Source organism: Paramormyrops kingsleyae, chromosome 25, assembly GCF_048594095.1.
Source record: "Paramormyrops kingsleyae isolate MSU_618 chromosome 25, PKINGS_0.4, whole genome shotgun sequence".
Taxonomy (NCBI): Eukaryota; Metazoa; Chordata; class Actinopteri; order Osteoglossiformes; family Mormyridae; genus Paramormyrops; species Paramormyrops kingsleyae.
Window position 1 is genome coordinate 5,039,037 of NC_132821.1, and position 104,459 is coordinate 5,143,495.

The following is a 104,459-nucleotide window of genomic DNA, read 5'->3' on the forward strand; positions in this document are numbered from 1 at the left end:
ATGCAAACTACAAATACTATATACCAATACAAACTGCAGATCAAATTGTGCATTAATAAAAATAAGGACAAGGGCTTAAAAGATTCTGACATCTTGATGTCTGCAGTGGCATGTGATTACAACACACTGCCAGTGATATCAAGCCTGTTGTTCAGTAGGGCAAGAACAATAGAACACAGACATTATGGACAAATAACAGACTGATAAACTAATACAGTTAGATGAAATACTTAAAAACTGAGAGATAGAGAGAGAGAGAGAGAGAGAGAGAGAGAGAGAGAGAGCGCGCATCACTGTTAATAGGCATATTTTCAGAGAGGAGAGAGAGAGAAAACAGTTCACATTTTAAAATAGTGGTTGATTGCACTTCAGGAAAACTAAAGATTGCAACATCTTATAGCCTGTGATGCTGGATCTAACGTTGAACTAGCGCTACACTTATTTTGCGCATATAACGCGTATTTTGATTGGATGAGCGCCAATGTCTGAATCACAACAAAATGCATGTATATCATTGATTGGTTGCATTTGAAGGGCGTGAAAGGCGAAATAATAATAATAATGTTGCATTATCAAATGTTACGTTATGTGTCATGGATACTTTTCGCTCCAAATCTCCCGACCACTATGTCGATCTGAGACAGCAAGACCAAGACAGCGAGACCAAGAAAAGACCGAGGGATCCGAGACCAAGACAAGACCACGTAAAAGTGGTCTCGAGACTAATACCGAGACCAAGACAAGATCAAGACCAAAGACCGTCGAGACTGTGACAAGACCAAGAAAAAGTGGTCTCGAAACCAATACCGGTCTCAAGACATCCAACTCTAGTGTTAATAGCGGCAGCGAAGCGAACACCCGCAACCAAAATGCCATAATATTCCTAACAGAGTGACTGGTCTGTCCTGAAATCATACAGCTGAAAAGTTTTCAAATACATTAAGTATTATATAACATGTTGGAGAAATAGATGTAGTTCATTGGTGACTTCGTGTTTGTTTCAGCTTTTAAAACAACTGTATAAAGTAATGTTATTTGTTATATAAATCAACTTAGGTGAAACACAAATGTATGTTTTCAGGGTTGCCAAATCTCAAGCACCTGGCATGACACGCTTTCAGACTCACGCAGTAAATCTATATTATTCCATTATAAATGTCATGAGGCACGGAACGGGGAAGCAGGAGTCGAGTGAACACAGGGTTTAATTAGGAAACCACGCTCAGGTACATATACAACCACTACACAACGTTAGGGTAAACATTGTGTAAACATACACGATGCTATCACAGCGAATGTGAAGCTGAGACTGAAGCGTTACCCTTTGTTTCCGCTGAGAGACGTGCCGCATGACTCATTTAAGTTATCTTATTTCAGCGTTCACAGTTCGACTTCTGAGATTCAGATCGACTCCTAGGTAATTTTTTTCAAACTGGTTGGTTCGACTTTTAAGAATTTTGAGTTACTTCCGGACCTTTGCTTCATAAATGGACTGATGCCATCCAGGTCACCCTTCATGATCCCGAGCACCAAGTCAGACATCAGCCTTGGTCATGCAGAAAACCACAAGGGTTATACCTTATCAAATCACCCAGAGTACTCAGACAGCAATCAGATATCTGATTTTGTTTTTGAAATCTACAAAAGGATTAACCTTAGTCAAAAACTTTCAGAGCTGTACATGTTGTATCAATTGAGCTACAGTATGAACGTTGCAAGTTGGACTGAACGACTTGTTTGGTAAAATCCATGAAATTAATTAGGACTGTAGTTTGAAAACTAGTAGATACCGACCTAACATTTGGGATTTCTCTAAGTTTAATAAAGGAACGCCTGTACATTTTTTTCCAGAGCAATCCGTGAGGGTGACCAGGTAATTTTTTCTCAAACTAGGTGATCTGATATGAACAACTCAGCTTAACTCGGACAAACGGAGATGGTGATGGCAGATTCATTTAATTTGAATAGTCAGTCTATTGATCGAATAAAGGCTGACTGCAAACCTGGAGTCTATCCCAGGAAGTACAGGGCAAAAGGCATGACACCTGGAACAAAATTCCTTGGAAGACACACTCACATAATCACACACAATGGCAATTTAGACACACAGACTTTCCTAACTGCATATTTTTGAGGTAGCTAAGCATGCGATGATAAGTCACAGTACAAATTCAGGACGATTCGAATCATGGTAATAAATGAACCGATTATTATTAGACTGCATCACCCAAGTTTTTCCTAGTTGTAATTGTTCTGTTTAGACAGCAGATGGCGTAATAACTTGGCCTGTCTCACACCAGCAACCGATGCAACTGGCACATTTACCACGGAATGACAAACGCAGATACAGTAGTGGTAAAATTATTATTTTATGTTTAAGCCTGACTACAACCTTCACAAATGCTCATAAATAGTTAAGAAAAGGCCTATTTGTGAAGAACTTTTCTCATTTTTAATAAAAGGAATGAGTTAATGGGCCATATTTTATACCAACCTTTATTATTTATTTAACAAAAGGAATATTTAACTTGAGAATGTGAAAAATATCCACTTTTATTTTTTCTCAAAAATATGGTGGGAACCGAATCATGAGTTGGGGAATCATTACATGCCTACAGGGAACCCATGAAGACACAAGAGGAGAGTGAAAAATGCACACACACCCAGGGTCTGCAATCAGACCCCCAACCTAGAGGCAGTGGTGGCACAATCCAATTAGGCTCCCATTCTGCCTGAAATCAAAGACAATCTCTAACACCATAATTACACTCTGCCCTAGCTTACAAGTGCATAAACTGTAGCAGTCCCTATTTACCAAATCAACATCATAACATAATTTTTTAATTATGAACTACTTTTCAGCACATAATTCAGTCTATCATCAAAAGAAAAAAAAAGTTACAAGTGTAACAGAACCAAGGTAGCACTGAAAATATGCAAAAGTTTTATTTGCAAACACTTTCATTCTTCAAAGCAGGATAATTTCAGGCACAACGAGGAGACCATGGGCAATGCAGGCAAACAATGGAAAAGTACTGACTGAAATACCTATAACAATTCAGGATTCATTCTTGAATTAAAAAACATCCATACCAAATTTAAAAACAACAAGACACACCTTAACATTTATCTTCAATGCCCAAAAATATCTGATGATGCTTAAAAACAAATGACTTGTGAGTTAAATTAGAAAAGGATCCCACTGTACACATAGATGTGAGGTGGGCAGAACAGATAGAACAGTCAATACTTAAAAACGAAAGGCAGTAAGGCGGGAAACGGTCAGCGTGTCCAGGAAGAAGCATCCGACGAGGAAGAGCTGCTCCTTCGGACATGTGCAGCAAAACCCAGGACCGCGAGTGACGTGTCCCTGAATCACCTCCCACCTGTGACAGAGAACAGCGTCAGGAGGCAAACCTAACCCACGCGGACCTTACATGTGAAGACCGGGTCAAAAAAAAAAAAAAACATGCATTACTGTCATTGCACAGGTACAGGAACAAAGGCAATGAAATGTAGTTTAGCAACTACGAGAAGTATAAGATGAGGAGCCACCGCTGCATGCCATATGCAAAAGTGAAAGTTTACATTCTCTGAATATGCAGCACGAATTACAATATGAGAGATGAGTTAGTACACACAGTATGCACTATACAGTATGCAGCACACGCAGTATGGATATTTAACAGGTACAGAGATTGCACATTACAAGATACCATCCAATATACTTTCTACTGCAGTATTGGGTCACCTTGTTTTATTGCACTACTTCACTGTCACAGTGATATTTTGCAAGCAAGTTGTTCACTCTTTTGCACTTAAAGTGTCAAGTGATGCGACACAAAATGGCCAGCAGAACAAACACGGCTCACATACACAATGTTCATGAGCAGCTCCACTAAGGAGATCTACAGCCTAAAGAGGACTATTTCAGAAGAAACTCCATAAACATTCTATTTCACCCCAAGAAATTCCATAAACATTTAACTTACCCCTGAATCCACGGCCGCCTCCACCTCCTCTTGCTCCCCTGAATCCTCCACCTCCTCTTCCAAAGCCGCCTCCTCGACCCCCACCAAAGCCACCACCCCTGCCACCCCGGAAGCCACCTGTACGAAAAGCAGCAGCAGGCAGGTGAATTAAGGAATTAAGGGGAAAATACAGCAGACTGCTGGAATCACCCAGAGTACCAGTTTGTGTCACCAAGATTCCTTGCCTTATAGGCCTCCTTGGAGACATTTCAGAGATACTTTTCTAGATGACTTGAATAGATGTTTGACATCGTTACAATGAAGGACACCATTACCTCCGCTACACCTACAGTGTATATAGAAAGTGCACACACCCCTGTTAAAATGCCAGGTTTTTGTGATGTAAAAAAAAAAGAGACCATGATAAATCATTTCAAAACATTTCCCACCTTTAATGTGACCTATAAGTCAATTATCCACTGTATACCTACAGAATGGGTGGGCAATATGGCCAAAATGTCACACATGATATTTTTGGTTAGAATCACAATACACGCTTATCAAGGATACTACAAATGTACTACAAATGGGACAATATGCTTTTTTTCTTGATATAATTGATGCACAATAGGGGGTGTACGATTCCATACCAACTATACATGAAAAAAATTAAAATTACACCCAAGCACGACTGAAGAGAACAAGCGTGCCTTTATTTGTTCAATTAATGTTGTACACGGAATACAATACCAGTCAAAAGGTTTTGCACACCGCAGGTTTTTACCACTTTTCAATTTATTTCATAAACTGCAGATTTTAAAATTTTGTTAAGCATTGGAAAGTTGAGTGAACAACTATAATTTAAAATTTAATTCAAATAAAACAAGTTTCCTTTATAACATGGAGTTTGTAACAATGCATGTCTGACATCCTATTAACTGGGTGTGTGGTGATGACAGTCAACAGGCTGTCCTTTAACTTTAATGGTGCATTCGATTATTTTCCTGTCCAAGTCGGAACTCGAATGAAAACATCCCGTCGGAAACACGGCTCTTTTATGACACTGATGTCGAACAGAATTTTCTTGTCCGAGTTTCCCGCGACGTAATTTCAACATGGTGGCTTACACACTCAACAGTAATTCTATTTTAAAAATCTTTAAAAATGTTTATTTTGTTAAATGCATTAATAGTTATAAATGTAATTGCACGTGTTCGATTTAGAGAATACCATATCATGACCGTAAACAGTATCCTAGCATGCAATATCAGATTTTTACCAGACTTGTTAGTGTCTTTGGTTTGTTTGTAGTTTGTTTGCCTCTCGAAAAAAGAATAATCACTATGAATGTACTAAAACATTTTATAAAGCTTTTAATTTGGTTTTATCTAGATCGTGTGTCTTGTTTGTATCTTGGAAAAAAGAATCTCACTCCAAATCTGCTAAAATATAAAGCAACAACACACAGCAGCGTGTTCATGGAGGCAGCCATGTTTGTTCCGAGATGTGGTAGCTCAAACGGGAGATTGTCTGACGTGATGTCACTCAACTCGGAATTTCCGAGTTCCGAGAGAAAAACAAACACACTATAAATGCACTAGTTAGCCGTTTCACCCCCATGAAACAGATCAGTATTTAATGTCCCTTGTAGAAAGCTTGCCTCGAACTTGCTCTGCTGTTATAACTGCTAGAGGATGTTACTTTGGTGAATCAAAGATATGACATTTTCTTGCTAATAAAGGTACATACTGTAAATTTATTGGCTAGGAAAAAATAATGAGTATAATTTTAGCAAATGTTAAGTAACATGCAAATGTAGAAAATGTGTGGAAAAACTTAGCGCACAACGTAATAAAAACTCAAAAATATGCATAATAAATATATAATAGGCACATAAATCAATTTTAAGGTGAACAATTTCTCATAGTAATAACCAAAAATTAGAAACAAAAAGTAAACTGTTTGAGAGGCTGGAAAAAGATGCTGCTTTCATTTAAGACCACAGCATGTAGTCTGAAGTAGTGAAATAGATACATCGGGCACGGCTCTCTCTGCTGTACTGACGAGGTAAAAATGGTTATGATTTGCCATAATAACTTAGACTTTTTTTTTTTTTATTATTACAGAGGTTATTCATACCACAGGATATGCATCATGAGACCACGATACAAAATCACATTTTTGTACCATGATACACTATATTGCCAAAAGTATTGGGACACCCCTTCAAATCATTGAATTCAGCTGTTCCAATTACTTTCGTAGCCACAGGTGTATAAAAGCAAGCACCTAGGCATGCAGGCTGTTTCTACAAACATTTGTGAAAGAATGGGTCACTCTCAGGAGCTCAGTGAATTCAAGTGTGGTATGATAGGATACCACCTGTGTAATAAGTCCATTCGTGAAATTTCCTCACTACTAAATATTCTACAGTCAACTGTAAGTGGTATTACAACAAAGTGGAAGCAACTGGGTGGTTGCCAGGAGAACTGTACTTGCCTGACTGTATTGTGCCAAGTGTGAAGTTTGGTGGAGGGGGGACTATGGTGTGGGGTTGTTTTTCAGGGGTTGGGCTTGGTCCTTTAGTTAGAGTGAAAGGAACTTTAATGCTGCAGCATTCAAAGCCATTTTGGACAATTTCATGCTCCCAACTTTGTGGGAGCAGTTTGGGGATGGCCCCTTCCTGTTCCAACATGACTGAGCACCAGTGCACTAAGCAAGGTCCATAAGGACATGGATGAGCGAGTCTGGTGTGGAAGAACTTGACTGGCCAGCACAGAGCCCTGACCTCAACCAGATAGAACACCATTGGGATGAATTAGAGCAGAGACTGAGAGCCAGACCTTCTCATCCAACATCACTGTCTGACCTCACAAATGCTCTCCTGGAAGAATGGTCAGAAATTCCCGTAAACACACTCCTAAACCTTGTGGACATCCTTCCCAGAAGAGTTGAAGCTGTTCTAGCTGCAAAGGGTGGGCCAACTCCATATTAAAGTCTATGTATTAAGAATGGGATGTCATTAAGGTTCATGTGTGTAAAGGCAGGTGTCCCTATACTTTTGGCAATATAGTGTATATTGAATTTTGATATTGATATTTTCCCATCCCAAATGGACACAATTTTAAACGCTCAATCATAAATTATCATCATATTGCCCACCACTAACCTACAGAACAATCTACTCATTCTTCCCCCAGAGATGCATTCTAGCAGGTTCATTTGAAAAACCACTACAGGTAAAGTAAATACAAGTGGCTTTCAAACCAGCGAGGAGCTACTGCACTTCCAGCAGTAACTGGCCAAGATCATGAGCTAAACGCTGTTACAAATGGAGTGTAACGAATCCCAGAGCACAGGCTTGAGGAGTGCTCAGTGACCTTCATATGACATGTGTGCCAGGGATGGGCGAAATGGCCAAAATGTCAGGTCATATATTTTCGAATAGAATCAACCGAATTAAATACACATTACAATATGGCAAATTTATATAGATTACTACCTTTTGGGAGGCGTGATGTGCCTCAGTTAAATTTTAGGCTAATCTGCGTATTGAATTGTGGGTGAGTAAATGCCCATATAGTACCGAAAAGCCAGTTCCTGGCCAAATTTTTGCACCTGTCATCTTAAGCCCTGGTGATCATTGTGCATGCGCACATATTGTTATGACATCATTTTAAAGATAAAAACCTATCAGACAGTTTTCACAGACAGAGAACTACACGAGACAGACACACAGAGGGTTCAGGATCTTGTTCTGCAGTTTCCCTTAAGTCACTGTGACGGCAGGCTCCCTTACCTCCACGGCCGCCGCCTCGTCCTCCTCCTCTCCCACCACCCCTACCGCCCCTGGCAGGCCCCTTCTCTCCAGGCGGCCGGGGCAGGAATCGCTGGAGGGGCAGGAGCTTCATTGGGTCTATGTAGAACTGGGTGGGGGGGGGACGGGGTAAGATCAATGAGAACCAGCAAGCTACTTTCCACACTAAATATCATTTTGTTCTTTTACTAATGTTATTGTTGTGAATTTTCTGCTGATCGGCAGCTTTTATTAAATTATCCCAGCCTTACTGGAACTGAAACAGTAATCTTTAGAACATTACCTTCTGTAGTTTCTTAAAGGAAGAGGCCTTCATGTTTTCTGAAAGTTTCACTGAAAAATACTGTCATCCGGTTAAGGGTTCTGACAGAAAAAGCCACATGACTGCACACACATTACACTGATTACTATAACTGTTTGCCCTCCGTTTATCTTATCTTTTCTGATCCTTATCCTAGTCAGGGTCACAAGAGGGGCCAGGAGCCCATCCCAGGCAGCATAAGACACATGGCTGGGATACACCCTGCACGGGAGGCCTGCCCATTACAAAACAAAGGGTGCTTTCACACTGAAGTTCCAGAACCTGAGCTGTCTTGACCTGGAACTTCTGTAGCTCCTGTCCACTTTCATGTGTCACTTTCACACCACACAACAGGAACAGGGACCTTTATGCTAAATAAGCATGGGAGATGAATTTAGGTTAAACTTCACACATAATTTCATACAAAACTACACCACCACCCCAAAACAGAGGGTGAACAAGTCGTTTCGTTAGTAATTAGGCAGATTGATCATGATCAAAATGGGACACAGTCTTTTATTTATATGAGCCTCGACATGTTTTTGATTCCTTATTCTATCTGGGAAGCAGATTGATCTTTGATTCACCATAAAAAAAAGATGAAATGTTATTCTGCTAATAAGCACTGGCAAATTTCACTGCTATTTTGATGTACTGAAAATGAAAATCTAAAAAGATCCTGTCCCTGTATTTCCATATTTAAGATAAACCTGGCGCCGGGGCTTGTGATCAACCAATCAGGAAGGGATCGCTGTAAGCGCCTCCCCAGCAGTTTGTGTTTGAACAAAAAGTACCTAGTCTGGAGTAGGGACTAAAAATGGGTTCCGGAAGCTCCAGGTACCATATACAAGTTCTGGTTCCTGAACAAAGTACCTGCAGTGTGAAAGTGCCCAAATACACACATTCACAATTATATACTATGAGCAATTTATGGATAACACTGTCATGTTACATTTAAGAATAACACTGCCACAGGACAAAGGTTTGAATGTTAAAATTATAAAAGGATACAAAATCGCGGAGTTGGCCAAAGATTTCGTCCACTTTTCCAATCTGCTCCTTGTTCTCCAGGTAGACGGGAGCGTTGAAGTAGGGCACCTTGTTCTCCTCCGTGACGCACTTGCACACAATGTCATCTTCACACGGGTGCATGAACTCCCCCAGCTCTATGACCACCCCCCCATCCCCCAGAAAGAGTCAGCTGGTGATGGATGCAGCTAAACATTGAATGCTATTAAGCAAACTTCAGAAAGGCAGCAGATGTCGGCACTTCATTTCAATGCAACTCTTCAGAGAGTGACAAAAAAATTCATGCATTATTTTATCATCTGTATTATTCACAATATAAAACTATTTCATGGTATTTTATTAAAATTAAAAGTCCTGACACTAATATCTGCTAGGGCAGCATATTTTTTATTGTTTTACCTGTGTGTCAAGAACAGTTGTCACGTTTTTTAATAAAAATATATATATATATAAAAGTATATTTAAAAAGAAGTGAACATGACAATCACAATAAAGTGAACTTGTTCTTAATGTACTGCAGTGTGATTAAAATATCAATTCTTTATTCAAAATAAATTATGCTATACCAAATTATCCAGTAGTAATTCAAGTTAAGACAATTTCTCAGATATACTCCGAAAAGTTCCTTCTCTCCAACTTCGCTGTTTCTTTTCAATGCTCCAGTGCCATTACATGCGGTTCAGCTTCTGTTCAGTCTTACCTACTACATATTCCGGGGGACCGTAGTCTTGGTATCTGTTGAAACCGCCACGGCCGCCCCCTCGAAATCCGCCTCCTCCACCCCGGCCTCCGAAGCCTCCCCGTCCACCTCCCCTGTTAAACCCACCACCTCGACCTCCTCTGAACGACATATTCCCACGGAGCTAAGTGGGGGGAAAGAACAGAGGATAAGTATATGCACTGGACTCCTCGTTCTACAATGACAGCATGAATTCCATGAAGATTAATACAACACACGTGCAAAATATTTCGCCAAGGTTACACCTCCACCCATTTCTACAACACAAATATACAGTGAAGGAAAAAAAAAACACAAAAAACATACATATGGCAATATAGCTCTACTGGACGATATGCTTGGAGTAAAGCTATTAATTTACAAACTAAATCACTTTACAAACAGCCTCTTCTGCAAGTTTAAGGCTGGACATCTGCAAAATATATTCTATACAACACCAACTAGTTTCTTACCTCTCAGAGACGTTTGTTCCTAACAAAAGTTATTCCTGCAATGAAAGCACACTACTTCCATCCGCACGTGGATCTCAGCACTCTGAATTAGACGTCCCACTAAATTACCGTAATTTCACCACGTTGTAGAATGTATCCGAAACAACGATAGCAGTATATAGTTATTACACCGGAATAATAACTGCATTCTTAGTCAAAATATTTGAAAATAATACAAAATATTTTTCGACAACATCGAATTTTATATAAAATGTAGAACCTATGAGCTATATGAAAGAATGCATTTTCGTACATACCTTTATTAAAATATTACGGCTTTTACGTCATTAGCTTGTGTTTCCGTTTTGGGAAACAGGAAGTCATCTGGTGTGTGACTGTAAAACACTTCCGGCTACAGCTATATGTCATGTGACATTTATTCCGAACTCTTCTGCGGAGCTAGGGTGTGTGTATTGCGATAAATTGTTAAACCTAAAACGTAAATATAAGGGTTTGTATAATTTACGTCGATATTTGAGTAAGTAATATGATTGTATTCGTTTTAATGATCGTTTGAGTGACAACAGATTGTATGGTTAACAAGAAGTACCGTGAGCTTAATAGTTAAAACACTGGCTTTCAGCATTAAAACATTTCTGGTGGCTGTGTTAGTTTATCACATATATGGATTTTTTTTTCTTCTTTTTGCAGGGTTCTGTTCTTCCGGGAAATAACAATGTCAGCACATTTGAATATGGGTGATGTATGTATGTATGTATGTATGTTATGTTAATAGTTGGCTGGTATATTATTATGGGGTAGTTCTGTAATGAATAAGGTTAAAGAATTCATAATTGTCATATGATTAGCAAGGCATTCACTGTGATGTGTATTTTTTATAACATGACTACATTGTAGAACATAAAAGTGAATTTGCCTTTATCATTTTAATAAACGTGTCGCAGTGTCATATTTGTTGTAATGGACCGCTTTCTAATTTCCATAATGGTAGTTATTTTTTACTTATTGCAGGATTTGAAAAGATATCTTTACAAACAGTTGCCAAGGTTGGTTAACTTTCATATTTGTAATCACTTGCCAGGAAGTGACAAGTTCATGCACCAAGCAAACAAACTTTCATTACATTTTATTGTTTTTACATAATAATAATGATAACAATTATTCTACTAATAATAAATAATAAAACAAATACAGCTGATGTTGTAAGCAGGAGAAACTAGGCTGTACATTTTATCATTCTTGTTGTGTGTCCCTTCTCCGACCTCCAGTGTAGAGGGTCTGCACGCAATTGTGGTGACTGACAGAGATGGAGTTCCAGTAATTAAAGGTGAAATAACATAGCATATATTTTGGGTGGGCCTGACATTAGTTTCCATTACCACTAAGCCATCTGAGAGGAGGAAGTTTACAATACAAAGCCTGTCTCCCTGTCTCTAGTTGCCAATGACAGCGCCCCAGACTACGCACTCAGGCCTGGGTTTCTTTCTACCTTTGCTTTGGCAACAGACCAAGGCAGCAAGCTGGGACTCTCCAAAAACAAAAGCATCATCTGTTACTACAACATGTACCAGGTGAGCCAGTTTATGTGTCACACATGTCATAAAGCCTGGTTCAGTGGCCACTTAAGACTCTCAAAACCACACACATCTAAAGGTGAACCCCTTAGTCAACTGGGCACATATCCAGTTTACCATCCTCTTTTGCTTTGTCTGAGTAATTTTCTTAATAATGTACATGACTTCCCCTCATTTTGTATGGTTAATGTCCCACATGGTATCTTTCCATTGTATTTTTCAGATAACAGTAATGTAAGATTATGTTGTATTAACACATATTTCAATGAAATGTTTAAGTTCTCACAAAACAAATATACAGGTAACTACTGAAATTAAGTCAATATTTGAGTTCATGAGGAATATGGCAAATATTGATGGTACATATTGTCAGATGAGTCAATGTGCTTATGGAAGAGACCAGAAGAAGCTGACAGACTCGAGTTTCTGGTGAAATTTCTGACAGCTCAGTCATGGTGTGCGGTACCTGTTCTTGGTATTGGTTGAGTCTCTTAGAGATGAAGCCACATACTGATCGATACAAGGGCACTCGACATAATCCTGTGTTCCTGTCCTCATAGCAGGTGAGTCTTCCAAGATAGTGTTTCTCAACCCAGTCCTCGGGGACCCTCAGACAGTCCATGTTTTTGCTCCCTCCCAGCTCCCTGCCAGACAGTCCATGTTTTTGCTCCCTCCCAGCTCCCTGCCAGACAGTCCATGTTTTTGCTCCCTCCCAGCTCCCTGCCAGACAGTCCATGTTTTTGCTCCCTCCCAGCTCCCTGCCAGACAGCCCATGTTTTTGCTCCCTCCCAGCTCCCTGCCAGACAGTCCATGTTTTTGCTCCCTCCCAGCTCCCTGCCAGACAGTCCATGTTTTTGCTGGGGGCTGGGAGGTCCATGAGGACCAGTTTGCGAAACACTGCTCCAAGATGACAGTACTAAATGGCATATTTTTTCAGTACTGCATCTTACAAACTGATGTGGTTTTGATTTCATTAATACCTCTTGGTGACCATTTTCAATTTCTAAAATAAGCTCTAAATTATTGTAAGTACAGCCACTGAAAAGGGGGAAATCGTTTTTCTTTATTGAAAATGTTATAGGACTATAGCAATTACATTGAAGAGCATATTTTTATTATATTATTGCTAATTACAGAGTTCTTGGTCAAGCAGAGGATAAAAAACAAACATTGATATCCTTGCTTGTTGGCCAGGCGGGGGTGGTGTGTGGCTCTGCATGTTAGGATACTCATCCCGTGATCGGAAGGCTGCCACTTCAAATCCCAGTGTCTGCAGAGTGATTTTCTCATTGGACCCTTGAGCGAGGCCCTTAACCCCAATTGGCTGACCCTGCTGTCACAGTTGTGCATTTTGGATAAAAGCATCTGCTAAATAAATGAACTAAGAAAATATCCCATTTTTCACTTCTCGGTCAGATTGTGCAGTTCAACCGGTTACCTCTGGTGATCAGCTTTATTGCAAGCAGTAGTGCCAATACAGGTAAGACTGCCTTTTTGAAAGTGTTTATATAATATATTTTTTTAACACACGCTTGATCATGTGTACTGATATGGCTGCAGCCTACCCCTGTGTGAATCTGATGAGATTTGAGGCAGCCTGTTCCTGTGCCTGGTCTTAGTCTGGTGTCTTGTGATTAGGCCTGATTATCAGCCTGGAGAAGGAGCTGGTCCCGCTGCTCGATGAGCTGAGGCAGGTGGTGGAGGTGTCCTAGGCGAGGAGCACGACGTATGGGGCGACACGGAAACATCGCAAGGCTCCAACCCACATGTCTGTGCAGAGAGCCTGTGTGTGTTTGTGCAATCAACTCCTTGCCAGTTCCTCTACACACACATCAACTGGAAGACTGGGGTCAAGAGTCACTTTTGTAGAAAGTACAAACTTTTAAAAAATGTTCAATGATTTTTTTTTTTTGTGAAGAATACTTAATATATACACATTTCCTTGTTAGTGTTTCCTTTTAAACCATTTATACGTCCATCCCTATAAATGCCAAGAACAAATATCTTCATCTCGGACAAGCACTGTTCAAACTTCAAATGTAAACTAATGTAATATAGCACCTTCTTGTCTGTTGCTTGGATATTTTAAATACCAATAAAATGGTTTGACAAGACTGCATACAATTATGGTTTCATGGCTTTAGATGAACCAGGATATGATTTATTTATGAGCTCTCTCTTTGTGTAAAGTCTCCTTTTGTTTGCCAATATTTACTATATTAACATGCCGAGTTGTCCAGTAGAACATAAGTATTTGCAGTTTTGCTTTATGGGTGATTGCTGTTTTTTTAATCTTTATAATATTGACCCACCTAGATCAACTACCTGCATGTTGGTTTACTAATATTCCATGTGTAGAAGAAAGCTGTACTGCCTCTTTGTTTCATTGGTACTTACTGTATCTCAGAGGCTTGTGAAAGGCACGTTGGTGTTTTAATTTGTATTAATACATTTCATTTGTAAATTACAGGTCAATTCTGTAACTCTTACAAGAACTTTTTGAATGAATGAATTCATGTAATACCAAATAACACACAACTCAAAAGCTACATTGCCATATCTTTATTGAGAACATATAGTTTAAATATTACAGGTTACTGATGGAAAAAGTATGTCAACCCTTATATTCTGTGACTGCTAAAACCTCCTGTAATGGCTAAACCCTTGACCAAATGCTTTCTGTAGCTGCTTATCAGATCTGTGCAGCGCTCAAGAGGTACAGTGCCAGTCAAAATTTTGGACACACCTACCCACAGAAAGGTTTATTTGCAGTGTTGTCTTTATATTTTTTCTAAGATGTAGACATCAAAATTAAAATACATATGGAATTATGCAAAGACCAAAAAAGTATTCAATAAAGAAAAAATGTTGCAGGGAAGGAGCTCTGTGGGTTGAGACTCAGAAGGTTGCTGGTTCAAATCCCTGGGTCTGTAGAGTGATCCCTTCATTAGGCCCTTAAGCAAGGCTCTTACTCCCAGTTTCTCCAAGTACTGGTTGACCCTACTGTCTCCTGCACACCACTTTCAGGAGGTGGCCTCCTGGGATGCTTTCTAGCTGTCCTAAATGAGGTCCCACAGATGCTGAGCACTTATTGGACACTTTTCCTTCACTCCCTGGTCAAAACCATTTCTACTGTGTTTAGGTCAGGTGGCCAACTGGTGGTGTGATGCTAGATGGCTTGGTGTGTCCAAACTTTTGACTGACACTATTTTGGCCAGTCCTCGATACAGAACTGTCACGCTGCAGCTTCTCCATGGGATCGAGGTCAGGACTCTGACTTGGTCATTCTAAAATAGGAAACTCCTTCTGTGGGGGTTACTCTGCTGCTGATTTGATGAAAATGCATTTTAACAATGATATTTTTCAATATTTATGAATACAGTAAGTTACACAACAACACAGCATTCTTATATTACACGTGGTGATGTTTAACTGTAAATGTTCCCTCTAAAAGGAGGCATACAGCAGGAGCCAAGTTCAAACACCCATGATAATAAAGTGTGGTCCACAGGTGCTTGAGACAGTTTCACAACACGGTCCTCAGGGATCCCCTGCCAGTCCACGTTTTATACTCCCTCCCAACCCCATGCCAGAGTGTCCCTCCCAGCTCCTGGGACTGTCTGGGGGTGTCCCCAAGGACCGGGTTGAGAAAGACTCTTAAAATGATGTCAGCCTGGCGCACTCTACTTGATAAACATCACAGGGGCTAAAGTAAAGCAAAGCAATAGCCTGTATTTAACAGTCTGCCGCGAGAGTTAACATGAAAATATAACCAGAGGTGAGAAGTATGTAAATGGCAAAGATTACATTCACAGATGCTCCTCGACTTGCGATGGGTTTAAGTTCCGAAGAACTTTTCATAAGTTGACAGTATAGTAAGGTCATGTCAGGTTGGGGAGCATGCGCTGTGTTGCCGCACCCACCACACAGCGAAACTCCTTGGGGTCCTGGTTGGTAACCCCCCAGGCAGACACACGGTCTAGTCCCACCCCCCGGAAATGGCCATCCATCTGCTGCAGCCAGGTGGTACATGGGCATCCCTTCGGCCTGGTCCAGCCACTTGGGTCCTCAGCAATGAGGACCCTGTAAGCCGGATCACCCTCAGTGAAACGCGCCACATGGCCGTAGTGCTGTAACTGACGCTCCCTCACAATGCAGGTAATGTGCCTCATTCGGGATTCCTCTAGAAACCGCTCATTTGACACAAAGTGAAACCAGCAGTACTGAAGGATTCTCCGAAGAGACACAGTACCAAAGGAGTCCAGTCTTCGTCTCAGCTCACTGGATCACGTCCATGTCTCCCAGCCATAAAGCAAGACCAGGAGCACCAGGACTCTAAAGACTTGGACCTTCGTCCTCTTGCAATGATATCGGGAGCCACACACCCCTTTCCAGCGACCTCATGACCCCCCATGTTCTCCCAATCAGTTTAATGACTTCATAGGAAGAGTTCACATGGATGTCACTGCTGAGATAAGTAAATCTCTCAGTCGATAATCTCCCCACAGACAGACACACTACTGATGGCTGTGGCTAAGAAGTCGCCTGGATCTTGGTCTTTATCCAGGACACCCACAATCGCAGACATTTAGACTCCTCAGTTAGTCTCTCTAGAGCCACAATCTGAGCCTCCATTGACTCTGCTAAGTTCACTGCATCGTAGACAAATTCAAGATCAGTAAATCTTTCTTCACCAACAGATGCCCCACAGCTGCTGGACCCCACAACCCTGCCCAACACCCAGTCCATACAAGCATTGAACAGAGTAGGAGCAAGAACACACCCCTGGTGAAGCCTAGAATCAACTGGGAAGAACACAGAGGTTCTCCCTCCACTCTGCACAGCACTCACAGTACCAGTGTATAAGCCGGATATGACGTCCAACAACTTCAGGGGGAGAGTCAAACGCTTTACGAAAATCGACAAAGGCTGCAAAGAACCTCTGCCGATATTCACGCTTGTGCTCGATGAGAACCCTCAGTGCCAGGATATGGTCAATGGTAGACTTCTTAGGCATAAAACCAGACCGCTCCGGTCGCTGACAGGCGAGGAAGTGATCATGCATCCTGTTAAGGATGACCCTAGCACTACCTGGCACTGAGAGCAGTGTTATCCCCCTCAATCCAGGCGATAACCCTTCCCTTTCCAGATAGGGACTGAAAGTCCCATTTCAGTCAGTTGACGCCTGATGATGCCTGACTTCCAAATGGGATATAGTAAGCTGAATATAAATATGATATTATAAATAAGTAACTGTACAATATGTTGTTTAGCACTGTATGACGTGTTTACGCAGTCACACTTCCAGTCTCTGTAGCGATTGTGAGTGTAGATACTGCCATTGCCCGGAATCAGTATAGATTATCGTACGGCATATCGCCCGGGAAGAGATCAGAATACAAAGTGTGCTCTGAAGACTACTAAGTGTGGATCAGTATCACATCATCGTAAAGTCAAACCATCGTGAAGCGAGAAGCATCTGTATATAAAAATATGTAATATACAAAATAAATTAATAATAAAAATAAAAAAAAACAGAAAAAAAATGGTGAGGACAAGATTTTGCAATCCTGATTTTTTTTTTTTTTGAGAGAAAATAGCTAGGCTTTCATTTCAAAGTCCAACCACCTCACAGAGAACTCCTTCACAGAACAATCGAACTTGCTGTCTGCCAATTCTGACCATTGCAGAATTCCCCAAACCACTTTAGTGCAAATAGAATGGTATGAACACCATATTTAACAGGAACTATGTTTACCTAAGACTTTCACTTAATGGATCATCGCTACCGGGATTCACTCCGGATGCTGTCTTCTCTGTCATCGACCTTTTTTTATCTGTGACTTGAAGAAAGACACAAGGGGGTATGTTACTAATTTAAGATTAATTAGTATGTCTACAGCAGTGCAATGAGACAAGCAAAACAAACCATTTCACAGACCACACAGCAGTATCAGTGGGAATTGTAAATCTTAATAAAACAGTTAAAAAAGAAAAAAGCGTAGCCTTCTATTTCAAACCCTTACATATTAAACTATTGCACACTATACATAAATATTCCACTTCTGCACATTATTTACTGTTTTGTGGTCTATTTGCCCATCCGTATCGCCATTGCATCCTATGCATTATTTATTCTTCTCTTATTATTGTTGTCCCTCCATTCACCTGCCCCCTCCCCTGCAATTGTTACTCAGAACAGATATGACAATAGAACTTAACACTTAATATATGGATGCATATAGGATAAGTAGATGCATGGATCAGGGCCTGATAAAGAAAAAAAAAAAATAAATTCCAAAACATAATCCTGCTTGTTCTTTGACCGATATTTGTATAACTGAAATTGATGTGCTACAAAGCCTAGCTAAGCTCAAAATAAATAAATCGCAGAGCCCTGATGGCATCTTACCTATAGTTTTAAAAGATATGAGGGATATTTTTAGCCAACCTTTAACTTAAATATTCCACAAATCGTTATTTGCGGGTGTGGTACCATCAGATTGGAAGCATGCTAATATAACACCCATATTCAAAAAAGGGGATAGAAGTAATCCAGCAAACTATAGGCCAATCAGTTTAACTTGCATAACTGAAAAAGTAACGGAAGCTATAATCCAAATGAAAATGGTAGATTACCTGCATTCGAATAACATTCTAAGGGATAGCCAAGATGGATTTAGGAGAGGTACTTCCTGTTAGTGAAGTACAAGCTAAAACCTTTGCTTACTTTAAATCAGAGCTAGATAAGTTTTTAAACAATTTTAAATCAGCTGAATTCTCCCCAAACGAGATTGATGGACCAAATGGAATCCTCTCGTTTGTAAATATCTTATGTTCTAATGTGAAAAACAATATTTACACAGATGCACACCGATAAGCAAGCAGGACTCGGCTTGCAGAGTAGGAGTCCCAAGAAGCTCTAATCGTAGCAATATAATCACACAAGACATGCTGTGCTGATTTTGAACACAACGGGTGACAGTAGGACATTCACAATATGTTAATTTCCCCACTCATACTCATGGTCACATTCTTGATTTGGTTTGCTCCAATGGTCCCACAATCAACAATCTCTCCAGCCATAATCTTTGCATATCTGACCACTTTGCCATAACTTTTAACATACAAATCCCACTCACAGCCCATAAAGCAAAACGTACAATAACCTTCAGAAATCTAAAATCCATTGACACTACTGCTCTTTCTGTTCTTCTTTCCTCTAAACTGCCTACCTTCCCTTCCCCTCTGTCTGATAACCCTTCTGAACTTGTCACTCATTACAATAATACCCTCTCCTACTGTCTTGACGAACTGGCCCCCACCAAAACTAAAACCGTCTCTTTCACTTATACTGCCCCCTGGTACACTCCTGAACTTCATCAAATGAAGTCTCGTAAGCGCCAGCTTGAGAGACTGTACAAGAAATCTGGTTTAACTGTTCATTTCCAAATTTACACAGATTACATACAGCAATACAAAGACACATTAAACTCTGCCCGGTCCAAATACTACTCCAACCTCATCTACTCAGGTTCCAATAACCCTAAAGCTCTCTTTTCCACAATAAACACACTCCTAAAGCCTAACAATACTACCTCATCTTCCTTCACCACTGACAAATGCAATCAATTTCAATCATTTTTTCAGTCCAAAATAGATTCTGTTTACAGTTCAATTGACCTTTCCTCCTCCCACACTGTTCCACCTGATCCTCCTCCGCCCCATCAACAGCTCTCTCATTTCACACCCATTTCCCCTGCTCACCTGACAAAACTGTTTTCTGGCATTAAAACTTCCACATGTTCCTTGGACCCTATTCCCTCTCCTCTCATCAAAGCCTGTCTTCCTGTTCTCTCTCCACTGATCACCCAAATTATAAACTCCTCCCTTTCCTCCGGTTCTGTTCCACAGTCTCTCAAGCTGGCTGCTATTACCCCCATTCTCAAAAAACCTACCCTCGACCCCGACAACTGTGCTAATTTCCGTCCCATATCCAACCTCCCCTTTCTGTCTAAAATCCTGGAACGTGTAGTTGCCGCCCCACTCCAAACCCACCTTACTTTCAACAGTCTCTATGAACCATTCCAGTCTGGATTCCGTCCTAAACACAGCACCGAAACAGCTCTACTCAAAATCACTAATGACCTTCTCCTCTCCTCTGACTCTGGCCACCTCTCCATCCTCATCCTCCTGGACCTCACTGCAGCCTTCGACACTATCAGTCACTCCATCCTCCTGTCTCGCCTCAAAAATTTACTGAACATCACCGGCTCTGCTCTCTTCTGGCTCCAGTCCTATCTCAGAAATCGGCAACAGTTTATCCACATTAATCATTGCTCATCTACCATAGCCCCCGTGCAGCAGGGGGTTCCCCAGGGTTCGGTGCTTGGTCCTCTCCTTTTCATTCTCTACATCCTCCCTCTCGGCAATATCATTCGTCGTCACGGTCTCCGCTTTCATTGCTACGCTGACGACATCCAACTTTACATCTCCACAACATCCATCAACCCCAGCATCCACTCCACTCTCTCCCACTGTCTAACAGACATTAAAAACTGGATGAATCATAATTTCCTCAAACTAAACAGCGACAAAACAGACTTCATCATCATCGGTCCACACAACATCACCAAATCCTCACTACATTCCACTGTGCACTTTGATAACACCATACTCTCTCCATCCCCACTCATCCGTAACCTCGGTGTACTCCTAGATCCCACTCTTTCATTTGAACCCCACGTCAAGCACATAACCCGGGCTACATTCTTTCACCTTAAAAACATAGCCCGTCTCCGCCCATCACTCACCTTCTCTGCCGCTGAAACTCTCATCCACGCATTCATCACATCCAGAATCGATTACTGCAATAGCATCCTCTACGGTTCACCATCCAAAACTCTCAACAGACTACAGTATATTCAGAATTCCGCTGCCCGGCTCCTTACCCAAACCCGCTCACGTGAACACATCACCCGTCCTCCAAAAGCTTCACTGGCTCCCCGTCCCTCAGCGCATCCACTTCAAAATCCTTCTCATCACATTCAAAGCACTCCACAACCTGGCCCCTTCTTACCTCACAGACCTGCTCCATCACCACACTCCATCTCGCTCCCTACGCTCATCCAGCTCGAACCTCCTGTCCCTGCCCTGTAGGACCAAGCTCCGAACCTGGGGGGACAGAGCCTTCTCCATCGCTGCCCCCACCCTTTGGAACTCACTGCCCAAATCCCTCCGCGACTGCTCTGATCTCCCTACTTTTAAGAAAGAACTCAAAACTCACCTGTTTAAAATTGCTTTTAATGTTTGATTTTATGTTATAAATTGTGTGCTATTTTATTCTATTGTGTTGTGAAGCGTCTTTGAGTGTCTTGAAAAGCGCTTTATAAATAAAATGTATTATTATTATTATTATTATTATTATTATTCCAGGGAGCGTAACTGGACATGCCCCTTTGAGCAGCAAGCACCAGATTGGTCAGTTTGTCTGCTACTCACTAGTTTCCACCGCAGTATCTTTATCCATTCATCCGCCTCCACTCCAGTCTTAGCACAAAGGTAGAATGTTCTCTCAGGAAACACCAGGCTGAGTTAGCAAGACAGAGTGGAAGTTACAAGGGAAAAAACTGCCTCTGTAATAAGCCACCAAATCAACAATGGTGATCTACGGGCCTACTACCCTGATAGCACACATAGTACACATTAAGAAAGAAAAAAATCCATTGATGGGATAACCTGGCCATTCAGTAGATTCAGGTACTCAGCTCTCTTGACTTTGTTGCTGCATAATGTTGCTAGGCATGATCCAATTATTGGCTCTTAAGTACTTTCTGATTTAAATTCAAATGGTGACTTTTGTTTGGCCTGCCAGTTTATCTGCTGATAACAAATCTGCATACCCACTTAAAAAAATATGCTGTAGGTAATCATTGACTGCTCCTCTGATAACATTCCAGACATTCAGCATGAAGGGGAACATCTTCAAACTAAGCCCAGTGAATTCAGGTTTGATCTGAGTGCAGATGTCAGCATTTTCTTTCGACTCTCACCCTATTTGCAGTTCCTCTTTTCTGCAGTGAAGAGCACTGCAGCTTTGTTCAACTTCACTTTGGTCTATTTATTGTTTTTTTTATTTTTGCAAGACAGGAAGTGAAACATTTGGAGAGACACGTTTTAACATTCTGGAACATTCAGCATTGCTGTAAAGAAAACAGCTGGGAAGAAACCTGTCCAGCTAACATTCATGCCACGGATAATAAATATTTTTAATATTATATAATCCAGTATATTCCTAAATATCATTACTATTAGTGTATTCTTGTAATCATCAATGAAATCTTTGCTACTGGCTTTTTCCCCTAGTCTATTTCACAGGAGAGTAAACATTCATCTTTTGTTTTTATTTTTATTGTTATGGTTCTTTTTAACTCCATGGTTGAAGTGGACTACAACAAAAGTCACATGTTAAAATTCCGCTCATATGGAGTCCCTTTCTCCCACCTAATAATCAAAACTGACTGACTTAGAGAGTCACAAACAAAAGAGATAAAAAAAACTGGTACTGTAGGAAGAAAAACCAGGAAGTGATTGCTGTTTTCATTCTGAGGTATTTCACTGGTTTAAGTTCATCTTTAATAGCGTGGTACTTTATGCCAATAATTTACATGACATTGGGCATTGTATGTCCTAAATGTAGTAAAAAAATAAAGTTCATACAACATGAAATGTTCTATAGATAGTAAAAATCAAAAATGGAAATATGTCGAAATAAGTAACATGGGGACACATTAGAGGACAGATACATACAGCCTGCAAAGGACTCAGTTGGATATTCATAGTGTAAAAGGAGAGGAGGTAGACTCACCAAAAGCAGTTGACTCTTTCCTGAGAGTAATCAAACTGGACTGCTGAACATGCCGTCAGGTCCAGGGTGCGGATTGGCTCATCAAACTGGATGTGGCAGAGACAGGGTCACATTCATCTTTGCTATGGAGATTTATTTATTAAACTATTTAGCAGATGCTTCTATGAGAGAGCAGGGTCAGTCTTTGGTGTAGCTGTGATTAAAGGCCTTGGTGAAGGGCTCAAATATGACACCACACTGCCTTGGGACGTGAACCGGTGGCCTTCTGATCAAGGCACAGCATCCTAAGCAACTTAACCAAATACCCCTGCCATAGAAGTACTCCACTTACAGTGGATTGTCTTCCAAAGAGGAGTGGATCTGACAGCCACTGGGTTGACGGCCCATTATGCATAACCATTTGGGAATTTACAAAAAAAAAACAAAAGATGGTGGCGCAGGAGGTAGTGGTATCGTTTGGCAACTGGAAGGTTGCAGGTTCGAGCCCTGGTTCTTCCTGACCCCATCAAAGTGTCCTTGAGCAAGACACTGAACCCCAAATTGCTCCCGGTGTGCAGGTTGGCGCCTTGCATGGCAGCCTTCGCCACCGGTGTGTGAATGTGTGTATGGATGGGTGAGTGTGAGGCATGAATTGTAAAGCACTTTGAGTACTCGTAGGAGTAGAAAAGCACTATATAAATGCAGTCCATTTACAAAACTATGCAGACTCACCATTTTGTCTTTGTAATATTTGAGCTCATTTCGATTTAAGGTGAACCACCGGGTTTTCCAGTTCTGAAACACAACAATTAACAAAAATTCAATAATGAAATAAAGACATCGTACGTTCCATATAAAAATGTGAAAAATGCACACTATATGCACCGTGTAATAACAAATAATACATAAGACTAATCTACTATATACGAGTCTTAAATATGACACCAACTCTTAAATTAGAACATTTAAAGTAACAGAAGTCCTGGGTGACAGAGAATGGATGACACTTGTACTTTTCTCGGATAAGACACAGATGTTTGTAACCACTCTGACATACAGAGTGGTTGCACACTCAGTGACTTGTGAACTGCCTGATTTTCCATGCGGCAAATCATGGATTTGCAGCCCAAAGTTTAAAGCACGGCCATGTGGTTCACTTACTGCTCAAGTAACCAATTGAACAGTGCAATGAAACCTCACAAATCAAACATCCAATCAGCAGCACTTCTGTGAGCAATCATACGGTGTTAATGAAGCAAATGGGCAGACCGATCAACACTAAAAGGGAAACCCAAAAACAACAGGGGAGCATGACAGGGGCCACACTGTGTGTCTATATAACAAGTCCAAGCCTTAAAGAAAACAGTTTGCTCCAGGGGCAAAATTGGACCCCACCTGATACTAAGTAGGTATACCTAATAATGTGATCACTGAGCATATACTCTCAGAAATGAAGCTCAATACAAATGCCTTCTATGGTAAATGTAATGCTATAGACATTTTTTTCTATATTTATGGTAATTATGTTTATCTGTGAAGGCATCAGTCGATAATTATCAATTTTTGTTTCCTACGGGAAAATCTACTGTACTCTTTTTTTGTTGGTCAAATTTGGGATAAAGAGCGTAAATGTCATTAAGTTACAGAACAATTTAATAATGAATATATATTTCTCAATAGGGGGTACAGCTTCACCAAAAGCACATACTGTAGCAGCAAAAAAAAACTAACGTAAGCACTCAGAGAGAAATACAGAGTGAGAAACTCAGCTTTTCCACAGCTTAAACTAATACAGGGTTTACTTCCCAAAATAAAATAAAGGGAAAATGTTGAAGAGAAAGAGATAAATTTGCAGACAAAACTAATCCCTTACATAAGACAGCCTTGCTTAGAGTTACTATACATCCCAGTTTCCCCGAATAGGTCCTCTTTTTGGGCCCCTGTCCAGGCGTCTTGGTAATTTTTCAAAAATCAGCAGTTTGTCTGGGTTTAGCCCTGCAACCCTTATGACCCTGTGTTGCAAGTTACAATGTACAATGTACAGTACCAAGTGAAAGAAATGGCATCAATTTTCAATATACAACAGTCACTCAGTAGTATCACACAGCGTTTGTAAGGGTCATGCACACATTTACTTTAAAAATTAAACAATATGCACATCCCCACATGTCACGCTGCTCTAGAGTGACATCAACTTAAGGGAAGTTTCCGGAAGTTGACGTCACTTAAACATTCTATATCTGTGACATTTTGTGAGTGACAGAGTCCTCTTATTCATCTCACCAAATATGGCAACCCTAGCCTTACTTCAGTCATGGCTGGAAAAGGAAAGTCCTCTTCAATTTGTGCATCTTTTAGACAAAGATTTAATAATATATGGTACCAATCATGACAATGATGACTACATAGTTTACAGCAAACAGGAAGTTCATTCTCGAGACTATTATGGCAGGAAAATCTCACCTTAATTATACCGCCTTGCTTCACCAGATATCCTTCCTTTGTGCCTAGCTGTAAAAAATACATACCAAAAAGTCGACAAATCAGTCATGTGCTTAAGTTACAAGACATCAGCAAAGGGGTTGCCTAATGGTAAAGCACTCAGAGTTGTGACAGACGTAAGCCTGCTGTTGCAATTCTATGGAGAATCCCTGATGTAACCCTGAACAAGACACTTTATGCTTCAGTCTATCATAACCCTGCTCAGAGGCACAGGGGGGTTAGTTATGCGAGACAGATCCATGTCAGGGTGGAGTGGGAACCAGGGGAGCTTCTAGCTACTGAAAAGATCAGGGGCTACCTGGGGCTTGACTTTTTTTTTGAAGGAAGACTGACATCGGGGCTAAAATACTTGGGACTGTAGCCCTGACACCCATGGCGGCATCTTTATTTGGGTTTTGGGTCTAAATAGCTGCTGGACAGGAGGAAACACAAAAGGCGGCCATTTTGAATTATGCAAAACAATCACTGGGTCTAGAGATGGGGCAACAAGATCTGCCTGTGTGGTCAATTCAGATACGAAATTTTTAACTGTCAGCTACGTCCCCCTCCACTCTTACGACTGCATTCTCGCTGACGTATTTAGAGTAAAAGAGCCTAATGAGCAGCTGTGTTACATAAGAGAGGTAAATAGAGGAGGCGTTATCTGGCGGTGACCTACGGACGGGGCGTCGGGCACCAGGTCGCTCTCGGTGCGTCCCGTCTTCATGGCCGTGTGCACACGCACTGACTCATAGATGGACGGCTCCTCTACCGTGTGGGGGTACGGGAACTTGAGGACAATCAGAGTCCCTGCCAGGCAGAAACAATATATACACACATACATATATAAAATACGTGCATATATACAGTGGGTACGGAAAGTATTCAGACCCCCTTCAATTTTTCACTCTTTGTTATATTGCAGCCATTTGCTAAAATCATTTAAAATATATTTTTTTCCTCATTAATGTACACACAGCACCCCATATTGACAGACAAAAAAAAGAATTTTTGAAATTGTTGCAGATTTATTAAAAAAGAAAAACTGAAATATCACATGGTCCTAAGTATTCAGACCCTTTGCTGTGACACTCATATATTTAACTCAGGTGCTTTCCATTTCTTCTGATCATCCTTCATTCATTCATTTGATTCCAGCTGTGTTTGATTATACTGATTGGACTTGATTAGGAAAGCCACACACCCGTCTATATACAGTAAGACCTTACACTTCACAATGCATGTCAGAGCAAATGAGAATCATGAGGTCACAGGAACTGCCTGAAGAGCTCAGAGACAGAATTGTGGCAAGGCACAGATCTGGCCAAGGTTACAAAAAAATTTCTGCTGTACTTAAGGTTCCCAAGACCACAGTGGCCTCCATAATCCTTAAATGGAAGACGTTTGGGATGACCAGAACCCTTCCTAGAGCTGGCCGTCCGACCAAGCTGAGCTACCGGGGGAGAAGAGCCTTGGTGAGAGAGGTAAAGAAGAACCCAAAGATCACTTTGGTTGAGCTCCAAAGATGCAGTCAAGAGATGGGAGAAAGTTGCAGAAAGTCAACCATCACTGCAGCTCTCCACCAGTCAGGGCTTTATGGCAGAGTGGCCTGTCGGAAGCCTCTCCTCAGTGCAAGACACATGACGGCCCGCATGGAGTTTGCTAAAAGACACCTGAAGGACTCTGAGATGGTGAGAAATAAGATTCTCTGGTCTGATGAGACCAAGATAGAACTTTTTGGCCTTAATTCTAAGCGGTATGTGTGGAGACAATCAGGCACTGCTCATGACTTGTCCAATACAGTCCCCACAGTGAAACATGGCGGTGGCAGCATCATGCTGTGGGGGTATTTTTCAGCTGCAGGGACAGGATGAGTGGTTGCAATCGAGGGAAAGATGAATGCGGCCAAGTATAGGGATATCCTGGACAAAAACCTTCTCCAGAGTGCAAAGGACCTCAGACTGGGCCGAAGGTTTACCTTCCAACAAGACAATGACCCCAAGCACACAGCTAAAATAACGAAGGAGTGGCTTCACAACAACTCTGTGACTGTTCTTGAATGGCCCAGCCACAGCCCTGACTTAAACCCAATTGAGCATCTCTGGAGAGACCTAAAAATGGCTGTCCACCAACGTTTACCATCCAACCTGACAGAACTGGAGAGGATCTGCAAGGAGGAATGGCAGAGGATCCCCAAATCCAGGTGTGAAAAACTTGTTGCATCTTTCCCAAGAAGACTCATGGCTGTATTAGCTCAAAAGGGTGCTTCTACTACAGTAAATACTGAGCAAAGGGTCTGAATACTTAGGACCATGTGATATTTCAGTTTTCTTTTTTAAATAAATGTGCAACAATTTCAAAAATTCTTTTTTTTGTCTGTCAATATGGGGTGCTGTGTGTACATTAATGAGGAAAAAAAAATATTTGAAATGATTTTAGCAAATGGCTGCAATATAACAAAGAGTGAAAAATTGAAGGGGGTCTGAATACTTTCCGTACCCACTGTGTGTATAAAACATCTCTATATCTATAACATTTATAAGTTTACAGTTCTCCTTATAGCTACCATTCCTTCCTTTTCAAAACCAATTGAGGCATATTATAATCCATTGCAAGAATTTCTAAAAGTAACTCAGCTGTAAAATTTTGTTGTATTGTTTATATTCAAAATATTTGACTACAAGTATATAATTCAGTTCCTGCATTAACAAAACTAATGGCACCGGCTGTGTAGCCCCAGTGGGTCAGACTGACCCGTTTCACTCAACCCCAGTGGTTCAGACTGACCCGTTTCACTCCCTAGCAGTGGCTGGTTGGCAAAGTGGTTGATGAATTCTCGCAGGGAGGGGAATTCATTGAACCCGAAGCAGTACCGGTTGCCCTTCCGGATCACGTGGAAGTGTTTCACTGAGTCCTTTGCTCTGCAAGGTAGCAAAAACAGTCATCGTACCAATGTATGCATTGCACCACTGGCCATCGCAAGTATCTGATGTCCCACCAGCAACAAAAACAAAAACAAAAAATCATCATATTTTTGTAATTGAAGAAATTCAGATCACAGTCCAATGGTGGCTGTATCATTTTTTGCGTCAATCTTGTCAGTGGTCACATTTGACATGTGGTATTTGCCATGTAACAGTTATACAGATACACTATATTGCCAAAAGTATAGGGACACCTGCCTTTACACACATGAACCTTAATGACATCCCATACTTAATACATAGACTTTAATATGGAGTTGGCCCACCCTTTGCAGCTAGAACAGCTTCAACTCTTCTGGGAAGGCTGTCCGCAAGTTTCAGGAGTGTGTCTATGGGAATATTTGACCATTCTTCCATGAGAGCATTTGTGAGGTCAGGCACTGATGTTGGATGAGAAGGTCTGGCTCTCAGTCTCTGCTCTAATTCATCCCAAAGGTGTTCTATCGGGTTGAGGTCAGGGCTCTGTGCGGGCCAGTCAAGTTCCTCCAAAACCAGACTCGTCCATCCCCAAACTGCTCCCACAAAGTTGGGAGCATGAAATTGTCCAAAATGGCTTTGAATGCTGCAGCATTAAAGTTCCTTTCACTGGAAATAAAGGACCAAGCCCAACCCCTGAAAAACAATCTCACACCATAGTCCCCCCTCCACCAAACTTTACACTTGGCACAATGCAGTCAGGCAAGTACTGTTGCCCTGGCAACCGCCAAACCCAGACTTTGTCTGTCGGATGCCAGACAGAGAAGTGTGATTCCTCACTCCAGAGAACATGTCTCCACTACTCTAGAGTCCAGTGGTGGCGTGCTTTACATCACTGCATTGCACTTAGTGATGTAAGGCTTGGATGCAGCTGCTCAGTCATGGAAACGCATTCCATGAAGTTATCTATGCACCGTTCTTGAGCTAATCTGAAGGCTGAGTTTGGAGGTTTGTGGCTATTGACTCTGCAGACAGTTGGCGACTTCTGTAATTTTACCTGGCCTACCATTTCGCGGCTGAGTTGCTGTTGTTCCCAGTTGCTTCCACTTTGTTATAATACCACTAACAGTTGACTGTGGAATATTTAATAGCAAGGAAATTTCATGAATGGACTTATTGCACAGGTGGCATCCTATTACGGTACCACACTTGAATTCACTGAGCTCCTGAGAGTGACCCATTCTTTCACAAATGTTTGAATAAGCAGTCTGCATGCCTAGGTAAGGTAAGGAGTATGCACTGATTACAGTGCGTTGCCACATGACAAACCACCTCAGGGATGAGAACCTGAATACAGCCCATGTGGCGGGTGATACCTCAGCACCACACTAGTCCGAATGCACCAGTATGAGGTTTTTTCCAGTAGCTGGAGTGCCAATCCTGCCACCGACCCCCAAGTTATACCCTGTGAGTTGGAGGACCTCCTTATAGGGCTGGATGTAGATTAACATCATACCCAGGATGAAGCAATTGCAGGTTAAGGGCTTTGCTCAAGGGCCCAATGGAGTAGAATCACTCTGGGCATTCCCAGGATTTGAACCAGCAACCTTCCAGTATATCGCACAGATCCCAGGCCTCAGAGCCACCACTCCATCATGCCTAGGTGCTTGATTTAATACACCTGTGGCTATGGAAGTGATTGGAACACCTGAATTCAATGATTTGGAGGGGTGTCCCAATACTTTTGGCAATATAGTGTTTCTGCAAGTCACATGACTACCAAATTGGTTAAATATTTAGCATGAAAATTAGCCAGTAAAGGGGTTTTGTACAGAGTCATTCAGGATTTAAGGTGTAAATGCTGCATTTTGTTTCCTTATCTGTTTGGGAATGCAGTCGTTCTCTGCAGTGCACAGTGAAATCCTAAGCTTACAAATGAGTCCTGCTGCATTTCTGACGCTGCCACCTTCTTTTGCTGCCCTTTGTTCATCATTATTTTCTGTATTAACCATGAAAGCTGCTCTGGGTAATAGCATGAGAAAACAGGGGGAGAATATGATTCTTTATGTTGACCTTGAATAAATGAATTACTTTCACTTTCACACCTTTCACTAAAATAATTCAAAGTGAAAGATTTTCATTTCATCTACTATGGCGCATTCTACAAATGCACACTGCATGTTATATGATAAAGGGGAATAGCGGTTTGGTCTGACTGAGTTAAATTTATGCTGCACCTAAGCTCTGCAAGGAGCAGGAATGAAGCCTGATTTAAATGATCGTTCATCTTAGATACATGAATGTAAGTTTTGGATATTGTTCTTCATGGGGCCTCTAGTTTTCGGGGGCCCCCTACCCTCGCCTTATGGTAAGTCCGCCCCTTGACTGACAATCGGATTACAGATACCCTCCAATCACATTCCTCCTTTCAATTCTGTCCAAATGGAGGCATCTGTGTCTGTGACCTTCTGTATTAATACATTTGTGTTTCTTACATCTTAGGTTTAGACTTTTTATTGGCAGTTTTGTGATGTATTAATATGCAAGAAAGTGTATATCAGATATGCCTTGGATATTGCTGGTTTTTTGAGATGTACCCTAATTAATCTTTAGTAGGTATAATAATTTCTTATACATTATATACAGTCATTCTAATACATCATATACAGCCTTACAGTCCAAGCATTGCAAAATAAGTGCATATCATAGGACAGCATCTAGCTCAGTTGGTTAGGATATCCAGTCTAAGTAATTGCATGCTCACTGGATCCTGAGTAACACCCTAAATCTTGACTCTGCTCTATGATCCTTGCCCTGCATGTTGCTACAGACAAAAGTACCTGAAAAATCAACACAACTTAAAAAAAGTGACCACCTATATCTTTTTGTTGTTAAAGTTCTGTTCTGTGTTAGGTTGCAGTCACTGGCTTGTCTTTCTTGCTGTTATTGTTGGGGGTGGGCCTACCTGACAGACAGGGCGAAGAAGGCGGGTCCCTCCTGACTGTTCCGGAGGAGGTAGCTGCCGTCACGGCCGTTGGAGAGGAGCAGTGCCTCGGCAGCGTGGCGGGACAGGTCATAGTGGTACCAGCTGGTGGGGTGGGGGTGAGGGGAAGGTCAACTAGTGTTGTAGTCAAGACCGCCTAAACCGAGACCAAGACATTGCCGAGACTTGAGGGTACCAAGACCAAGACACACTAAGGCGAGACCAAGACCAAGGCTGGTCGAGACCAAGACCGAAAACAGACTATGGCTAGAATCGACATCACATTACTCAGATCAACTGTAGAGAAAAAAGGCATTGCTGTAAAGTGTCATTACTCGTTAAATCAAATTCATGTTATCTTTTCAATTATATTGTCCATATGTCTCTCATTTAAAATCTCCCAGATTTGTCATAGTTACGAGGCCTGATGGAAAATAAAATTCTCAGCAATCCTCTCCTATAACCATTTTATCAGACCTCGTCAAGGGAAAGAGATGGGATGTACCAGAAAGATGTTCATATTAAGTCTCTTATACCAGGGACAGAGGCCTCAGGTAAGCTATGAATACAGCTATGTAATGATCCTCTGCTTTGAATTGAAGAGAATGAGCCTCCAGATTGACTTGTACCTCCAAGACTAATGAATGTAAAATACCAAATTTAATTGAATTATAACTATGCTATAGACTGTTATATCCATTAATAGATAAACTGGAATTGTCCCACTGTAATCTTTACACTTCAATATCAACATCATTAAAATTACTTACCATATAGCATAGAATGAATGCTTGCTCAACACAATGCCCATAGACAGATGCTATATAAAATCAATGATGATTTATTATGTCAAATAACACCACTGTAATAATGTTTTCTCTTTTTTCCCCCCATCCCATCAAGACCGCTATGTCCGAGACCAAGACAAGACCGAGACCACAAAAAAATTGGTCTTGAGACCGGTTTCGAGACCAAGACCAGTCTCGAGAACTACAGCACTAAGGTTAACCCAAAAAAAAACACACAGAGCGCCAAGAGAGTGTTACAGCACACAGGACCAGATGCTGTGATGTGTGGCTGGGGAGGAGGGAGCGACCACGCTTAGATGGGGGTTAATCCCAAAAACACACAGGGTACAGGAAATGGCAAAGCATACAACTCTTTGTATAAGTGAGGCATGGAATCATTTAATATATCAATACCTGGAAAGAATATACACAAATATTATCTATATCCATCTTTTATTAAAGATGATGAAATATCCAAGTTGATTATATATTGTATTTCCATTTGAAAGCATTATTCCATCACACATAATAAGCACTGGGGGCCGTAAATGCTCAGTGGCCTGCACACTTTACACTGCTGTGCACAGTTGAGGGTATAACCCCCCCCCATCTGTGTGTGGGTGGACTTCTCATATTCTCCTCATATCATGCAGGCTTACTGCTGCCGACATTGGTCGTTAAGGTAAATCTAAGTTGTTCATAGTGTAGTCTAGCCTGTGGAAATCAGACTCAAAACGGTGTGATATATTTGGGCCAGCTTGGGGTAGCTTTTTTAAGCACAAAACTCTGTGGAAGTGACCGTGGGCAAATGCAAACGTAAAATCTGTTAATAGGCACAGTCATCAATTTTCTAAGAACTCCGCAACAGTCGCTTATCACCTTCTGAGCTAACTCATAAAAACACAAACCAGCCCACTTAGATTTTCTATTTCGGTTGTGGCATCCAAACCAAATTGACCTAAATGCCTTTGAAACCAAAACTGCAAAAAGCTGGTAGCTTTGAGTAGTTTTAATATTTAAGCAGGTTTTCTATCTTTGAACAAAATGCATGTAAAAAAAATGTTAGTAGTCGCTCTATAGTAATAAGTCAAACACAGATGTGAGCTATTCTTGCATGACCAGGAAACAGAACCCTCATCTCCCATCCTACACAACACATTCAGAGCTGCTGCAGACTTCCTGCTGACAGATATAGGATCGCTTGTAAATTTAATCTGAACTACAAGTATGAGGCAGAAGCAGAGGAAAGGCTTTGCCCAGAACTGATAACATTCTGCATTCATACCCAAATTAAAACGTTAAACACTCACCATGCAAAGCCAATTTGCTCAGTTTCTTGTTACCACAGAAGTTCAGATCTATTAATTTTTAAATCATGGTGGGATTAAGCTGCCAGCACGGAAGGCAGTAGATATGATCCCATATTCTATTCATGTTCAGCTCAATATACAGATGCTGATTTCCTTCAGTACATATGGAGTAGTATAGGTTGTGAAAGTTAAGCCAGCCACCAGGGGGAGTCGTTAGATCTATTTTAGAGGGGCTTTAGTTCCCCCAAATAAATGTGTATTTATTGGCATAAGTCATTAATAGTTTTTTAAATTATATGTATGTTTGCCATGCCCCCCCCGTAAAGACTCACCCCCTTTTCATTCATCTCTAACTACACCCCTGGCTGCCACTCATCCCGAATAATACAGAGTTGTTCCATAATGCAAAATAAAATTCTGTGTCCTGTTTTGAACCAATATGAGATCTCTCCCATAATTTCGGACCATGCGATTGGCCGGTAATCCTAAGGCAAAGTTTAAATAAAGGGATAAATGATGGGTATGGGTGTTCGTCATTAAACTCTCCATGTTCATCCACGAAAAGCCTCAATCCTCCATTATGTCTGACAGAAATATCTTCACATATATTCCAACAAGGGGCAGCGTGGTGGGGCATGGTAAGCACCTGGGACCTGGGTGCAAGTCTCCGCAAGGGTTCCATGTGTGTGGAGTTTGCATGTTCTTCCCGTGTCATTGTGGGGTCTCCGGTTTCCCCCCACAGTCCAAAAAAATGCTGCAGCTAATTGGGGTTACTAAATTGCCCATAGGTGTGAGTGTGCCCTGCGATTGGTTGGCTCCCCATCCTTGGTTGTTCCCTGCCTTGCACCCGTAGCCTCCAGGATAGTCTCCTGTCCCCCCCCATGACCAATCGGATAAGTGGCTCCAGAAAATGGGTGGATAGATGGATGAATATTCCAAAGAATTATACTTCATACCCAGATTACCATATAATTATGAGTATAAACTGCTTCCGGGAAGCAGGCAGAGCTGAGATGATCACATCGAGCCACACATGTTCATAAAATCACCCACTGATCTCTTTTATTGTTAAAATAAGTTGTTTTTATTTTGTTTAGTCTGTGTGGTTTAGCCTGTTTTTGTTTATTACAAATTTGGAGCAATGGTGGGCATGTTGGTATTCTGCATGTAATGACAGCATAAACGTCAATAATGGCTGAGTCAAAACACGCTGACCATGTGCTTTTAGTAGAAATACTGAGTTCTTCTCACTCCAGCCATGACCGAAATCATTGCAGAAACACAAATAAAAACAAAACAGTTAAGAGATACAACCTATGACCAGTACAATGTATGCCTAGCCATATAGGAGTTCATGTAAGGCAGAGGTCTCCAACTCCGGTCCTGGAGAGCTACTATCCAGTAGGTTTTCTATCCTACCTGGCTTCTGATGAACCACACCAGTTCTCAGGTAAATACCAGGAGCAGGTGTGGCTCATCAGTAGCCAGGTAGGATAGAAAACCTACTGGATAGTAGCTCTCCACCACCGGAGTTGGAGACCCCTGATGTAAGGAGTATTCCTATTGGACAATCTTGACTTCTAGCTTAGGTTAACCCAGCTAACTGGGAAATTTTGCTTTGTGGAACCCCCCCCCCTCGGACTCAGCACTTTGCTGGGAAACTATAAAAGCATACATGACACCACAAGCACATTTAGCACTACCTGCATCACCATTGCTAAAAAATTAAATAAATCACACACTTCTTCGAAGTACCTAAGAGAGAACAACAGCTAACAGTGGGAAAAAAGCTTGATTTAAACTCGTATTTTTAAGCATATTCTCTTTCCATCTGCTTAAAGACACACGACTCATTGCTTTGTTTTGTGTGATTTTATTGGTGTTATTGTATTTTTATTTGCTGTGAGGTGTCCTTTCAGCTGTCCTTTTTTAAATGCACCCGAATGTGACCACGTATAGCTTTGGCCTTAAACACGATCTGTGATGACTCTCTGCTGTCTCCCTGCTCCCATTCCCATTCCCGTGGATCATTGCGGAATATGCGTTTTGTTTTCCATCTATTGTGAATAATATCGATGTTTCGTGGATTAGCAGGAGTGTGTTTTGGTGGAAAATGCTTAACATACATGCCTGATTGCGCACCAGAGTTACGAGCCTGAGATTGCTGGGTGCGAAAATCAACGCATTTCGCATTTGTAGGGTTCTAAGGGTTAAATTACTACCAGTTTAAATAGTGATAAAATACGCAACCTTGTATTAATCTGTAAATGGTACATGGTACCTAATTATACTCCACCCCCCAACCCGAACCAAGATAAGCGGTTGGAAGATGGATGGATGGATGGATAGACTTTTAATTTTAAAATTACCATAAAAGATAATTATGTTAGTCAAAATGTTAACTCCACCCTCAACACAGCTGGTTTGACTAATCGGCACCTCGTTAAGTTAATTAAGTAACTAAAGTAACTAAAATCAAGTAGGCCTAACTAATTCAGAGGGCAGCTGAGGGTTGTGCCCTGTGTCGTCCTGATCCTAAAATTGGTAGCTGATGGATGTTGTTCATTTCCTTCTTTAAGCAATGCATAAAGCCACTTTCCGGCGTTCTCAGTGTCCCATTCAAATGACACTGATAGCATTGATATGGTCGCCGAAAATAATAAAGCTGTTACATTTCAAACAATCTGAGGAACCGACAGTTTCATTTTTCTTCGCTATTTTAAATCTGTAATGCAAGACCGTCATCACGGCAGCTTATGCTGCCCAGTTTGACAAGTAAAGCATCAATAAAGTTTAGCGAAATTACATTTTCCACATTTACAATTACATGGATTTTAAAGTAAAATCCTGAGGCACACATGCGGGTTATTAAAAGAGGACGAGCGAAACACGGAGCTATTTCCGCCAGAATAAACAACTTTCATCTATACATATAAAACAGAAAACTTTGTATTATTCTTATTCTCTAACTGTAGGCCTATCTTACCTATACGAGCAACATTTGATGATCATATATCTCTAAAAAAGTACATTTATTCCCTTTAATTAAAATAATCAAATTCTAACTACAGTTCCTTCAGTAAAAATTGTATATATGAATATTATGAAATCATTTGGCGTTTCGATAGACTGAACAAGCACATCGAGTTATGCTGTATGATTTTGCTAAATATGATGGATAAAAGCTCTTACCATACAGTCCGCAGCTCATCCTCGATGTCCTTCTCCGAATCGGAGCGCCGACACTGACCTTCATTCATTGTATTTTTACGGTATTTCTCTTTCCCGATGTCTCCCAACCACGGTATGTATATTTAGGATAAATGCCGGTCCAGGTGTTGCTTTCAGCTGCGGTTAACGTTTCATTTGTTTCACTTTGCAAAGCAAAGGAGAAGTTAGCGATGGTTCACGCCCACGTCTCCTGTAGTACAGCTACAGAAAGCTTGGGTCCGCTGCAATCACGAATTCAATCTGACGGCTATTGATTAATGAATACCTATACAGGCTACCCTTAATAACCTTAATGCTAATGAACCTGCCACAAAAACACAAAACAAACAACAAAAAACGTAGAAATCAGGAGCGGGCTGTTAATCTAGTACAAAACGTCTGACTTCATAAAGACAGACGGGAAAAAGTTAGTATTTTGAGTTTTTTTTCTCGAAACTGGTACTTATAATAATCCGTATAAATACTGTATTGAGTTTAGCCGGAGCCCTTTGGTTTCCCACCGAACGAGCCGAGACACTAAGCCAGTTTTTAGGCTGCTGCTCTCGGTGGTACAGTATCATGGACAGAGCCGTACCTGCTTCTCCATTCCGAAGCACAATGCAAACTTGTTTCGGGAAAGAAATAATAAAAAACCTAGAGATAACTTGCGCCCCCTTTCGCCACTTTCCATCTGATGACCATTTCCTTTTTTTTTTTTTTTTACTTTTTTCCTCGTTCTGGAATCAGCGGTGGGAGGACCGACCGAAGGCAATATGTCACAGCGAAATGCAACCGGAAAACAAAAGTGACGGATTTGAATCTTCCTCCAAATTTGCGATACTTGTCTATTCTCAATACCGATATCTAAAACCCGTAACTTAAGGTAGTGTATTTTTTGCCAGTTTCAATTTATAGGAAACAAACGGCTCATGTAGTGTAACACATTTACATTTATTTAGCTAGGGCTGACCATATTTTGCTTTGCAAAACCCAAGGGCAGGACGCAAAGAGAGGCGTCAAAGCAATGCTAATACACACAGAAAGTATTTTGACTGTAGAAAGCAAATGTCAACATGAAAAAAATGATAATTTCAGCCATATTTAGGTCCCAAAAAAGAGGACAAGTCCAGGAAAAAGAGGGAGTACAGTCATCCTAATTTAGCAGACTCTTTAATCCAAAGTGTCATGCAATTGAGGAAGTCAACTGTCAGCCCTGAAGCACCTCAGGTTACATCAGTCTGCCTGATAGCACTGGATAGAGGGTATATATTGTGTGTGTGTGTGTGTGTGTGTGTGTGTGTGTGTGTGTATATATATATATATTAGGGGTGTGCAAAGCAGCCGGTATTTGTATCTGTATTTGTATTTGTTGAGGGGGGAAAAGTATTTGTGACTGTGTCAGTCACCTCTTTTACTCCCCCCCCCCGACTCCTGAACTCACTCACTCACTCAGTCTTCCGGGCATGCACTGCGGTCTCAAGAGGAAACGCAGCTTTTTGATATAAAGTTTTTCTTGTTCCCGAATACAAATATTTTTTTAAGTATTTGTTCGAAATAAGTATTCGTAAAAAACACATTATTTGTGCCTTTCCGAATACCGTATTCGGGTTCGGCTCCACCCCTAATATATATATATATGATTTAGCACTGGATAAAGGGCCATCAAAACCCTCTCACTGACTATGTCTCTCAGATCAGCAAAGGTAGTGTTTGGGTCAAGAACTGGGTCTCTGCTGAGATCAGGAGACAACAGAGTCTGTGGGGCTCCCACTCTGTCTGAAGGGGTGTTTCTCAATACCAAGAATGCAAAGATAGTACTTGCCTTGGCAAAACGTATCTTTCTAACTTGCCACCTAAGAATGAGCTTGGGGCACAATCATCGAATCAGTCTTGTTTCGCGAGGGTGCAACTGATGTATCCTTGATATTTGGAGCAGAGCGTGACCAACATTTGGAGCTTTTTACCATCCTATGTACTTGTATTCTTAATATTGGAACTGGTCTTCGGTAATGGAAGATGACGTAAAATGCGTACACAAAAGCACAAGTATGATCAAGTAAGCATATCGAGAAACACCCCGGGCCTCATCCTCCACGTCCCTATAAAAGGTTTGCTGCCACCTGATTGGCTCCCCAGAGCTGAATCCTTCACCACTTTTCATCTGATGACCACCAGTTTTTCCTCTTTTTAATTTTTCTCCACCGTGAGTGTCCCCTCAATCTTCAGTATTACAACAGGGATGTGCTTAATGAGTGTTCTGAAGGAAAGCCTGTTTAATAAAGATATATGTGACCAAAAAAGCACCAATGTTATATTAAAGATTTATTTGCAAAATTTTATAGTGTAGATTGGGTTTATAGGAATACACACTGATACCCCTAAGAGGTACAGTGCAGTGAGAGTTAACCTGCACAATCTACAATGATTGGTACAAAAGATTTACTGCAGCAATGTTTACAGAGTGGTATAGAAGTGCAATGCATACCTTACATATGTATTCATCATTGTATCAAATTCTTGTTTCAAAATCAAGCTACAAAAACAATAAGAAAATGCTCATTTATTACAGTGAGATCAATCTGCCTCCACACTTTATCTGCACAATACAAAAATGTTTATGAAAGCATTGCATGAACGCAAGCTCATGGGAGTTTTACTTACACAAAAATGTTCTAAGGGCAGAAGGAACAATAATTGGTTCAGAGAGATAACCAATCAAATTGTAGAGGAGGTGGGTCCAAGCAACTAGAGGAAGCAGGACCAAAACATCTGATTGGTTGGTCTTACCTACTCTACTTGCTTGGGCTCACCTCCTCTACAGTCTGTTTGGTTATCTCTCTGAACCAATCATTATTCCTTCTGCACTCAGAACATTTTCGTGTAAGTAAAACTCCCATGAGCTGACCATAAGGCCACATCCATCACCTATGCAGGAAGAGAGCACACTAAAAGAACTCATTCTGATATTAGAAGTACATGTATTGAGGCTGCTAATATATTAGACAACTGTCAGATGGCTTGTAAACAAATCACCAGGTATCATGATGATGTCATTAATAGAATTTGTGCAAAACAGGACAGACTAGTTCATCAAGTAACAATGCCATCAGTAAATCTAATGACATATCACTGTAGAATGCAACAAGCACACACTGAGCAACTTCCCAGAAAAAGGTAAAGTCCTGTACTGATTAATGTACTGTCCAACTTATGAAAACCAGCTGAGCCAGTTACAACAGCAGAACAAAAATGCAGCAATAGATTCGATTCAGCCTAAGATAATTTTTCTCTGAAATCTATCACCAAAATCTCTAAATAATGCATTGTGTCTTGTCTGAAGTGCTTCCTCACAAGCAGTGTAGGAGACAAAATTGTAACATTTTATATCATTTCAGGCACACATCACTACACAAATATCTGTCAGCTATGCTGACAATTATAGTGAACCTGCACTAGACAATGTAATTGAAAGACTTCTGGCAAAAGTTGGTGTTTACGAATACACAGAAACCAAGTCAATCACTCAGTGTATTCAGAAATGCTGCATGACACAGTCATATAGTTATTCAAGACAAGCATTTTGAGTTTCCCAGTAAAGACTGCCTTTCAAATATATCGACTCTTGAAAGCCATAAATGAAGGTTGTGTGGTCTTGCCAGTTTCAGGCTACAGGAAACAAACGTCTCATGTAGCATAACACATTTGCATTTATTGACCAGGAGCTTTTACCCAAAGCGTCATGCATTTGAGAAAGCAGGGTCAGCCAGTCCCTTAAGTACCTGGGGTTAGGTCAGTCTTTAGCACTCAAGAAAAGGCCATCAGAATACTGTCATTTGCTGTGCCTCTCAGATCAGCAAAGGTAGTGTTTGGTTCAAGACCTGGGTCTCTGCTGAGATCAGGAGACAACAGAGTCTGTAGTGCTGCCACTCTGTTTGATGGCCTCATCCTCCGGGTTAATAAGAAGGGGCCCGCCTCCACCTGACTGGCTCTCCAGAGCTGCCAGCTGATTGGCTCTCCAGAGCTGAATGCTCCTCTTCCGCTCCTCAGGGTTCAGCCTGTCCAGCTGGGCTGCTTTCATCAGGTCAGTCGGGCAGATGCTATTGCTGATGCTGCGGTACAGGATCCTGCAATGACAAATGCTGCCGTTTTAAAATCAGCTCCTGAAGAACTTCAGCAGGTGCTGTCGTGGTCCAGGAACCATTTAAGTGACATGTGGAGGTAGACTGCCGCTGTTTGTGTGGGGGTACATTATATCTTACTACATAAGGCATTATTATATAACAACATGGAATGACAGAGGAAACCATTCTTCCATATAAAACAAAACATACTGCCCTGGAAAAGATTAAGAGACCACTCCATATTTTATTAAAATCTGCATTTTTTTAAATCCTGGTTTAATCCTGATTTTGCTGACAGAAGGCTATGCTGAGATGTAGGCTGCTTCCAGGCTCAATGTTTCTAAGACAGCAGTACTCAAGAACAATGTGAAGAAAGAGACACTGGGAACCAGCCAGGTAAAGGGTGGAAGCGACTTTCCAATGCCAGAGATGGCCATTAACTTATCCAACAATTTCTCATGAGTTGTAGGATGAAACCAAGTGACCTTCAAAAGGAATGGGAAACGTTAAGTTTAGGTGTGAAGTGCACTGCTAGGACAGTTCACATAAGGCTTCTAGAAGCAGGACTAAAGTCCCATAAAGCAATGAAGAAGCCCTTCATCAATGAGAAGCAGAGAAGAACCATGCTGCAATTTGCAAATATATACATATATACATGCACACACACACACAGTCGTGTAACCATATCTTTTTTGGGACCACTTATTCATTTCTATGGGAAAAATGCTAATGCTAACTGTGACAACCTTAACCCCTACCCTGCCCTAACCATAATCATAAGAAACCAAACAAAATACAAGACTTTTTGCATTTCTTGTTTTTTCATTGCAGTCACAGATTTTTATAAAATAGAGTTTTCCCATACGGTAAAAAAAACAGGTATTCATCAAGGTAAGGTATACCTGGACCATATACACACACACACACACACACATATACACAAAACCATGCTGTATGTCCATCCAACCATTTTGTGTACCCCCTTATCCTACTCAGGGCTTTAGGGGGTGACGAGCCTATGGGCACAAGGCAGGGTATAACCCAGGATAAGGTGTCAACCCATCACAGGGCACACTCACACACCATTGACACGTGTAGGCAATTTGGTAACTCCAATTAAACTCAGCATGGTTTTGGAGTGTGGGGGGGGGGGGGGGGAAACCAGAGCACCCAGAGGGAACCCCATGATGAGAACATGCAACTCTACACACGTGGAACCATAGGTGGAGCCTCAAACCCAGGTCCCAGTGGTGTGAGGTAACAGTGGTAACCAGTGTACCACCATGCCGCCCCAAGACACAAATATCTTTTCTCAATTTACTAAAATCAACAAATTGAAACTGCCAGTGTTAGACCCCCTCCTTTGCTGTTAATTTCTGGTGAAACAAACAATCTTCAGGAATCCAAAAAGAAAAATTCACAACAAACATGATTTCATCTTAAACACATCAGTCTCTGGGAGGAAACAAATATTCTACTTCAAGAACACAAAAGGAAAATTTATCCATCGCAGGAAGGATATAAGAGTATTTCAAAGGTATTGAATATGCTGTAGAGCCCAGTCCATCATAACAGAGGAAAATTAGGCATGACTGTGAAACAGCCTAGAACAAGCAATGCTCAGAAAGCCAAGGATCTGTACAAGAAGCACAGATGTCATGGAGACAAGACATCTATGGGATATGTAAAGTTCACAGGCCAACAGTGACTCCATTGTGTAAGAGGTGGGACACATATTAGCTCTGATCTGCCCAAGTCTGGCAGAAGACATTTAGCGGAAGATGATTTTACGCTCTCGTGAGACCTAAATAGAACGTTGCGGCTCCAGGAATTGGCGAAAGGCAGTGATACAGTCTCCAAACAAAAAACACTCAAAGGGATAAAACAAAGGCTACATTGTAGTGGCTTAAAGAAAAAGAAGTCGAACTGAAAGCTGCTGTTCGCCACAACTGCCTTTTAGGCTTGACAGAGTTCACTGTCATAGCAAATGCCCAAAATGCACAGAATAGTGCCTTATGCATATAGACCCAATGATAAAATTGCTATTAAAGGTGCTCCTACAGCATATTCATTGAGGAGTCAACACTTTTAGTCTATCATTTCCCTTTAAGAATTTAGAAAACTTTATTTGCTCTACATTCATATTACAGGGTTGACCAGAGTGAGGAAATAACTTTAAGGCAAAATGACATCTGTCTATGTGCGGGTATATATGTGTGTGTGTGTGTGTGTGTGTGTGTGTGTGTGGACTCTTTTCTTGGGTACACACCTGGGCAGCAGTGCCAGCACGGCCGTGAGGACACACACGCAGTAGAAGAGCGGATCTGACATGTGCCGCACATCGATGCCCAGGGGGTTGGAGGGGGAGTTGCAGGTGACACACGTGCTGCTGAACACGAGTGTGAACACAAAGTAGAGGAGGGCACTGCCCAGCAGTACTGTACTGTGCATCCATGTCTAAATGGCAGGGGGGGGGGGGGGGGAGGGTGTACAGAAGAAAAAGGAAGGGGGATTAAATAGGAGAAATTCCAACATAAGATTACAGAAACTTTATAGGATTCCGGGGGAAATTTCTAATGCATCCAGCAGCGAGGCACATAAAATGCACAGATACAAATACATAGTGCAAACAAACCTTAACCATAAGCAACCAAACAAAGATACGGGACTTTGGGCTATATTATTTCATTGACGGCAAGCACAGACTTTGATATTGATTTTGAAAACTGAGTTTTTCCCTTGTAGGGATCAAAAAAAAGTCCCCACAAGGTAAAAAGTAACAGGTTTTTATTACATGTGGGGAAATCAGTGTGGTTTACCCACACTGATTTATTGTGTTGTTACCAAAAGAAGATGGTTAAAATGCGGAAAATGATCAAGAGTCTAGAGTGCAGACAGAAAAAACTATTTTATTTTACATTATCAAGTCATTTATTTGGCTGTTGAGTTCTCTTGTTATTTGCATTATATTAAGTATCGTAAGCGATGTATAGCTGATTTAAAGAATATGGGGTGATGTGCATAGGTTACATGCAAATACTATTCTATTTTATATGAGGGACTTGAGCATTCGTGGAAAAGGGTCCTGGAACCAATTTGATGGGCGACTGTACTACCTCAGCACCTGCGACCACAAAACTATAAGCACAATGTAATGCTAACTGGCCCTCACTGCAATGCAAATTCCTGTCTGGCGATCACGCTAATGTCTGCACGGAGACATTGTGGGCCGGAAAGCTCTGCTCACCAGTGTCCGGCTCTCGATCACTTGATGCAGGAGGATGATGAACAGGGCGGAAGTGTTAATAGGTGTCCCGAAGGAAAATACGCTGATGTCAGAGTCAGCATATGCCTAAAACAGTAATGGAAAAACACAAAAATCGACAAGGGAGCTCTCCTCTATGGGGCGCCGTTTGTAAAGTTACGAAACATTTTTGTACTTGCCACTTTTTCAACATTTAGTGCAATTTTCTGACATTTAGCTAGAAGTCAATGGTGTTGTGGATCATCATATTTTTTGCTGTGTAGATTATTTGCACAATTGTTCATCATATGTAAATATAAATGGTATGTCTATATATAAATATTAAATGTAAATGTCAAATATAAATGTTAAATGTAAACGTAAATATAAAAGTTAAATGTAAATATAAATGTTAAATCTAAATGTTAAATGTTAACTTATATCTAAATGTTAAATGTAAAAGTTAAATGTAAATATAAATCTAAATGTTAAATGTAAAAGTTCAATGCAAATATAAATCTAAATGTTAAATGTAAATGTTAAATATAAATATAAATGTTAAATATAAATGTTAACATATCTAAATGTTAAATGTAAATGTAAATATAAATGTTAAATGTAAATGTTAAATGTAAAATGTAGACTCTAAATGTTAAGAACATATGCAAATTAGCCACGCCCATCTGCATAGAAATGGGCGGTAACGACGAAAAGTGGTTCGCTTGCAAAACGGCAGGTCCAATCGCGAGGACCGTAATCCATTGAGATTGTCGTCACTGCTACGCGTCGCTCGTTCGCATGTCGGTAAATACTGACGCGAACGTGCTTTCTTGCCATTTCCGAACAAAATGTTCAGCAGCAGCATCTTACGAGCTGCCGCCATCAGCTAAAGCATGGCGGGAAATATTTAAGGCCAATTTATACGATACTACTGATCCCCTTCTCGGCCCATTAAACATTCATAATTTACCGATGTTACAGTGGAAAGTGCAGATGATGTTGCTCCCGGCTGTGAAGCAACGCCATGTAATGCAGCGTTCTATAGCATCTAAGTGAGCCGAATTCGCCATATTGTCCTCAATCGCCCCTAACCTGCAACCACTTAGCGGGCTAATTTCATCGTTACCGCCCATTTCTATGCAAATGGTCGTGGCTAATTTGCATACGTTCTCAACATTTAGAGTCTACATTTAACATTTACATTTAACATTTAGATTTACATTTAGCATTTAGATATGTTAACATTTATATTTAACATTTATATTTATATTTAAGATTTACATTTAACATTTAGATTTATATTTGCATTGAACTTTTACATTTAACATTTAGATTTATATTTACATTTAACTTTTACATTAAACATTTAGATAAATGTCAGAAAATTGCACTAAATGTTGAAAAAGTGGCAAGTACAAAAATGTTTCGTAACTTTACAAACGGCGCCCCATACTGCTCAGCGCAACAAAGAGGAACAAGAAACATACAGAATGTAAAACAGTCTCTCAGAAAGCTATTTCCTTTTGTCTATCCAGTTAGAAGCAATATTACCAAAATTCATCAATGCTTGCATGTTATATGCTACTGAACTATGGTAAACTGTGTGGGCAACTGCAAAAGCCTTTGTAAAATATTTCCCCTTTACAACAACTACAATGGAGACCCATACTTGTTTTACATTTTTATTCCCATATACATTGTGTGCTTTTAATCGTTTTACTGTACAGTTAAAAAACTGCATTACTCACAAGGCTAATGAAGTTAACTTCCCATGGCATACTGCTATATCCAACAGTGAGTTTGTGTTTTTATATTGTTTTTACATTTTATTTTATATTTCATGTATAATTGCATATTCATTTTTAAAAATGAACAAAAATAAATGCTATTTCAAAAATGCTGTCCAGTATACCTCAGCGCTCAGCTGTCCTGCCTTTATTTTACTGCAATTCTTCTTTTTTGATCCCTGCTTTCTACTTCAAACAAATACCAAGTGCTGTGATGAGTGACAGGTGCGGAGGCACTCTTTGGACCAATCAGTACTCACAAAGTAAGGGACGAAGAAACAGGCTAGACTTTGGTAAAGTGCATCCAGGATGGTGTACCAGAAAGTTGAAGGCAGGTAAGTCTGAAAATGTGCCAGAGCAAAATGAAACAAAAATTCTCTGCTCCACTAACAGATTTACCTGCAGATTAAACCTTTTTACTAGCAGATTAAACCTTTTTATTAGTCGTTTTATTCAGTTACCGTACTTTCGTAATGCATTCATAGAACATTCAGTTCACCTTCATTTTTTTAGAATTTGCTGATCAGTGGCCATTGTTGACACACCACAACACACAGTCTACAATAACAAAATGTGTCCTTTGCATTTAACCCACATGTGACATCGTGACATAGCAGGGGGCAGCTAACTCAGTGGCCGGGGTGCAGTACCTTGCTCAGGGTACCTCAGTGGTGCCTTGCTGGTTGGGGATTCGCATCAGCAATCTTTCAATTACAAGTGCGCTTCCCTAACCATTAAGCCACTACTGTCACTATTATTGCCACTGCCATTATGCATTCATAGAACATTCGTAAGCGGCGTGTAGGTATACCATAACATCCTGATATATCTTATCAGCTTTATTATACATTAATAACAAACATGACATAATAATAACAAGCATTATAGTAGTATAATAATATACTATTTGTTATTAAAACCGTTGAAGTATGTTAGGATTCTAAGGTATACTTACATGCTGCTTATGAATGCTCTATGAATGCATTATGAAGGCATTCTGAAGGTGCACTTACTGTACTGTTAAGAGTTACCCTTTGTTCCAGTGTATTAGTATGGCTGTATCTGCAGCATTTGTTAGTAAGCTGATATCAGCTGAAATGTTCCTCACCAGAGAGTCCTGTCCTGCCTGGTAGAGGACAGGCAGCTGCAGAAGAATATCAGCAGACACATCCTTATCCAGGATGCCATACAGCAGCGGTGGGGCAGAGGTGAACAGCAGGTTGAAGAAGATGAGAACCCAGTAATTGGTCATGGTGCTGCCTGAGAAACCACAGAAGAACTGGTACCAGAAAAGGAGATTCACGTAGGCCTATGAGACATAAGAGTACATGTGGTTAAAGAAGCTTAAACTGTGACTTAAACTTAATATCAACCTGACAAATTGAGTTGGGGCCTGTATCAAGAAATAGGATTACTTGCTTAGCAGGATAGCTTGTCAGGTTTAAGGTCATCTGGACTAAATATAAATGAATAAATATAAAGTCTATTTACACTGGGGTACATTAAATCCGACAAGTTATCATGCCAGATAAGAAATTCTGCTTCATGATACAGGCTCTTGGTATACTAATAACATGCTAGTTTAACAATTTATTCATAATAAGAAGTAGAGAAGATCCTATAGACCCATTGTCAACAACTGGCAGACTCTCGTCAAGTCAAGTCCATCCATCCATCACCGTAACCCCTTAATCCCAACAGGGGTCGCGGGGGAGACCGGAGCCCATCCCGGGAGCAATGGGTGTCGGCAGGAACCAACCCTGGGCAGTCACCAAAACACCAGGGCGCACACACTCAAGGGGCCAACTTAGTGTCGCCAATAAACCTACTGTGCACGCTTTTGGACTGTGGGAGGAAACCGGAGCCCCCGGCGGAAACCCACGTGAACAGGGGAAGAGCGTGCGAACTTCACACATATTGCAAAAAATAAAAAAGATAAACAATGCTGCCATCTGATGTCTAGTGCTCAATCCAGGTACTGACCACATTCTTGTAGAAGAAGTAGAGGATCATGTTGGCAAGCCTGGTATAGCACCAGTGTCCATGAACAAGAAGCAGCTTACGGAGGTGCTTAAACCTGGAGATAGCAAAGTCACTGGACATCACGGCCTGGATGGAGAGAGACAGAATTACAACTTCCTCCTTGGTGGGAAGGATGTTCAAAACCTACTCTGGCCCTTAAGTACCAGAGGTTTAGAGCTTCCTATTCCAGGAGTACCAATCTTGGCCTTAGACTCCTTACTAAATTAGCATGCATTCATTTCTTTACTCATTCACTCATCCATCCATCCATCCATAGATGGTAGGTTTTTCAATTCAGTATATCGGGAGAAATGCATAGGTAAAGCAGAAATATCCACTGCTAACTCTTCACCTGTCATCTAAACTAGTTTTTCTTCACACAGACTTTTAGAAGATAAGTGTTGTGGGTTTAGAGCAGAGGAGACAAAGATCAGAACCGCTACTTCTACATGATCAAGGTGTCCGATTTGTGAATATAGTCCAGTTATTCACAGACTGCTCACTTCAGTAGCTTCTTGGATGATTAACAGATGTCTTTCTCCAAAGAGGGATCATTTCAGGCAACATCCCAATTCAAACTTTATTGACGCTTCTCTAGAGGTTTGTAGTAATGAAGGATGGGATTCTACACACCTGCATGCCTTCCTGGCCTGAAATTCCAATTCCCACATCTGCCATTTGGATCATGCTTACATCATTGGCACCATCACCTGCAGCATGATGCAACCAAGTCAGTAAGTCAGCAAGTCTGATAACACACAAGTGAACTGTGAGAACAGGACCTACTTCCAACTCCTGAGTCATGTACACGGCAATTTGGATTCGGCTTGTAAATTTAAAGGGATTTTCTTGAACAACAGTCACTAACGTTAATCGCTTATTCATTAACCTCCGACCTCGCCCCTCCACACATACACGATATTGACATTCAACATGCAAGTAGTACATTGTTCAATATAGGACTTTATTGAACAAATACCTTTTCCATTCAGCTTTTAGGTATACTAACAATGGCCGCATCTGCACAAGTACAAGCTTATGAAGATTTCCCTAAAAGACTATTTATGCCACATACCTATGTTGATATAAAATCGAAACACAATGGCTGTTAATTGAAACGGTCTGACCTGTAACTTTATAAAGCCCTTCCACAGATAAAGGCTAACCTATTTATTTGTTTTTAATTCAAAAAGTTCAACATATCAGTATGCTCTGGTGCCAGGCGTGTGCTCAGTCTGTTTACTGTAAAGTCCAGCTGCTGAAAATACCCGTTTGCCGGGTATCGATGTCCCAGGTATACATGAATAGCAAGATTTGCAAACTATCATAACTAAGCCAGATTTATACAATAGATATACATACGATCTATGTGGACCACCCCAGAGATCTAAGTACTTGTTGCGGCAACGCAGCTTGCACACACGCTCACAATGATGTACGCCACTTGTGTAGACTAGGTGTAGGTTCTGCGCAGAGCTTATGAACAACTAGACAGTAAAAAGAGTAGGCTTACTTGATGTTGCGAAAATGCATGACTTTACGAAAATGAGACTTGCAATTTATTCAATTAGTTTGGAAATTTTGATGAACTAAATTCTTAAATGCCAAATAATCGATCGTCAATTAATCATTTGGATGCCACGTTATTTATCTAACCCTTTATGTAAAGCAACTGGCACTGTTAAGATTTCTGGTATAGTGAAATATCTGGAGCTGGCAATTTGCCTGACTGTGCCACGTAATACGTACTTTAATTAGGTCCGGCTGTGAATTAGGGAATGAATACTATAGCAATAAGAACTACAATAGTTCATAAATGCTCAGAAATTTCTTTGTGGAGTAGGAAAAGGATTTGTAGTCAAAACAAGGGTGTCCAGCCCAGACATACGACAGCACTAATGAAAACATCAGAGAACCTCTGGGATTCAAGTCTCCCAAGGGGACATTTTGGGTAACTAAAAGAATTTAGCTCGGAGACTGGTGGTAAGCTCTTCAGTTAAGAACATAACTAAATTGTTTCCTTTTATGTTCATTACTAAGACTTTTGCATACTGCCGTTAGTCATGGGGTGGGGGGAAGGGGTCAGGGCTTACCCACGGCCAAGGTCACGACCCCCAACTTATCCCGCACCAGCTGGACCACCTGGCTCTTCTGCAGGGGGGTGGAGCGGCAGCAGATGACAGCCCTGCAGCACCCAGCCAGCTTCAGGAAGGAATCTTCCTGGCCCCCCCGCAGCACCAGCTCCAGCGTCCAGCCGTCGATAACGAGCGTGAAACCGCTTACAGTGCCCCTCCCATCCTCAACAGTTTTCAACAGGTCTGCCAGCAAGACTTCACAAGCCTCCTGAGAAGACGATGAAAGAGGCAGCGTTGGTGTTTAACCTGCCAGCACCTTCAATGAGAACGGCAAGTACCTTCAGTCACACTGACGTTAAATGTGAGGTGTCTTTCTGTAGGATCAGTTCATGCTAAATACCAGTAGTAGATAGTTCAGGACCAGAGAGTAAAAATCCAGACCAAGATTTTGTTTCAACCAACCAGTTGAACATACAGGGTCGCAGTTACAGAGTACTCAACTGGTTGATTGAAACAAAATCTTGGTCTAGAGTTTTACTTTCTGGACCTGAATTCTCCACCTCCGCTAAATGCTTTACAAGTACAATGGCCTTTTGGGACGTCTACACATCTTTTAGGCAATAGGTGCCAGTAATTATAAAGGCACAATGAAACGTCTAACAAGCCCAAAGGTTTTGAACTGAAATGAAATTATATTTTTTCTACCATTTGTACAAGTATGAGTACAGGTACATGGGAATTCTTTAGTTTGCGCACATCCTTGTGTTATTCAAGACACACACAAATACACGTGAGCCTGACGCTTGGAATCAGAGCACAGGGTCAGGCATTTATCCAGCACGCCTGGAATGACTGGAGTTAAGGGTCTTGCTCAAGGGCCCAAAGCTGAGCACAGGATTTAACCAGGCAAACTTCTGATGCCAGACACAGAGGCCTGATCCAGAGAGCCACTCACACCACACAGCTGCTTCGGATTCGGGGTCACTTAACAACACACTTAACTACTACATACACTGCATGTGTGCAGTCTGTGCATGTTTCTTTTTACTTTAGCATGTAAGGCTAGTGCATTTACAGTGTTTAAAAGCTTTATGATCGCTATAGAAATGTGCATGAAGACCAGCGTACACACATACACACACACACATACACGCACACACATACATGCACACACACACACACACACACACACACACACACACACACACACATGTAGGGTAAACATATCCTTATGGGGACCGCTCATTCATTTCAATGGGAAAAATGCTAACACTAATTATGACAACCTTAACCCCTACCCTGCCCTAACCATAACCATAAGTAACCAAACAAAATACAAGAGTTTTTGCATTTTTAGTTTTTTCATAGCAGTCACCGATTTTTATAAAATAGAGTTTTCCCTTATGGGGACCAGGAAACCGGTCCCCATAAGGGAAAAAAAAACTATAATAATAATCACGTTATGGGGACATTGTATCCCCATAAGGATAGGTAAACCTGCTCGCACACACACACACACGCACACACACATACAGGCATACACACGCACATACACACGCACACACACATACAGGCACACACACATACAGGCATACACACGCACATACACACGCACACACACATACACACACACACACAGACCTTGTTGGCACAGTTGGCAGTCAGCAGCTTGTCTGACTCCCGCAGCAGCTTGCAGGAACAAGCGATGTTGATTGCAGTCTCCTGCTTGTCGCCGGTCAGGACCCAGACCCTCATCCCAGCTGCCTGCAGCGCTTCGATGGTCTCTGGGACTTCCTCCTGCAGCTGGTCCACGATTCCTGTAGCACCTGGAAAGGGGGGGTGGGGGGGGAGGGGCACAATCAGCTTCCAGACACATTCTGCTTCTGCTCAGCCAGCACGCGTCACTGAGATTTAACAGTGCAGAAAGTAAGGAGCTCAGCCAAGGACACCTCATCTAATTAGGGCCAGGAGAACTAATTAGAATCATGCTGTAATAGTAAGTGAGCTGGGCAGAAGATTAAGGCAGTACCAGAAGAGGAAGGAGGAGGAGCCTGAAGTTTCCCCATTTCTGCTGCTTTATCTGGCTGCCTGGCCTGACAATCTGAGACAGTTTGGTGTGAATATCTGCACTGGTTTCTGGTTCTATGCTTTAATCATATTTATTAGATTCTTAAAGAGAAACAGCTGAATTTCTTTAATAATAAACACGCAAGCCATGCATCTCCTGCACATGAGAAATCAGAGACATCCATCCATTTCCGGCAGCGCCGTTTAAGAGCTGGGGGGTCACTGGTGAAGCTTGCCTAGGGGCCCACATGGGCTTTGACTAGTACTGCTTTCAGTTGTAGCATCAGGTTTCCCGCCATTACCGAGCAGGGTCAGGTTGGTCTCCAGTTCGCATGTAGACTCCTGCAGCAGTTCCTCTCGGTTCTCTATGCTGGTCTCCGCGTAGCTGTGTCTCTTCAGCCACATTGCATAATCCTCCTCTTCCAGGACCTACAAACACAGAGGGTCAATCCAAGCAGCCATACTACCATGACCATTCCCATCCAAACTGTCTCACTTCATATGCTTCGCTTCATACCATGGGCAGTGGTGGCTTGATGGTTAGGGAAGTGCACTTATAACTGAAAGATTGCTAGTTTGAATCCCCGACCAGCAAGGCACCACTGAGGTGCCCTGAGCAAGGTACTGCTCCCCGGGCGCTGATTTAGCTGCCCCCTCCTATATCACATATGGACACATTTTCGTTGTTGTGCTGCGGTGTGCCAACAATGATCACTAAATTAATGTATTTTTTTTTTTTTTTTTTAGCGTAGAGCGGTACCTTTGTGGCTATGCACAGGGTTCGAAGTCCCTGGCGGGCGTAGTCGTCCAGATGGAGCTGAGTGCGCTCTCGGATGTGTCGCAGCCCTCCTGCAGCCTGCCTGTCGTCTGGAGGCAGGAAACGGACAGCGTCAGCTAGCTAGCAGAACACGCTGCTTCAGCGTCTCCTAAATAAGCAGTTATTCAATATGATCAACTATTTGATTCTAAGGAAATACGTGATTAACCAGCTGTCCACCAAGCATAATACAGGTTAATATATTAAAATATAACTGGTAACTGAAACATGCATAACTGGAAAAAAATGGGGACTCTGAGGGGTGTAGCCTACAAATGTAAAGCATCCAAACGATTGGCTCACACCCCCTACAGTTGGAGGTTTGAATGCGGCCTCCACTCCCCATGCCGGCAGCTCCCGACCCCGCCTGTAGTGTGCGTCAGCCCAGTGCCCCGTGACGGACTGGCACACTCGGGCTGTTCCCCAGCCCAGTGCCCCGTGATGGACTGGCACGCTCGGGCTGTTCCCCAGCCCTGTGCCCCGTGATGGACTGGCACACTCAGGCTGTTCCCCAGGACTGTGCCCCGTGATGGACTGGCACACTCAGGCTGTTCCCCAGGACTGTGCCCCGTGATGGACTGGCACACTCAGGCTGTTCCCCAGCCCTGTGCCCCGTGATGGACTGGCACACTCAGGCTGTTCCCCAGCCCTGTGCCCCGTGATGGACTGGCACACTCAGGCTGTTCCCCAGGACTGTGCCCCGTGATGGACTGGCACACTCAGGCTGTTCCCCAGCCCTGTGCCCCGTGATGGACTGGCACGCTCGGGCTGTTCCCCAGCCCTGTGCCCCGTGATGGACTGGCACACTCAGGCTGTTCCCCAGCCCTGTGCCCCGTGATGGACTGGCACGCTCGGGCTGTTCCCCAGCCCTGTGCCCCGTGATGGACTGGCACACTCAGGCTGTTCCCCAGCCCTGTGCCCCGTGATGGACTGGCACACTCAGGCTGTTCCCCAGGACTGTGCCCTGCGCTGCCTGAGATAAATTCCCACTTAGCTGTGACCCTGACCAGGATAAGTGGCTGGGGAACCAGGGCAGCCAAAGGAAACCACACAAAGACACGGGGAGAACATGCCAACTCCACACACAGAGCCCTGGGGGAGACTCAGACCCCAGTGCAACTAACTGAAAATAATTCATTTGATTTGGATCTTCACATCTGATGGGCATCTTTATATTGCCACCACGTCACCACAGGAAGTATGTAAAATGTAGCTGGTGCCAATCGCGGACCCCAAAACCATTATTATCTCTTTGAAAGGTGAGCAAGGTAACAATTACATGCTAAATTCAAGAAAGGCACATATCATTCGGCTTTTCTAACAAATCAGGTTTGAGACATATATTATGGAATGACTTCAGACCTATTGAAGATAAAAGACTGTACAGTAAACAGCATAGAGGCCTTCCACATAGATATTCTTACACTTTGGACCTAGAAGGCTGTTACACAAAAGAATCTTTGAGAAGGCTGTCAAATGATTATTAAGTTTTATCTTCCATGTAAATGAATAAGGTCAAATCGAGCTAAACGGTACCTTTAAGTGTGGTGATAAGGTCCATGACGGCCGAGTCGGCCCCTTTGGTGTAGACCACCACCTGGCCGGTGAGAGGGTGCCGCACCACAACGGACATCCTCTTGCGGAGGGAGTCGAAGGGCAGCATGTGCAGCAGGGGCACCGTCAGGTGGCCCAGTCCTGGCAGATCCACTATCAGCTTCTCTGAGGTCCGGGCCCGCAGGGTACACCTGTAAGCCCGAGCGGCATGGACCAGCGCTGCCTCGTCCGGACTCTCCGCCTCGTACATCAGCTCCTCCACTTCGTCTTGGTCCAACCCGCTGTCCCCACCAGACTCCACCTCCAGCCAGGGCTCCGCCTCAGCTGCCTCCGAAACCAGGGCACCCAGTTCCTCCTGAGCTGGACTGGGGTCTCTGACTTGAGACTCCTCCCCTTCTCCTATATCCATCTTTGGCAGAGCAAAGGATGAGGCAGAACCCTTCATCCGGAAGAGCAGTCTCTGAGTAAAGTTCGAGGGGCTCTCCGTCGCCTGCAATACAGTCCCCCCTGGGGAAGAGAGCGACGCAAAGCGGGGGACCCCAAAACGAGGAAAGAGCAGCTTGATGTCCTCCAGGGCCCGGATGGGGTTGCGAGGGACCTCCAGTGTCAGATTCTGCAAAGCAAACAACAGGCACCTGCTCCAATGGTCCAGCTTAACACAATGATTACATTTCCTTTTTATTTACTCCATCCAAAGCAGGATCAGCCAGTTTCTGGAGCAATCGGGGGTTAAGAACCTTGTTCAGGGGACCAAAGGTGACATCACTTTGCCAGCTATGGGATTTGAACTTGCAACCTTCTGATCCACACACCACCCAAGACGCTAGCATGCAAAGTTTCTGTGAACATTATTTTAATAATGTTTTTTTTTAGCAATGATTACCCCCTGAAGCATATAAAATCATGTAAAGCAAAACTTGGGTGGAATTTATAGTCTGAGATGGAAAATCTCTGGACAGAGGTGGAGGGTGGGGACTTACTGTGGTACGTCGCAGCAGACCAGGTGATGACACTACCACAGTGTTACACAGCGCCATCGCCAGAAAGAAGTCTATAATGTAAGGGATTTCCTGGGATGCGTCTCCCATGCTGTCCAGCAGAGGGAGTGTTGGAGACGAGAGCTGAGCCAGCTTGTGGAGGAGCTGCGGATCAGGGATGACGTCCTTCTCCTGGTCGGAGCCACCGACAATAAGGAGAATAAGGAAAATGGGGAAAACTAGAAAAAGGCCAAATGATCCCCCCTGGGGAATGGACAAATATTTTCAGAATTGTCATAATATAATAATTTCAGGCAGCATTCTTTGCAGAGAATAAATGAAAGCACAGGCTTTACTTAAAGCCTGGACAAACCAAGCCGATATTCAGCCATCGGAAGTTGTTGGGGTGTCAGTGAGAGTCAGTGGCTGCCTGTCGCTCTGCCGTGTTGGACATGATTGGTCCCCACTGGCAGTTTGGCCGGGTGTAAGCTAGTTGCAAATCTCTGATTGGGCTGCATGTCAACCGACTTCTCTAGTCGTGCTGGTGTGTTCCAGTGCAAATGCTCACATCAACGGGAGCCGATCATCTGTCGGCCTTGATTGGCCCTAGATTTACGCCAAAGGCTTGGTGCTTGAGCAGCTTTATGGCAGTTTACACAGTGTTCCCTGGGCTTCCTAAGCAGGAAGTTAAACTCAGGCAGGCCTTGACAAGGTCACTGGATGCTGACAAGACCACTTGCATATTTATAAAGTTAATACAGGATTATTTATATTGAAGGAGACAACACTTTCTACACGAGCTGACATAAGCAGGCAGAAAGTAAAATTAATCATACTGGCAGCGACTTAAACTCTTAAACAACTGCTAAACTCGGTTGTACTGCCACATGTATTCTGGGAACACAGTGAAGATCCGTATGAGATCACTGCATAGGCCAATTCCGAAGAGGTTTCCAGCATGTTGAGTTGATGTCAAAGGCCGACTCCCATGTCTCTGGGGCCAAAGGATGGTCTGTTTCTGCTGAGCGGTGCGGTTTGGGGGGACGTACCATGTGACTGCTGAAGGCTACCTGGCGAGGGGCAGCTCCATCCAGAGGCTCCGTCTGAAGGCCGGGCTCAATTTCACAGCCAGTGAGGGTGTGCAGGGACACTGAGCTGTGGTTGCAGTTCAGAGAGCGGCAGCTGAGCGACCTGAGGCTGGACCGCGACTTCACCTTCACTGTAGGATGGCAGTCGTCGTCGTCGTCGTCGTCACAGTCCTGATCACGATAGAGCTCCAGCCTCTGTGCTGGAAGACATGGCCACAATCTCATGTTGCTGAAAACACCCTGACAGACCACTGGCCAGGCAACACCACCCCAATACAGCTGTAGCCTTGGAGAAGAGTGTCAAGACAAAGTACTATGGACGATGGAGGGAACATCCATGATAAAGATGCCCAAAATAACAGAGAAAACACCACGACTAACCAATGCAGGAATCACGGGAGATACTGCACGCTGGGAGCTGCAAAGACTGGAGGTGGGAGACCAAGGTCCTTGAGATAAAATATATGCTGATTTGAACACAGTCTAACTAGCTTTCCTGGCCCTCAAGCAGTTACACACCAATTAAACTAACTATATTCTCTACACTGGGATCCTCCATACCTCAGAACACCAGGACACTGCTTGGCTTATTAACCTGCACCCATGGCTTTGCAGAGGTCTTCTAATCAAACATTGTCCTCCAGCTCTCTGCTTACTTAGTTGTGTGGGGGGGGGGGGGTGACTATCCATTATCACCCCTCTCATGTCCTAACCGTTTCTAAATATAAACACTGGCCTTGCTGCTGTTTTACTGGAATAGAAGACACCATGCTGAACTGCAATTTCACATATTTCAGACACAGTACATTTCAGATATCTAGAGCATTTCATGCCATTCACTGAGTTCATATGGTGTGATGATTTGCTCTTATGTGAAGTGCAGTGTAAACTGAGGTATTCTTATATTTTCTGCCTTTGGTCACCAAAGGGACTTTTTCAGTTTTGCATTGTTATTCTGTGTTTGCTCTGATAACATAATAACAGGCAGCCACACCTGCCTAGAACCTCCCGCTTTTGTGAGCTCACCATTGTCCTCGTGAGGATACTCCACGCCCGCGATGCTGCAGCGGCAGAACACCATCTTGTTCTCTGTGAGCGTGCCGGTCTTGTCGGAGAAGACGTACTGGATCTGGCCCAGATCCTCTGTGATGTTCAGTGCCCGGCACTGGACACCTGAGGCCAGGCGCCCACTGTGGAAGTCTACGTCATTCTGGATGAAGTATATCTGACCCAGCTTGACAATCTCGATGGAAACGTAGAGGGAGATGGGAATCAGCACCTGTTGGGGGAAGGTTGGGATGAAAAGTAGAGGTTTCATCTCAAAGGTCTTGCGATTTGGCCTCATTAAAGGCAGAGCTAAATGTAAAGTCAATCTACTGTATATGGATGCTGATTAAATACGGAATGTAATCTGATACACCCTGATTTCTGTGAACATTAACTAAAAGTGTTCTTGCTGTTATCTTTACAGGAAAAAATAAATTTATGATGTTTCATGGTGCCTAAAAGCCAGTATTGAAATACCAAAGTTCATCTATCCATTTTCTGTAAAGGCCTGTTCTGTGCTGGGTCAAAAGGGGTCTGGAGCTTATCCTGGAGGCAATGGGCAGAAGGCAGGGAACAACCCAAGATGGGGCGCCAACCCATCACAGGGCACAAGGCAGGGAACAACCCAAGATGGGGCGCCAACCCATCACACACACCAGTCACATAGACATGCACACCTATGGGCAATTTGGTCATTCCAATCAGCATCAGCAACTTTTTGGACTGTGGAGGGAAACTGGAGCACCCAGAGGAAACCCCACGACGACATGGGGAGAGCCTGCAAACTCCATACACAGAACCCTGGTGGAGACTCAAACGCTAGTGGCAGAGGTGTGAGGCCACAGTGGTATTTCGCATGGTGATGCAGCGGTTAGCCAAGTCATTGATTCTTATTATTATGGATAATTATAGATATACAGATTATAGATCAAAATTACTTAATTATAATAATAGTGGCTTAGATGAAAGATTGGCGTATTAGTCCTATATTAATTTAACCCTTCCTTCTTTTTGCCCTAAACAAAAGAAAAACATAAACCTTGAATAAAGCCCAAAAGGAAACTGGTTCAACATCATTTCATGAATTTCACTCATGTTTGTGTCTAGAATAAAAGCAATGACTACCCCTACCCATACTGGGAGGAATCTGGGCACACCTGCTCTGCTGCATTTCTCAAGGTATGATAGACACAGACAGCTCTTTATCGATATAGAAGTGAGCAAGATTCCCTTACACTACCTGCAGGACTATGATCATGGTCCAGAACAAGTAGAATCCAGCTAAGACAGGGGAAGTGCCATCAGGAATAATGAATGCAGGATTTTTCAGGCCGCTCAACCATAAGCCGTGACCTAAAACATAAAAAAAAAAAAACAAAAACATATTTAAAGTCAACAAACATTCAAATATTAAACAGTAAATATTGTATATATTTCACATAATCAACAATTATTGCATGTACAGCAACATTCTGCATAAAAACAACATTGGGGAGTCACTGGTAAGTATCAGAGAAGTGATTGGCCGGTCACTGCACAAAAAACTGAGTGGCTCAGCACTGCACACCTACCTATGGCTGCAGTCAGGCACATCACAAGGAGCAGCACCACGCTCCACAGGACGTCAGTGTTCAGCCTCCTCTCCAGCTTGCTGCGTTTATACCGCGGCCCGCTGTTGTTCTTCATCGCCTTGGTATCATGGCCTGCACACAAAGAACCCCAACAAAGGCCAGGACTCAGAGACCTGATGAAGAGAACTTGACAAATAAAATTTATTGCATCCTTACCCGAAAACCCATTTACTAAATGCATCTTCAGATACCTCAGTTCCTGAATCTACCCTCTAAGTGCTTCTGGGCAGCTTTTGAATGATTGTAGTCAATCTGAAATCCTATAGAAATAAGCCTTTGCACGTTGGCTTCTCATGCAATACATTAAATACAGGTCTGTCAATTATTATGCTTTATTTACATAGTGTCTTTCTCACACTCAAGGGCATTTTACAATATATACAATCTGACATACACATAAAAATATATACAAACTTTATATTTTAGACTCATTACGCAGCTCTGGTATTAATCAATGCTTCTAATACATTTTTCTCTCTTCCCTTTGTATGTCAAGAACTTTAATATAAATCACTCACCAGCATAGACGACAATGCCGAGTAAGGTCTCATTCACTCACCAGGATAGACGACAATGCCGAGGACGGTCTCATTCACTCACCAGCATAGACGACAATGCCGAGGACGGTCTCATTCACTCACCAGCATAGACGGCAATGTCGAGTACGGTCTCATTCACTCACCAGCATAGACGGCAATGTCGAGTACGGTGTCATTCACTCACCAGGATAGACGACAATGCCGAGGACGGTCTCATTAACTCACCAGGATAGACGGCAATGTCGAGGACGGTCTCATTCACTCACCAGCATAGACGACAATGCTGACGACGGTCTCATTCACTCACCAGCATAGACGGCAATGTCGAGTACGGTCTCATTCACTCACCAGCATAGACGACAATGCCGAGGACGGTCTCATTCACTCACCAGCATAGACGACAATGCCGAAGACGGTCTCATTCACTCACCAGCATAGACGACAATGCAGAGGGCGGTCTCATTCACTCACCAGCATAGACGACAATGCCGACGATGGTCTCATTCACTCACCAGCATAGACGACAATGCCGATGACGGTCTCGGTGTTGCGGACAGTGCAACTTCTCAGCAGGAGGTTATCGTTGCACAAACCCACTCGCAATTTATTGGGGTTTTCCCTGAGAAGAAAAAAAATTTAAAAACAGGCAAAAAATAAATAAATAAATAAATCACAGACATTACTAATCAAAAATCAAATGCCAAAACTGCAAACAAAGCTCCTGTAACAGTGTCATAATGTCACAACACTGTATAAAATATAAATATTAAATTTTTGCAAGTCATTGTGTTGTGTGTGTGTGTGAATAGTGTGCATGTGTGTGTGTGTATGAGAGAGAGAGCCCTGTGATGGGTTGGTGCCCCAACCTGGGTTATTTCTTGCCCTGTACCCTTAGCTTCAAGGACAGGCTCCAGGCCCCCACGAACCTGAATAGGACAGGCGGGTTCAGCCGTGTTTGTGTTTGAGTGTGTATATGTCCGTGTGTTTCGTTGCACACCCTCTGCAGGCTAACCACAATATTTTCAGTAATGTCAAAGACCTGTGGTAAGCCAGTGATTAGACATGATAGGGCGCTAGGGCTTCTGGGAGTCACATAACAGGCCAGTCAGTTCTGGGAGGTCAAGTAATAAATGAGGGAGTTGTGATTACCACTTCCAATAAATAGTAATTGTTAGTGAACTGCTATTGAGAGTGTTTGTCTCTACATGTCTTCAACTTCCTTGATTTGCACTCAGTGATGCACATTGAACCAGATGCAAGCACAATAAAGCCTTGTCATTTTCGCCAGCAGATAAAAACATATAACAGGAAGTGACACAATTTGTTGGTGACCAGCCTGACGAGTGAGAGATAAGGATCAGGTTTCATAAGACTTACAAAAGTCCTCGGAAGCGGTTCAGGTCATTGTTTGGACATTCACACTCAATCCGACTGTCAAAATTTTCGGGAATCACATCAGAACCCTTCACCAACAGCAACAACAGCAACAAAAGACAAATTGTTAATTGTAAACATTTTCGGTAACATTTTATACAGTAATAACTTTGCTCCTTAAGTCATTAACAAATATTACAGAACATAATAGAGGTGTTAATGTAGTTTATGTAAATTATATTTTTTTAGCAAATGATATTAGATCACATGTTTTTAAACATTTATAAATGATTTAAGAAATTCCAGCTAAAAGTACTTGGTTACTATTCAGTAACACATTAATCATGTTCACTATTCAATCATTAATGACTGACTAATTAAACAGACATCCTGACACATCAATTACACTTGCTTCATTTCCCATAAGGTTCTTGTTCACAGGTTATACAAATTGAGCTTACAAAGTCTGTGCCGCACCAAAAGGTGCAATGTGTCCTTAGACGTGGTTGATTAAAAAGTTTGGCTGCATGTTTAAAACAAATTAATGGCAACAAGATCCCCCCCACACCAAATATTTTTATTTATAAGGATATGAATGTACATGAATTAATAATCTGTTAAGTATTCTATTAATAGGTTCTGTTCACCGTAGGTAGCTTGTGTATATGCAGGTGCTGACAAAAAGGTTTGAGAAGCAGTTATACTGAAGCAGTTATAATGCTAGATCTCTGCGATGCAGCGTATTGACGGAGCTATGAGAGCCGCCGCGAGTTTCCAGTCATACCTGCTTGGCCAGGCCCCGCACCACCTGCCTCTGCTTCAGGTTAGTCTCTCCGTCCAGGTTGGCCGTCTCGATGTGGCAAACGCCGTCCGGATCAGAGGACTGCAGCAGCACCATGTCGGCCGGGATGATCTCGTTGCAGGCCAGCTGAACGAAGTCGCCCACACACACGTCTTTCCAACACTTGTCCACGTATCGCCTCTGCTTCCTGAAGCCGACAGGAGACATGGGAGTCCAAAGTGACCCCCGCAGCACAGGACAGTCACAGCGGTCACTATTTAAAGAATAATCTAATATGAAGAAACACGTCATACAGATGTTTTGGCATAAAATTATAATGTATCAATGACGGATATACAGAAGAATGAATTCAGCATTAAATTGGACTGCAAAAGTAATATAGTCAACCCCTCCACATCGCGAGGGTTAGGGGTGCAGACCCCCTGGTGTTCTGGAAACACCTCATAAAATTTTTTGGTCTTAGCGAGTGAAGTGTTTCAGTTTAGGGTACCAAAGCAGCACAATAACATATGAGAAACACAAGATCACTGCAAGATGTCAAGTGAGAGGCTGCCGTAAACACGCTTGACGTTCTCCAAACTAGCACTGTACATATATTTTATGTTACAGAACTTGACTTGTGTAATGTGTGTCTCATTTTATTCATTATGCCGATCCCACGATAAATCAAAACCCGGATGGAGATAGCTGAGATGCCGAAGCACCTACTGTAACTGCAGGCATATAATGAAATATTATTATAATCATCAGGATCATTATCATTGTTATTGCTGTTGTTGAATATTCTGAATTCTTCTCTCACTGGAGATTCAGGCATAATGGAACCCTGCATGTACACCAGCCCAAACTTTAGACTGGTTAATTATCAGATGATCCTGGACAAGACCTGCTGTGAATGTTTCTAACTCAGCCCTGCTTGCATGGAGACAGCAATAAAAGCTAATAGCCCTGTTAATGTTCTACCAAAACCAGCACCGTTCATTTGTAGGAAACACAGGGAGGAGAATTTCCTAATCCAGGCCTGTATACTAAAAACACAATTGGTGTTTAAATACTTTTATATTGTCCAAAAGAGAGAGAGAGAGAGAGAATGGAGAAGCTTGACCTATTGGTTCTCATCGAAGTCCTCAGCGACGATGTGAATTTACTCATAATCCTTACATACCATTGCAATTCATAACAACAATGTGCTGAACCTTTTTTTTTAAAGAATGCGGCTATTCAGTCCCATGAGTCATCAGTCAATGTGACTGGGGAGAAATTAACAAAAGCTAACAGGCTGCTCATTTGGAGTGGCCTTAATCCTGTCACACCCACAAGTCCTTCCTTTCATCAACATCCAAACATATCTACAGATTCTCTCAGTCCTGCCCTTGGTCATCCTGATGACAAGCCATTAATCATCATTTACTATTAGACATCATTTACTATTGTATATGCCTCAAAGGTTTTTCTAAGTTTCAAAAACAGATCAACATCAGTGCCGGTACTCACCCGCAGTAAACTTTGGTGGTGTTGTTGTTGATCACTTTGTCGAAGCGATAGCGGCGGAAGTCTTCCAGGGCGTCCTTGAAGGCGATGATGCCGAGCACGACCACAAGGGGGATCATGGTGATCTCCTTCTGGAAAGCCTCCACCACTGGCACCCAGTTCAGCAGCACCAGGAACAGGAAGTACAGATTGGCAATCCTTCAGACCACAATTAGATTAGGATTAGATTAGGATCGTTCTATGATCCAAATGGGTTTCAAGTTGAGAGGCAGCAAAACTTCTTCTGTATCGGCACTTGAGAGATTTCTCGAAAGAACTGACTGTGTACTAGTGCGGGGCGGTATACCAGTTCATACCGAAAACCGTTTTTTATTATTCTTATAATATGAATTTTTCTTATATCGCAATACCGGTTTAAAGAGCCTACATAACGTTCGGAAAATGGTGCAGCTGGAAACTGTTTAAGGGGGGACCTTTTTCACTACTGCACCGCTAAAATTCTCAGATACTAATCGATATTATAAATTAGTATCTGATTAGATACTCATTTTCACCATTATTGATACCAATAGTGCGGTTCTTGCCTCATTCGCTATACTTCACACAGCACCACTACAGCACAGGCGCGAGTGCATGCGCACACACACACACAGACACACTCACGCAGCTCCTCCCCTCCTCTCCTCTCAATAGCCGCTGAAAGCATTCGCACCGGTTAACACACATAGCGAGTTGGCCGAACATGGCATATGCTACAGTTGAAGGCACTTCGCAAGCTGCTTTAGTAACCAAAAAAAAAAAACGCAAAAGTGCCATTTGGAAGCATTTTGCAGATGAGCATGGAAAGGCTAAGAAAGTCGATAAGCCTCTATGCAAACAGTGCTACAAAGTTGTGGCAACGAAGTCAAGTAGCACGTCAAACCTGGCGATCTTAAAGACCAACATCCCGGTCTTTATGAGAAATTTTGCGAGGTCAGTAAAGTCCACGTTCCAGCAACACTGAACTATTAAACATTTATCAAAAATGTTAATTTGGTCGGCGCACACCTTAACATTAGCCATTTATGTATAAGCAGTTAGCCAACAAACACGTTATGTTATCATTAAGGTAGCGGATAGGCGAAATGGCTAATAATAAAATAATATAGTTAATGTGGGAACAATGCAAAAACGTAAAACAAAAATGTGTCCTGTAAAATCCTGGAAAAAGTGGTAAATGCCCAGTCATACTTAAAAAAAAAAAAAAAAAAAAACCTCCGTATACCGTGAAACCGATATAACTTTGAAAAATACCGTGATATAAATTTTTGGTCATACCGCCCAGCTCTACTGTGTACCCAAATAGAAAAGTGCACAATACAGCTTCTACTATGCACAGACATGCATTTCACCAGATCTCACACTTCAGGCCTAGACTGTTCATTCTAGCCTGTTCTAATATCACTAACCCAGATTAAGGTTATTTATTAAATCAGAATAAATCCACTCTCTGAATGATTTACTCCAGCTGTCCCAGAAAACCACTGACTACATTTGCTTTATCTATTTTGCAAATGCTTTTGTCCAAAGCTACAAGAAAGGCAAAGATACACATCATTTTCCAACTTACGCAAAAAAGCTAATAGCCCTACTATTCAAAAAAGCAGAAACATTCAGGGAGCATGGAGTGGTCAGCCTAGTAGGTATTCCTGGAACAGATGGGTCTTGAGGCGTTTCTTGAAGGCGCTAACGGTTACTACAGCTGCGGGCAATATGCTAAAACCGAAAACTGGAGTACATGAGGTTCAATGAGGTTTGAAAGGAGTGGTTTGTATGAAGCTTGAAATGACGTTATTATTACATTATATAATTCTGTTTCCACAAAGACTGTCTAGTCACTTTTAAAATTTGCAGTTGACAGGTATCCCCTACATTAGCACCCTTTCTGCTAACCAAAAAAAAAACATCCAAAGAGGTTTTTCGCTTTTACAAAAAAAGGGGAAAAACAAAAACTGTGTTTAGTGGAGCTGAAAAATTCCTGGCGCCTGGCGATATCGTAGCGCTACGCATTACTCACGCATTTGTGCTGATGATGGTGTAAACAAACCTACTGCGCATCCAGTCATATACAAGTACAGCACATAGAGTTACATAAAGGGCGTAATACTTGACAATGATAATAAAGAACTATGCAACTGGTTTAAGTATTTACTATACTGTACTTTCTATTATTTTATTTAGGCTATAGTATATAATCTAGGTGTTTAGCAGGCTGTATTATCTAGGCTTGTGTAAGCACATTCTATGATGTTTACACAATGACAAAATCATCTAATGATGTATATCTCAGAATGTATCCCTGTCATCAAGTATAAGCGATTGTACTGAGTCTGGTAACTGAATCTTCACTCTACATACATTATTTCTACTTTATATAGGCTGTGGATATATCATATTATTCCTGCTTTTACCATATGTTTGTGTCATTTTAGGTTTCATATGTTACTTGGTATGATTTGATAGGTTATTTTTTCGGTCTGGGAATGCTAAAAATTTTCCCACAAAGATAACTGCTTACGCAAGTTTTCATTATAACCCCCCCTACTTTTGTATAGCTGGGGAAACCCATACTGAAAAGATAAATAGAAAATCTAAAACGAAATGTCTGCAAGACAACCAAATAGTTAACGGTGTTTCACTAAACGACATTAAACATACAGCTTGACAACAAGCAGATTTTTTCAGTGAAGTTACGCAAACAAATTGCCAGGAAAACTACTTCAAAAACATTAAGGAGTGAGAATTTATAATTTACAACTCTGGAAAAAAATTAAGACACCACTCCTTATTTTTTTTAAGAATCTGCATTGACAAATCTTGGTTTAATCCTGGATTGGCTGGCAGAGGCTGCACTGAGCGGCAGGTTGCTTCCAGGCTCAAAGTTTCTAAGACAGCAGTACACAAGAGTAAGGTGAAGCAAGAGATATTGGGAATGACCAAAAACCAGCCAGTGAAAAATTCCAACTTATCTAACAGTGCCTTATGAATTGGAGGATGACATCAAGTGACCTTCAAAAGGAACGGGAAGCATTAAGTGCAGGTGTGAAGTGCACTGCTAGGACAGTGTGTATCAGGCTCTTAGAAGCAGGACTGAAGTCCCATAAAGCGAGGAAGAAGCCCAAGAAGCAGGGAAGAAGCAGGTTGAAGTTTATAAAAAAATGTATCATTTACAGACGCATACCCATAAATTGAGAAAAGACTGGAACTAAAAATGTTGCTGTGGTCCTTTAATTTTTTCTAGAGTTGTATTTCAAAAATGGTCTAAACACAGAATTGTTTTCCAAACTTAAAACTGATATAAGTCGATACAGATTAAAGGCACTGTGATCCATCAGGGGCTCACCTGTGAAACTGTTCAAACAAGTTCATTGGGATGAAGCTGAGGAGGTTGTACTTGGTGGTACGGATGCGGTTGCCTTGGTAACCCTTGGAGATGCTGCAGTACTCATCCTGGTATGGGCCTTGGCGGGCAATGACCATGCGCCTTTTGCCAGCAGGCTTGTAAGCGGGTGAGTCCCCACTGGTGGTCCTGTTTTTTTGGGGGGGCGAATCTGCAGGCGAGTACCAGCTCAGTCCTGACTCGGGGAACAGCAGGCGCCGACACTGATGCTGCACCCAGCGCAGCGACTCCATGGCGCCCCCTAGCACCCAACCGCTGCGCTGCTCTGAGAGCAGCAATCAGAGCAGCAGGGGCCTCCACCTACAAAAGACAACAGCAAAGGACATGACCTTTAAGCTCAAGAAAGGGAGCTAGATAACATCAAGAACCTTTATCAATTAACGACAAAAATCACTTCCTACCTGAAGACTTTCAAATAATCTACAAAATGTTGTCAAGACTAAAGTATAACAAAATAATTAAATCACAATGCTGGGGACAATACATCTCTCCTATACTTTGCAATGCATCACCAAACATATGTCTGCTTCTTCTGTTCCTGGCACTTTACTACACACACAAAGTCTTAGTTACTATTCAAACACATCCCGCTTTATCTGTGGCTAGTGACACAAACCTGTGAACGGTCACCCGGCTTTAGCTGAATGATCAGGCACAGTTTTTTTTCCTAAACAATAACATATTCACAGTTGTTCTAGAAGCAGAGATCTGAAAATCCAGGCCTTTATGGACAGTTATAATAGGTATCAAACATTTTAAGAGCACTTAAAACATTATCAATACTTAACAGATAATCTAAATTGATACTTTCTTTTCTACTAAATAAATGATACACGGCTTTTTCAAACTTGTATTGCATTATTACTTTATTAAAATATTAGAAATACTTAAATGTAATTGACTGGTCTTGAAGTGTAATGTAATAATTTACTGTGCATTGTAAGTGTAACGAATGCGAGTGCCTGAGAACCAGTTTCATCTAAATAACCAGCCCTTCCCTTTATCACAGCAGCTCAGATTCACAGCATCCTTTCAAATTTTCCAGCATACAAACACTCCTGTCTCATTGGCTAGATGCTCATTTTAAACTTGTTGGTCCAACTTGTCCCATAGGTGGATTTTTGTCCGTCCACAAAACCCTGAACACTCCAGTGTTTGTCCTGTTTAGCCTATTGTGGTCTCTTTTTCTGTGTTAACACCCTCTGTTCACATTAATCACAGCCCTCAGACTATTATAATCATCTTCCAATTTCTTTTACAAGTCACAACTAAGTGTTGATCTTCAGCCTTTGATGTCACTTTCCTTGCCCCAGATTGTTTCCAGTCACTGTTGCTTCCTATCAACCTTTTTCTCTGTAAACAGTAGGTCACTCCATGCATAGAAACATTTTACTTACTGGATATTTGTCGATGACAGAACCCTTCTTCACTCAAAATTTAGATTTAAGCCTCTCTGTTTAATTGTTAACTGCACCTTTCTAGCCATTACAAGCATAAAAATAAATATTTATAAAAAAAAATTACTTATCAACTGTGATACAGAGGAGTCATACAGTACAACAGAAGAATGAAACTAGGAGCAGACAGGGTATTACACCTCTCAAAAACTGACCGGGGACCTGGGACAAAGCAGACAGGTGGATATCTTTTAATTTATAAAGATACAATCAAGAGAGGCAAAGAGTAAACCAAGTTCTGACACTAGTAGAAAGAATTCCAACACAAAGTGAATGTCAATGCATTAAAGACAGACCTGATATGTCTTCTTCAAAACCAATATTTTCACCCTTTGTGGCTAAATACTGCGTTACTACAAGTTATAAAATTTATTTCAAGTATTTCTAATATTTTCTTGTAATAAAAGTTTGACAATGCAGCATATCGTTTATTTATTTATTTTTAATCCAAGAGTGAGCCCAAACTTCTGGCCTGTAAGGTTTATATTACATTGTGTGGACCAACTGTTCTCACAATGTGATAAAAACCTGTTATTCTGACCTTGTGGGGACATTTTGTTCCATCTCCACAAGGGGAAACTTATATATTTTATAAAAATATGTGACTGCAATCAAAAAACTAAAACAGTCAAAAGTCTTGCATTTTGTTTGGTTACTTATGGTTAAGGTTAGGCCTGGGTTAAGGTTGTCATACTTAGGATTATGCCCATAGAATGGACTTAATGGACAGTCCCCAGAAAGATAGGAACAGCAAAGTGTGTGTGTGTTTGTGGGTTATGTATATGGTTATGTATATATTACATCAGAGATCAAATGTCTCCCCAATGTATTAAATCCGGATATTTTGATGTTGTGGGGACCATTTTTGGGGGGGAAACCCCCACCCATTTTCTGTGACTGCTTATTCTGTTCAGGGTGATGGGGGTCCTGAGCCTAACCCAGAGGTTACAGGTGCACAACAGAGGCAATGAGGACGGGGCACCTACCCATCACAGGGCGCACTCACACACCGCATTGGGGCACTTACCCATCACAGAGCACACTCACACACCCCATTGGAGCACCTACCCATCACAGGGCGCTCACACACCCCATTGGGGCACCTACCCATCACAGGGCGCTCATACACCCCATTGGGGCACCTACCCATCACAGGGCGCTCACACACCCCATTGGGGCACCTACCCATCACAGAGCACACTCACACACCCCATTGGGGCACCTACCCATCACAGAGCACACTCACACACCCCATTGGGGCACCTACCCATCACAGGGCGCTCACACACCCCATTGGGGCACCTACCCATCACAGAGCACACTCACACACCCCATTGGGGCACCTACCCATCACAGAGCACACTCACACACCCCATTGGAGCACCTACCCATCACAGGGCGCACACACACCCCATTGGGGCACCTACCCATCACAGGGCACTCACACACCCCATTGGAGCACCTACCCATCACAGGGCGCTCACACACCCCATTGGGGCACCTACCCATCACAGGGCGCACTCACACACCCCATTGGGACACCTACCCATCACAGGGCACACTCACACACCCCATTGGGGCACCTACCCATCACAGGGCGCACTCACACCCCATTGGGGCACCTTCCCATCACAGGGCACACTCACACCCCATTGGGGCACCTTCCCATCACATGGCACACTCACACCCCATTGGGGCACCTTCCCATCACAGGGCACACTCACACACTCCATTGGGGCACCTAACCATCACAGGGCACACTCACACACCCCACTGGGGCACCTAACCATCACAGGGCACACTCACACACTCCATTGGGGCACCTAACCATCACAGGGCACACTCACACACCCCATTGGGGCACCTTCCCATCATAGGGCACACTCACACCCCATTGACACTTACGGGCAATTTGATAACTCCAATTAACCTCTGCATGTTTTTTGACCTGTGGGGGAGAAACCAAAGTACTCAGAGGAAACCTCGCGATGACACAGGGACAACACACAAGCCCTCACACATAAAGCCAAACATAGGCAGAGACTCAAACACTGGTCCTAGAGATGTGAAGTAAACCACTGCTCTACTATGCTGCCCATGGAGAAATTCAATTTGTGACAGCCATCAAAAAACTGAAAATGTCAAAAGTCTTGTATTTTGTTTGGTTACTTAAGGTTAAGGTTAAGGTTGGGTAGGGGTTAAGATTGTCATTCTTGGGATTGGGTTTTAACCATAGAAATGAATGGAGAGTTCCCACAAAGATATGAATACAAATGTGTCTGTGTGTGTGTCTGTGTGTGTGTGTGTATCTGCCTCTCTCTGTGTGTGTGTGTGTCCTCTGAGGCATCCCAGCCAAGGTGTACTCTGTCTTGTATATTACTTAGTGGGACAGGCATAATGTTCACAGTGTTCCATATTCATAGTTATATGCAAATTATTGGGATCAGATAAATTATGTGGCTGACATGACTTAATAGGGAAAAAATCTTCAAGCCAAGCTGTATTGCCATTACATGCACACTTCAATGCAAATTTGATGGAATGGAAAAACTAGCGAGTTCTCTATTTTCATTTTCTGTTCCTTCTATTCACATGGCAAATCAATCACAGCCAGAAAGGATCTGTGCTCACCCAGTGTACTGGCAGAAACTAAAAAAACAAATAAGTACAGTTCTAGGTAGGTTAAAGAGTAGCAGGTGGTAGATTACTGACAAAGGAGTTCCGATTCATATCCCAGTAAAGGATAGGCTGGTGTTGTGGCTCTAAGGAGGATACTTGAGATAGGCCTACAGGCAGCCTAGTTACGAACGAGGTCCGTTGCCCAAGTCTGTATTTAAGTCACATTTATATAACAATAATAAAAATAATAATAATAGAAGTAGCTACTTATGGTACAGCACTGTACCTCAAGCTGACGAAGCCCTGAAGCTGCAGAATGTTTTCACGGGTGTCACAAAGTAACGTGTACATCCCAAATTATGAACTATTGACATTCCATGTAGGTGGATTAAGATAAGAATGCACATCTGTTATACAACTGAGCAAATCCCTGGAGGAACTGGGGTTAAGGGCCTTGGTCAACGCCCAATGGCGACATCGCTCTGCCTGCCATGGGATTCGAACCTGTAACCATTCAGTTAAAGACGCGTCATCCTAACAATCTTAGTTACCAAAGACAGCCAAAGAGAGTCATTCAACTTTCATTATCATCAGCTAAAACGTTTGTCTGTAGCTGACCAGTTTTCTTGTCTGGAACAGACACTTTTTTGTATAACTATGGACTCTCTCCATTAACGTTGCCATAGGAAACAAGAAAAGAGAAACTTGTAGAACGTTTAAAATTCCACTCTTCTCTATTTAAGCAACAAGTTGAGGGGGAAGTGGGGGGAGGAGTCATATTTTCTTCTCTAAACTGGAGATACCAGAATACCCTTTCTGTCACCTGACTCAAAGGTCAAGGATTACAGCATAATAATAATAATAATAATAATAATAATAATAATAATAATAATAATAAAATTTATTAAATGGAACCACCAGGAAAATCAGAATTAGCAGATAACTGCAGAACAGAAGGACAGTAAGACATTCAGGGAAAACATGTCACAGGATTTTCAGAACCTGATCTTGGGTTTCAGCCCAGTGTACTTTCAGCATGACACAGGCCTACTCAAAAGGACCTGTGACAGAACTAGAAGCTGAACTTAAGCCTATATTTAACCAAAAATCAAAGGCATTCACATTATCTAGCCTTTCTTATATCACAAAAACTGAAACAGGCCTCTACTGAATTTCTCAGCAAACACAAATCACAGGTTAATCCAAAGAAAAAATTAAAGCACTTCAGAGCTGTGAAAAACATGGGGGCTCAGCCTTGGAAAGAGATTTTAACGCCCAGCCTCTACATTCCCAAACAGGCCTCCAGCACAGGGCCTGTCTGCTGATAATGTCTCCTGCACTCCTGCAATTCCAGCTGCAACATGCACATTCAAGTTCAGCTGGCTTTATTTTCAGAATCAGAAAACTATTACTATGCCGAATGAAATTCTTTTAAATTTTTAACCACGAATCTCCTATTTGAATGTTCTTTAAACCCAGTTAAACTACATACTGACATATATATATTTTCCTATTCATTGAGGAATTCATATGACTTTATCAGAACTAGAACTCATTTACGTTTTTGTAGCAGAGGTCGGTGGAAAGTTATGAACAGATGTTAAAGGACCCATAACTAAGCAATAAAATTGCCTACTAGAGGACATTTCTATTAAAGTACTCAGTGTTATATGATACCTAAGTTTTGACTTTCTTTTTCATTGCATTTTCATTTGCACGTAATATCTTCTAATCAAAGTCCCTACTCGGTACATCCTTTCTGAATCGTTTTCCCTAAACCACTCAAAACACGGCGCTTTGCCTACCTTAGTTTCATAGTATAACAACGACAATCAGGAGCCCACGCGTCTAAATATTACATAGATACACAGACTGTTGTTTTTATCCAGTTGTAAATCAAAATGAACCCTGCATTAAATGTCCGTCTCACAAGATTATATAACAGGAAGCATAATTAAGAGTATTGCCGTGATGAAGGTCACACCAAATAAACCTGGTGTATCATTCCCCAATTCACCCAAAAAGGACACATCTGGTGTTCACCGACCGCATGTTTTACCTTTCATAGCTAATGCCAATACCACCATTACCAGATTCCGCTATCAGGATTAAAAAGGGTTAAAACAACTCAGCGTCCGTATATTGAGCTGCCGATGTCAATAATATACACATATTACACGAGCACACTCACGCGTATGTATGTATGTATGTATGTGTGTGTGTATGTGTGTGCATGTATACATAATGTCAAAAATGAAAACGAAAACTCCACAGTGGTCCGCGTGCGAGCAAACCAGGAGAGCAGACACTCATTTTGCTAGTTACCGATATGTCCAGGTAGACTATTAAAACGCAAAGAAGAAGCAGAAGTAGAAAATAAATATCCTGTTTAATAAGCACCCGGAATTAATGTCGGATCGCTAGCTATCTTTATCCACCAATGCACTGAAACTAACCGGAAACAGATCGTATTCAGAGTAAGTTTATTCTCAATAAAAATGAGGATTAAAAACAATCAAGACGACCATAACACTGTATCCACATATGAAGTCTTACCCCGCGTCGGCCACGAGTATCTCGGTGAGGAAGGGGCTATTCCGCTTTCACGGCAGCCCCTGCGATCGCTCCCATTAATCTACTATAGAGGAATCCAGGTCACATCGAAACTGTCACGATTTACCCAAGAACGCCGAAAAAATGGACTTTGCTGTTACACAGTCCATGGGAAGCTCTTAAAATCACGTGCTCAAGTAAAAACTGCTTTGTCTGACGCTCGAGTTTGCGCAGAATTGAAACCGGTTCGCATCGCAATCGGAAATTCAAAGCCTGAACACATTGCGTATATTAAACCCGGGAGGTAATATCATATTAAACCACTGTCTCTGTCTCCAGGAGATGCATTATTATCATTATTAGCCTTCCGTGTCCGATACGCTCAGAAGAAGTTTGTGGCAGAGGAGCCGGTTGCTTCTGCTTACAAAGTTCCGTTTCTTAGTGGGGTCAACGTTTCCCGAGAAGATCGCTTATTATGTGTGTGAGGGGGGGGGGGGGGGGGGGTAAGAGCAGAAGGGCTGAGCAAAGGTGAATGAACTGAAGAAGACTGTTATGGGACTTACAGTGCAAATGTTCATAAACATCCCCACGGGATGGATATATATATATATATATATATATATATATATATATATATATATATATATATATATATAGGGAGAGAGAGCGATTTCGTGCATCTCAGAGCTGCTCTGCATTAAAAGTATGGTACACTGTATGTACTACATTCAATGTATTATCTGTTTTACGTGAAATCCAGATATGACTTTGATAAGTATGTATGATATGGAATATGTGAGTGGTAGGGCACTAGATTGTGTATTAGGAATTATAGGACTGTGGTGTTTGCTTTCATGTCTAAAAAGACACGACTTCAGGCAAACTCATTTACTGGTCTCTTCCAGGTTGGATATAGGTTGGAAAGGAGACAGTACAGTGCAGAAATTTTTTATTTTAATGTCTTAACAGGAATACTACAGGGAAATGTCTACAGCAATAGCTGGCTGAGTGGTTGACCACAAGCATTGGCGCTAACTTGGAAGTTACACAGAAGTGCAGAAAATGTGGTGTAGCTGAGCAAAAATTGAGCATTTAATGTATCAATTAATACGGTAGTGTCTGGCAGACCAGGGCCCATGCAGTTGTTCAAAAGTAATCCAATGGGATTTCAGATAACGGATTGGATTGAATCTTGAAAATGGGTTGTTCAAAGGGAAAAGAGGGATTCTGAAATCAGATCAGATCACCTAATCCAATCTGGGTCAAACCTTCACTTTGTGTTGTTCAAAAGTTTGTGTTTGAATTGGGATACATTTGAGGATGATCCTGATCCCAACACATGGGTGGATTCAAGAGTGGATTTCTGACACAAAATCAAATAAAACTTGAAAATTGATCACAAAAGCAATGTTTGCTGATGATATATACATTTATTTATAATTTGTGCAATTGCTGAACTAGGACAGTGGCAGTGAAAATAAAGTAGGAAATAAGACATGAAGCCTTTCGGTATAGTCAAGGGAAAACAAATCCCCGTGAGATATCTGTACTCAAAATCTCAAAGCTCAAAACAAAAAGCTCTACTGTCCATTGTATTTTAATGAAAATGGTAATAATTACTATTATTCTATTCACCAGTCAGAAGTAATGTCTTAAAATTGCATCCCTGACCACATGTCCAGTCTGTCCCTCATTTGGAGAGAACATTGGAGGTTGCTCTGGTTTATTGTGGTGTTTTCTGTTTGTTCAAATTAAAACATATAATGGCTATTTGCGGCCACTAGTATTTTAGGTCTACCTGTTGTTTTTGACATAGCCAGTAGGCTACACTGTTGGTTCCATTTAATGCACTAGTAAACTGGATTTGGTAATCCTGAAAATTCTGTATTTGGATAACAGTGATCCAATCCAGTGTTGCTTTGAAAAACCAGCATAAAAGTAAAATGGATTACCAAACCCTGGATAGCAAAACAAGGGATTTCAAAATCTGGATTACTTTGATCTGGATTAAATTGATTGAACAACTGGGCCCAAGGCATAATGAAGGGGGCAAAGGATGGGAAGGCTCGCTTTAAGGGGAAAGAATGCCCTTTTATTAAGCCATTAATAGGACAGGGGCTATTTACAATATTTGCAGCATGCTCTGCGCACTTACTGGGCTCCTCTATGTGAACCATCTTACCGGCACTACACTGCCCCCCTCCCAGAGGTCGGCCATCCTGGCAACCACCACAGCCATATCTTACAGCAAGACTCCAAGGACTGGTGGTAGCAGCAGGTTCTTCCTGTCTTGGAACAGCTTACGCGCGGAGCAGCAAGGGACCACTGGTGGAGCCGGCCTGCAATGGAGCGCTGGGTGACCAGCAGGCTCTGGTGGTTCTGGTCCTCCCAGGCTTCAGCTGTTCTTCTTCTGCAGCTTGGTAGGGATCTGTTGCTGACTGCCAGGTTGTTTCCTCTACTGGTCCTCCTATTCTGCTACTCCAGTGGCCTTGCGCACCTGCTCCAATGCCACCAGCTGCTGCTGCAGTTTCTCCAGGCTGCAGCACCCCTGCTCCAGGGACTCATGCAGCCACTGCTATTCCCGCTCGCCCTGCTCCAGGGACTCATGCAGCCACTGCTGGTCCCGTTCACCCTGCTCCAGGGACTCATGCAGCCACTGCTGGTCCCGCTCGCCCTGCTCCAGGGACTCATGCAGCCACTGCTGGTCCCGCTCGCCCTGCTCCTGTTGCCCTGCCAGCTCACTATGCTCCTGGGCCAGCTGGGCCGCCAAAGCATGACACGCCTCTTTGCGGCCGAGCAGCACTGCCTCCACTGGCTCGGCCTGATGCTTCTGATGGTCACGCACACACTCACGCTTCCAGCTGGCCACATCATTCTCAGTCCTGCTGGCTCTGCTACCGCTGCTCGTCAAACACATGCCGCTCCTGAGCCAGCCAAACCTGACGCGTACGGTGCGGCTCCTCATGACAGGTGAGCTGAGAGCCTTCACAGGCTGTGACACTTCGGGATCTCTCGCCTTCCCCAGTTGCCGAGACCCTCTCAGACAGGGAGCCAATGGGATGGCAGAAGTGGCTTGACAGACGGCAGTGAATTCACAGCATGTTAAGCATTGTCCCAATTTGTGTTTCTATTAAAATTGGCAGGTCATTGTAGCTGAACAAGGATAGAATGGAGAGGGACAAATCTTATGTTGTACTTGGCAAAATTCAAGTTTTTGACAAAATAATAAGGTCCCGTCACATTGGGCTAGCCAACAACATTGCCCTTGTTGAACAGGGTTTGTACGTATACATTGTGCCCTTCAGGGAGAATTATGCTGCGTTCCATTTACCACGCAGGTTGGAAGTCAGAGCTGGGAATGATGTCCCATCTGAGTTAGCCGCGTTCCAGTACAACAAGTTGGAAAGCCATTTAACAATATCAGTTTTAGCCAGGTTTGTTGTTAGCCATTGTTAGTAATACCATGCAGTTGATAACAACTCATTACATAATATTTGGTGCATACAAACATCGTAGTAAGAAATCCACAGTCAGCGGTCGGACAGTATTGGGTGTACAGCTGTATTAAAATGGATGAGAGAGGGATATAGGGCTCTCGAAGGAACAAACAGGCACGTTTAGGTTTACTCAAAAACACTTTAATACAAGTAATACAAGATAATTTTGCATTAAAATCAATATCAATCACCTATCAATGAAACGCATAAGCAGTTGCAAAACCGACCTTTACACACGGACTGGGGAGCCCTTTCAGTCCTGGCAGGAGACCAACACGTGAGTCCCGAGAAAGTGCCGGGCGATGCGCGCTCTATCCCACGGCTGAGCTCCGGTCAGTACTGGGATCTCCCCCTTCCTTTAAAGCGTTGCGTGCAGGCAGGGGGTAAGCTGGCCAGGCTCACCCCTCCCCCCCCAGGCAATATGTACTCCAATTCCCCCTTTTGTCCGAGTGATGCTGCTTGCGATAACATACTACAATAGGCGTCCTTGCGCCAGGTGTCTTTGCGCAATGCCTCCCTGTTCCCCCCTAAAGGCAATACAGTGTGCTGTATACCGACCCCCCACCCTATCTCCCGAAACCAAGATAAGAATTCTGCATGCTGATCTAATGGCCCAGATTAGCATCCTGGCTTCATTTTATGAACCTAAGTTATTTATGGCGAAATAGGTTTTACAGGGGATCGGTAAATAACATGTTCGTGTAGTTTAGTAACATTCGGGGTGAATCATGGACGATTGATCTGAATTTCAGGATGATCAGTCCACACACGATCAGAATTAATCCACAATTACAACTTCCCAGAATATTATAGTAAAAGGATTTATTCCATGCCACGTGGGTGACATAATCATCCGCGAATTCATTCTAATACAACAGTCGATATAATAAGGCACAAAAAATACTTATGTGCTACTAATTAGTATGTACCTGCACCATTCACTTCTGTGAATCCATCTTGAATTCTGAGGTCAGCCTTGCAGAGGTTCCTCCGACTTACCAAGTCAGAATTCTGACTTCAGGGGACATTGCAGTTGAAATTTCTGACTAGGAACTCAGAAATTCTGACATTTAGTTTTATGGTATATTCTGGAATCCCAGTTCTTCATTTCTCCTAGTGTTTGAGTTCTTCAGGTTTAGTGATTATGACCATCGCCTGTCTCTTGTTACTCCCAGTGTTTGGTTAATCATCAATGGCCCTGTTTCTTTCTTATCTATCCTATGCATGTGTGTGTGTGTGTATATATATATATATATACTGTATGTATATATGCGCTCCCCAAAGGTATTAGTTTTCCATGTTTTGTTAGCCTTTTGTTAACTTTGATTAAATTCTCAATTTGTTTACTTGCTTATGTTTAGACCACTCAGAGTTCAGTTTATAATAAATTTGCCTTTGTGTTCATAAGGCACACTGGATCGTTCCTTCCATCATGCCATGCCGTAACACAAGACAAAGGCTGTCCCAGATCTGGTTGCCCTCAAGTGACCCCAGCAGAGCCTCTCGGAGAGTCTGCTTTAGGTCTCTGCTGAAACAGGGCTGGCCAGGCTTATCCAGAAAGGTTTCCATGGCAACTGCCTTATTGAATTACTAATTAAAGGACTGATTGGCTGAGGAGTTCACACCTGGGTTTGAACAGCTGACCTAAACTAAAAGTTATGGTTACCATATGTCTCAGTTTCCCTGGATACTTTTTCTTTTTGGACCCCTGTCCAGGCATCTTGGTGGTTTTTCAAAAATCAGCAGTTTGTCTGGGTTTAGCCCTGCAACCCTTAATGACCCTGTGTTGCAAGTGTAGGAATTTAACAGCTCAAATGGGGGTGGTTTTCCACCAATGTTCAGGGGAATTGATTATGAATTAATTAATGATTAATTCATACATCATTAAATATGGAATATTAGATTTGAGTTGTTGTTCCGATATCACAGTCTTTATATTAGTCCCACTTGGTAAAGAGCTGGATGATTTAAGTCCAGAATGTGAATGGAATTCATTCGTTGGTATCACTACTCAGTCTAAGATAGCTGCCCGTCCACCGGGTCAGCTTCTCTCTGTAACCTAGCGACTCAGCTCTTGGCCAAAGAGAGAGTCTCGCGATACTTGAGGACGCGAGTGGGACTTCAAAGCTCAGTAACGGGATTCAGACCAATAAAGTGACTTATTGTAAGCGCAGGGAGGGAGATTTAAAATGTGAACAGCATGCGTTTATTCTAATACTACACTAAAACAGGACAAACATTACACATAACATAATACATACAAACACAATAACGAAATTACGGAAAATGGATTTACAGTAGGAAACAGTGATCAGCTTTGATTAAATACTGTTCTGCAATGGCAAGCCTAGAATCTAAACAGGCAACCCAGATTTCAGTGTAGATCAGCCGGTACTAGTTGCCTATGAGAGAGTTGATGGTGAGTTTACGTGATTGCAGCGGGAATCAGCTTTGTCTTTTGTTGAAACTCGCGGCGAAGAGGCTTCGTAGTTTCGATGGTAGATTTATCTTCTCCGCGCGTAGTTTCTCCTGCGGTCTTGGATTGGAGGCTTCGCGTTTTCTTCTTCTTTTCTTTTTTCGCCTCTTCTTTCTTCCGCTGGGTGTGAGGCTTTTATGCCCCATGGGCTCCATGAATATTCATGACCCAGGGTCCAACTCATACCCAATGAGAATTGGTACCTGGATCCGAGGGGCCGGTTGCAGGCTCCCCGAATGGCCCCATAGATTTATGGTGGTCTTTGGCCAAATTTTGTGCTGATTTTAATGAAGTAATTTAGCTTTGGATAGGTTCAGTTGTGTAATAATCCGTCCCCGGATTCATATTCGGACATAATTTAGGATGACATCGATACCAAACATGATATTCCACCTTCGATCCAAACCTTAGCTAATTTTTATTGATTCATTTATAATTCCTTTTATGAGGTGCATATTTATTATTGCCATCAATGTACAGAATACCTGGTTAGGTGGTATATCTCACAGCTGTGACAAGTTTAGGTGAGTTATACTGAAGCTGTACCCCATTGCATACGGTGTGTCCTAATTAAGGATGGCTCGGGTAACTGTCTTTACTCCAGTAAAAGAACAATATTGATTATGCATTGACAAATTATAAAATGGAGCAAACCTGGCTATTAAAAAGGGGTTCAGTACACAAGTTTTAACGTACATTGCATAGTCTCTGTCAGACAAAGGGAGGTAGAAAAAGAGCGCGAATCTCCGATTTACGGCTGTAAGGTATAGATAAGCGACCGCTTTTCTACCCCTCCCCCCTTTGGTGAGGGGTGGGGGCTTTCCTTAGTTCTATTAAATAAATAACTATGCGCTCAAACATTTCTACCTACTTGGTTACACCACTTAAACTCATTCCCCAATCTCTGAGAGAGGTGTGAGCGCATGGTTGGATAACCCCAGTGTTTACCTATCTGTGCATATTCTATAATATATATATATATGTATATAATTGTCCAAGTGGCAAAGATACAATGGGACATTCATAAGAAAAATAAAAGACAATGGTGACTGACACATACACATCCACCAAGTTTACAGTAATGATGCCAAATAATAGTGAGGACAATATACAGTCAAATACACATAGGTGGCATATGATTTTAGCTTTGTCCCACTCCTGAGATATGCAGGATCTCCCCCCCTTTCCACTATCTGGGTCCTCCGTTTGAGGGCCATAAACATTGGAATGCGGGCTTCGGCTTTCCTGGAGAGGGGCCCTGGGTGAAAGAGGTACGGAGGTAGATCTTAGCATGGCCGACTCACTCCCTCAGCGGCCATAAAATGCTGTCTGTGGGGCCTGCGTGATCCTACACAAGTTACAATGGAGTATCAAGTAAAGGAAAATTAACCAATTTTCAATATACGACAGCTATTCATTACATCACACAGCATTTGCAAGGTGCATGAACACATTTACTTTAGAAATTAAGCAATATGCACATCCATATGTGTAACGCTGCTCCATTGCTCTGAAACCATTGGCATTGTGACACTTCATTTTTGTTTTCATGTGAACAGTTAATTGCGTCATTTGCTTGAAGTTCAAGAAACTTTAGCTTACATAAGAACATAAGAACTATACAAACGAGAGGAGGCCATTCGGCCCATCGAGCTCGCTTGGGGAGAACTTAACTAATAGCTCAGAGTTGTTAAAATCTTATCTAGCTCTGATTTAAAGGAACCCAAGGATTCAGCTTGCACTATGTGATCAGGAAGACTATTCCATACTCTTACTACACGCTGTGTAAAGAAGTGCTTCCTTAAATCCAGTTTGAAATGTTCTCCTGCTAATTTCCACCTATGGCCACGAGTTCTTGTATTTGAACTAATGCTGAAGTAACTATTCGGTTGAACAGCATCCAAACCTGTTAGAATCTTATAGACCTGGATCATGTCCCCCCTCAGTCTCCTTTGCTTGAGGCTGAACAGATTTAGCTCAAATAACCTTTCCTCGTATGACATTCCTCTAAGACCAGGAATCATTCTTGTGGCCCTACGCTGCACCTTTTCTAAGGCCGCTATGTCCTTTTTAAGATATGGTGACCAAACCTGTACACAATATTCTAGGTGAGGTCTCACCAAGGAATTGTATAATCTTAGCATTACCTCCCTTGACTTAAACTCCACACACCTGGAGATATACCCCAACATCCTATTGGCCTTTTTTATTGCTTCCCCGCACTGGCGAGAATGAGACATGGAAGCATCAACATACACACCAAGGTCTTTCTCATAATCAGCTACCTTTATTTCAGTAGGTCCCATAAAATACCTGTACTTTATATTTCTGCTCCCTACATGGAGTACCTTACATTTGTCTATGTTAAATTTCATCTGCCAGGTGTCAGCCCAGTCACTAATTAAATTAAGATCCCGCTGTAGCTGCTGAGCCGCTAGTTCAGTATCTGCTACATCACCCACTTTGGTGTCATCTGCAAATTTCACCAGTTTACTGTATATATCGGTGTCTATATCATTTATGTAAATTAGGAACAAAAGTGGTCCTAAAATTGAACCCTGCGGTACCCCACTATGAACGCAGGCCCACTGTGACATTGAGCCTCTTATAACTACTCGCTGCTTCCTATCCGTTAACCAGTTATCAATCCAGGTCGCTACAGTTCCTAAAATACCTGTCGCTTTGAGTTTAAGTAAGAGCCTCTTGTGGGGAACAACATCAAAAGCCTTCTGGAAATCTAAGTAGATGACATCATAGGCCTTCTTATCATCAACTTCCTGAGTAGCTTCCTCAAAAAACTCCAACAGATTTGTTAAACAGGATCTACCTCTCCTAAATCCATGTTGGCTATCCCTCAAAATGTTATTTGAGTCCAGGTAATCTACCATTTTCTCTTTGATTATAGCCTCCATAACTTTACCAGTTATACAAGTTAGACTGATTGGCCTATACAGCAGTTTAACAAATTACTTCTATCCCCTTTTTTGAAAATGGGCGTTATGTTGGCATGCTTCCAATCAGAAGGTACCACACCTTCAGATAAGGATTTTTGAAACAGTAAAGTTAAGGGTCGGCAAATAATATCCCTCATCTCTTTTAACACTATAGGTAAGATGCCATCAGGGCCCTGTGATTTATTTATTTTAAGCTTAGCTAGGCTTTGCAAAACATCAGCTTCAGTTATATATATATTAGTTATAGAAGATGTTGGATTAGTAATAAGAACTGGTAAGTTACTAGTGTCCTCAACAGTGAATACCCGTGCAAAACTATCATTGAACTCATTTACTATGTCAATGTCGTTTTCAATTATAAGACCCTTACTATCCTGCAGATTAGTAATTTCAGCTTTTAGAGCTCTTTTAGAGTTAAAATACTGGAAGAAACTTTTAACGTCATCCTTAGCCTCCAATGCGATCTTCCTTTCGACATTCCTTTTAGCTCGTCTAATGTCATTTTTTAATTCAGCCTGTAGATTTAGATACTCTTGCTTTATTCTGTCATCATCAGTTATTTTCCATTTCTGGAACAAGCCCTTTTCCTCCTTACTTTATACTTTATTTCCCTAGTAAACCACCTAGGTTGCAATTTCCTAGATTTATTCTTGCTGGAAACAGGTATGAAGTCCTCTTGTACTTGCAATAATGTGCTTTTAAAAAATTCCCATGCCTCTTCAAGAGTTTTGTTAATTAACTCCATCCAGTTCACAGTATCTAGTTTTAATCTCATACAATTGAAGTTAGCCTTCCTAACATTATATATTTTTGATTTGGACTTTGCTCTTCGGGCACTAAACTTAACCTCAAATTTAACCATGTTATGATCGCTACTGTCAAGTGGTTCTAAAACATCTAATTTACCAATCCTGTCCTGGTTATTAGAGAAAACAAGATCAAGAATGGCATCTCCCCTGGTAGGGGTGTTAACAAACTGAGTAAAAAAACAATCCTGTACTAATTCCACCATCTCCAGTTCATTTTCAGAAGAGCCAACAACAATGTTCCACTGCATCCCTGGTAGATTAAAATCACCCATAACTACCACATCATTTTTATTGCTCATAATCCTAATATCACTGTATAACAATCTGCTTTCCTCGGCAGCTACATTAGGTGCTCTGTAACAAACACCGACAATTAGGCTATTTGAGTTTAATCTCATCTAATTTTACCCATATAGCTTCCGTACTTTTACTTATATCAGTAAGCTCCCTTGCCTGCAAGTTTTCCTTTACATATACTGTAACACCACCTCCCTTCTTACCTATACGGTCTTTACGGAACAACGTGTAACCATCCATATTATATTCTTGTCCATCCTTTTCACTCAACCACATTTCAGTTATTGCTATAATATCATAAGAGTCTGATGAGATAAGAGCCTCTAAATCATGAATTTTATTCCTAATACTCCTGGCGTTTAAATACAGACAACAAAGGGTAGGCCTATTACAGTGCCCACTTATAATATGATTTTTTGGGGCTTTCCGTTTCCCCCCAGTTACATACTTAACTAACCTCCCTGCCCCCCCAGTCCCTAGTTTAAACATTCCTCAACTACTCTACAAATACGCCTTCCCAGTACACTGGTTCCCCTCCGGTTCAGATGCAACCCATCCGGCTTGAACAGGTCCCACCTGTTCCAGAAGGTCCTCCAGTGCCCCATAAACCTAAACCCCTCTTTCCTACACCATCCTTTTAGCCACGCATTTAATCTCCTTATCTCAGCTAACTTAGCCTCACTTGCGCGTGGCACGGGGAGTATTTCAGAAAATACCACCATGGACGTTCTGCTTCTAAGCTTATTGGCGACTTATATAAATTTATCCTGTAGAACAGCCCTTCTACCCTTGCCTATGTCGTTGGTGCCAACATGCACCACGACAACTGGATCCACCCCAGCTGGGGCCAAAAGCTTGTCCACTCGATCTGGAAGGTCTCCTACCTGGGCACCAGGCAGGCAAGACACCGAACGGGACCCTCTATCACGCGTGCACACATAACTGTCTACTCCCCTAATAATTGAATCCCCCACTACCACAACCTCCCTCTTTCTGGGGGGAGGGGGCTCCTCAGTGCCCAAGGGCCCACCTGCCTCCCCAGTCCCTTCCGGCTCTAAAGCTGGAAGCACCTGAAACCTGTTAGACACAGACACCTCAGGTGATGCCGCCTCTGGAACGTGTGTATGCGTTTTCCTGCGTCTACGACCTACGGTCACCCAGCTCTCTCGACCTCTCTGCTCTTCATTCTCCCTCCCCCCCGCTAGTGGCGTACACACCATCTCCCTAAACGGCGTATCAACTAGCTCATCTAACTCACTGTTGCATTGGATGAGAGCCAGTTGCTCCTCAAGGTCGCGAATCTTGACCATGAGTGAGTCCACTAGCTTACATCGCTCGCAGATGAAGTCCGACTGGACACTAACGTCCAGAAGGGCAAACATCTTGCAAACGCAACACTGAGCCGGCCCCATAATTAACTAACTCACTATGAACCCGTACTCCCAGCCCAGTAAATTTATATAGTGTATTTAACTATAAAGATTAATTTGCGTAACAATAAATGCAGTAACATGCCGAGTACACTAAAATAAGTTATTACTTGTTACTAGTGTTTTGTAACTTTTGTTGAAAAAGACTTGTACATAAAGGTTGCAGTCGACTTACGACTGCAAACAGTTCTGACTGACCTTTCGGAAGTCGATTTGTTCATAAGTCCCCTTTATTTTATATGCAAAAATCATCGTATCTATAGTATACTGTGTAATAAAATTACCACCTTTAAGTCATATTGTTTGGTGTTTCTAACCTTTTAAGTACCATTTTGTTAGTTCATTATTGTTATTGCTTTTTATAACCATTGTAGGCTGCTAAGACACAAATGGATACGAATGTATACTGTACTGTGACCACTGCGAACAGTAGCCTGAGCACGAGATGAATGAATGAGCGATTCATGGGGATGCTCACGCTCACACTGCCGGCAGCTGGGGTGGAAACTGTCACACGCTCATGTGGGACAACAGTCATCCTGCCAGATACAGCTCGATTGTGGCCACATATGTGCAGTTTCGGAATGCGTGTGTGTATGGGTATGTGTGTGTGTGCGTGTGGGTATGTGTGTGTGTGGATATGCGTGTGTGCGTGGGTATGTGTGCGAATGTCTGTGGGTATGTGTGTGTGCGTGTGTGTATGTGTGTGTGCGTGGGTATGTGTGCGTGTGTGAGTATGTGTGCGTGTGGGTATGTGTGCGTGTGTGTATGGGTGTGTGTGGGTATGTGGGCATGTGTGTGGGTATGTGTGTGTGTGTATGTGCGTGTGTGTGTGTGGGTATGTGTGCGCGTGTGTGTGCGTGTGTGTGTGTATGTGCGTGTGTGTGTCTGTGGGTATGTCTGCGTGTGTAGGTGTTTGCGCATGTGTGGGTATGTGTGCGTGTGTGTGTGTGGGTATGTGCACATGGGTATGTGTGCGTGTGTTTGTGTGCGTGTGTGGGTATGTGCGCATGTGTGTGTGTGGGTATGTGTGTGTGTGTGTGTGTGGGTGATGGTCGTAAAGTTACGATCAGTCGTAAGTCGCATAGGTCGTAAGTTGACAACGACCTGAATATTGTGTCATTTGTGTGTAGTTTGTAAAACGGAAGTTAAGTGTAAGGCTACCATACATCCAAGTTTCCTCAGACAAAAATTTTCGTTTTACAGGGTAGTTAGGGAAAACTTATTAATATTCATTAGCGGAGTGCTACTTGATTGGCCAGTCAACATGAAAACTTATTCATATTCTGATCCCCCAGACACGTCCTGTTTTTCCTCTTACCAAATACGGTAACCCTACTAAAGGATGTCACACATACACTCTGGCCCTTTGCAAATAAGACTGACCGCCTCTAGCTATCGACCAATATCACTTATAAATGCGGACCTTAAAATCATCAGCAAGGCACTGGCTAGTAGAATTGAAAAAGTGACACCTTATATAATACATCCAGATCAAACGGGTTTCATTAAAGGCAGACAGTCCACTAACAACATGAGGAGACTAATTGGCGTAATAGACTACTGCAACATTCAAAATAAGGAAGCCATAATCATGTCATTGGACGCAGAAAAGGCTTTTGACAGGGTAAATTGGAAATTTCTACTGGCAACCTTACTAAAATTTGGATTTCGCGAGAACTTCGTAACCTGGATTAAAATTTTATACAGTTCACCTAAAGCCTGCGTAAAAACGAATGATCAAATCTCCCCAAGCTTCACTCTCAGAAGGGGCACTAGGCAAGGTTGTCCACTTTCTCCATCACTATTTGCTATATTTATTGAACCATTGGCAGCAGCAATTCGGAATACTAATAATATCAAAGGTATTCAAACAGCAAGTATAACCCATAAAATTAGTCTTTATGCAGATGATGTATTACTTTTTCTTCAAAATACACAGGGTTCCCTCACAGAGACGATAAGACTCATAGATAAGTTCTCCTCCATATCAGATTACTTTATTAATTGGAACAAGTCGACTACTCTTCCAATATCTTGTGACTTCCAGTCCAATCCAACTATCCCACTTCAATCTGGGAACATTAGATATCTGGGTATTAACATTTCTGCCATGCTGTCAGTTCTGATGCGATTAAATTACAGTCCGCTGCTTAAAAAGATAGAAGATGATCTTGCACGGGTGGAACAATCTACCCACATCACTTCTGGGAAGAGTAGCAACAATCAAAATGATGATCCTACCAAAAATTAACTACATGTTCTCAATGGTTCTGAGTCAACCTCCGCGGACTTGGTTTAAATCACTGGACTCCTTCATTTCAAAATATCTATGGAAATCCAAACCACCACGAATAAGTTTAAAAACTTTACAGAAACCCAAAAACTGTGGGGGTTTGGAGCTTCCCAATTTCTACAACTACTTTCTTGCCAATAGATTGATATATGTCCTAAAATGGACTACGCAAAATAACTTAGACCTTAACTGGCTGGATATTGAGCAAACTTTCTGTAATGATATTCGAGTCCAGGACCTGCCATTTATCAGTCATATACTTAAACGACATTGCTGTTTTAAGAGCATCAACATCAGCACATCGCTGACAGCCTGGTGGGAATTTCTTAGAATGAACCAAACTTCACTGGTCCCATGCAAACTGACAGCCATCTGGAACAACCCTGACATCCTGTTAAATAAAAAAGTGATAAACTTCCTGGTTTGGCATAATAAAGGAATCAAGAGCCTCGAACATATAATCCAAGACAATCGCATGATATCATTTGACAAAATAGCAGAAACTTATAGCATTGAGAAAAACAAATACTTAGAATATCTTAAATCTGATTTGGACTGGAATTGATCAATGCATTCCGGAATGGCCCCAACCCTGGTGAAAGTACAATTGCTGCTCAGGAGGGCTTGCATGTGTAACAGAGTTAGAATTGCACTTTGTTAAAATTATAATATTTTCAAATTGTATTGTGATTTTTATTTATTTAAAGTTTTTATTTAATATTTGTGAATTTGATCATTTTGAAAACACATTTTGCAGTCATTTTTATTCATTGTCTGTGGCAATTACAAACCTGCACATCGCCCCTTTTTGTACCTCCTGTGTTTCCGTAGTTCGCCTTTTTCCCCGCTTCCCCTCACAATGCTGCCGGGTATTGATGAGGGTAAGTTGTGCGGAGAGTTGCTCCTGAGAGTATTTAATCGTCTCTTGTTGTACTGAAAATGGTTGTCATTTGTGAAAGCTATATTACAATATTACGGTATTTTTGTCTGGGTTTTATTGCCAAATTAAGTTTGTGACAGTTTTACGGAGTTTAACATAAGTTTTTTTTTTTTTTTTTTTTTTTTTTTTTCGGCAAAATCAAACACCTTTATATTACTACAAATCAGGTGCATACAAAAAAATAAATAAATAAAATAAAATGGATAGAGAAAAGAAAGAAAAGAAAAAAGGAGAATACCTCCATACAGGGGGGCTAGAATTTCTCTTGCAAAACATATTCTATAATAATTGAAAACAAATTTACAGCATTTTTACCTTTCATCACCTTTAGGGCTTTTGTATATAGAATAAACTCATTATGAAATGCACAAAATGATGGTTTTACTTTCAAGTACTTAGACTTATGTATATAAAATTTACCCAACATAAGGACGTTATTTACCAAAAGATCATCTTTACTGTTACTCATTACAAGTCCAAAGCTAATGTCCTTTAAGGTGAAGTTATCAAGGTTCCGTACCTTTGAATAAAGCCAGTCATGGATGTCCAACCATAATGCCTCTACATACATACAATGAAAAAACAAATGATCTGTAGTTTCAATATCATCACAAAATATACATTTGTTAGTATCAAATCCAAATCTAAGTCTTAAGCACTCATTGGATGGATATATTCCATTTAAAATTTTAAAATGAATTTCTTTAATTTTGGGAGATAAGGGAAATTTTAAATATTTAGTTCTAAGACTATGAATGGTATCCTTTTGGAAATAACAATAAATTGAATTTCTATAAACTAAGCTAGGATAGGAGATATCGTTAAATATATTCCTAATATTTTTGTTTGATAATTTACCTTCTCTGAATTTACAGCCTTCAATTACCAGTGAAGGTAAACTTAAGGTCATGGAATTATAATAAAGGAGAGTCTCTTTAATCAGATTTATAATGGAATTAGGGATAGCTTTAACAATTGATCCAAATTTAGCCCGATTACAATTAAAATATTTAATACAGAAACTCTCATATGATATAACACCACTCTTGTCCATTAAATGGAACACTGACCAAATGCCTTTCTCCATCCATTCCTTATCATACAATGATTTGTTTTTAAATGTAATGTATCTATTATTCCATAGTGGTGTATTGTGTGGTGTGAAATTATGGTTGTATAAAATCTTCCAATATAACAAGACTTGCTGGTGAAACTGAGATAATTTAATTGGGAGACGTTGGACATTAAAATCACATCTTAATAGAAACTCTATTCCTCCTATTTTTTTAAATAACTCTCTAGGGATATGAAACAAATATTTTGATTTAAAAGGGATTTCAGATAATTAATTTTAAGGGTCCCATTTATTGAATCAAAATCAATAGCTTGTAAACCTCCATCTTTATATTGTTTTATCATATGTACTTTTTTCATATAATGGGTCTTCTTTCTCCAGATATAACCAAAGTTCATCTGATTAATTTTTTGATGGCTCTATTTGAAATGGCAATTGTGTAAGCAGGATAAATTAGTCTTGAAATACTTTCCAACTTCGTCAAAAACACCCTACCCAACAGACTTATATCCCTCAACAGCCAAGAGTTGAGTTTAACTTGACATGTATCAATCGTTTCCCACACATTCATAGGTTCATTATCAGATGAATCTTTTGAGATAAGCATTCCTAAATATTTGACTTTAGATTTTATAGGAATGTTATAAGCAGCAGTTAAGTGGCATTGATGGATTGGCATTAATTCACATTTGGTCATATTAATTTTTAAACCAGAGGCTTTAGAAAAAATGTGAATAGATCGTAGTATTTTGGGAACCTCTGATAATTGCTTCAAAAAAAAAGCAGTATCATCTGCAAATTGACTAATGATTATAGACTGGCCAAGTATCTCTATTGGAGCTATTTTAGAGCTCTTAACAAAGATGGAAAGCATCTCTGTGCTTATAATAAACAGAAATGGAGACAAAGGACAACCCTGCTTTATACCACGATTAATGGGAAATCTGGGTGAAGTACCTCCTGATAAAGAAACCGAACTATTAGAATCTTCATACAATGACCTTATAATGTTTCTAAACTTATCTCCAAACCCAAACAAACTTAAACAATCAAAAATAAAGGGATGCTCAATTGAATCAAATGCCTTGTAAAAGTCAATGAAGAGAATAAAGCCACTGTCTTCTATTAGATGTCTGTAATCCAAAATATCAAACACCAAACGAATATTATTGTGTATAGACCTTCCCTTCATAAAGCCAGACTGAGATTCGCTTATAATTTTGTGTAAAAACACTTTCAATCTATTAGCGTATATAAGGGCTACAATTTTATAATCCGTGTTTAATAATGTAATCGGCCTAAAGTTATCCAATATTTTGGGGTCCTTACCAGGCTTAGGAATTAAAATTATTGTCCCTTGTTTCATGGTGGATGGAAATGACATCTTTTCTGTTGCTTCTCTTAACATAAACATAAAAGGTTTTTTAAGTATGCTCCAAAAGTGTTTATAAAAATTGGCAGTAAGGCCGTCACATCCTGGCGATTTGTCTAAAGATAAACTGCCTACTGCTTTATCTAATTCGTCAAAGGTTATGTCTGCGTCACACAGTGTTACAAACTCATCATCTATAAGGGGAATGAAGTCTTTAATATATTCAAAAAAGGATGTTCTATCATCCATAGAAGGGGTTGATGAATATAGATTACTATAGAAAGAAACAACTTCCTTAGTGATTGAAGCTTGATCAGTGACTACCTGGCCCTGAACTAATAATGATTTAACTGAAAGCCTCTCTTGCCTTCTTTTTTCTAACCGACAGAAATATGATGTACTCCTTTCCCCCTCCTCAATCCATTTAGCCCTAGACCTGATGTAAGCCCCTTCTGCTTTATTAAGATAAATTATATCAAGCTTGTTTAAAAGATCTTGTAGCTTCTGTTTTTCATTATCTGTAGGTGATTTTTTGTTATAATAGACATTTATTTCTTTAATCATATTAATTTCAGATAATCTCTTATTTTTATTCAATGTTTTCCCAAAACAAATTGAATATTCCCTAATTTTAAATTTAAGAAATTCCCATTTAGAGATGTATGATACTATTGAGTTATCAGACATCACCTCAGAGACCAAGGCCCTAATACCCTCATTAAATGACTGGCATTTTAATAAACAAGAATTGAATTTCCAATACCCTTTATTTTGTCGACTAACACCAGGAGGTTTAAAAATCAATTTAATAAGTGAATGGTCAGTAAGAGGGGCTGCTGACATACAGCAGTCACTAACAAGATTCATGGTAGAAACTGAAATGAACCAAAAATCAATTCTTGACTTTACTACACTATTTGGTTTAAACCAGGAGTAATTGTTCCATATAGGGATATTTAAATCGCCAAGGATCCAATAAATTGTGAGTACGACAAAAATCCGTTAAAACAGGGTTGCAAGAAGAACTTTGACCACATCTGGAGGGATATCTATCAAGACACTCATCACTAACCATATTAAAGTCACCACCCATAATTATATTAGCAGTTGGATAAACAAGTTTAAGATTCACAATGACATTAGAAACATCTGAGATCAACTGTCTATTCTGAACTGCATTATTAAAACCATAAACGTTGACCAAAATGAAATAATGGTCGTCCAAATGCAAAACACAGATTAACCAGTGACCGTTATTACTGAATTTAGATGTCACTAATTTTCCAGGTGAATTACAAAACAAAACAGCTACACCTGCTGATCTAGAAGACCCATGATCAAAAAGAATTTTGTCTCCCCACTGATTGACCCAAAATCTTTCATCCTCTGGCTTGGAATGAGTTTCCTGCAACAAAATAAAGTGTGCTTTTTCGCCCTTACAAAACAGAAATACTGACTTTCTCTTGGTATTCTCTCTTAAGCCCCTAGTATTAAGTGAAATACAAGAAAAAAACATAATTAGTCATAAACAAAGTTGGCAACAGCCAAAAATATTAGTAAGTCTAACAAGTTATACTCTTGAAAAGATTAGAGAAAAGAAAGCCCATACAGGCACTGTCCCTTCCGACTGCATTCAACGCAAACAAAACCATCCAAGCAAACCTACAAGTCAAAAGGCAATTACAAACTTAAAATACTGCCTTCGTTCATTTACCTTACATGCTCCTAAGTGATTCTTTGACCATTTATAAACCCAGCCCCTCCTCTGAAGTACGCGCGTTTCCCCGCATCCCTAGCTTCTTTAATTTTAGGCCACAATACAGCTCGGGTCTCCCTGTCGGCTTTGCAGAGATCTTCAATGAAGCTGATTCGGAACTCTCTACAGATCGCGTGATCCTTGGTCATTCTCCACATCGCATCTCGGTGTAGTCTCTGAGTAAATTGAATGATGACATGCCTTGTTCTGTTTTCTTCACGTCTACCAATTCGATGAACCGAATCCACAATATGGTCAATGATCGAGGACCATGAAGGGGAGATTTTCACAAGCACCTGAGCAACTGCCTCACGTACATTTTCACCTTCCTTTTCCTTTAAACCACGAATTCTCAGATTCCACCGGCGTTTGTATCGCTCCATCTCCAACACCCGCTCCATCAAATCCGCATTATCTTTCTTTAAATCTGCTACTTCTTGGACCGTATATTGTAACTGAGTTTTGCAGTCCTTTATTTCGGCCGCGTTAAACTCGACTGCCTTGGCTATGCTAGTTAACATGACAGAATTTTGTTGCAGCTGAGTACCTAGTAAATCCACCTTATCCGTTAGCTGCTTTATTGCTTCTAAGACTAAATTCATATCTTCTTTACCTTCTGACCCAGTGTCCTTTCTTTTAACTGTTTGTATGTTCTTTGCCGGCGAGAACGGATCTTTTCTTTTTATATTCTCGGTAGAAGCTTCCATCTTTGTAGCATACTCATGGCCGTCCACTGGCACATTACTGCGGGATAAAACAAGGTTCTTCTTCGCAGACATGGTATACCTCCTTCATTCAGTTTTTAATATCGTGATATTTATTAGTTCAAAAAGGAGCATATTATAACGATTGGATAGCGTAACAAGTGAAAATCTGGGACAGTCCTTCAGAGCTCACAACATGCGGTGCACCCGATCCGCCATCTTGCCCCGGTCAGTTTAACATAAGTGCTAAATGCACGTGGGCAATCCGCCATTTTGTGTTCGTTATTTTTATTTCACAGTGAGAATACTGTTATTTTTGTATGTATAGGGGTCAGATGTGCATTGCAGTCCGAAGACAATATATATGTTTAATTGTCTTCTACAGGTACGTTTATTGTCTATCATTCTGTTTACAGTTTAATTACCTAAACATATTTAGCTCTGGTGCATTTCATTCTTTTTTTTTCCACATAAATCTTTGTATGTAGTTTTTTGAATTTGGTTTAAGGTTATAAATCAAAAATGTGTTAATTCTGTTGTAACTGGGAAGAAAAGAAAAACGTTTTCCTGTCGATTTTAATGTATCCTTATGTATGGAAAAGTGGATAAATTGTAAAATTTACGAAATGCTTTGACATACATGTTTGAGAAAATAATTAATCTGACCATACAATGCTGCCGGGTATTGATGAGGGGGTCAGATGTGCATTGCAGTCCGAAGACAATATATATGTTTAATTGTCTTCTACAGGATTCAATAAAATAATGGAAAGCAGCTTTTGGTGTTGTTCTGGTGTCTAAGAGTGAAAAGCAGATCCGTCGCACATGCTACCCTAAGGTACACCTTACACAGGATGCCAGTCCTTTGTAGGGCACACACTACTGGCGAATTTATGGTGCTTTTCCATACAGGAACCAGGCCACACTCTACCAATATCTCGAAGAGGGACTAGTTACAGTGTGGTTCCAGCTAGCTTCAGTTTTCCATTGTAGAAGGGTCGGCTTAGAAAGATGTTGTTGAGTTTGGAGAGGGAGAGTGATGTGCAACCAAAGAGACGCTTATTTGCTGTTCACATGGTGTACATGAGATTTACTGTGTGGTAACATCTGCTACCACGTCTGTGAGAATCGCCGTGTTATGTTAATGTCCAAAGCTAGCGCCAAATTTCAGTTCAGCTTTCATTATAATAATATATAACTGAGGAATTAGGTTCCCTTTCACTACATTTAGCTAGTAATGGGAAGGACCCACTTTTGCCTATAATACCACTTCCAGGGTTGTGTGTTTAGTGTAACTGTTCTGTATACCACTGAGCCAATAGCTTTTTGCACTTAGGCTTTCTTGTTAACGTGGCAGTGTTTTCAGCACAAAAATGCTGTTAGGTGCGTTCACTCCACAGCAAATGTTTTTCTAGAACCAGGGTCTTTTGTCGTGTTCATGCCACAGGTACTCGGCCCGATTGCAGTTCCTCGGAGGCAGTTCCACAACCCTTGTTTAGAACCTACTTCAGACTAAGTACTTTTTGTTCAAGCACAAACCACTGAGGGGGTGCTTGCAGTGATAAACTTGCTGAGTAGCCGACCACTTGGAAGTTAAGCAAAAGTGCAGAAAAAGAGATGTACTGTAGTGGAGCAAAAATCAAGAAGATGGAATTATTTTTGAACCTCAATTACATTTAATTATTATTTTTTTTGCATTGGACAATAAGATCTCTAACCAATAATAATGTCGGTGCCAGCAATGAAGTTGCCGGTGCTTATTAGCAGGATAACTTTATATTGTGTTTTTTTCTGTGGAAAAACAGATCGATCTGCTGGACAAATACAGTGGTATGCAAAAGTTTGGGCACGCCTCAATAAATAGCATATTTTGGTCTTTTTTTAATTGAAAAGATGTAAACACAGTCTCTGTAAGAAATGGAAAAAAATGCACAATATTTTCGCCAAACATTGATGCATGGTTACTTTTTATGTCAAATTGAACAAAGATAAAAAATAAAAACATTATTGTGGCACTCTGCAAAGGTTTGGGCACCCTACATAATCAGTACTTAGTAGCACCTCCTCTGGCAGATATCACAGCTTGCAAACGCTTTTTATAGCCAGCTAAAAGTCTTTCAATTCTTGTACTTGGGATTTTCTCCCATTCTTTCTTGCAAAAGGCTTCTAGTTCTGTAATATTCTTTGGTCGTCTTGCATGCACAGCTCTTTAAAGATCTACCAACAAATTTTCAATGATGTTTAAATCAGGGGACTGTGATGGCCATTCCAAAGCCTTCAGCTTGCGTCTCTTGAGGTAGTCCATGGTGGATTTCGAGGTATGTTTAGGGTCATTGTCTTTTCAGCTTCAGCTGTTTTACAGATGGTGTGATGTTTGCTTCCAGAATTTGCTGGTATTTAGTGGAATCCATTCTTCCCTCCACCCGTGCAATGTTTCCTGTGCCACTGGCTGTAACACAACCCCAAAGCATGATAGATCCACCCCATGCTTAATAGTTGGCAAGGTGTTCTTTTCATGAAATGCTGCTCCTTTTTTTCTCCAAACATGCCTTTGCTGATTGTGGCCAAAGAGTTCTATTTTAACTTCATCAGTCCACAGCACTTGTTTCCAAAACGCATCAGGCTTCTGTAGATGTTCTATTGCATACTTCTGACATTGGATTTTATGATGGGGATGCAGGTAAGGTGTTCTTCTGCTGACTCTTTCATGAAGGTCTTGTGGAACGGTGCACCACCACTCCTGACTCTGCTAAATGTTCCTGCAGGTTTATTTGCAATCAAATGGGGTTTTTGATTTGTCTTTCTGACCAGCATACAAGCAGTTCTCTCCAAGAGTTGTCTTGGTCTTCCAGATCTCATCTTGACCTCCACAGTTCCCCTGAACTGCCATCTCTTAATTACATTTCTCACTGTGGAAACTGCAAGCTGACAACGCTTTGCTATCTTCTTGTAGCCTTCTTCTGCATTGTGGACATCAATAACTTTCATTTTCAGAGTCTTACACAGCTGCTTAGAGGAACCCATGGTTGTTGAGTGTCCACAAGTGTGTGCACAAGGTTTGAAGAGTCAGTGTATTTGTAAAGCTTTGAAATTGGCACCAGCTGACATTTACTAATGACAGCTGTCGCCATGCATCAGATCTAACGAGCTGATTAAGGTCTGAAACCTTGTAAAAAGAATCTGAGACTTTGGAACTCTTAGGGTGCCCAAACCTTTGCAGAGTGCCACAATAATGTTTTTATTTCTTATATTTGTTCAATTTATGACATAAAAAGTAACTATGCATCAATGTTTGGTGAAAATATTGTGCATTTTTTCCATTTCTTACAGAGACTGTGTTTACATCTTTTCAATTAAAAAAATTGAAATATGTTATTTATTGAGGGGTGCCCAAACTTTTGCATACCACTGTATAATAAGTAGCATGGAAATGTCACAGGTCATCCAAGTAAAATATAAATAAAAGGCTGTAGCCTGGAGCTGTCCTGTTTTGACCCCGATCAATCCCCCCAATAACTAACAAATAACTAAGAAAATGACTTTTATCCTCTGTCGGATTTATCCTCCGTCATTTTGGTGTGGTGGTGCATTTACATTTAAATGTAAATTATTGATGGGGCATATGACATCACCAATCTCATCACATTCCAAAAAACACTTATATTAGGTGACTCAGCTGTGTTAATGCCAATGGCAATGCTTATGGTTAAAACCTTTTATCAATCAAAGTCTGTGACAGAACATCAACCTGAGCCATTCATCCAATGATCCATGCTGTTTTATTATAAGTTTGTGATTACCTCTAGCTTGGTTGATTTTTAACTTGAAAGCATTGCTTACCTCAAAGTGTCAAGATGTGTATTTATATTAGAAGATGCTGAAAGAGTCTTTATTATTGGGGGGCATAATTTGTAAATGATTTCCAACTTTTTGTTTGAAAGTTGGAACACTGATGCTAATATTTCCATGATGAAAAAGCACCACAGTCACTCATGGTTGTGTGAGTTGATCTACAGGTTACCATGTGCTGATCTACAACTTACCATTGCCCCCTATTGGGCAAATGGAGAAGTGTGCACGTGATGATGTAAAACAAATACAAATGAAACAAAAAACAGGAATATCTTTTAAAAGATAATATATATGTCGTGGGGTTTCCTCCAGGTACTCCGGTTTCCCCCCACAGTCCAAAGACATGCTGAGGCTAATTGGAGTTACTGAATTGCCCATAGGTGTGCATGTGTGAGTGAATGGTGTATGATCGTGATAATAATAATAACAATAATGAATTTTATTTATAGTGCACTTTACATTTTACAAAGAAAATCAGTCTGGAGGAGACAAAGGCATGCACTAGTTTTTCTGCATCAGAAAAGGAAACGCCGGAGTTTAGCAATATTTCTGAGGTGGAAAAAGGAGATTTTGCAAATGTGCTTGATATGGCTTTTCAAAGGTGGGTTGAGGGTAAAAAATAACACCAAGGTTGGTGACTGTTTTAGAAAGGGAAATGTTCTGACCGGAGAAAGAGATACTGAAGATTTTTTGTTGTTGAATTTGATGTGGAGTGCCAATTTGAATTACTTCAGTTTTTGAGCTGTTAAGATGAAGGAAATTTTTCTCCATCCATGCCTGTGTCTCATCCAGACAGGTGGTGAGTGTGGGGGGAGAGGAAGGTGAAGATTTCGAAGGGGCTGATGAAGTGGGAGGGGCCTCAGACACATTGCTATCCAGCTTCAAGTAGAGCTGAGTATCATCGGCGTAGCAGTGGAATGAGACCCCGCAGCTGCTGATGATGCGCCCAAGTGGAGCCATGTACAGATTAAAAAGAATGGGCCCCAATACTGATCCCTGAGGAACACCACAGGTGATAGGATGGCTCAATGATTTAACATGTCCAATGGATACGAACTCAGATCTGTCTGTGAGGTATGACTTGAACCAATCCAGGGCAGTGCCAGTGAACCCTGCAAGGTGAAGGAGGATGTGGTGGTCAACTGTGTCGAAGGCTGCTGACAGATCCAGAAGGACGAGGGGAGAGGAGGAGCCGCGGTCTGCAGTGATCAATAGGTCATTTGTGACCCGGGCCAAGGCTGTTTCAGTGCTGTGTGCGGAGCGGAAACCATATTGAAATTTGTCCAGAATTTTATTGTCGTGTAGGTGTCCTTGAATATGAACTGAAACCAGAACTCTCAAAAGGAAGGGGAGATTGAAAATGGGTCTGTAATTTGCCAGGTCTTGAGGGTTCAGATTGGGCTTTTTAAGGAGGGGTTTGATTATGGCTGATTTCAGAGTGGAGGGAACATAACCAGACTGGAGGGATTGGTTGATGATGGTAGTAATAAGGGGGCAGAGGGAGGGCATATTTGCCTTGACCAGGACTGTTGGGAAGGGGTCAAGAGCGCATGTAGAGGGTTTCATGGCCCTAACAGCGGCCTCAACCTCCTTCACACAGACCTGAGGAAAGGAGCAAAAGAGGGAAGGGTTCCCTAGCAGTGTGTTGGCACCAGTGGTGGGTACAGTGAGGGGAGTTGCAAATGAAGAGCGGATTGTTAGGATCTTATTTTGAAAGAAGGAGATGAATTTATTACAGAGGTCATTAGTGGGGTCGGTGAGTGATGGTGTTCAAGGCTGGAGGAGATGAGTGATGGTAGAAAAAAGAGTTTTGGAGTTACTCGGGTTATTAGAGATTACGGATGAGTAAAAACGTGATCGAGCATCTTTGAGGGCCTATGCATATAGTTTGCGGTGTTGCTGGTAAGCTAGCTTGTGGACTAGCAGACCCGAAGCTAAAAAGCGTCTCTCAAGCGCTCGACTAGCTGCCTTTAGTTTCCTTAGCTCTGGTGTAAACCATGGAGCTGAGTGCAAAAAGGCAACTGTCCTCGTCGAGCAGGATAGGAAACAAGCATAACTACAGTTGTTTTTATGTTAATTACCAGAAATCTCACACCAGCCAGCTGACCAAAGCTGGCAACTTTGGTCAGCTGGCTGGTGTGAGATTTTCAATTTGAGACAAGTCTGTGTCACGTCCGGCTCGTACGATCCTCGTGTGTGCCACGCCCCCCTCATTGCCTCGTGTTAATTCCTGATTGTGATCACCTGTTGCTTGTTCAGTTCAGCCTGTCTGGTGTATTTAGTCCGTGTCTAAGTCCGTATGCGTGAGATCTGTCATTGTAATGTTACATATTGTTCGACGTTCCTTGCCATGTGCCTCTGTCTCCCTGAATAAACCCTTGTTTGTCCGTACTTACGACTGGACTTGCCTGCTTCTCCACTCGCCTGCTTGCCGAACCGTGACAGTCTGCACATACATTTACATTTATGTAAGTTTCATTACATTGAAAATATCGTTTACAGACTACCCGAACACCTTTGATGCAGCTAATTTTGGGTTTCTAGTAAAATAATATAGATTTGCAGTAAGATTTCTTCTGTGAGTGTGAGAGTCTGTAAACATGCGTGTCACACCAGATAAGTTGGCAATCCTGTAATTACCCTACACTGAAATGGCCTTTTAACATTTGTTTAAAATGTGACTTTATTGTAGCCTAGGCCTAGTTGAAGAATACCAAAAATATGAAACATGCAAATAAAATAAAATAAAGTAGATAGTTTGATAGAGATCATCGGTTGTAGGGTAGTTCTGTTTTGATATAGTGTAATTATGTATAAACACAGGCTTTCTAGCCTGTTTGTTTGCAATATTATAATAATTGACATATGACAAATTGTGTATACAGTTTAATGCACCCACATTTGAGTATAAATTCTTAGAATTGTCGAACTGTTAAACATGTTAAAAATGTTTTGTTAGACCATTGTAATGCAGATGTGGTTCAGTAGTTTTTGCCTAAGCCAGCCTTACAGCCTTAACAAGCCATACAGCTGCCCTGTGAAGAACAACAAGGTCTTAAGCTGGATGAGAAAGAACAGCCACATGTGACTGAAGATAAGGCATTTGATCCCCACCGCCCTCAAGAAGTACGGCAAGGCCAAAGAGTCCGTAAGTTAACGGAAAAGGGCCAAGAACTGCAGCAAGAACAAATAAAAAGACATGAACAGATTAGATTTAATTTAAACTATGAGAAGTGGAAGACTGTTGCTATAGATGCCAAGCGAGCTTTGAATGCTTGTTGTTCAAATGACCTGTTGCAGGAGCATGCTGCTAAGGTAGGAAAGGCCTCAATGGAGTTACATCTGATTTATGAAGATATACGTCATGTTCATACACCACACCAGGACACACGCCGTAGAATAGACACCTGTGAAGGAGTAACTAAGGAAATCATCGAAGCTGCAAAGTGCCATTCGGAAAACAATGATCAGGAAGAAGATTTCAGAAGTGTAAAGTCTTTTAAGCTACGACCTGCTACACAGAGCGTAGTCTCTGGCCATTCGAAACCTGACCATCTATCTCGTATTGGGTCAGTAATTAGCTCAAGCCTATCATCATTGAAGAGACAAGATGCAGCAGCTGAAGCAGTTGCCAATGAAACTACTCTAGAAATCCTTCTTGAGCAAGAGCAGCATTTTAAAGAATTGCAAAGACTTGAAGCTGAAGATAGGAGGCGGCAAGCTGAACAAGAGACTGCTGCTGCTCAGTTACGTGCCAAACAAGAAGCTGAAAATGCAGAGGGAAGACAGACATTAGAAGCCAAGCGCAGAGAGATACATCGACTAGAGACAATCATGAAATTAAAGGCTGCCAAAGCACGGCAGCAGGTATATGCACAGAGTGTATGCTCAGATGAAGGTATGGGTGAGTTACTGCATTACTGTGGTTCTCTGAGGATAAAGAAAGATGTCACACCTCAATACAACCCAAGGCAGCACTGTTCCACTCCACAAGCTGTAAACCATGAGAGAGAGATGGATAATGCCGCTTCTTTCAAAAAGATTTATGACCTAAAGTTCAAAAGCTTACGGGTCAAGAGTTCACTGGGGGGGCGGGGTTGGGGTGGAGCCAGGTGACGTTGTTACTTATTTGCATATGTTGGGAGAGGGGTGTTTTTAAAAAATTGTTTATTTATTTTTGTATTATTATTTTTATTTATTTTATTTTGACTAGTTTGGAGAGTGAAATGAAGTTTCAGTGAACTGTGTGCTTATGAGTGTGATTTGTCGGAATAGCCCCGTGTTATGAGGGTGATGGCTGACGGTGCTGAGCGCGGAGCTGAGCGGGTTGGTTACCTGATGGAGTGTGAGCGTATGCTGGGTCTGCCTGTAGCATGTAACATGAAAGATGTACAGATGTTTTAAAATGTAACATGAAAGTTTTTCAAAGTAAGATGTACAGATGTTTTAAAATGTAACATGAAAGTTTTTTGGAGTAAGATGTACAGATGTTTTAAAATGTAACATGAAAGTTTTTCAAAGATGTACAGATGTTTTAAAATGTAACGTGAAAGATGTACAGATGTTTTAAAATGTAAGATGCTCTGGTGTTTTATTTTCCAGACGCGTTATTGTTACGTGTATGCAGCGCAAGCCTGTTCGTACAAAGTTTTATGCATTCATTTTGCGAATCAGTTTTGAAATCTAATATGAACGTGGCTTTTATTTTTCAAAAACAAAGTTGTAAAAATTTTGTAGGCTTTCTATCAAAGGAGATTTTCTTAATTTAACATGAAGTTTTTTTTTTTCAAAGTTGCACAAGGGTTTTAAAATGTAATATTTTTCAAACTTGTACAAAAATGTTTGTGTACATTTATCAAATGAGTTTTAAAATGTAACATGTACAGGTGTTTTATTATTCAAAATAAAAGTTGTACATATCTTTTGTTATATGTATGCAGCATGGTCATGTTTTTAAAATGTACTAATTTTTGGGGGGTGGTGGGAATAAAGCGTATTTAAAGGGGTACCTCTCATGGAATCTACCAATCTTTACCAGCTTTTGAACCCTGAGCCACATGGGGACTGGGGCTTTGAACCGTGAGACTCGACACCTACGCATTAGATCCTTACTTCAGCAATGGTTCCCATGTACCCAGTGTAGGGTCAGGTCCATCGCAAGAGAATGTCTCCGCCGTGAAAGAACGATCCAGCAGCATTTTCTGTATCAACGAATCTGTAACCATTCTTTCCATTCATTATATGCTGACTTTTCCAAAATTGTTTTTTATCTGAAGCATAAAAAGCTGTAACTTCGAGTGCACCTGGTTAATAGCATTTTATTTTATAACAGTAGGAGCTTGTAAACTGCATTTAGCAGTCACATTAAAACACATTAAAAACTTAAGCAATAAAGCCTTAGTTATTTTTTATAAAGACGCCTTTTCAGTAAATGGTTTTCCTACAAGGTGACCCCGCGGCCTATGCTTAAGGCATCCGGGCGTCTGATTTGAGATGTTTACTGAGGATGGCACGTTAAGCTAACAGTAGTAACTGAGCTGCACCGTGTTTGACTCTTAATGAAACTTAGGCCTAATTCAACAGAACCAGTCGTCATCCACTTTGCAGTGAGATTTCTGAGCGAAAAGTGAACGAAGTTTCATTTTCTTTCTTTACTGTACGACCTATCGGTAAGCAAGGGAAATGGAGGCGGTAGTAACCTATACAGTTATTTATTCCTTCCATATGTATATAGCACCGCAGAATGTTTTGCACTTTTTGCACTATTTGTTTATTGTTTGTTGTGTGTTCTACATACATGTTTACACTGGAGGAACTGCTTTTATCCGCATTGTACATGTGTATAATGACAATAAAAAGGCATTCATTCATTCATAATATGTCAGACACAATGGCACTGAGCACGAGGGAGTCCGTGGTGCGGCGCGACGAGACACACGAGCTGCTAGCTGATGTAACGCTGCGGACGGTGGGGGCTCTGACGTTCTTAAGGTGCGGCTATCTATCCCCGAGACACTTTTAGCCAGGATCGTGTATATTTGCGCTTAATGCTGCTGTCAATGTCAGGGTTTTGTTGAGTCTTATAGGGAGCTGGCTAGCAGTTGTATCTGAATGTTTCCTGCCCGTAGAATACATGTTGCTATACTGTTCCTTTATTATATTCAAGTATTATTTTTGAAATCATTTAATGAAATAGGTAAATATCTCATCATTCATGACTGTGGTCCACCTGAGTGACATGAGGTAGTTAAATGATATGTGGCAGAACAAAGCACCAGTATGAAGTGGAGCAGTGGGTAGAATATACACTCACCTAAAGGATTATTAGGAACACCTGTTCAATTTCTCATTAATGCAATTATCTAATCAACCAATCACATGGCAGTTGCTTCAATGCATTTAGGGGTGTGGTCCTGGTCAAGACAATCTCCTGAACTCCAAACTGAATGTCAGAATGGGAAAGAAAGGTGATTTAAGCAATTTTGAGCGTGGCATGCTTGTTGGTGCCAGACGGGCCGGTCTGAGTATTTCACAATCTGCTCCGTTACTGGGATTTTCACGCACAACCATTTCTAGGGTTTACAAAGAATGGTGTGCAAAAGGAAAAACATCCAGTATGCGACAGTCCTGTGGGCAAAAATGCCTTGTTGATGCTAGAGGTCAGAGGAGAATGGGCCGACTGATTCAAGCTGATAGAAGAGCAACTTTGACTGAAATAACCACTCATTACAACCGAGGTATGCAGCAAAGCATTTGTGAAGCCACAACATGCACAACCTTGAGGCGGATGGGCTACAACAGCAGAAGACCCCACCGGGTACTACTCATCTCCACTACAAATAGGAAAAAGAGGCTACAATTTGCACGAGCTCACCAAAATTGGACAGTTGAAGACTGGATAAATGTTGCCTGGTCTGATGAGTCTCGATTTCTGTTGAGACATTCAAATGGTAGAGGCAGAATTTGGCGTAAACAGAATGAGAACATGGATCCATCATGCCTTGTTACCACTGTGCAGGCTGGTGGTGGTGGTGTAATGGTGTGGGGGATGTTTTCTTGGCACACTTTAGGCCCCTTAGTGCCAATTGGGCATCGTTTAAATGCCACGGCCTACCTGAGCATTGTTTCTGACCATGTCCATCCCTTTATGACCAGCATGTACCCATCCTCTGATGGCTACTTCCAGCAGGATAATGCACCATGTCACAAAGCTCAAATCATTTCAAATTGGTTTCTTGAACATGACAATGAGTTCACTGTACTAAAATGGCCCCCACAGTCACCAGATCTCAACCCAATAGAGCATCTTTGGGATGTGGTGGAACGGGAGCTTCGTGCCCTGAATGTGCATCCCACAAATCTCGATCAACTGCAAGATGCTATCCTATCAATATGGGCCAACATTTCTAAAGAATGCTTTCAGCACCTTGTTGAATCAATGCCATGTAGAATTAAGGCAGTTCTGAAGGCGAAAGGGGGTCAAACACCATATTAGTATGGTGTTCCTAATAATCCTTTAGGTGAGTGTATGTTGCTGTATATCTCAAATCTCAAAACCATATGACAACCTTAATCATAGCCCTAAGTCTATGACCACCATAGCAGTAACCTTAGCCCTTATTCTATCTCTAACACCAGCTATAACTCTAATCTTAAACACACCCTTAGTGCTTATGTAAACACGCTAAGCCTAAGTCTAATGGTAACTCTAATCCAACTGTAACCCTACTGAGTATGCCCTATCGAGTGCACACAACAAAGTGTACACTACTAAGTGCGCACTACGAAGTGTACACTACTAAGTGTACGAAGTGCACACTACGAAGTGTACACTACAAAGTGCGCACTACGACGTGTGCACTACAAAGTGCGCACTTCGTAGTGCACACTTCGTAC

The 104,459-nt window shown here is 41.5% G+C and overlaps 4 protein-coding genes across 13 annotated transcripts; 1 reads left to right on the plus strand and 3 right to left on the minus strand.

Annotated features, from left to right (window-relative positions):
* Positions 1–2,921: 2,921 nt before the first annotated feature.
* Positions 2,922–10,573, minus strand: gar1 (GAR1 homolog, ribonucleoprotein). The gene is made up of 7 exons (XM_023793771.2): positions 10,310–10,573; positions 9,819–9,981; positions 9,101–9,255; positions 8,072–8,131; positions 7,771–7,897; positions 3,993–4,109; positions 2,922–3,386 (listed from the first exon to the last, which is right to left on the minus strand). The coding sequence occupies exons 2-7, from the start codon at positions 9,967–9,969 to the stop codon at positions 3,376–3,378; spliced, it is 621 nt and encodes a 206-aa protein (XP_023649539.1). The 5' UTR covers positions 9,970–9,981; positions 10,310–10,573; the 3' UTR covers positions 2,922–3,375.
* Positions 10,574–10,676: 103 nt separating this feature from the next.
* LOC111834459 (ragulator complex protein LAMTOR3-like) lies at positions 10,677–13,997 on the plus strand. 8 transcript variants are annotated; one of them, XM_023793772.2, is made up of 7 exons: positions 10,677–10,752; positions 11,000–11,051; positions 11,321–11,355; positions 11,578–11,636; positions 11,747–11,880; positions 13,300–13,363; positions 13,522–13,997. In XM_023793772.2, the coding sequence occupies exons 2-7, from the start codon at positions 11,025–11,027 to the stop codon at positions 13,593–13,595; spliced, it is 393 nt and encodes a 130-aa protein (XP_023649540.1). In that variant the 5' UTR covers positions 10,677–10,752; positions 11,000–11,024; the 3' UTR covers positions 13,596–13,997. The 8 variants fall into 8 exon arrangements, with proteins under 8 accessions (XP_023649540.1, XP_023649544.1, XP_023649541.1 ...); XM_023793776.2 differs by having other exon boundaries at positions 10,704–10,826; positions 11,000–11,055; XM_023793773.2 differs by having other exon boundaries at positions 10,704–10,826.
* A 433-nt stretch (positions 13,998–14,430) lies between these two features.
* On the minus strand, positions 14,431–37,111 carry dapp1 (dual adaptor of phosphotyrosine and 3-phosphoinositides). 2 transcript variants are annotated; one of them, XM_023793762.2, is made up of 9 exons: positions 36,384–37,111; positions 31,076–31,198; positions 27,998–28,131; positions 25,890–26,020; positions 25,193–25,240; positions 23,462–23,524; positions 22,751–22,836; positions 21,385–21,472; positions 14,431–17,726 (listed from the first exon to the last, which is right to left on the minus strand). In XM_023793762.2, exons 1-9 carry the CDS (start codon positions 36,449–36,451, stop codon positions 17,703–17,705), a joined length of 765 nt encoding a protein of 254 aa, XP_023649530.1. In that variant the 5' UTR covers positions 36,452–37,111; the 3' UTR covers positions 14,431–17,702. The 2 variants fall into 2 exon arrangements, with proteins under 2 accessions (XP_023649530.1, XP_023649528.1); XM_023793760.2 differs by lacking the exon at positions 14,431–17,726 and having other exon boundaries at positions 20,850–21,472; positions 36,384–36,565; positions 36,997–37,098.
* A 1,599-nt stretch (positions 37,112–38,710) lies between these two features.
* On the minus strand, positions 38,711–73,563 carry atp10d (ATPase phospholipid transporting 10D). 2 transcript variants are annotated; one of them, XM_072706957.1, is made up of 23 exons: positions 73,109–73,563; positions 66,420–66,776; positions 63,041–63,235; positions 61,529–61,733; positions 60,748–60,833; positions 59,883–59,989; positions 58,772–58,903; positions 58,441–58,553; positions 57,180–57,432; positions 56,115–56,353; positions 55,069–55,257; positions 54,071–54,701; positions 52,478–52,584; positions 52,020–52,146; positions 51,292–51,476; positions 49,669–49,918; positions 48,209–48,285; positions 47,537–47,662; positions 46,662–46,862; positions 45,814–45,894; positions 43,770–43,874; positions 42,792–42,979; positions 38,711–40,525 (listed from the first exon to the last, which is right to left on the minus strand). In XM_072706957.1, the coding sequence occupies exons 2-23, from the start codon at positions 66,707–66,709 to the stop codon at positions 40,297–40,299; spliced, it is 4,116 nt and encodes a 1,371-aa protein (XP_072563058.1). In that variant the 5' UTR covers positions 66,710–66,776; positions 73,109–73,563; the 3' UTR covers positions 38,711–40,296. The 2 variants fall into 2 exon arrangements, with proteins under 2 accessions (XP_072563058.1, XP_072563059.1); XM_072706958.1 differs by having other exon boundaries at positions 73,531–73,547.
* Between the last annotated feature and the right edge of the window lie 30,896 nt (positions 73,564–104,459).

Coding starts and splice junctions, on each gene's coding strand:
- gar1 (XM_023793771.2), bottom strand. CDS start 9,969: ATGTCGTTCAGAGGAGGTCGAGGTGGTGGGTTTAACAGGGGAGGTGGA. Junction 9,256..9,818: donor TCCCCCGGAATATGTAGTAG/GTAAGACTGAAC, acceptor GGGTGGTCATAG/AGCTGGGGGAGTTCATGCAC. Junction 4,110..7,770: donor ACGAGGCGGCGGCCGTGGAG/GTAAGGGAGCCT, acceptor CTTTTCGTACAG/GTGGCTTCCGGGGTGGCAGG.
- LOC111834459 (XM_023793772.2), top strand. CDS start 11,025: ATGTCAGCACATTTGAATATGGGTGAT. Junction 11,356..11,577: donor CTTTACAAACAGTTGCCAAG/GTTGGTTAACTT, acceptor TCCGACCTCCAG/TGTAGAGGGTCTGCACGCAA. Junction 11,637..11,746: donor TGGAGTTCCAGTAATTAAAG/GTGAAATAACAT, acceptor CCCTGTCTCTAG/TTGCCAATGACAGCGCCCCA.
- dapp1 (XM_023793760.2), bottom strand. CDS start 36,451: ATGAATGAAGGTCAGTGTCGGCGCTCCGATTCGGAGAAGGACATCGAG. Junction 23,525..25,192: donor AGCAAGGCGGTATAATTAAG/GTGAGATTTTCC, acceptor GTTGTGTTTCAG/AACTGGAAAACCCGGTGGTT. Junction 21,473..22,750: donor GAAAGAGTCAACTGCTTTTG/GTGAGTCTACCT, acceptor TTGCTAACTCAG/CCTGGTGTTTCCTGAGAGAA.
- atp10d (XM_072706957.1), bottom strand. CDS start 66,709: ATGGAGTCGCTGCGCTGGGTGCAGCATCAGTGTCGGCGCCTGCTGTTC. Junction 60,834..61,528: donor TGCGGGGCCTGGCCAAGCAG/GTATGACTGGAA, acceptor CTGTTGGTGAAG/GGTTCTGATGTGATTCCCGA. Junction 52,147..52,477: donor CCCTGTGCATAGCCACAAAG/GTACCGCTCTAC, acceptor CTGTGTTTGTAG/GTCCTGGAAGAGGAGGATTA.